The sequence below is a fragment of the Schistocerca americana genome, chromosome 1 (assembly GCF_021461395.2).
Source record: "Schistocerca americana isolate TAMUIC-IGC-003095 chromosome 1, iqSchAmer2.1, whole genome shotgun sequence".
Taxonomy (NCBI): domain Eukaryota; kingdom Metazoa; phylum Arthropoda; class Insecta; order Orthoptera; family Acrididae; genus Schistocerca; species Schistocerca americana.
Window position 1 is genome coordinate 418,546,346 of NC_060119.1, and position 144,179 is coordinate 418,690,524.

The 144,179-nt window shown below is 41.9% G+C and overlaps 1 protein-coding gene across 1 annotated transcript; it reads left to right on the forward strand.

Annotated features, from left to right (window-relative positions):
• Positions 1 to 17,499: 17,499 nt before the first annotated feature.
• Positions 17,500 to 59,386, forward strand: LOC124602310 (CLIP domain-containing serine protease 2-like). Its single transcript, XM_047136313.1, has 7 exons — positions 17,500 to 17,625; positions 33,328 to 33,625; positions 38,249 to 38,346; positions 41,907 to 42,012; positions 46,092 to 46,282; positions 47,157 to 47,258; positions 58,070 to 59,386. The coding sequence occupies exons 1-7, from the start codon at positions 17,544 to 17,546 to the stop codon at positions 58,378 to 58,380; spliced, it is 1,188 nt and encodes a 395-aa protein (XP_046992269.1). The 5' UTR covers positions 17,500 to 17,543; the 3' UTR covers positions 58,381 to 59,386.
• Positions 59,387 to 144,179: the final 84,793 nt, after the last annotated feature.

Below are 144,179 nucleotides of genomic sequence, written 5' to 3' on the forward strand. Positions count from 1 at the left end.
TTTTCGTAACATCGCTAAGATGTCATAATTCGATTATGAAATACTCCTTGCACTAATGATATCAAATAAAGATACAAAATTCAAGAGATAGACTTGATATCAGTCCTCGTTTTTGGAGTATTATATTAACTAACGAACAGCCACTCCCGTTTCTAAGAACTTCCTTATTTTACTCCACGACCGGTTTAGACTTTTATACTGAAGCCATCATCCAGTGGGATCTCAAACTGATATTGTGAACGCACGTTGTACGTAATGTTATATTGAATATTGAAATAGTTATATGACAGCAATGTAGGAGTGTAGAGAGAAAAACTTTAAATTTGCACGCGTACACTGTTATCATAGGGAAAAGGAAAAAAAGTGTAGCTCAAATTAGACTGTGGTGAAGTAAAGTCCAATTACTAAGGATGTAAAACTCAGGCAGATTTAAAATCGATGTGCCCAACAGATTCGTAGAAAAAATGAGCGTGTCACGATTTTAAAATCTCTACACTTAGAAGTACGGGCATGCTTCCGCATTAAAAGCAGTTGCATTTTGGCGTGTTAGAAATTTTAAACTGTATGCTTTATCAGTGAATAGCTATAGGTGGTTGTTCAGAATTAATGAAGTTCTAAATCTGTCTCAGTGGATGATGCAAGCAGGCAAGCTTGAATGTACTTCCTGTAACGTGAACTGGCAAAAGTTACATCATTATGTAAAATGTGTGGTTGTATTTACAGTGTCATTTCCAGATTTCAGTGGCAAACGTCTTCAGTTCAAAAGCCGAAATCGGTGTGCGTAAAATAAACAGCTTATTAGCAACTGGAGCAGCTTCTCGTCACATTCAGTGCACAGTTGCGCAGCGGCAACTGCTTCTAGACACGAAGTAACTAGTGAAAATAGCCTATGTATGTAAAGTAATGTGAAGCACTGACTGAACTCCCTCAGAAAAAGAATTACCTCTCACTTGTTGCGTAACGTCATGAATAGTTCACAAATATATTTTTTAATCAACAAAATGTTTGTCGACTCAAAAGGGTTATGGTTCAAGGTTGCTTTACAGTGCCGAATAAAAACAGAAAATAAAAATAAGGAATATAAACTATGAATCTTCTCGTGCACTGCGTCTTCGATAGTATGATCTACGTTCGTTGTTTACGAAATGCGGGTCCAAACGAGCCACCAAAAGCGTTGGTGTAGTGATAAAGACACTGGATTCGCATTCGGAGTGACCAGGTTTCAAATCCCCTTCCGATTATCCATACTTCAACTTCCCAGTTGTTTTCCCACTTCTGCGTAAACTAAAATCCATGATGGTTCCAACGATGAACGACACAGCCGAAGAAGACCTTTCCTATCCTTCCCGAAACGGTGCCTGCGCTCCGTCTACGGGGGCAGCCAATTGTAAACCGAACACCCGTCACAACGAGAACGTGGAATACACCATCACACGCATTAAGACATTTATCCCACTGGGAGACGACGATCAACTGTTTCGTAGAACGCGGTCGGCCGCTGACGGATCCACAACCGCACCCACCCTATCACTGCCTCGTCCGACTGAAATCGATGTCCATGAATATTTTTCTTCAGATCGCCAAAGATGTGAGACTCACACTGTGAAAGATCCGGGTTGTACGGCGGCTGTTGCGGTGTTTGCCAACAAAATCGCCGAAGCGCGTTCCGTTGGCAGTGTGGAGGCGGGCATTATCGTGGAACAGGATGATTTTGTGCGACGACATCCCTGGCCATTTTGACTTCTTGGCACGACTCAATTTCTGCAAAATATCTTCACAGCGCTGCGCACTGGTTTTGATTCCACGCTCGAGCAATTCGACGAGCAGACGTGCTGCACGACCACGACCGCCCCACACTGCCAATCGGACGAAGCCTAGACTTCGCTGATTGGTTGGATGACACTGTACAGCCCGGACCTATCACCTTGTGATTTTCACGCCTTTGGTGATCTAAGAAAGGAATGCGTGGAGGTCGGTTTCAGTCGGACGTAGAAGTGCAAGAATGTTGCGGTTATGGAATCGTCAGCTGTCGAGTGTGTTCTACGAAACAGGAATTGTTCAGCTCATCTCCCAGTATGATAAATTTTTAACGCCTGTGGTGGTTACTTTTGAATGGAATCATTCCATGGTCCCGTTGTGACGCATGTACTGTTTTCATCTGACTGCCCCTTATCAAAGATGTAGTCAGGATCTTGTCAAAAGGGGCGTGGGGGGGCCGGAATCCATTTGCTAATGAGAACCTTAAAAAGGCTTATGTTTTCCAGTTATTCTGAAAACACATTTATTTATTTTTCAGTTTTGTGTACATAATTTGCCTTAGGGAAGTTTTCATACAAGAAGTATTTGGCCTAGAAAATTAAGTAGTAAATGCTTTTCTTAAAAAAGTATATCACATATTCTCAACAGTATATATATCCAAATGTACATTTAAATATTGCTTTATCTGGCATTATTAAAACTTTACCCTACTGCTGGACGAATTAACATTCTAGTATAATATAATGCCTCTTTGCTAATAAAACACAGCTCACTAATGCCAAGCAGAAAAATCTTAATGTTGGGTTGAATAACTTACGTAGTTAAATAGGTTCAAAACTGTTTCGACAGCAACTACTGTATCTTTCTCCTATTACACTCTTGTATTTATATTTACAACTTATCTGCAACCAAATAGAATTTCTTTGGTATGTCAAAATATCCCAAGTTTCTGAATTTAGTCTCAAATTTTATTAAAGTACCTTTCAGTTCATTAAAATCCTTCAGTTTTTCCAAGTGATCAAGAATATTTTTTAATTATTATTTCAACTGACAATATGACACTATAGCCACCAAATTTAATTTTAAAACAAAATGGAATACACAGATACTATGAGCTATAGTGGTATTGATTCACACAGTGATTTAAACTAGGCTTATAAAGTATGTGACCTCATAAATGAGTTTGTATTTATCCATGATAACATGGTTCAACAGTCTTTTTGTAAATAAATTCCCCAACAATGTACAACATACATTGTTGTTTGTATGATGTCTATTTACAAATACATTAAAATGTTGACAATTGGACTCACTGTTGCAAGGATATTACAAATAAGATATTTCACAGTAAAAAATAATTCTTGTATTAAAACTTGAAGAGATGATATAGTCCTGTTCCACAAGTGAGCCATCTGAATGCACAGATGCATAGCACAAAAAGATTATTGCTAGCTGCCTTTCAATTTAAATATCGCAAAACTATGCATATAGTCGAAATCTTACACAAGCCAACATTAAAATTAAATGCTGTCTGTCCAAGAAATAAATTAACTATTCCCCAAAACAATATAAGTACTCTTACAGAAAAATGAGAAATTTATATTTTATATTAATGTTTGTACAACTTAAAAATATTACGGTTAAAAGATAATAATAGCATATCTCAAAAAGAACTAAAACTAGTAAACAAAATAATATGCATAAAAATAATTAATTTGATTAATTTTAAATAGATTAAAGTAATATTTATAGTTCAGTTACACAAATCGTTATGTGAACGTCTTGTACATCAGTTATCTTTTGCACGATGGCAATAGGCAAATTATCAATTGAGTTAAGCAACTTTACTAAAAATATTTTAATGTACTACAGCAAAATGAAAATATTATTTCTTTTACACAATTCATGTCATATAACATCAGGGTAGTCATTGAAAATAAGTCTATCAAATAAACACCATTTGTTTTCCATGAGAAATAGGCTTCTTAGATAATTAATTGTTTGAAAATGTTTCCTGTAATTGAAATTTGTCACTAATGTTCTTAATTACCATTGATTTTGTTTATATGCTTGTACAAATACCTCAGAACTTTATTTGATAACTGCAGTAAAAGTCTTCATTTCCCTTTTCTTTAAATAAATTTAAGACACTGCTGCTGTAAAAGGAAAAGACTAGTGTCCAGTCAGCAATTCATTACCTATCGGATTCGGCAATAAGTCTTCACTCGTCTTGTTATGGAAAGTGACCTCTCAGCTTTACATGTCGATACTAGTAAGGACACAAGTACACGGAAAACGTATCGTGTGTTCGGACAGAAGTTCTAGGCACAAGCATCAATAACTAATGTAAGTTTTGTAGGCAGGAGAATTTTCCTTGATAACAACATTTTTCACATCATAATGTGTATTTTGCTTGAAGTTCGGTTTGAGATACCTTATTATCAAAGTAAAATTTCAGTTCTACCTATCTATCTGCGTACATGGATACTCTGCAAATCACATTTAAGTGCCTGGCAGAGGTTTCATCGAACCATCTTCACAATTCTCTATTATTCCAATCTCGTATAGCGCGTGGAACGAACGAACACCTATATCTTTCCGTACGAGTTCTGATTTCCCATATTTTATCGTGGTGATCGTTTCTCCCTATGTAAGTCGGTGTCAACAAAATATTTTCGCATTCGGTGGAGAAAGTTGGTGATTGGAATTTCGTGAGAAGATTCCGTCGCAACGAAAAACGCCTTTCTTTTAATCACAACACCCCAGTCCGTGTCTGCAATTACTTCTATACCAAAATGCAGACGCTTTGAACAGCTAGCATTTAAATTACACACTGAAGTGAACAGTAGCGGTGCACAGGGCTTGACTGGTATCTTCTCATCCACTACATCCTCACTTTGTCCATGCTGTATCACTAGGATATTTTACAATGGCGCGTATGATGGGGTCCAGTACCGACTGTGTCATGCTGATTAGGAGCCCCGGAGCACTTCAGCGAGTCAAGGGCTGTCTGGGTGTCTTCAACCGACAATAACTGCTGATTCTCCTGCTCCATCTAGCTGACCCGATTTGCGACAGGATCCCAGGATGCTGCTTGCTGCTGCCGCGGGTTTCGACGGGCTGGCACACGTCACTGTTGCAGACCCCGACAGGCTGGGTGAGCAAAGAACAAAAACCGTTACAAGCGATAATAGCAGCACAAAGACTTCTCATACGACAGTAAACACACACATTAAACAAGGCGTACTTACTTGTCCACAACTTCTTCCTATTCTGCTGCTGCTGCGACTGGACAACACTGGACGATCTTGGTTGGCGCTTCATGCTGACTACAACTGAGGCTGCAGAGCTGCGGGGCCCGCCCTATATCAACGATGTGATCCGATGGTGCGTTCCTATTGGCTACTGCCAATTTCAGGTGCCACTGGTTGCATAATTTTAAACTAAACCAATTGCTTGGCCCTCTGGGTCGGAGGCAGACATCTCTTGTGAGGTGGAAAACTGACTGTGAATTTCAAAAGTGGCAGGCAGTTATAATAACAGCGTTGGTCTGCCTTAGTTGCAGAATCTTGATACCATCTGCCCCCTAGTCAGTATCTGCTAGACAGTATTCCTCTTTTTCTTCAGGCACTCATCCGAAATAACTCCTTTCCATTCTGCACGTAGGAGGCTATGGGCGCAGTCCTCGGCTGTATGCTTACAGGCGACACAGTTGTTAAACTCCTCTCATTCAGAGACCAACATCTCATCGACAGAACACATTCCACACAACAGCGAGGATGGGTTGGTGGAGGGGATGCTCGATCAGAAGTTGAAGCCCTTCAGTGGTATTTATCACGTATACGAAATGCTTCCACTGTAGATAGTGTCAACTGCCCGCCTCTTCTGTTTTGGAAGAGTTAATGTTTCTTGAGGAATATCTCGGCAGTTTTCACATGCGCATGAGCATATATCGGTTGCGACACGCATCTTGGCTCCATCCCGCTGCGTTGTCACAATCTGCTGAACCGAATTCTTCTGCTTCTTTCTCCTACACTCTTCCATTATCATAGTCTTCCAGCCCCGTGTAGTGAACTGTAGCTACAGTCCTCTCTCGAATGCGTACATCTAATACAGCTTTTGAAAGCTGCTCTATCCTTCACAATCATCTCATTGATCAAACACATCGCCATGCTTCCATAACGACAATTCAACATAGATTGAACCTCTCCCGCCAATTCTGGTCACGTGAGCAGAGAAAAAAAAATTCTCACTCAAATTGGAATTTACCGCCAATTTCTGGGACACAGCCCTGGGACAAAGAAATTCCCATTGCAAATCGAAATACTCGCCAAAATTCTAAATTCCGCCGAAATTCGAACTTCCCGCCAAAATTCAAAATTCCTGCCAACAGGGTAGGTGGAGGAGAGAGAGGATTGGGGAGGGAGAAGGGGCGGAGAACCCACGTGCAGGCTGAAGAAGACACATGAAGTCGTCTGGGGGTGGGGGAGGGGATGAGAGTGGGGGTTAAGTAATTGATCAGTTTAATTAATTTGTGTATCAATTTGATATCAAAATTGCACCCCCAGGTACCAGAACTACTTCACTAGGGTTCGGATCTGAGTTAAAAGTTTATGTTAATCTTTAAAGTATGTGTGCATAATAGACGTACACACTTAAGAGGTTAAACCGAGCAAAACTGACACGTTTAAAAGATTTAAGAAAGCCTGTTTTGACGATAGCAGTGTGCGATTTGCAGGGGGGGGGGGGATGGGGGGATTTCCCCCCCTCTGCATCAGACCATCCCCTCCTCTGGTTTTAATTTATGCATCCCAACCTGGGCTGTTTATTTCCCACGCACTGGAGTAAAACTTTACATATAATTTAAATTAGTGGAGGCGAACACTGAAAGATTTTAATAAGTCTTACTATTAATACTATTAATATGTTTCAGTTTTCTATCATCAGAATAATTACAGCTTTTCACAAATGTGCCTCTACTTTTGGAATTCCCCACGTATACCTGTATGCAGATGATTTTGTAAATAAGCTTTACCTATAATGTACTTTTAAAGATGTAACAAGGGATGGCTTTTCTGATAGTGCATACGCATGAATAGTGAGTTTCGGCATTAACATCTATTTATAAATAGCTGTTTAACCATGCGTAACGCCACGGTCCAAGCTAGTAGCATATATAGTTCTACTAACCCCCTAAGACATCCCCCCCCCCCCCCCCCCACTGGTAAAAGCACAAATCGTACCCTGGACGATAGACACTAATTTAAGATCTTGTACTGGAGGACGTTTTTATTGTAAATTTTTCTGTAAACTCCACAACTGACCAAGATCTTTTTTTTCAGTTTTTCCTGAGTTTCATCTCATACTGTACACTACATGTCACACAGCATTTGACGGCCGGATCCTGACCTGTGGGGGTATACAGTAGGAAAATAATAGATGAAATGTTACTTTACCTACTCCGACTTCTTGAAAAAACGTAAAGTGATACATCAATCTCTCTTCCTTGGTGTCTATTCATTTACTACCAACAACAATGCGTGTTTAAGTTCTCGAAGTGTAAAATAGAGATTTTGTGCAATGTACCACGACGAAAATTGAGACTTCTGGTAGTTCTAAATACACTAGCGGACACATAACTTTTAACGTTTTGCGTCTGGTAGACAAATAATCTACTGTCAAGCACGACAGCACATGAATATTAACATAATAGTGTTCAAGAGTGTCCAGAGTATCTGTCCGTTGCCACGACAGTGTCTGTAATTGGTCAGCTGCTTTCAATAAGGGCAGTTTGTTCCTTTTCAAACAACGATGCACAACCGCTTTGACCAGTGTTGGCAGGTGGAAATGTTGGTGGCAAGGCAGAAAGTTGGGTGCTTCTTCGCAGCTGTAATCGTGAAATCGTCTTTTCCTTCTGTATTTTTCGTCATCAAAACAAATGTTGATTTTCTTGTTTATTTATCTGAATTGCAGAAATAATACTTACAATTAACGAGTGATAGATGGTTGCAAATAAAGTTAAAAAGTTAACGTATTTACAGTGTAACCTACAATCAAACTCACTTCGCTTATAGTTGTCATTAAAGCCAGAATTTCGAAGCAAATGTATGTTTTTGACTATATCTGTTACACTTCTCAAGCTCTGGTATTATTAATTTTATGACTTAATAATACCAAATACCCAAAGTTTTCCCTGCAAATTTACATATTTTGAACGTACAGGAAGTAAGAAGGGCCTTTAGTAAGTAATGCAACACATCGTTTTCTCAAAGCAGGTTGGAGTTTGTTGAGGTTTCCAAGACGTCATATTATTGCCCCCTCTTTGTGCTATATAATCATATTATTCCCCTTTCTTTGTGCTACGTAACCCTATTTTTCAACATAACCTCCGTTCTATGCGACGTCCTTATGTCATCCTACTGAGTGGGTCCACATGGTACCATTCTAACGGTCGGCGTCGGAGCCAAAGTCTTCCTGCATAAATAATCTCCCCATTATTCACGTACAGCTTCGTGCAGAGTGCATTCTTCATTGGATCAAACAGATAGAGGTCGCAAGGGCTGTAGGGTGGATGAGGAATAACAGCCCAATAAAGCTCTGTGAGCTTCTCTCGGGTGGGCAGGCGTGTGTGAGGCCTTGCGTTGTTCATGGAGAAGGAGTTCGTTTTATTTTTGTGGCGATGAACACGCTGAAGTCGTTTCTTTAATTTCCTGAGAGTAACAAAATACACTTCCGAGTTGTTCGTTGCACCATGAGGGAGGACATCAAACAAAATAACCCATTCAGAGTCCCACAACACAGTTGCCATGGCTGAGGCTGTGGCTTTGAACTTTTTCCTCGGAGGAGAGGTAGTGTAGCGCCACTCCATGGATTGCCGTTTTATTTCCGGTCCGAAGTGATCAGCCCATGTTTTCATCGCCTGTGACAACATTCGACAAAAAATTGTCACGATCGGTCTCGTAAAGCCAAGCAGCTCCGCACAGACGGCTCACTTTCTTTTGTTAGGCGACGAGGAAGCCGCAGGGCACAAACCTTTGAGTTCTCCAACTGGTGGACAAGTGTGTCAGCACTACCAACAGAGACGTCCAGTTACGCAGCGACGTGTTTCACTGTGATCCCTCGGTCACCTCGAATGAGTGTCCGCACGTTCTAACATTGCAGGAGTCACACCTGTCTGCGGCCGGTCGGCACGTGGGAGATGGGATAGGTTTCGGTGATTTTGCTGTGATGATGACAAACGCCTCACCCAACGACTCACTTTTCGTTTTCTGGCAGGTCTCCGAAGACATTCTGCAAGAGCCTATGAATATCTACGATGTTCTGGTCTTCCGCCAGAAGAAGCTTAGTGACAACTCTACTTGAACGCACCTCCGTTGTAGGCAATATTTTGAAGGCTGCGTATAACGCCGCCAAATATCGCAAGTTTATGAAACCATAGGGGTGAAGCTGGAATATTCCACGATGTCCCACAACAAATTTGCCCGAGAGAAAAAAATGTGTCGCAGCAGTTATTGAACGTCATTCGTAAATCTAAGCATAGTGCATGTTTTAATTTTTTATACTTAATACGAAATATTTTACGCTTTAATATTACATATTTACCACCTGTTCTGCCTTTGGTGCACAAAACAACAACAGAGCTCAAGTAAGGTCAATAACGTGCAGTAGCTGGTCTTGGTTAAAGTAGAGATGGGCGATTGCTCATATTGCCATCGCTGTATCAGTTTTTTATATCGATCGAAAGCCTCGTTCGCTATAGACAGTGCACATACGTTTTTCTTTAGATGATTTAAAATCAAAATATATTTCAATTTCACTACACGGCAACCAGGTCGTGTGTAATTTCATTTAGTGATTTTGGGGGGGGGGGGGGGGGGGTTCGGAATCCTCTCCTCCCCCTCCCAGTCACCGCTTTGCCCATGTCTTTCCCTTTAAAAAATGCTTTCAAAGGCTGTAGTACATCAAAGCCGGCCCTTCGTTTCTTCTTTAGAAGCACGTCGACTTGTCAATCGATTCTTCACCATTGCCAGGTGTCTTCTGTTCTACCTTTCTGTCGCCAGAATTGAATCGGCGGTGATCAAAACTTACTTTCGATGACACTGTTACTGGTACTGAAAATAGAAGCAGATTGCGGCGTGGAGTCCGACTTTCGTTTAAGATCCATTCGCACATTCCGGAGACATTCCACTGCCTCGTATGAGAGTTTGATTCCAAGATATGTGGCCTTCAACACTGTTTCCTAACACCTGCACCATCCCGGCTGCGGATAGCAGTTTTCATAAAGGCAACTTCCTATCAACGTCAGCAATAACTGAGAACGATATAGTAAACCAGATGAGGAAGATCAGGACTTACTGGACCTTATTTTCTCAGTTGATAGTGTCATTTTAACAATAACGATGAGACGGCCAAGAGCATCCTATACAGCATTGTCAATCCAATTTCGTTTATGTGGACTAAAGGTCAACGTGGAGAAGGCACGCCACAACTTACAAAGGAATAGTCCTGCCCAATATGGAGAAACCCGCCCTAATATTTTTTATACAAGAAGAATACACCGGAAGAAACACAATGTCAAAATTTTGTCTTCTGACGTGCACTGCAAATATTTAAAAAAAATGTTGAAAATTGCGAAATTCATAGTACGTCAGGCGGCTGGTGAAATGTACATGGCTACCGTAGCTGTAGCAGACATTGCATGCGCAACGTGGCTGGCGATTAGCCTTGGTTGACGGCACATGGTGAACAGATGGTGTGGCACAAAGTGATCATAATTTATAGAGCGAATTTCAGTTTCGGTTGATAGTTCCTCTGAAACAATTTTTCAAGTACTATTCGCTCGAATTCGCAAGTAATTTAATATCCAAGACAATCAACAATTGCCTTTGCGGTATCGTGATTTAATCCCACACTGCATGGAGTTGCCCTTTGGCAAAATTAACTTTCGTTACGTTTTACACTGATGCTTATTGTTTCCATATGGAAACACTATGAATCTAGTATACAGTGGAATCTTTCATGAAATTTTATTTGAAAGTTTCCTTCACAGGTGGCAATACAGTGATTATTTGAGCAGAAATATAACGAAGGGCGTGTTAGTGGATTTTACTCCCTGTTGAGCATTAAATTTCATATGTACTTACATGTTGACAGTTAAAAAAGTGTTATAAACGTCTAATAGGAATAGAAAACAAAGTAGATATTAATATGAAGTAGATATTAATATGTTCCTTGTAAGTAATTTTCTGTGTACATAAAGCTTCTGCTGCCGTTTGGCAACATAATGCATTCCCTCATAATGTTGTCGTGCACTTGTATAGTTAGCTGGAACTCATCAACATGAATCTGGTGCGGTTTCAATGATATTATGCTGTTTCTGTAATCAAATAAGGCAACATGAGCACCAAAAAAACTTATTTTGCGGATGATGATGGACATTTAAAATAGCTGCAGACTAAATTCGGTTCTCAGTAACGAGCTAAGTGAAAGTGAAGGGAAATTGCCGATGAAGATGAAATTTATGACAGTGGCAATAACTTCGTGAAGTCAATGATTCTCATCTAGGTGCAACTTCAAATTAATCTGATTGTGCCTGGCAGTCAATGAGTGGAGATACTTCGGTAGTTACAGTAAAAACTTCAGTTGTAAGTACAAGTGGAGGCTCTCCTGGAATATTTGTGCAACGTAACACATTAAATACAGTACTGTCTCACATAATAAAATTACGCAATGTATAATGGAAGAATGGAGGTATGAAGTTATAGTGCAAACCTTTCCTTGGAAGAGAAGTTTTATCAGTTGAGATGAGATTCTATATGACTTCTTTTCACATTTATTCACTCCAGATATTTTGGAGTTAATTTCACGTGAACCTATATTTTATACTACTCAGATGAATTTGTGGGAGCTCTTCAATGGTACTGTAGAAGATATTCGAAAGTCTCTATGTGTCTCTATTCTTTCTTCTGTTGTGAGGTTGAGGAAAGTGAAAACGTATTGGAATGGTGTTGTGGGCACATCACCTGTACCAGGCAGTGCTACTATCAACCAAATTTGAGCAAATTAGGGGCTTTTTGCGCTTTCAAGACAATTTATTAAATACTAATGCACAACACAAGCTGAAAAATATAACATCTATTTTCACGTATCTGAATGAAAGACTTGATTGAATTCCAATGGAGGAGTCATTAACTGTAGATGAACAGATGCATACTACATAAGCCACACACCATCTGTATATGTTTATGTCAGATGAACCACATAAGTAGGGCTATAAATTGTTTTTACTGTGTGGTGGGTGTATCTGGGCACGCCTACATAATAGAAATGTTTACAGGACATGAACATGAATGGGACAAGAATGATGAAGAGACAGATCTTGGAGCCAGCAGAAATGTGGTTGTTAAATTGTCCTGGAATGTACCTGAGAATGTGAAATACCAAGCTTACTTTGATAATTATTATACATTAGTACCGCTGCTATATTATTTGAAGGGAGCTGTGCTTTAACAAAAACAATAACAGTTGCACTAAATATAATGATGAGTAACTTTAGATCTTCAGGTTTATGTCACTATTTCAAACCATTATCTAGCTTATCAGTAATACCAAATTCAAATTAAAAACTAAATGTCTCACAAAATATTTCATTCATAAAATGTATTTGTTCAAAGATTTTCTTATTTGGATTCATCTTTTAAAAGCGTTGTTTGTTGAGGAGTGAGTTATGTCTTAATGCATGACGTTGCCAAGCAGCAACAGGAAATAAATAATTAATTTCACACAGTTAAATGAGTGACATATTTTTTTAAAAGTTTTTCTGTTTTATTGGTGGAGCTGTTGTGCCACATGTATTTTTTGGAGAGAAAATTAAAATTCATACAGTGAAGTGTTAATCTTCGTCGTGTATTCTTGCTAATACCTTGGTTTTTTTGTAGGTTCCAGAGTATCACAATAACTTGGAACCCAATTAATGCTGTAAATCCTGCAAAGATCAAATAGGAGGATGCGATATGCAATCTAAATCACCTACTATTCCTGATGACTTATATATGTGTTACTCTTTAGTTAATTTCTTGGATGTTCATTCGAATTATGAGATTTCTTTAAAAATTGTGAAAACATGAGAATAAACAGAAAATAGCTCTGAAAAGTCCATGAATTGTGATTCGATTGATGCTGCATTAACTACAGAACAAAAATACAGTACCTTCCTATGCCAAGGAAAACATTTACAGTAATAGCTTTCCGTGACAAAATGCTGTGAATTTGTCGGTTAAATGAAGGATGGAGAAAACACTTGCAGTTAAGCAGTGTACAGAACAGTTTTGTTTTGTAAAATCTGAACGTCAGTTGTATAAATAGAAGAAGTAGTTACATGAAGTACGAAATGTATGCCAACATGAAGCTAGCAAAAGTGTGAAAGAAAAACTATTCGAAAGATTTAGAACTGTTCATGAGAGTCAGTGCACCATTACGAACGGAGATCTATGAGACAGGACCGACTCAACTGCAAGTGAGATGAATGTTACTGATTTACAGGTTTCTTCCACCTGGTTAAACAAATTCATGAAATTAAACGGAAGTGGCGAAATTACGAAGTTTGAACGTACGAAGGAGACGTCATTAATAGATAATACTATAGAGCAATTCGTAGCTGACGTGAATACGAAGCTGCCTGTTACCCCTTGAACTACTGTGTGTAAAGTCAAACTGACAGCTTTCGTGTAAGAAAACTGTATGCAAACTGCGCTTCACCATTTCGAGCGAAAAAAAAAAAAGAATACATTGACGTTTGTGCAGTCGATGAATGCGATTACACATCCGTAAACAACGGATACAGTGATCTGTATCAGTAAACTACTATTTCAGTAGCTTTGTATCTATCTTTAGGATCCTCAAGGTCCGTCCCCGGTTGCTGAGTGGTCAGCGCGACAGAATGTCAATCCTAAGGGCCCGGGTTCGATTCCCGGCTGGGTCGGAGATTTTCTCCCGTCAGAGACCGGGTATTGTGTTGTCCTAATCATCAACATTTCATCCCCATCGACGCGCAAGTCGCTGAAGTGGCGTCAGATACAAAACCTTGCACCCGACGAACGGTCTACCCGAAGAGAGGCCCTAGTCACACGACATTTACAGGAACCTCAAGGCAAATTAGGACCATACATTTTAAAAAACGACTATTTAGTTCCAAATATCTTGCAATACATTTAGCAAAATCTGGAAAAATGGAGAGAATAATTTTCAGTATTACATCAGAAATGTCATCTTACCATTTCCAGAAAACGATTCATCGCTTTTGTTCCACTCTTGGCCTGGACATAATGACATCTCTGCCTTTAGGCGGACGACGAAAAGACAATAATAATTTAGAAAAAAATGTTCAAATGTGTGTGAAATCTCATGGGACTTAACTGCTAAGGTCATCAGTCCCTAAGCTTACACACTACTTAACCTAAATTATTCTAAGGAAAAACACACACACTCATGCCCGAGGGAGGACTCGAACCTCCGCCGGGACCAGCCGCACATTCCATGACTGCAGCGCCTTAGACCACTCGGCTAATCCATCGAGGCAATAATTTAGATTCCACCTGGATTTAGTAATGCCACTCAGCCTCTCGATAAAGAAATTTTTCGACAGTGTAAAGCATTTCTTATAAAATTGTTGGACAAAATAATTTCCGATGTCTCTTTGTCATTTCAAGTTTATCAGAGGAACAGTATTATTAAACTTCAGTCAACCGTGGATTATCAGTTTGGATTACCACGTTTTACGAACTTAATGAATTACGCCTGCTACGCAACACAATATACGGAACAATGGCCACGACCATTTCCTACTCCATCCTAATTCAGTCTAAACAAAACCACTAAATGCTGTGAAGCGTCTGAATGCATTGATTTATATTTTATATGGTGTGCATGGTGAAAGGAAAATGTTTGTTTTCGTCATCCAACGGACACTTCTCAATTTTGTGATGTCTACAGAGAATAAACAGGGAACTGTTTCATCGTTAGTAAAATACACATGACTCAAAAACTACCATGACAGCTGTGCTACAGGAGTTATTATAAAATAATTCATCTCATCAAATTAGTCCCGATTGACGGAATTAGTCTGTAATGTAACATCACACACCACCATGATTTTCTTTTCTCTGTTAGTCATTTGCGTCGATATTAACTGCAATTTATTCAAAAAATTTATGATTTTACGATTCTGATACAGTTTAAGTGCTTAAAATGCACGTCTGTGCCTTTTGGAATTCGCTCTACGTGACGCTACGTTGTCTTGTCACGGCTGTCTGCTTATTCGCCAATTCGCACGTTAGGCAGGAAGGGCTAACAAACCACTGTTATAAGCTGCTCTTATTGCGTAAGAGATGAGTAACTTCAACATTTAAAACAAAAAACAGTGTTCTAATTGAACAACATACGGAATCAAATGTTTATGATACTTTGTGCAAAAATGGTCTCGGTAGACATCTATTGTAAGATTGAGTAACGACCACATACGTCTCTTTAAACTTTGATGCGTCAGGAGGATAACGAATGTGTTAGTAAAATCTAAGTAATGAACATTCTACGCTCTATCCTAGCCTGGAAAACACGGAGGCTTCGTCGGCCAGCGAAAACTTGTTTTGCAGATGGAAACTTTCCTCTTCCTGGGAAAGAAGTTGGAAATAGTAAGTACAGTCACATCTTAAACGAAGCCAAATGCAACAGCATCCCATTGCCGAAGACGAGGTACGAAAGTACCGAGAACAATGATTTGGTAATGTGTGTACGATGGTCAAGGTCACCAGGATTAGAAAGGAAAGGGAGATTCTCGTGCGAGAAGCCTGTAGTGCAGGCTGAATCCCAACTCTACCGACGAAATTTCGGAGGCTATTCGTGGACATTTCTGAGTGGCTTACGTTAGTGTAAGGGAATCGTGGCACCAGATGGTTCTCTACAGCGTGATTGTATTTCGTTTGATTTCTTAACCCCCCCCCTCCCCCCACACACACACACACACAAGGTGTTCTCTGATTATTTTAGTGTAAGTGACCTGAGGCCTACTTCGCTCGTTACAGAGTAATTGTTATTTGATTTATTCAGTTTGTTTATGTGAAAATGTATTAATAATGGTAAAACAACCTACATATAAAATTCAATCACCGAAACATACAACACAAAACACTGAGTAATATATATACGTGAGGGGGGGGGGGGGGGGGTAACAAATAATCAAACGAACCCAAATACCACAGCATCACACTGCCGAAGACGAGTGCAAAGTGCTCAAAACAATGGTTTGTTAATGTGTGTACGATGGTCAACACACATTACCAAACCATTGTTTTCGACACTTTCGTACCTCGTCTTCGGCAGTAGGATGCTGTTTCATTTAGCTTCGTTTGATTTCTTACCCCCCCCCCCCCCCCACCCGCTCCTCCCCCTTCTCCCCTCTCCCCCCCCCCCCCCAACCACGTAGATTACTCAATGTTTTGTGTTGTATGTTTCAGTGATTGCATATTATGTGTAAGTTGTTTCACCATTATTAATACATTTTCACATAAACAAACTGAATAAATCAAATAACAATTACTCTGTAACGAGCCAAAGTAGGCCTCGGGTCACTTACACTAAAATAGTCAGAGAACGCCTTTTAATAACAACCGAAATTTGAGTCTGCTTTGAATTTCCTGACAAATTTTGAATTACCCGCCTTTTTACACGCAGGATACTTGGGCTATGTCAGATGGTGTGGGTGGAGGAGAATCATTTGATAACGTTGCATTGTGAGATCATTGGAAATCAGGCAATAATGCAGACTGCACAGAAACTCTTCCTGTCGTACTACTGGGAGTTGCATGCAGTGGACATTTGGAGTCGGGTACTCCGCGAAGGACATTGCTCACAGGGGCACATAAAGCTGCACAAGGCGCAAACAGCACATAAATTGGACAGAAGCTGCTGGCGGCGTATAGCAAGGTCTACAATTCTCCATTTTGCCTCTTGTCAAGGATTCAGGGCGTCGATGGCAGAACGAACCGTTTGCCGTGCAGTGTGTGGATGGTGTAGTTCAGGCCAGAGGTGGTTCTTTGACGCTTTGGGAGTCTTTATCGTACTTGCGCCCACTCATTCGAGTTACCATGAGCATGAACCAAGATGTTTATTTCAACATTCTCAGCGAGCAAGTGTTGTCTGTGTTTTAACATCTTCATGATGAGAATGTTGTGAACACTCCGTCTCCCAAAATAATAACAACACTGTTCAGAGGATTGCACACATACGTTCCTGGTTTGACTAACAATCAGGCCCCCTATGACACCTAGACCGGCCCGCCAAATCTCCCGATCTGAATCCCATAGTAACTGCCTGGAACTATTTTAAAGAGTAAGTGAGAAGTAACAATCCATGTTCCCGCAATGTGGTACCGGTAGCTCTAAGGAATCTAATAAACAATTAATGGCTTGAACTGGATATGACATACATGAAGAAATCTGTGGGCTGTCTTCCTCGCCGAACTGAGGCCATTATTAAGGTTATAGCTGATGTTAGTGTGCTGTCTCCAGTGCGTGATTAATGTTGTGGGCGGTCTGCTTGCTGGCGGATCCGCAGTGCGCATGCAGCGTCGCGTGATACTAACCCTGAGGCAGATGTCGCGGGGAGTCCCCGCAGCTACTGGTTTGGCGGCGGCGGCACGCGGTGCGCGCCAGCGGGCAGCGCGCGGCCCTCATTTAACGGAACGCTCCGCCGTGGGCCGCCAGTACCTCTCCGGAGCCCGCAGTGCAGCCATGGCCAGGCAGCAAGCATCACTCGTCTACTGCGCGTGCGCAATAGCCATCTTGGCAGCCTTCGCAGCCACAACAAGTGCCCGTGAGTACATACCGTCGTCTCGTTCCCGGTGGCGTGGTCCCCACATTCAGCTCGGTTCTGCCCCGCTTTCGACTGCTTTACAAATGTGTTCAATATATTATTTGTAAACGGTCTTGTGAAGCTGTGACATGATTTCAGCAGAGCTTAACTTAGCGGTGTCTATGCCGTAGGAATGTTCACCAATGCGACTGTTTGTACCTACGATAAGACGTACACGAGGTTTGAAATTTATACCCAACAAAAAAGTGAATTATCATGTTTAACATTTTTTCAGTCTCATGTCATCACCTGTGTACATGTGCAAAGGATCCTTAATTATTACTCGTCACTGTTCTCGAAAACTGTACTTGCAGAAACAAAACGTAATTGGGTCTGACGGACGCCAGAATTATTTGTTGGTGCAGAGGACAGTTCACACACAATAAAATTTATGTTTCAGTAACCTTGACTGAAGTTTTTCAGGCTTAAGGTGGCCTGCTTGCGGGAGAAAATTGAGCATAGTTACGCAGAACTTTTATGAAGGATCTTCTCGAATTATTTCCCAAATTTGCTAGGCGAGCAAGCATTTAACCTTAACTCATAATGTTTTACACTGTCTCCTCTATAATGAACACTAATTGGTAAACATACAGCGATTTGAGCCAGATCCTATTTACTGCAACTTGTACCATTTCTTATACGCGTCAGAGTACATGACCGACAGATTTGCTGCATCTCCTTAGACTCTTCTGTCTCTGAATAGTATGCTCTTCTCCCTATTTACGCTCTGGATGATTGTGTATTGTTTGATTATTGCATTATGTATATGTAAAACAATGTGCAAAAAATCATTTTATGCATTCATTTTGTATCGTGCAAACTAGTCACGAAACGGCAGGAACAACAGGAAAATTTCCAGTAAACAAATTTCTTGTATGAGAGAAAGCTTAATTAACAATCATCGTCTGAGTTACTGACGTCCTTAGCCCGTAAATGCTTTCCTCCACGTCGATCGGTGTTACTAGATGAATTTTTGTAGCGGATTGGAAATATGCGCAGCTAGAGAGCAACAAAGATTTGTTCTGCACGCTATTCGCAGAAACAGTTGCAGTTCTTCTCTCCTGTCGGCTTGAGTCATGACTGACTGCCAGGTCAACGATCGTAGGAACACTTTACCTTTCACCCTTTAGAAGGCTGCTACTAAATCAAAATTGAAAGAAAAGTCGATACAGGCCGTTCAATGTAAGCTGAGAGATCATGAATTTGGTAAATCAACCAACGTGGACAAAGAATTTCAAAACTTTTTCCTAAATAGTGGCGAAACAAAAGAAACCTCCTGTGGGAAAACTACCAATTCGTAATTTTAAAATTAGTTCGCGCCCAGCGTGAAGCCTTTGTTAACTTTTGCAGCATATCACTAAATGTTGTGTAATGTCTAAAATTATTTTCTACTGATTACGAATAATTCAGAATAATGTCGGAACAATGTCAGTGTTATCGTCGGAACTCTTTATATAAACGGTGCTGCCGTGGATGTATCGGCAATAAGCGTATCGTGAAACATCCAGACGAATGCTTGATGAGTTTTTAGAGTAACATATTAATTCCGTTTGCTATCATCTAGGATGCCACGTGATAGCTCATCAGAAATAAAAAACACTAGAGACGTTTTAAGTTATACGGAGAAGACTAACTACATTAAATGACTATAGACAATTAGCGCTGCAAGGTTAGAGACCTCACGTGAGCTTCAAAATGCTTCCATGTTGTTTCTCATTCGCTTTTCAGAACTACATGCGAACCTAATAGACTACATGTAAGAAAGATTGGTTAGTAATATTTACTTTCTGTTTCAATCTAACGTGCTTATTCTGTGAACAGCGGATTCGCAAATGCCGCAACCCCATTTTCTGCTAAGTATGTCTGTCTCGGCACACTTGCGCTTTCCAATGAAATGAAAGTAACCACTTTTTAGAAACAGATATAATTTCATTGCGTTAGTGCGTCAGCGAGAATAATTAAAAGAGCAAGTACTACTAAAGCGTAGTGCAATCTGTCAGGACAGAAGACTTCTCGGCACAGCTGGAACAGCAGCGCATATTAAAGAGCTAACGGTAACACGTTAGTGCAAGAGTAACAGTTTTCGCTGCGGGCAGACATGAAAACTTCCATTTGGAAAAATGGTTTCCAGTAAACTGTTACGAAACAATGTGGCTCAAACCATGTACAATTCTCATAGTTCTGCGTGCAAACCTGTGAATGCTCAGTGTCCATCCAATCTGTATGAATATTTTGATAAATCGATGAGAACGTTGTCTCCAGATATCACTACTGTATTTAACTATAATGGCAACACACAGACAAGGAGACATTCCTTGCGATAATTTCGTACTTTTTTCATGACTGGATCGTTACTCCTGCCCTTATCACTATCAAGTAAACAATGGGTAAAAGCAGTTTCATTTTATTTACGTATCAGGATGACAGATTAAAGCTGATAAATTGGACATGAAAAAAAAACCGCTAGTGTCACGTTTAAACTACCTAGCGCTCGTAGACTGCAGTGGTACACAATCTTAGTATGTTCCTTCACGTCGTCATAACACCACTGATAAGTTACACCGTGATTTTTAGCGACTCGCTGCAGCTTTACCACCCGGGTATAGCAGCTTCCCTGATACAGACGAAAATGTTGGTTTATGGGAGCGTAAATTTCTCTTGTAGTTGACAAGCGTTTCTTTTCCTGCTTTAGCTTCTTACCTACCATGTTAAGATACCAACGAGTGATACATTCCTCTCCTAACGTGCTGCATGTTTTCGTATAAACTTAGTGACTGGACACGATGTTAAAAGCATCTGGTTCAGTTCGTACGAGAATGTAGAGTAGCTTAGATTGTTTACCCAATAACGAATTATACGCACAGTATCGCAACCAAATTAAAAATAATGCTACTTTTTATAAGAGTATAAATTGTGTGCCAGTGGGCCTATGTTCGGCAGTATTAATAAATTCTTCAAAAGATTTTATATTATATTTGTGCCCACAGCTTAAAGTACCCGTCTCAACAGGGTTTTAAGGTTGCTGTTGCGCTGGTAGCCATAGTTTTCTGTTACTGGGGCAAATGAGTCACTTTGTCCATCTTACGTTTGCACTGTGGAGGATATATCCAGAAACTACATGAGTTTACATTTGTGTCAGATACCGGTATGTCGAATACCGAGAACAAGATCAACTTTTTAGTTCTCTGGACACATGATGATTAGTATCGATTGTTTTTCACTTGAGGCTAGTTTACAGATGTAACATATAAAACAGTAGGAAATTGTTTCATCTGGTGCGACACAGCGAAGTTAGCGGAAATATAGTCAAACGTGCAGCAGACATCCTTTTCTAACAATTAGCATCTTAGGAATGAATGACTTCACAGCGCAGAGAGGAAATAGAAACAAAGAGAATACCAAGATTCTAAACTAAACGAAAACAACACAACAACAAACTATCTTACATGGCATAATTTTCAGGACTTCTTAAAGTTAAAAGTTTAGGGCTTTGAACGTTACCCCTTAAACAAACTGACACTCAATGTGCAGGCGTACAGTATTTTAAACCATGATTCGAATTTAAGGGGTATAAATTAATTATTCTGCGGGCATCGTTTAGAAACATAAATTTGTCGCTCAACTCCCCACGTATAGTAGCGGTACATCGGTGTTTCTCAACAGTGACAGAGGCACTTCAGCAGACTGCCCGCGTCCTTGCCTGCGGTATTTTGCTTCTCGGTGTCTGTTCAGAGCTGTGACTTGTTTACTGATCGTGTTCATCGCGTGTCTTTTCTTGCCTCACACTTACGTCCGGGATGTGAATCTCTCACGGAAGTTAACTGACTTGCTACTGTGCGCAGGCAATAACTGTGCGAAGCAACGGGTGCAATGAAAGGATAGCAGCAGATACCGCCTAAGATGATGATCGGGCTAACTACATTTAAAACTGTACTACCTACACGTAGTTTTGACGGCCTAATCACTGTCTGTTAATATAGTCATCCCATGTATTGTATAATTTCTCGCTTGGTGGATCCAGACAAGCAATGACTATGGCACGGAACGTTTTCTGAGTCATAGGAAAATCACCCGTTCGCCATTCTCATGCTATGTATATACTGACAAATATGCGCATTAGAATCATTCGTAGTCTCTCCGTCACAGTGAAGCTAAATTACTTCTACAGCTTGCTTAGTGGCACTGAAACGATGTAATACACAGAACAAGCTCAACTAGAGAACGTCTGAATTGGTGCAAGAGTGTGGACTCTAAAAGCAAGACACATGAATATACTGCCGATAAACGTGGAAATATATACCCCGCTTTGTAATAGCAAAGTAACGGTTGACAAGGAGTTAAATTATTATGCCTCTCAAGTAGCAGTAATGTTGTATTAATTTGGAAGTATTTCCCGACAATTTGCAAGGTTGTACTGGAAGAACTGGTGGGACTCTCATTTTAAGGGTTTTCTGCTCATAACTACATTACACGTACAATGGTAGTTGTTTCTTTGCTCAAGCTATAAGTAACTGATGTGGTGATTTCTGAAGTTACAAGCATTCAGCTGTATTGGACACAGGCATCTAAATCCAAAAACTGTACTAGTTTTGCAATTCTCTCCTTGGCGTTTGCTCCTACAGGGCTCATGCAGTTAAGTTGAAATTATACCGTCCAGTGTCACATTTTTCTTGCTCTATGAAACAAATTATAGTATTGATTAAGAAGAGGAACTTGACTCATCACTGAAACTAAAAGGTCGTCCCAAGACGGCTTTGGTATTTCTTTTTTGTTCCAGTTTTACAGGATATTTCAATAAATAACTCCAAACTTTTGTCATCAAACAGTGATACTCTAATCTGCAGATATGTGTACCTGCGATGTGGCAAGTCTAAGTTTTTAAGTGCAGACGAACTATAAAGGAATTGATAAATAAGCAAATTGCTGCCATGAGGCGACAATTAATACTTGCTTCAACAAGCTGGTTTTCGGTGTGGCGTATGTAGTATCACAGATTGTGGCTAAATCAACCAAAAACAATTTTTTCATGAACAACACAATGATGGTTGATTTAATCCACCCATCAGTATGCCTCTCAAGTCATTGATGGATGCGTTCATGCTCGCTCTCCACACACAGAAACGCAATTTAATGTGCGATGATTTACCGAGACGGAGAAGAGAGAGCACAACATTAACCAAGCAGACAGATACACAGTGCCTGCGTACTGGATAACTGCCGTCACTGCACGTAGCTGTGGTGACGAGAAACAATGACGTAGATAGGCAGCTGAAGCGTCTAGAGATCGCTCTCGCTCTCTCTCTCTCTCTCTCTCTCTCTCTCTCTCTCTCTACACGCAACTGGTGCAAGTGAACAAACAAACGATGCTCTTAGCGTACGACAGCTGGTATCCCATTCTGCAAATATCACGTCAGAAGCAACCTGTAAATAATTCCATCGGATTATATCATTGCCCACTCCTCAACTTTGTTAAAATCCGTATTGAAATCACGTGAGAACTTACAACTGCAGAGAAGTCGTTCCCATGCTCATCGGTAACACTGCTGAGGAAATACAAATATTCCTTATGAAAATGTAGAACAACCAAGGGTCAACAGACAAATGATTTATTAATGGTGTCTTTCAACTAGATGGAATTCATTGATTGGAGAGCCACTAAGAAGTCTGGGTTGATAGGTGCAGTACGTGAGTAGTTACTAGCAGAATAGGAAATGGACAATTGCGGGTGGCATCTGTATTGACTACTCAACCACATATTTTTTTTGTCTAAAAAGTGGGAAACCGTAATTAATTTTTGCAGTGTCTAGAAACTATGATAAAACTTGTGCTACCATTGGGTGTTCGATGTTGAAGGCGATTTTGTGTTCGTTCGAATGGCATAGAAGTGTGTGTTGTCTGGCCTGAGAGCGAAATCGATAAGAAAATATAGCTGAAGAAAGGTCATGGACCTTAGGTGCGCGTTTTGCGTGGAGCCGGTTTTTGCCGCCGGCCACGCTAGGAAAAACAACGCAGTACGGGCTGCTTGAATCAGCCAAGCATTCCTGTTCGCGGATGCGTCTCTCCCGCAGGTGTGTCGGAAGACGGAAGACCACGTCGCTGTACTCAGAGCCAGCACCTACCGCGTCATGACGAAAATTAAAAAAAAAAAAAAATTAGCCCAGCAGGCAACAAGTGATGGTCTGGCGACACACACACTGAGCTCACAGATATTTTGTCATGGTTTTGTACAATTTTCGGATGATTTTCAACACGTAACGGAGCAGAGATTAGGTAGCGACTTGATCTCAGACGACGGCATTTTGATGAGTGTAATGCAAGATCAAGTAACTAAAAGAGTGCAACTAAAAATAGTGCAGTTAGTTTAGTCTCAACATGCTGTCCTATTACGGATATACATTTAGTTCAGCGATTTACTTATTTTTAGACCATTTAATAGTATATTTTTTCACGCTCTGCAAAGCAGGAATTTATGGAGGCGATCACTTCATCTTTTGATGAAAATTTCTTGCCAACAAGACAAATTGTCAAGTGAGGGAATACTATAATATGACTTGGTATTAAATGTGAATGAGGGGCCAGCAAACCAGTTTGGAACCCTACTGATGGTACTCGCCACTGTAAGAGCTGTGAACTTGAGCATTGTTCTACTGAAGGCGCACGCTTTTGTGTTCCAATCTTGATCGTTCTTAGATTATCTCCAGTTGCAAACGAATAGAAAAAGTGTAGTCAAGTTAAGAGATCATAAAGCTGTCTTCAACGCAAAAGATGTTTTAATGCCACAGCGCTTTAGTGTGCATTATCTTATTGCAAGTATGCCCTTGCCTTCCCCCCTTCATTTGAACTAATTTATCCAGTCAGTTACAGGGCCGGCCGGAGTGGCCGTGCGGTTCTAGGCGCTACAGTCTGGAACCGCGTGACCGCTACGGTCGCAGGTTCGAATCCTGCCTCGGGCATGGGTGTGTGTGATGTCCTTAGGTTAGTTAGGTTTAAGTAGTTCTAAGTTCTAGGGGACTGATGACCACAGCAGTTAAGTCCCGTAGTGCTCAGAGCCATTTGAACCATCAGTTACAGGTGGTACCACAGTTTAGCGTGGTCTGCGAACCACGCTGTACCTTAGAATTTTTTCCTGCGGATACATCATAGCGAAATGTTAAAGAAGCCGTAATTGGCAGAAACATTTACAGGGCTCACTAAATATTGAACTCCAAACGTCTGACATTTTTAATCTGAAGTGAGCCCATTTATCCACAGAGTCGTACATAAAGATTAAAATTACAAAATGCAGTGGTCATCGCCATACGAGCAGAAAAATACTCTTTGCCTTCATTGGAGCATTCACACCCACTTTCGCGTATTTCGAGGTTTACATGGGCGTTTGAGTGTAATCACCAAAGGAGTCATTCACCATTCCCAAATTCATCAGTAACATAATGTTTTAATCATGTCAGGTATCTAAAAGATCATTAGTCTCACACAACTTAATTTTGTAGTTGTCCATTACTATAACAAAGTTTTCAATGGTTTACTTTCTACTGACCTCAACTGGTCGGCAGTAATTCTTTATAATTTCTTTCCAAGAAATTAACATGGCTTAACAGTCGTCGCATGTAGTGAAACTAAGACTTAACTGGTACTTCCTTAAACTATAACTGTCTATTTTAGTTAACCGAATTTGTAATTTTTTATTGTAGTAGTTGTATCCGGCTACGCCTTGTTATGATCCAGTCTGGTAAAACGGCAAACAAAGAAAGAGAAAGCACACGTTTCTAATACACATGGGAATTGAATGTATGTTCTAATATCCTTCTCTCAGCTGCCTCTACCCATCTCCTCCTGTTCTTCTTTGTCAGTCTCCTTCTCCCCCTCTTCCTCTCTACTCCTACCCCATTCTTATGTCCATTTCCTCCCACCCATCTGTTCATCCCTTCTCCCCCCCCCCCCCCCCCCCGTCCCCCTACCCAAATTTCTCTAACCTTTGGGCTTATTTATTGTTGTTACAAATTCAGATTATATAGCAGTGTTATAATCATAATCCAATATCCCAGAAATACAACTTACCCGTAAAAGACTCACCAATCTTTGGTGAGTACGTGCTTGGCTACCATGGGACCCCACCCTTTGCAGCACTGCTTCCTCTTCCTTTGCTGCATATCTGGACTTTGACTATCTCTTATCTCCGCTGACTTTCCGTCAGATAGTCCTTTAGGTACAGACCCTGCCTGGAATTGGTTCCTTCCCAGCTCTACCTCAGCTCCGTTAACGATTATATGGTCCCTACTACTGGGTTTGACCTGTCATCTTTTCCAAATTTTACAGAAGTGTTTGTCATGCAGGGAAGGTCGCCCACTGTGGCATATGCTGTGACTCGGTGCCCTCCCGCGCTGGCACTCTTCCTTCCTGTTGTAGTATGCCCAATGCCCAACACCAAGCACAGTAGCTTGGAGGGGGGGGGGGGGGGGGGTTAGTCAAGTACCTACCCTGACCACACAGGGAACACACTGTTAGTGTCCTCGCTGCACAGCCCCCATGTATGCCATGGAATATGTCTCCATCATGACTAGAGCACAGGGACTCCCGGTAATGGATTTGTGGCCAGAGAATCATTGCTCTGGCTGCTTGGTGCCTATGGGAACAGCCCCATTCGGAGTGGGTAGCACTATAGTGGATAATTCACGCTTGAAGCGACTTAAACTTTGTTCAACTGGTGGTCATATGACTCCAGCAGCCTCTTCACATAGAAAGGTCTCTTATGCTGCAATGAAGTGCGACCCAAATGTGTTCCCTTCCTTGGCTATGCCAAGGGAGAAATAGAGGACTTGATGACTAGGAGCAAAATCCTTTCCCCCAAAACATGATCTGTACCAGGACCGATGAGAACATCTTTTTGACCACAAAGCTTTTTTTTTTTTTTTTTTTTTTTTTTTTTTTTTTTTTTTTTTTTTTTTTTTTTTTTTTTTAACACATTGGAGACAAATGTGGGAAAGTTGCAGCTATCTCTAAGATGAAAAGCAGTGCCCTCCTGCCAAAAACATCACATGCTCGCTCACAGGCGCTGCTCTCTCGTGAAAAGTTGGGTGACATTCCCGTGACTCACTCCCACAAGTGTCTCAGTATGGTCCAGTGCATCATCTTTCACAATGATATGCTTTCGCAATCTGACAATGAGCTGCGGGGAAACTAAGAGCAAAGAGGTGTGCACTTCACCTGCCATGTACTTAGGGGACCAAGGGAAAACAGAGCTGCTACTGGGGCGTTCATCTTCGCTTTCGAGGGTGGTACATTGCTTGAGAAGGTCAAGCTGGTGGTCTGCTGGTGTGACATGAAACCCTAGGTTCCTCATCCTTTGAGATGCTTCAGGTGTATGAAACTTGGACATAAATCTTTCCATTGCACTGGTACCTCTGTCAACAGGGATTGTGGACATCTGCTGCACGTGACCATTCTTTGAAAGCCTCACAACATCTGTGCAAACTATGGCGAGCTCTTCCTCCTAAGCATATTGCTCCATTTTTAAACGTGAGGACAAAATCCAGGAATATAAGACCATGGACGAGCTCACATAACAAGACGCCAGAAAAAGTATGAGTGTCTTAATCTCATACAAATGACAAAATCTTACACTACAGCTTCAACATAGTCACCTTCTCTGTCGATGATGCCTTCCTCTGTTGAGCCTCTTATGGCGTGCCCTCAGGGCCATCCATTGATATCAGTCCCCCAGGCGGTCAGGGGTCCTTTCATGCTTCCACCACACCCACTTTGGGTGCATTTGCTCCCCACCTGCTAGGGACACCCAGCCTCAGGCACAGCATCCACCTCTGGTTTCTGTAGCTGGGAAGAGGTCCCGCAGGACTCTTCCTTCGATGCATCACGCTGGTCCACAGCCAGAAGCCAGCCAGTGGCTGAAGGAACCAAAGGCTGCTGCCATTGGACTTCTCATTCTTCCTCTGTTCCCAAAGTCAATTCAGGGACACCTTCCCAGTCATTGTCTACAGTGGAGAAGGACAAAACTGACAAAGGAAACTGTGGTAGCCTCCACACTATTGGACTCTGCATGTACTCCATCTGTGCCCAAGGTGGAGATACTCTTGGTGCCTGAGACAACAGATTTCTCCAGGCAATATTCCACAGAACCTATGTCAGTGGTTCCCCTGTGCCACCCCTGCCATCTCAACCAGTGGTGGTACGTGATCCTGTGTCGTAAGCTGCCCTGTCCCACCTCCACCCAGTCGCTTCATACCTCTATTCAGTCTGATTCTCCAGTAGAAATGTAATGGATTTTTCCACTACCTGGCGGAGCTAAAGCAGCTTTTAAGCACTTACCCTGCATCCTGTATTGACATCCGTGAAACGTGGTTTCCAGCAACTTGCACTCCTGGCCTTCATGGTTCCCAAGGTTATTTAAAGAAGTGCACAAACTATGAGAGGATATCAGGTGGAGTTCTTATGTATGTGCTTGACCCTGTATACAGTGATCTTGTGCCTCCTGATACACCTTTGGAAGCTGTTGTTGTTTGGGTGGGGGCACATCAGGATTTTACAATCTGTAATGCTTATCTCCCTCCTGATGGTGTGTTCCAGGATGCACTGTCTGCATTACTCTCTTAGCTCCCCCAAACTTTCCTAGACTTGGGCGACTTCAACACCCATGACCCTTTGTTGAGCAGTACAATGATATCTGGCCATGGTCAAGACATCTAAACTTTATTGGTAGGACTTGATCTTTGCCTTTTGAACTCTGGTGCCCCCATACACTTCAGTGTGCCACACTGAACTTACTCAGCCATTGATGTAAAGGTCTTCTACCATCTATCAACTGGATTGTCCATGATGGACTGTACAGTAGTGACCACTTCTCTATCTTCCTGTCCCTCCCTCAGCATTGTTCCTCTGGACACCCAGCCATATGGGCAATGCAGCTGTTCAGCATAAAACGGCAGCCATTTTCTTGGTAGCCAACCAAGCCATCCCCCCTTCCTTGAGATCTATCCCCAGTAAAAGAAAATATCCTGGTGGACCTCAGAGATCTCTGCAGCCAATAGAGATCGTATGTGGGCTCTCCAATGCCATAAGCACCACCCTTCACTGGAGCACTTAATTACCTTTAAATGGCTCCATTCTGTGTCTGCTATCTCATAAAACGAAAAAGCAAGAACCCTGGGAGTGGTGCTTTTCTACCTCCAGGTCACGTACCTCTCCATCACAGGTATGGGCAAAGATCAGACACCTTTACAGCTTGCACTCCCTTGCAGGTGTACCAAGTATTTCCTTAAGTGGTAAGATTTATGCTGCAGATAATGTTATGAAACATTCTGCTGAACATTGCGCTCAGTCATGTTCATCTGAGAACTACCACCCCACCTTTTGGCTCATTAAACAGCAGGTGGAGTGAATGCACATCTTTTGCTACCTGGCACCTGGAACCAAATAATGGTTCCACTCAATAAATGGGAACTCTGCAGTGCCCTAGTCCATTGGTCTGATGCAGCCTCAAGGCCAGATTGCGTCCACAAGCACATGCTGAAATATCTCTCTGGATTGTCAGCATCACGTCCTTGCCCTCTATAATCAGATCTAGACCTTCCATCTTAATGGCGAGAAAGTGCGGAAGTTCCGGTACTGAAACCAGGTAAGAACCACCTAGAGGTAGACAGTTATCGCCCAATGAACCTTACCAACATTCTCAGTAAGTTGCTCAGATGCGTGGTGGGCAAACAGCTGTTTTGGCTCCTTGAATCTTGGGGCCCTTTGGCTGCATCTCAGGGTGGTTTTCACAAACACCGCTCCACTGCCGATAATTTGGTTCACCTGGGGTCCACCATCTGATGGCCTCTGCCAGCCATCAGCACCTCAGCCTACAAAAGGCTTATGACGTGAGATGGTGTCATCACATCCTTACTATGTTATGTGTGGGTTCTCTAGGGTCCACTCCCGATTTTTGTCAAAAACTTCCTTCCACTGCATGTGCTGTATTCAAGTGGGTGCTTCACGCAGTATCCCCCATACCCATACAATGTCCCGCAGAGCTCTGTACTAAACATTCCCCTCTTTCTGGTGGTCATCAATGGCCTAGCGGTGGATGTGGGGTCTTCACTTCGCCCTCCTTATATGCTGACGATTTTTGATTTTATTATTGCTCCTCTAGTATGGGTATTTGCTGATCATCCTGTACACTTTACCACACAAAACGCGCAGACGCGGGCTCTCACCCATGACTTTGGGTTTTCAGCTGCCTAGACTCATGTCATCCACTTCTATCACCATCGTACTTGTCACCCACACCCAGAGCTTTACCTGGACGATCAATTGGTTCTTTTAGTTGTGATGTGTTGCTTTTTGCGACTGGTCTTAGATTCCCAGCTAACTTGGCTTTCGCACCTTCGCCAAGTTAAGTGCTGACAGCACCTCAATACACTTCACTGCCAGTCACACATCTCAGTCAGTCACAGATCTCTCTACCCATTTATGGCCATAGAAAGCCCTTATTCTGTCCCGTCTTGACTATGGGAGTCTTGCGTTTGGTTCAGTATCACCCTCAGCATTGCAGATATTGGACCACATTCATCATTGTGGGGTCTGACTTCCGACAGGAGCCTTCTGCACTAGCCCTCTGAACAGCCTAAAAGTCGAGGCTGGAGTCACTCTGTTACCTATAAGGCACCAGCAACAGTTGCTCAATTACACTACATGCATTTGTAACTTCCCTGAACATCCTAACTACTGCGTCCTTCTTCTTTAAAGGAAGCTCCACCTCCCACAACAGTGACCCAGAACTGGGTTTACAATTGCTGCATACCTCCAGTGTGTTTGTTCAGAACTGTTACTTCCTCCACTGTCGCCTCTGGTCAGGGAGACATTGGTTCTGCCCCCCTTATTCATGTTCGATCTTGCACTTGGAACAGTATCCTAATGAATGGTGACTCTCTTAGCAGCCTTCAGACTATAGACCAGTGCTACTCTCCTCACCCACTGGTTGCAGTAATCTAGGATCTTGTCCCTGACCTGTACTAAGCTCGATGGCCAGTAGTTCTCGTTTGGGATTTCCAGTTGACAAGCTGGCCATCAGTATGCCGATTCTGGAAATTGGGGTCACTTTGGTCTTTTATACGCAGTCAATCGCTGGAAGTCTGGAACTCAGAATGGTCTGCCCTGTTCTCCCATACACTAAGGAGACTATGGTCACATAGCAGTCTTTCCTGCATGCTTCTCACAGGGAATTCACCGTCCTCTGTCTACTCCACATTGGCCACACTTGGCTAAGGCATGGCTATATTGTTCGACATGAGGATCACCCTCACTACCAATGTGGAGCCTGCCTGATAGTGGCCCACTTTCTCATAGGCTGCTCTAATTTAGCTGCTTTGAGACAACATTTTAATCTTCCTGAAATGCCACATCTGGTGCTAGCAGATGACGCCAAAGTGGCTGAACTGGTGTTACATTTTGCCCACGAAGGTGGTTTCTACTTATCCCTGTAAGGTAGGTCTTTTGGCCTCACTGATCACTTGAAGTATTGGATGGGCACCCCTCTCCTGCCCTCATACCCCCTCCCTTCCTCCCCCGCCCGCCCTGGGACTCCCTTGCCGTTTGGTGGCTCTTGCCTGGTGACCTAGCCTGGCCCGTATCCTTCCAACCTTTTTAATCTTTTTCATTTTTCATTTTTCATTTTTCATTTTTCATTTTTCATTTTTCATTTTTCATTTTTCATTTTTCATTTTTCATTTTTCATTTTTCATTTTTCATTTTTCATTTTTCATTTTTCATTTTTCATTTTTCATTTTTCATTTTTCATTTCTCAATTTCAATGCTTTGACTTTTCTGTGTGGTCTTTTTCATGGGTTTTATTCTGTTTTTATTGTGTTAATTACACTTAGGTTTTCCAGGATTTGCCTTTTACCTCGTTCCCCTGACAACCACTCCTGGTTTATTCTAAACAGATGAAGAGACTGCTGACCTTGCAGTTTAGTCCCTTTCAGTCCAAAGAAACAAACCAACCAACCAGCCAACCAACTAACTACAACTTTCGTGTTTTCTGTGGAAATTGTCTGTGAGGAAGAAAACAAAACAACAATGTGTTGTGTATCGGTCTGTGCACGAAAAAAGGGGAGTCATATCTCGGGTTCTGTTGATGACTGAGATAAGCAGTCAAATGGTTTTAAATAGCTCTTTAACTATTAGAAGAATGGACATACTGAGGTGAGCAATGAGTATGACGGGAGGGGATGCTGCGTAAGTTGGGAATTAGGGTTGGGCGGAAATCGTGCTCAGATAGCCGAATTTAAGGCGAGTGCTCGCATAGAGCGGGAAATCCGTGTTTGAATCCCGCTCCAGCAGAAGTTTTCACTTGACATCATGAATTCATTTCGACGCCCAGTTGTGTCCAGTGTCAAAATTTATTACATTTCATAGTGTATATCTACTTCTGTGCCATGAAGAACGGTATGTGCTAGTTTGGCCCATCCTAAAGGACAGACAGGACACACAAATTAAATGGGAATGATCACGTGGATAATGTTATGGGGGGAAAAGCAAACCAGAGACTGCGTTTTATTAGAAAAACACTTCGAAGGTGCGATAAGTCAGTAAACAGACTGCCTATATTATGATTGTCCATCCTCAGAAAAGGGCAGCTCATGTTGTATTATAGGAAAATAAGCGATAGTGTCACAGATATTACAAGCGAGTTGGCGTGACAATCATTACAACAAAGGCGTTTCTCATTGTGGGGAGATCAATCGCCAGCTTTCTCTTCCGAATGTGAACATATTTTGATATTTTGTTGGCAATCACGCACATAGGGGTAATAGACCATCACGATAAATTCACAGCTGACTTGGAAAGATTTAAGCATTTGTTTTTCCTGCACACTGATTGAGAGGGGAACCCTCTGTCAGGCACTTAATTGTTTGTTGCAGAGAAGTCATGTACAAGTAGGTCCAAAAGTTAAAATGTTGACCTCGTGAATATATGGGACGATGGTCAGGAAACGGAATAAATGAAGGCTCTTGGTAAATATAAGTTTAGTCCACCTCTTGTTTCTTACTAACTGACGCTGCTGTCTCTAATCATTACTGATGTTTCTTCATGTGCGTGATAAATTAGTAGATATACTCACATGGTGCAGGTAGAAACGACGGTCGTTTAAATAATTTTTAATTGGAGCTTGGTTGCTTTGTTTGAGAATTATTTAATCTTCACAATACCCACACATTTTCAACAACGTGTATCACTAAAGAAAGGGGAAGGTACCTCATGTCATCTTAAAAAGACATAAAATTTATTAATTGTTGCTGACTGATATTAATATGGTTTTTACAGAAGTACTGATGTGGGAGTAGGATCCTCTGTAAAGTTACATCCGCTACTGAGAATTAAATTTGTGTGTTAAGTTTAACAGAACAATTTTAAGCACTCATGAAATCTAGTATGCGACTACATTAAAAACAATAAATATTTTTTAAAGTATAAAGTAGTACCTGATTAGACTACAATACTTTCAGAAGGTGGGCACAAAAACCCTCCCCCACATTTGGTATTTCCAAGGTTAGTGGCCGTTATGTCATTTGAAGACAGTGTCCACATTTCGTGTACGAGGCACCGATAAAACGAATCTGTAATTGATGGAATGTGTACGGTACAGGAGTGGTGGTGCTGTGTCCTCAGAGCGGTGCGACTCGCCGTGCGTGCGGGTGTCTGAGTGCGGCTGGCTGGCGGCGCTGCTGCGTCGCGAGCCGCGGCCGCCGGGCGTCGCCGAGCTGCTGCGGGGCCTCGTCTGCGGCAGGGACGGCCGCTTCGTGCTCGTCTGCTGCGGCCCGCCACCGGGGCAGCCCAAACCCAAACCAGAGCCGCAGCCGCAGCCGCAGCCGCAGCCCAAGCCGAAGCCAGAGCCGAAGCCGAAGCCAGATGGGCCCGTCTGGCCACAGGACCCGCTGCAGCACCCAAACCTGCGGCTGCTGCCCGTGTGAGTGGCGCCATCTCTTTCCAGTGTCTGCTCTTGTTTTCCTTAATAATGACCGCTTATTACTATATACAAGGTATATTCCGACTCCATAGTCAAAAGTTCGGAGATTGTTCAGTCATATTTTCTTTGTGTTTTCGTTCAAGGGGCCCGTAATCTCGGACGGCTCATTGCAGAAACGTAACGTATTTTGTGCAACAGACTTAGGGGACCACTCTTTGAAACCTCGTAATTCACACCCATTGAGATGCGTAAGTTTCCAATTTGGCTCATAGTGGCGTGCAACTTCCTCTCTAATGGTGCAAAAGCGTGGGCGCTGTGTCGTCACCCTCAGGCTGGACGACGCTTCTGGCAGGGAGGTGTCGACACGTGCGACAAAAAAGCTCAAAGCTCAGAAGGTCACGTGGCATGTAAGGTGGATTAATGGTGTCACATTGGCACCAAACTTCACCACATTTCTGCCCAGCACCACCGTGTCAAACCATGGAAGTGTTATCACACCCCTATTTCATACCTTCTTTTGACACCTTTGCGACGGAGGTTAGAACCGCTACACACCAAACCCCTTCGACACCCCTCCGGCAGTGTTTGCCTCCCTTCAGGAGCTACAACAGCGGCAAACCAGAATGTGTGTCGACGGGTAGTTTCGTAATGTGCTCAACTAAGGTCCTTTGGTGGCACTCAGGACCTTGCCGAACTTTTAGTTCTTAGGGGGACACTTTGCTGTTTTATTCACGCACATTCATGGCCATGTATTGGGCACTCTTCTTTATTAAACAGTCCTCCCTCACTCGAGTTTTGTTCTGTCTGGACTCAATGAGTGGCCTCCAGTACATTCCTCGGTATTTATCCAGCACACCTTGGTCTCTATCAACAACCTTCTCACTTATGTTAGTGCTGCTACTAGTTTCGAAGATTTCCTTTGGATCCTCCACCACATGGGTATCCTGGGAAATGATCTTACTGATCGTCTAGCTGATAGGTGGCCACTTACCTCCATTCCCTCTATGCCTCCAGGGGTATATTTGCTGCTTTATGTTAAATCACTTTTGGCTCAATCGTGGGCCAACTCTTATGGGGCTACCTCCACTCTCCAATGAACTTTGTACAATCAAGGAGACTCCCACCACATGGCATGCCAGCCGGAGTGGCCGAGCGGTTCGAGGCGCTATAGTCTGGAACCGCGCTACCGTTACGGTCCCAGGTTCGAACCGTGCCTCGGGCATGGATGTGTGTGATGTCCTTAGGTTAGTTAGGTTTAAGTAGTTCTAAGTTCTAGGGGACTGATGACCTCAGCTGTTAAGTCCCATAGTGCTCAGAGCCATTTGAACCACATGGCATTCTTTCCTTCCCCTCTCCCAGTAGGAAGCTACCATCTTCTGCCATTTTCAATTTTCTGCAGGGCCCACCCCTCAACGTTATCCATATTTTCCTGGACTGCCCTGCCTTTTGGCACTTTATACTAATTTCACCCTTCCACCTTCCTTGTCCCAGGAATTAGTGGATGATCCTCAGATGATTGTCTGGTCTGAGGTTTCTTCGCAAAAGTGGTTTGTCCTCCCAAGTTTAAGTTCTTGAATTAGCCTCTGGAACTAGTCCCTTGATTAGCATTAGTGTTAGCCATGAGGCCTTGACCTCGCTTCCATACCTGCCAGTTTCTCCCCCACATTTGCCCTACTTTCTTTCTTGTGCCTTCTTCACTCGGTGTTGTCCCCGATGTGTCTTGATCGTGGTGTGGTGTGGGGATCGGGAAATGCCGGTGTTACTGGTGCCGCAGCACACAGTGTTTGTGTGGTGAACTTGCTTTCGCCATACCCACTCTCCGCCCCGCCCTCCCGATCCCCCTCCTGTTCTTTGCTCTTCTGGTGCACCAATGTTCCTTTTACCTATTTGTTCGCCTGTTTTCTCTTGCTCTTGACTGAACTGTGCTATTTGTGTTCTTGCTCTTTGTTTCTGCCACCTTAGATCATGGGTCCAATGACCTCATTGTTTGGTACCCTCCTCCAATCAACTAACCATCAACTATTAAATACAAAGTAGTAAATATGCTTCAGATACGGAAGTACTATGATTATTATTTATTTATCAGACTGTTGGATCATGCGAGCCAGACCTACTTGGTCATAGAACGAGTCAGTACACAATTTCCAGAATGCTGATAAGAAAATTTACCAATTAAAGAATTAATAAAACACAAAAAAATTGAGAGCTTAGGAATAAATAACGTATTACAGAGAGAAGTCCACAGTTACTGCAAGGAATTCCTGTACGTATCAGGAGTGGTGTGCCATAAGGAAACCCATAAACTTGGATTTGAATTCTTAGGATTTATTACTCGTGTTTTTGGTTCTGCTGAAAATGAAACCTGCAGAACAGTGCACACAACTCTGTAAAATGCTAAAGCGAGTGCTATGCCGGTGCATACCTTTTTTCCCGCATTTCTTAGGAGTGACAAATTACTTGACGGAACAGGAATAGGACAGAATTCCATGACAACTGAACAATCGCCTACACCATCTTCGTGAAGTGACACAGAAGAAGAGTCTGATTGTCCTATTGCCCTTTCTTGCTCCAAGAATTTTGTTGACGAGTGCAGAATTGCCAGTTCCCATAGTTGCTGGAGCAGCTCAGCATAGCGCCCTTAAATTGGTTCACTGAATGCAATACACTACGTGCGTATACGCCAACTCATCATTTAAGTACCGATAATGGTCTGCGTCACTGTTAATGTAAAACTGACATGGTCAGAGAAACAAATCAGAGGCGTTACTGAATACAAGTTGTAGGGCAGACTAATTTTATTATTACTGTTGTCAGCAACAATCACAATGAGTGAAAGGAAAAGTTTGTTTGCAAATGATACATAGCACATATTTTACACATCTGCACTCTTGTGCAGTTATTTTTTGAGGAACACATGTTCAGACATGAATGTGTGTGTTTGGGACGAGGGAGGGGAATGGGGGCGGTAGGGGATGTAAGAAAATGCACTTACTCTGGAATGATTCACCAGAAACTACGGATCTCTTCTATCAACTTAGAAAATATCCCTAAACAGTGTCCGAAATTTTGTCAGTCGAGTTCGTCGTACCCTGTACAGAACTCAGTGCATTATCGCCACCAACATTACTTCCACAGCGTTTTCTTTTTTTCCCCCATCATAAACCTCTTTCAAATATTCAAATGTGTTTGAATTCCTAAGGGACCAAACTGCTTAGGTCATCGGTCCCTAGACTTACACACTACTTAAACTAACTTATACTAAGAACAACACACACACACACACACACACACACACACACACACACACACACACATGCGCGAGGGAGGACTCGAACCTTCTGCGGGAGGGGCCGCGCAGTCCGCGACATGACGGCTCAAACCGCGCGGCCACTCCGCGTGGTGTAAACCTCTTTCTCATCACGATTTTGACCCTAGTAAGTTACTATGTATCCCCACTTCTGTGATGCATAACCAGTGCACTTTAGCAGACAACAATATTACTCCCATCGAAATTATGTGTAGAGTTTGTGCAAATCACTTGGTGCTCTCATTCTCAGATACTTCTGTATCGGCACTCCGGGAGTTACGCTGCCACAAGACACATACAGAGAACTAACTGTAATACTAGCCTTACTATGTTCAACCTTTTGACATAAGGTTCTACCTCTTAATGGGTAGATTATAGCAGCATTTTAAATTTCTAGATACACTCGGTTTTTGTATGAAGTATTGAAAATGAAATAATTGTTGCCCCTAGAAGCTTTCAGATAAGCTACCTGCAGCTAGTATCGTGCACCATAAACCATGTAGCAGGTTACCTATTTAGTAATGGAGGCGATTCATTCGACAAAAACAAAAAATTTTTTACTCTAGTTATTCTTTAATTGTAAAAGCTCTGAAAGATTTTTAGAAAACGTCTAATGCCATTTGTAAGAGGGCACACTGAAAGTAATACCTCCGAATTTTTTATTCTGTTCTCCATACCTGCTGAGGTAGTACATGTCATACATATTGCAAGGTCGACTTTCCTGCTTTGCTGACGCACATTGCAACCCTCTGTCCTAGAGGGCTCCGAATTGTAGCGTGTAACAGTGGCGGTGTGTAACGTAAACATGTAGAAGAAAGAAGAAAGCTTTGTACAGTGATGATTGTATCGACACTAGTAATGTGCGACGTTTGGTTGTTCGTGCTCGTAATGAAAGAAACGGTGTCTAACGTCAATATGTGTGACTGTTTTCGGACAGAACGACCACGTACAGCAACCAACGAGACTAATCTGAATCAGGTTAATCATCTCACCAGTGAAAGACGTCGCATAACGCAGACATAATTTTCAGGTAAGTGAGCATTTGGAATTCATGCGTAAAGGTGTTTCGAGACCCCCAGAAAACTGAAAGCACTAATTCGAAGGGTTCGGCGGCACATGGAACACAGTCTTCAGCATGACAATGCCAGAGCACACACCAGCGCTGACAAACCACCAATAATCCGACTCCTTAGATTCACTGTCATCGATCATTGTCTCAAAAATGGAGGATGTGTGTTGCCACTACAAGCTTCGTTACTTGCCTGTGATAGGAAGACACATTTCTATTCCTTACGCAGTGTGCTCATTTGTTGCAGGAATACGTGCGGACACGACGACTCTGAGCGTGTCTTCGGCGGCAACGTGACCGCCATCAACCAGTATCCCTGGATGGCGCTGCTCGGCTACTCGTCACGTAAGTTGCACGCCACACTCTTATTCCCCTCGTCTTCTTTGTTGCTGACAGTTGCCATTACATTCTACTTAGCGTTGACAAAATGTTCTGGAGAAGTAGTTTATTTCGAAGACACATCTGGATAAAATTCTCTGTAATTTTAACCAAAGCCTCTGGCGCCTTCCTCCGTTGTCATCAGGAGCTGACTAACACTGGTAGATATGTACGTTTATTACCTTCTGCTTGAGCCCCAACGCCTTCTCCAGAATCACCTTGACCTTTCTGCCGCATGGTGTAACCAGTGGCTCCTTCCAAGACGCAGGCAATAATCGTAGGTCGTACCACACGCTCCTTCCGGCTCCTTGACTTCTCCCTTACAATCAGCGTCCGTCCTGTCCGCCTCTCCCCCACCCCCACCTACCTTGGCAATTTATCGTCACTTCATCTGGATCCCTCATCTCTGCTCTATCCAATCCAAAGCCCAGAACCACCTCCGACTCCTCAAACTCCTCTCTGGCCGGAAATGGGGGTTGAACCCCTCTACCATCCTCCACACCTACAAATCCTTAATCCGTCCCACCCTCTGTTATGCCAGTCCCACTTGGATATCCGCCCCCCCCCCCAATTTCTATAAGTCCCTCCAGATCCTTGAGCACCATGCCCTCTGCCTCACCTTCTGTATACGCCTCCTGTCCCCCACGCGGATCCTCTACGACCTGATTCCTTTCCCCCAACTGCTCCTATTCCTTGAACATATCTACACCTCCCGCTGCCTTGATCCCCCTCACCCCCTGGTTGCTCCTCTCCTCTCCAACCGCTGCCCTCTGCTGCGCCTTCACTGGTTTGTCCCCCCTACCCTCCATCTCTACACCCTTCATCCCCTTTCCCAAGGTGGCTTCCGTCAACTCCCCCTCCCAAATGATGGCCTCTCTCCCTCCATTTATTCCTCCTATCAACTCTGATTCTCACCTCCCCCCTACTTTCCTCTGTCCTTTCCCCGGGCTCCCTCTTCCCCCTCTTCCATCCTGTTTCTTCCCCGCCTACCCTCTCTCTGCCTCCCTTCTCTCCCCTGACTCCTTTCTGCTCTCTCCTCCACTGCCTTTCCCAATCCTCCACGCCCAGCCCCCCCCTTTTCTATGTTCCCTCCCTCCATCGGCCCTCCCTTTTTTCTTTTCCTCTCCTCCCCCTTTTCCCTCTCAAAGGTCCGGGTCCTCCCCCCCCCCCCCATCTGCTACCGTGTTACCTGTATCGTGCTGTTATAAGTGGGTGTTTAGTGTTGTGCGTCACCTGTAAGTGTTGCGAACAGCTGTCGTACTGTCGCTAGTTGTTTTTATCTCGTCCGAACAGAAACCAGACTGTCTCCGTGCTTTTTAATTGTGCTTGTCTATTTCTTTCGAGTCTTCATGCGCATCGTCACCACAGTGTTTTTATATTTTAAATTCCACAACTTACCGCCATTTTACAGTTTTATAGCCTGTTTTTCTTGTTTGTTTCTATTCTCATTATATTTAACTTTTCTGTAAGCTGTAGAGCAGCATATTACGCTGCTGCCACCCCCCCCCGCCCTCCCCTCCCCTCTGGGAGGGAACTGAAATCCAATTAAGAAGAAAATATTCTGCTTGAGGTCATCATGAAGTATCCGCCAACTGTTACACACTCAGTACCACAATCACTTGAAAAAGCCAGCTTCGCAATGACGATGGGGAAAGTGGCCAGAAGCTTTAGTTATCACACAGGCTTAGCGTGTCAAGATACAGTGAGTCTTCCAACTCTCTCTCTCTCTCTCTCTCTCTCTCTCTCTCTCTCTCTCTCTCTCTCTTAAAACTTGAGGATTGTACACAGAATAGATCAGCTATAGGCAGTTATTTGCTGTGACACTTTACTTAAAATATAGATTACACTGTAAATTAGACCTCCCTCGTATACAACTACGGCAAGTTGTATGTTTAGTACATTTAAAAAAAAAGTTTTAACTATGATAGTTGTTCGATAACGTAAGCCAAAATATTATCAATCTTACTACAAACAAGAAATTCAGCTTGAGTTGATGAGGACGAATTTCAGCTTCAAATCGCAACGGCCGTGTAATTCACACTATTAAGTACAGATTTATATTGCCTAACCGTAAGAGATTAATGTCTGATTACTACTTCAGGTATTTTTTCCTATTTCCTGTGAAAACTAATCTAAGTTCATAACTTTCAGCTCAGTGACTGTCATCGATTATTATTTTCAGATGAGATTTGGTAGAACTAAATCAGAATGCAGCAGAAATTCTCGTTGTAATGGTTCGTTCTCTCAACTCAGATTACCATTTCAGAGTTTGACAGGAATAATAAGACAGCCGCGGCGGCAGAATCTCTCTCTTCATTAGGGAGGTCGACAACACTTCTCCTCGTTGTGTACAACCACGTTATTGAGGTCTCTGTGACTGTTGTCACTCACACCCTGTCCTGGGCGCTAATGACGGTTGTAGTTGTGCGCCCTAAAACCACAAAAAAAAACCTCACACCCTGGTGTCTCCTCCGCTTTTCCTTCCATTAAATTAATCAGCTACGTCAGTATTGATTGCGCTTTGTAATAAAACACAGTGGTGCATATCCTTAGAACGAAAGAGGTCATTCAAAGGCCACTGGTTCCCTTTCATTGCTCTTGATGATAATAGATGTTTTAATGATATTACGCACGGCTGTTACCGAGCGAGGTTAACACACTGGACTCTCATTCGGCACGAAGACTGTTCAAGCCGCGTCCAGCCATCCTGATTTAGGTTTTCCGTGATTTCTCTAAATCGCTTAAGGCAAATGTCAGGATGGTTCCTTTGAAACGGCACGGGCGCTTTCCTTCTCCATCCTCCCCTAATCCGAGCTTTTGCTCCGTCCCTAATGACCTCGTGGTCGACAGGACATTAAGCACTAATCCTCCTCCTCCTCCTACGGCTATTCGTCTTAGATGTTCATGACTGCGGTCGAATGACTTCGACTTGAACTCATGGACTTCATTTACAACTTACTAATCGCTGTGTAGCTGAAAACGACAAGTAGTATACCAATAAATATTGTTCAGTGTCATGCAGAACAATGTTACCATTTCTTAAAGAGAATATATGAAATGTAAGATGTGGTACGTAATTCCAACAAGTGGATGTGTAATCCTGAAAATACCAGCCATAATCGTGCAAGAAACGAAAGATGATCAAATTAAAAAGAAGTAAAGCTGTCGTTAACGTGTAGGTTAGTTTGAACACTTCAATGTCCTTTCGTTCCTCAGAGCTTCGAACAAACTTAACCGACTAGTTGTAAGGAACCTACAGTTTAACATGGACTCATAACGCTGCAGATAGACATTTTTCACTTTAAGAAACATTACCAGAGGTTAAAGGAGGGATAGGTAACAGATAAAACTCCTAGCACTGATTATACATGCATGTACGTAAATTCGACGATTAAGTCCATTGCAGACCTCGATAACAGCAGTAGTTTTAACGGGTAACCACCATCTAATGTCATGATTTAAGCATTAGAACGAAATCATTTGTAGATGTTTTGTTGATTTAGTATTGAGGTGCTCAACGTTTGCAGGCGGGAGTCCGCGGGAGTTCCTGTGCGGCGGCTCGCTCATAAGCAGCCGCTACGTACTGACCGCCTCGCACTGCGTCAACGGCAGGAAGCTCGGCTCCTACAGACTGTGAGTACACCTCTCCATACTGGCTCCCAGCAGCGTGTCGTCATCGGAAGCGCGTAAGTTCGGCAACGACAGCAACTTTTGACGTCTTCTGGGGGCTGCACCGTTAGCTGTGATGACATAGGCGTCGAATCGTTCGCCTCACGCGATCATTGATTGACTGGCTGTTATGTGGAATATTTACTTTGAGGCGACGCGCCGACTGAGTGCCATAGGACGCTCCGACTACGTGCTGAGTAGTCATCTAGTGGGGGAGGAGGGTCTGAACATCAGAATAGAGAATTCCAGGTGAAATGGTTGGCAGTTTATCACTACGCTATTCCATGTACGACAAATACGAATGCAGCAATACTCACCAACCAATAAGACTCATGCCCACCTACAGATTACTTAGGTGCAGGTATCCGCCATACTTCATAACAAGTGCGATGAAACCAATTTCACCTAAATATCAAAGCTCCATAACCTCCTACATGGTGCTGGTAAGAATAAATGTATGGATCCAAAAATCTATTAATGGTAGCAACCTATTTTGGATTCTTTCAATGTTCTGTCGTACTGAACGCCTATACACGCCTGTGGTATTAAAGACTCTGAGAACCGGATTTCAGAAATGGCTGGCCAACTGGAAATATTTTAAATGCCAGTTGATGGTAAGATACACTCTAGGTATCCTGGGTGTATATCCTGTAAGATGACTGGACTTGCAATTTTTAATAAAGTTGTGCATCAGGCTTACTAAGTACCCATAACGCAAAACATCCGTGAAAATTTGCTTATCATCTGTGAAAGGTTCTTCTTGGAACCTCAGCGCCATTTTCATGTGCTGGTGGTTGCTCTAGAAGCGCACTTCACAGACTGTCTGGACAAGCCTTGTCAGTCTGTATGTAATTCTGCCAATACAATGCCTTGAGCTGTTTTAGTCGATAGTCAGATGTCAGTCTTGTGGTGGCTCTAGGTGGCTCCCTAGTAACGGACTACAAACCATTTTGTGTTGCCATTTCACAATCTTGGGTCGTGTAAGCCAAATTTGAGCGTTATACGATCTAAAACACGGGACTAGAAAAAGCTACATGCGGAAAGACTTCACTGATATTTCATTCTGTTTCAAACGTTTTTATAGTTGCTTTTCATGTTTTATTTAACTGATTCATTAGTAGCATCTAGTTTGATTTACATAAAATTTGCTGATAGATAAATCAAGACATTTGAGAGTATATACGACCGAGACACTAAGTAAATCAGTACAGAGAGCAACTAGTGCACTGCCGTTGTCACGGGAAGCTATCAATGCTCTTGGGAAAAAGTTCGAGAGGATACGTAACTTCGACGTATTTTATACATATATTATTATAGAGTATATAGATTATACAAGTAACTGACAATACTCAAAGATCTTGTTCAGCGATGTCACTAATGTATCGACGTGTAGATGGGACCGAAATTTAGCAAATTTCTTGTAATGTGAGAACTGTTTTAAGGAATTCTGCAGTTGTCGTGTTACAAATGTTTAAAAGCGTTTTATTACCATGTAGATCATTCCGTTTGTGAAGAGCTGTGTTGTCGTCTACCAGTCAACATAGAAAACAAAAGCGTTGCACTGTGCATTTCTCATTCAGTATTTTGTTTAAAAATATCGTAGGGAATGGACACTACTATATTTTTGTGAACACGTTTTCTGATCATGCTTTTGTAATAGGAGGTGACTTCAACTTGCTAGTTATAGATTGGGAGAATCATTCTATCAAGCTGTTTGACTCAAATGGCTCTGAGCACTATGCGACTTAACTTCTGAGGTCATCAGTCGCCTAGAACTTAGAACTAATTAAACCTAACTAACCTAAGGACATCATACACATCCATGCCCAAGGCAGGATTCGAACCTGCAACCATAGCTGTCTCTCGGCTCCAGACTGTAGCGCCTAGAACCGCACGGCCACTCCGGCCGGCATCAAACTGGTGCCAGACCAGGAATTCATGTCACACTATTCTGAATGTCTTGTCCATAAAAATTTCTTGGAGCAGATAGTTACAGAACCAAGTCGTGAAGGTGACGTTTTAGACCACCTAGCAACAAACAGACCTGAACTTATCGAATCACCTAACCTGGAGTGATCACAAGGCAAAGATAGCATCTATGACTGCAGGTATTAAAAAGAATATTAAGAAACGCTGGAAAGTATTTTTGAGGAGCAAGAGGGAAGATACAGATCGCTGATTATCTGAGCAGTCTACATTAAACACTCAGTATGAGAACGAAAATGTGGAGCACAAATGGACAGAAATTCCAAACCAGCCTTCAATATGCCATAGACAAGTATGTTCGGAGCAAGGTCTTAAGTGATGGGAAAGACCAACCATGGTTTTTATAGCCATTTTAGAAAACTACTTTGTATAGAAAAAGAAAACAGCACAGATTTAAAAGAAATAAAAATCTAGCTTGCGAATAGAAGCTCCCCTTCTTGACTCGTTTTGGCTCTGTCTGTGGCTTGGGAGAAAGCCACTACGCTTTTTATCTTAGTAGCAGCACCCGCTGTTTAATAGGCTCTATGTTTTACAGTCAAGCACCCACCATATATAAATGAAGTCAGGCAATAATGCAAATAAATAAATAATTTATAAATCACGTTATATAAAACTGAAGAAATTAATGGGATGATGGAATAATGTAGTCAACACAATGACGCATTCGATCTAAAATGGAATACAGTTTTGTCAGCAAAACTTAATCAAATACGACAATAGATTACAAAAGATTATTACAAACGTGTCTGTTCTGCCTGAAGTTGAAAAATAAAAATTGCAGCGGGTACAGAGAAGTTGCATAAAATGCGAACTACTTGGCAGCTGAAAGAGTTATAAAATCAAACCCAAGACCTGACGAAACTGTGGGCCGAAATTTACTCAGTTATGCTGCACTCTTATTCGAAGTTCATCATGAAATACTCACTCGCGTCAAGCTAATGTCCTTCACTTACGAGAAAAAACCAACACTCGAGAGGAAGCGAATCTAAAGAAAATGTAACTCATCCACGAAAGAAGGGGCTTACAAGACGCCTTTTCGACAGTTCGACAGATTCTCAATATTCATCATTCTGGGACCCTTATCAGGTACGACCAATAGAGGGGGGTATGGGGGGGGGGAGAGAGAGAGAGAGAGAGAGAGAGAGAGAGAGAGAGAGAGAGAGAGAGAGAGAGAGAGAGAATCCAACAAAGAGCGGCGTATTTCGTCATGGGATCGTTTGGTCAGGGCGAGAGCATAATGGGGATGCTCGACAGACCCCAGTGGTAGACACAAAAGAAACGCGTTGTGCATCACAGAGATACTGAAATACTGAGTGATGGTCTTCCGAAGAGTGTCGGATAACGTACTACTTCCTCCCCATATACCTGCCGAAATGACCACGACGGGAAAATTCGATCGGTTAGATCTAATTAAGAGATTTGCCGGCTGTTATTCTTCCCAAGTGCCATTCGCGAATGGAACAGGCACGGGGGGGATCAGTTAGTGGTAACAGAAGTACACTCCATCGCACGCTCTGAGGTAGCCCACGGAATGTTAATGTAGATAACAAAATGATTCAAATGGCTCTAAGCACTGTGGGACTTAACTTCTGAGGTCATCAGTCGCCTAGAACTTAGAACTAATTAAACCTAACTAACCTAGGGACATCACACACATGCATGCCCGAGGCCGGGTTCGAACTTGCGACCGTAGCAGCAGCGCGGTTCCGAACTGAAGCGCCTAGAACCGCTCGCCCACAGCGGCCGGCCAATGTAGATAACAATCTACCATCTATTACCACACAAATCGGACTTATATGTTGCTAAAGAAATAGGTTTCATTAAGATTGTCATGTGAGCAGTTCAGATTCTCATGTCTAATAAATTTTTAATTGTTACAATAGTTTACATAGGGAAAGAAAACAATGAGAAGTATTGCATAACAATAAGTTTGCTTTCAGAAAAAGTAAAGATACGGTCACCAGCAGTAAGAGCGAGCGGTTTTGATATCTAACACAGATACTTCGCTTTGAATGGTGGCAGTGTCTAACGTATGCTTTTTTTTTCTTCCCGTGCAGGGTGGCCGTGCGGCTGGGCGAGTGGGACCAGCGCACAGACGTAGACTGTTCCGTCGACTTCTGCGCTCCGCCGGCCGAGGACTACGGCATCGAGGAGGCCATCCCCCACCCGGACTACAACCCGCAGTCCACCAGCAACGCCGACAACGACATCGCGCTGCTCAGACTCGACCGCGACGCGTCCGATAACTGTGAGTGTCGCGCTGCCGGCTGCTCTTTCTCACGACGACTTGGTAGCCGCACTGGCAACCAGAAGTTAGGTTATAATGTGTCGTTATCTGACTGGTACAGTTTGACAAAGATAAGTGGCCCTCCACCCCTTTCCAGTATTTTCTGGAAAAAGTGAATCGCACACAAGCTTCACCTGAGGCCTCTCCATCGACTGCGACAGTAAATCTGTCTCTAACGACACATTTTTTGCAGTGGGAACCAAACACTTATTTTTGGTGTAAGATAACAGTGCTGGTTAAGTTAAACGAAACACGCTCGGCCTGGAAACGAAGATGGTGTTCATATGAAAAAAATTTCATATTTATCACGTCGTTGCATAATGTAACTAAAGTGTCGATTATATCAGCGGAACAGATACTTAGGTGCAATTTTTACAGTAGGTATATTTGTGTTTCCATCAAATGAACTGGGACGCCATATCACCATAAAACTCTTTGCGACTGTTTACCGCCAATCCAAATCAACCACTGAGGGTGAAGGACTATGAAGAGCTTTTATTTTCATTTAAAACAATAAAAATAACAGCAGGCAATTCAAACTATATTTCCGTTAAAGGTAACTAGCCTGAAGGATGACCCAAAACTTGTTAATTGGGAGCGGTTTTTCTGTGTTCCCCTGTGTGCAAGGCTGCCTATGCTTTTAATTTTGTTTATTTATAGTATGGAATAATTTGGACACTCATAATTCACTACACCTCAGCAGCTCTCTGTTTAACTTTTGTGAAGATATAGACAGGTTTTTTTAGTGTGTGTTTACGTATACTTGTTTGATAACAATTTATCACCAATTTTGTTATCTTGTGTCTTACAAGAGATACCTTTCTTTAAATTCTAGCTTTCATCAGACCAGTCTGCTTGCCAATTGCTCCTGAGATCAGGCAGACAAATTTCGTCGGGAAGAATCTTGTTGTGGCTGGCTGGGGTACAACGGAATATGGTAAGCCTCTCCATGTCTCAACAACTTTGGAAATATATCCTCAATAATGAAACCATATCATTGTGAACCTTGACACTCTTATTTTGGCGCCCGGGTTCCCGGGTTCGATTCCCGGCGGGGTCAGGAATTTTCTCTGCCTTGTGATGACTGGGTGTTGTGTGATGTCCTTAGGTTAGTTAGGTTTAATTAGTTCTAAGTTCTAGGGGACTGATGACCATAGCTGTTGAGTCCCATAGTGCTCAGAGCCATTTGAACCATTTGATCTTATTTTGGGGTGGCTAAGATAGTCATCACTCTCATGTGTCATTCCTTCACTGAAACAATAAAGGCAGAGCATGTACTGTATGTCGTCGATTTTGAGACTGGCAAATTTTAAAGCGATTGTCAGCGTCACAGAACATCTTATTTCTTTCTTTTTTTTCCAGTGTTCCATTGATACCACCATTAAGAGTAAAATGGGCTTCGTAATTCATCGCTAAATTATCGTTGTAGAAATTAGTTAGGCAGCAGGTTATCTTTTACTTTTTATTTTTTCAGAGAATTAAAACTTTATCGTCGAAATTCGTGATGAGACATTTAACTGCGGTGATGGTAGTATTTATAAAGCCACCGGTTATTCACACCGTTCATTGTAGTTCCTGATTGATTTTATTGACCCTGGTTTGAAAAATCCAAGTGCCAGTCACCTTGAAGAGATTTCTTGTATAATGATGATAATATGTTTACGACGATAATACACTTCTGGATTGCGAGTTAGGCGCAGCTACTATGCAATCATTCTTGTTAGCTAAGTGCTTCATAGATGTTAAGAATAAACATTATAATCTGGAAGGTGTCATTCGTTCAAAAGTTTCATAAATTCTTTGAAAGCAGTTTATGATTACATTCTAGCTCTTTATAGAAAGGATAACTTTTCCCCACAGCCGGCCAAAGTGGCCGTGCGGTTCTAGGCGCTGCAGTATGGAATCGCGAGACTGCTACGGTCGCAGGTTCGAATCCTGCCTCGGGCATGGATGTGTGTGATGTCTTTAGGTTAGTTAGGTTTAACTAGTTCTAAGTTCTAGGGGACTAATGACATCCGAAGTTGAGTCCCATAGTGCTCAGAGCCATTTGAACCATTTTTTTTTCCCACAAATCTATTCAAGCATTTATATGCTGCACATCAGTTACCGAGATGATTTGAAATATCTTCAGACATATTTGTGTTTTCAGATGTTTTCAGGGGTTCAGAATCGGATGTATTCTGAACCAAAACTATATTACGTAGAAACCAGTAAATATAATTTCGTCAGCTGCTGTTACATTTTTCTCGCTTCCAGAACATTGAAGGAACTCCTTGAAGTGAGAGATTCGGTTTGTTCGCGTTCTATACATATGATCTCTGTTCTAGTGCTGTTTAGATGCTATTATTTCGATACGAATAGTTCTCACCTGCACTGTTATAAAGAAAGTCCTCAAACTCTATGAAGCCAATTAGAAACTTCGAAACTAAATTTTGAAGATATTTTGGACATTGCAGTATAAGAATTTTATAACTTCACATGCAGGTCGACTGACTGTGAAAATGAAGAAATTTAAAACGTACTTACGTGATGCTGACAGAATACTGTATTTTCCCTGTATCTACGGCGTTACTTGGACGTTATTGAGGAAATTCTTGTGAGCAACATGTCTTTCTCATGGTGTTTTTTCTGAACAAGGACCATTACATTTTATTAAGGTAGCTCCTCAGCTGTCTTTCAAAGGCTATAGACACTCCCCACCAGGGGGTCCACAACTCTTTTGTGGATACGTGCGTAGCGAGCACGGGACCCCGAGCTAATGTGGCCCTCCTTCCTTTCCTGGCTGCATACCTTCCTTTTCCGCATCCTTCCCTATCCCCCATCTTCGCCCCCCCCTCCCCTCACCACAGGCTCTTTCCTTCCCTTTCTCCCCCTCTGGGAGTATGGTTTGTGCCTACGTCCGGAGACGGACGCTCGTAAATGTAATGCATTCTTCGCCTTCTCTGCTTGTATGTCTTCATCCTTCCTCTGTCTTTCTCTTTTCCTTACCTCTTCTCTTTACCTTTTTCTCTGCTGCGGCGTTTGAGACCTCTCTTCTTTCCTTTCCCTTTCTTTGTTTTTCCCTTTCTCTTTCTTCCTCCATGTGTGTGTCTGAAGGCCAACCCACGCATTTTCGTGCGTAGCCGGTGACGGGAATACGCGTAATTCCCCGCCCCGGGTAGACAGGTAGGACACGTACGTACCCCCTGGTAACGGCCAGGCCCAGGGAGGGGTGATTACCCGAGCTGATACCTTCCGAAAGTGCCGATTGGTCCCTCTGTCCGTTTGTCGGGAGGTGTGACCTGAGGTGTGAACAATCACATAAGGCGGGAGTGCCCTCTGAGAGGGCCCCCACAAGGGAGTAGCGCGCCATCAGAGACGCCAGTAATCATGGGGGATTCTTCCGCAATGGTTTCCTCATCTTTTACTATGTCTGCTCACAAGCGTAAGTTCAATGAGTCTCAGCCACAGACAGTCCTTCCATCGTTACCACAGTTCCTTGTTATTTCTTGGGTTGACGAAGGTCACGACTTCTCCATGGTCAACCCTTTCATTATTCAGAAAGGTGTCGACGCAATTGCAGGTCCTGTGAAGTCTTGTTCCAGATTACGAAATGGCACCTTGTTGTTAGAAACATAGTCAGTGCCCTCCAGGCACAAAAATTGCTGTGTACTTCTCTGCTCCACACCTTCCCTGTCTGGGTTGAAGCGCACTGCACTTTAAATTCCTCACATGGAGTCGTTTATACACGCTCCCTCGATGGATTGTCTGACGAAGAAATTCAGCACTACCTGTCTGACCAGGGCTTAACGGCTGTTCATAGAGTTGTGAAAAGGGTTGACACGAATATCATTCCAACCCGCACTGTCTTCTTGACATTTGACAAAGTTCAACTCCCATCAAAAATCAAAGCAGGCTATGACATAATTTCCGTTCGCTCTTATGTCCCAAACCATACGCGTTGCTATCGGTGTCAGCGGTTCAATCACACCAGCCAGTCCTGTTCCAATCCGGCCAAATGTGTCTTGTGTGGCAAGGATTCCCATGAGGGTGCTTGTCCACCTCCATCCCCTCGTTGCATCAACTGTATGGGTGACCACGCTGCTTCCTCTTGGGATTGCCCCATTTTTAAAGACGAAAAGCTCATTCATTAAATCAGAGTGAAGGAAAAGGTGTCGACCTTTGCTGCTCGAAAATTATTCTCCAGTCGACAGCCCACCGTGCCTCAAACAGCAAAATACAGCACTGTCTTTGCTTCTCCTCAGCCAACAAAGGAGGCGGCCACACAGACTTGCGACCTCACCTTTAGTGCCACGGTCGTTAGATCGGCCAGTGCAAAGATCGCCCGTTCAACCTCACCACTTTCGCCTGCCCACTCTGACTCACCCTTCATCGGGCTCTGCTAAATCTCTAGCCCAAAAGTCAGACACCAAGACTTCGAAAAAAGAGCATACTCGTGAAGATTTTTTACGTACCCCAACTTCACAACCATTGGTTCCTCCTTCGTCTAAACATCATGTTTCCAAGAAGGCTAATAAGAAACCCAGTTCATCTCCTTCTCCGCCAAGGCGTGTCTCATCTACAGCACCACCTGGCGGAAATTGCCCTCGGCCGTCTTCTGTGTTGCCGAGGCGCACTGCTGGCGGCCGATCAACCGGCCGATCGTTGGTGGCAGGAGCTGCTCCTGAACAACCTATGGATCAGGATTTTCTGCCTTCGGCCGAATGCCATTCCATGCTGTCGGTCGCAAGCTCTGAGCAGTCGTTGAGTTGACGGCAACCTTGGTCACATTCCTCCATTTTCTGTTCACCCTATGTCAATTATCCACGGGAGTATCCGCGGCATTCGAGCCAATCGGGATGAATTGTCGATCCTCTTACGATCCTACTCGCTGGTCATCTTCTGTCTTCAGGAAACAAAGCTGCGTCCCCATGACCGCTGCGTCCCCATTTTCAGTCCGTCCGATTTGAACTCCCCTCTGTCGAAGGCACTCCGGCCCATGGAGGACTCATGATTCTTCTCCATGATACTCTCCACTATCACCCAATCCCCTTAAACACTTCCTTCCAAGCTGTTGCTGTCTGTCTTTCCCTTTCTGGATATACCTTTTCTCTTTGTACTGTATACATTCCATCGTCCACACCAATGGCACGAGCTGATCTCCTTCATCTTCTTGGTCAGCTTCCACCCCCCTATTTGCTGGTTGGGGACTTCAATTCCCACCACCTGCTTTGGGGATCTCCACATCCTTGTCCACGTGGCTCACTATTGCTAGACGTCTTCCACCAAGCGGATCTAGTTTGCCTCAACACTAGGGTCCCTACATTTTTGTCTGCTTCCACGACAAATTTCTCTCATTTGGACCTTTCGGTCGGTACTGTTCCGCTAGCTCGGCGCTTCGAATGGTTCGCTCTTGATGATACACACCCGAGTGACCACTTTCCATGTGTCGTTAGACTGCAGCCTCAACTGCCATATATGCGCCAGCGACGTTGGATGTTTGCCCAAGCAGATTGGACACTTTTTTCGTCTCTAGCGACATTCGATGACCGTCACTTTCCTAGCGTCGACGATGAGGTCACACATATTACAGACGTTATTCTTACAGCTGCGGAACGTTCAATACCACGCACCTCCGAATTGCCCCGGCGCCCCCCAGTTCCTTGGTGGAACGAGGCATGCCGTGACGCAATACGTGAGCGGCGACGTGCTCTTCGCGTTTTCCGCCACCATTCTACTTTGGCCAACTGTATCCGCTATAAGCAGTTCCGTGCGCGATGCCGTCGCGTCATCCGCGATAGCAAGAAGGCAAGCTAGAAATTCTTTATTAGCTCATTTAACACCTTCACTTCCTCCTCGGAAGTTTGGAGTCGGATTCGGCGGTTATCAGGCGCGCCTAGTTTCTCCCCGGTATATGGGCTCACTGTCGCGCGTGATACGTTAGTGGACCCCGTCGCAATTTCTACCTCATTGGGTCAACACTTTGCTGGGATTTCTAGCTCTTCAAATTACCCGCCAGCGTTTCTCCCGAAGAAGCGTGCAGTGGAAGTGCAACCTCTTGCTTTCTTCTCTCAGAATCGCGAAAGCTATACCACTGTTTTCTCCATGCGGGAATTCCAACAAGCACTCTCTTCTTCTCGCTCCTCCGCCCCAGAACCGGATGGTATCCACATCCAAATGTTGCTGCATTTATCATACCATAGTCTGCGCTACCTCCTTCGCCTTTATAGTCGAATTTGGACCGACAGTACTTTTCCCAGACGATGGCGGGAAGCTATCGTCGTTCCTGTTCCGAAACCTGGTAAGGACAAACATCTCCCCTCTAGCTATCGCCCCATTTCTCTCACGAGTAGTGTATGCAAGGTTTTGGAGCGTATGGTGAATTGCCGTTTAGCTTGGTGGCTGGAGTCCCGCAGTCTTTTAACACCTACCAATGCGGTTTCCGAAAGCATCGTTCTGCAGTTGACCATCTTGTTGCTCTCTCCACTTATATCATGAACAATTTTCTCCGGAAACGCCAAACAGTAGCAATATTTTTTGATCTGGAGAGAGCATACGATACCTGTTGGAGGACAGGCATCCTCCGCACACTGTTCTCTTGGGGCTTTCGAGGCCGGCTGCCCCTTTTTCTTCGCGAATTTATGGCAGAGCGAACATTTAGAGTGCGGGTGAACACTAATCTCTCCCGTACTTTCTCCCAAGAAAACGGGGTACCCCAGGGCTCCGTGCTAAGTGTTGTACTGTTTGCCATTGCCATAAATCCAATTATGGATTGTCTCCTTCCTGATGTCTCGGGCTCCCTCTTTGTGGACGATTTTGCGATCTACTACAGCTCTCAACGGACCAGCCTTCAGGAACGACGTGTTCAAGGATGTCTCGATCGCCTCCACTCTTGGAGCATCGAAACCGGCTTCCGTTTTTCTCCCAGTAAGACCGTTTGTGTTAATTTTTGGCGACGTAAGGAGTTTCTTCCACCCTCCTTACATCTAGGACCTGTCAACCTTCCGTTTTCGGACGTCGCTAAATTCTTGGGTCTTATGTTTGACAGAAAACTGTGCTGGTCCTCCCACGTTTCCTATCTTTCGGCTCGCTGTCTGCGATCCCTCTACACCCTCCGTGTCCTTAATGGTACCTCCTGGGGAGCGGACCGAGCGGTCCTTCTCCGCCTCTATCGCGCCTTAGTGCGCTCGAAATTGGACTATGGAAGCATAGTTTACTCCTCTGCTCGGCCGTCTATTCTTCGGCGTCTCGACTCTGTCCATCACCGTGGATTACGTTTAGTGTCTGGAGCTTTTTTACACCAGCCCTGTGGAAAGCCTTTATGCTGAGACTGCTGAACCTCCGCTGTCCAATCGGCGAGCAGTCCTGAGTCGTTATGCTAACCATTTGTCTTCCATGCCTGCTAATCCAGCCCATGACATTTTTTTCGACGCCTCCTTGGATGTAGGGTATGCAGGCCGCCCTTCCTCCCTACTACCACCGGAAGTCTGCTTCCGTCAACTGCTCCATTCTCTTTCCTTCCGCTTGCCTAAAACCTTCTTGACAACTTGGGGTACAGCACCGCCTTGGCTCCGTCCCCGGATCTGCCTGCTCCGTGACTTTTGTCAATTTCCCAAGGAAGGTACCCCTTCACTTGTTTATCGTCGGGCATTTGCTGCTCTATGTGCACAAATGAAGGAAGCCACATTTATTTACACCGATGGCTCGAAAACATCGTTAGGTGTAGGGAGTGTCTATATTGTTGGCGACACCCCAAATCGATTTCGGCTTCCCGACCAGTGTTCGGTTTATACTGCGGAGCTTTACGCTGTTCTCCAGGCTGTCCAATAAATCCGTCGCCATCAGCGGGTACAGTATGTTATCTGTTCAGATTCTCTCAGCTCTCTCCTCAGTCTCCAAGCTCTCTACCCCGTCCACCCTCTGGTCCACCGGATTCAGGACTGTCTGCGCTTGCTCCACCTGGGGGGCGTCTCGGTGGCGTTCCTCTGGCTCCCAGGACACGTTGGTATCTGTGGAAATGAGGCGGCCGATATAGCGGCCAAGGCTGCAGTCTCTCTTCTTCGGCCAGCTATTCGATCGATCCCCTTCGCCGATCTACGGAACGTTTTATGTCATCGTGTTGTTCATTTATGGCACGCGCATTGGTCGACGCTTCCCAATAATAAATAGTGGGACGTGAAACCTCTTCCCTGTGCTTGGACCTCTTCCTCCCGAACGCGTCGTCGGGAGGAGGTACTTTTAACTAGACTCCGGATAGGGCACGGTCTTTTTAGCCATCGACATCTTTTAAGCGGCGATCCTCCCCCACTCTGTCCCCACTGCTCTCAGCTGTAGACGGTAAGACACCTTTTAATTCAGTGCCCCTATTTTACTCTGTTACGCGCCCGTGTACAGCTGTCGCCTGATATATCGTCCATTTTAGCAGATGACACGCGCTCGGCCGATCGCGTTCTCGAGTTTATTAGTGCCAGTGAGATGACGTCAGTCATTTGAAGCTTTTTTTGGGGACAACCAACCCCTTTCTGTAGTGGATTTTTAAGCTTTCCTTCTGCTTTTAGTTTCTCCAATTTTTTGAGTTTCGTTCCCATTGCTGCTAGTTTCCATTTTCGTTTTTTACTGTTTCCTAAGTCACAGACCGGGCGCTAATGACCATAGCAGTTTTGCGCCCTAAAACAAAAAAAAAACAAAAAAAAACTCTGTTCTAATCCTATTATCAGGAAAATCCTTGGCCGTAGTGGGAATCAAACCTCTACTCTGCTGACTCATGTATAGCCTTCGCAAATTTTGTATGCAGTGCAAACATCTAATTGCACTATCGGCTAGACATTATAAAATGAAAATGATGGATTAATGTAAGCTGAAATAAATGAATTATTTAATTCATTCATTAAGCTGAAATAAATGAATTATTTAATTCATTTATTTCAGCTTACATTAATCCATCATTTTCATTTTATAATGTCTGGCCGACAGTGCGATTAGATGTTTGCACTGCATACAAAATGACTTGGATAGTAAAACAAAAGCCTGGGAGAACGTTTGTCATAACAAAGCAGTTTGATAAAGAATGTGAAGCTATCTGGTAACTTACATGCTTCGCTATGAATAGCCTATTTTCGCCCAAAGGTTTCCTGTATTTCTCTTTAAACCTAGTTGCTTGCATTTACTCTCTTGTCGTGTTTACAGTTAGGTAACTACTTTTCATGTGACTCGTAGATTCTGGGTATATAAGAATAGTTGCATGTACATATTATTTCCTGGAATTTCTTCATATAAGTCGGGCAATGCCACTGAAATATCTGGGGGATGGTAAAACCTATCATGTCAAGCTTTGTGCATACTTAGTCAGAAACAAAAATGCAGTGGTTTGGTTGCATTTATTTAATACTGTAAAACTTCCACTCTAAGACATGATTGTACTGCAGAAACTAGCTTGTCTATCCAAGGCTGTATTTGACAAAAGTGAAGTAACACGTGCAATGTTTTGATTATTCTCATTACTTTGTGGCTTAAGGCTTTTGCTAAATGCCTCCACAAATGTTTTATGCAGTCACAGTTCATGAGGAGAGGTGTTCTTAATGCATCCAAACGGACAAGATAATGTGTGTTTAGTTCAGGAGTCCAAACAAATCAATATGCTAAAAACTTTACATTTTAATATATCACCGACTGATGTTTCTTTCCTCTCCATTCACTTTTGGGACACAGAAAGCATGACTGCTTACATCCTTTTATACACATTGTAATTAATGTAAGCGTGTCTTTGGCATGCCTACAGGATTGATAGGTAGGAGGCTGAAGCAGATTTCCGGATCCCTCACTTAGTACTGGCTCTTGAAACTATGTTAGTGTACTTTGTGGGGATAGTTTCTAATCTTCACGCATCTGCCAGTAGAAGATTTTCAGCATTTCCAACACACACTTTCGTAGGCCAAACAGATCTGTCACATTTCATGCTGACCTCCTTTGTGTGCGTTCAACATTTGCTGTTGGTCTCACATACTTCAACAAATGTTCTAGGAATGGGTGCATGAAATATTCATACCTAATCCCTTTTCTACACTGACTGACTACTTTCCCATCACCCTGCCAACGAACCAAAGTACGCCACTCACCCACTGACGTTCTTTCAAAAGGATAACAACATTTTGCACTTCCTCTGTTACACAATTTTGTATTTCTGCACATTTAAAGCAAGGTGCTAATATTTGCACTACACTGAAATCTTGTCTGGAATATGCAAGGGTGCTTGAATTGTTGTCGGGCACTGCATCGGACTGATTTTTTCAAGGCAGCAGCTCCTCTTCGTCAGGTATCGCTTCGTATAAATATTGTGCAGTTTCTACAACACTATCTGATGCAACGCCTGATAACCTTTCAGGCAACTACTTCGTTAGAAAAGCCTTGTGTGTGCTGATCTTACCTAGAAATATTTCATTGGATACCCAAAACTCTTAGGTTACTACTAACACTGTCACCAGATCATTAGTTTAATATAACAGTCCCAGCTCACTTACCTTGGCACGTCTGAAGTTATATCTAAATGTCTAGATGTCTGCGTCCTCTCCACCAAGAAAACTTCAGTCTTGTCACAGATTTAGTTTGGTACATCACACATACATCGACATCTGCAAACATACTCCACAAGCCACCATACGGTGCATGGCGGAGGATATCTTGTACCAATCGTATTCATCCCCTTTTGTGCTACACTCGCAAAGGGAGCGATGAAAAAGACCTGTGTATGAGCACTGATTTCTCTTAACTTCTGTTCAGTCGTTACACGAAAATTAAGTTTATGGCAGTAGAATCGCACGGAAGTCTGCCACAAATGGCAGTTCTCTTATTAGTATTCCGTAGAATTGTTCCAGCAAACTGCTGACCATTATCTTTCCTTACTACAGTCCTTATGTGCTCATTCCGTTTCATATTCAATCGCGACGACGACGACTCAAACCCGCGCATAGCTATTCTGATTTAAGTTTTCCGTGGTTTCCCTAAATCACTTCAGGCAAATGCCAGGATGGTTCCTTTGAAACGGCACGGCCGATTTCCTTCCCCATCCTTCCCTAATCCGAGCTTGTGCTCCATCTCTAATGACCTCGTTATCGATGGGACGTTATAGGCTTACCTTCTCCTCCTCCTCCTCCTCCTCCTCCTCCTCCGTCTTTTATTCCATTGCGACATTACGCCTATGTATTTAAGTGAGATGATTGCATCAAAAAGCACATCATTAATACTGCATTCAAAAATAACAGGACTTTCCTTCCTACTCTTCTGCGTTACTTCACATTTTTAACATTTCGAGTAAGTCCCCATTCATCACACCAATTATAAATGTCTAAATTATCCTGTATCATCCTACTGTCATTCGATGGCGACACTTTCCCTTACTGTAGAGCATCATCAGCGAACAGTTGCAGCTTGCTGCTCACATAGGTCGGTCGTGTCGCATTTCCCTGGGGCACTCCTGACGGTAACCTTGTCTTTAACGAACAGCTTTGTCCACGACGTCTTTGAGCCACTCTCATATCTCATAACATATTCTGTATACTCTGACGTTTGTCATTACTCTGCAGTGTGGCACTGTGTCAAACGGTTCTCAGACATCTAGAAATATGGATCTGGCGGTTGCTCTTCATCAATGGTTCCTTTGCACGAGCCTTACTTTCTAGATTCGGGCTGATTTGTCAAAATACGTTTTTTGTCGCAGAGGAATTTATTGTAAGCCCCTGCTTTGGTTAACAAGAGCGTGTTTTGTGTGTACAGGTGACGTCAGCCCAGTGAAGCTGTACGTGGGTGTGCCGGTGGTAGACGAGCAGACGTGCCAACAGCGGTACTCGCGCTGGAACCGGCGCATCGTGGCGTCGCAGATGTGCGCCGGCGGCAAAGAAGGCAAGGACTCCTGCACCGGCGACAGCGGCGGCCCGCTCATGGCCTTCCAAGGCCGGCCACCTAGGGGTGTCCTCGTCGGCGTCGTCTCGTTCGGCCCCCGCGAGTGCGGCATGAAGGGCTACCCTGGCGTCTACACCCGCGTCTCCTCCTTCCTCACCTGGATACTCGACACCATTCGGCCTTAACGTCACGCACACGGCATACACCAAACTACACCTTCTAGACCTCTCATCACGTGCAACATTCGACTGGATGCATCCAGACGAAGTACATCACACATTAATGTTCACATTAGGACAGCGAATATCAGCGATATTACACCTTAAGAGGTGTTAGCTCTTAGCAGTATCTTTTCACATGCCATTACACACCATTGTCTTTAAAATATAATTTCAATATAAATTTTTCTTCTTTTGTTACCTTTAAATGTCTAGTACACACACAATTCACAAAAACGATCCTTAAAGGAAAAAATTGAAACACACTACTGTCATGTGATATCCATGTGTGAAACAGGTTAAGAACCTGATTATTATGGGAAGAATCTCCGGTAATTAGTAATAAAATCCATCCTGAGAACAACAAAATTTCGTAAAGTTTCGATAGCTGCGCAACATGTATATCGACGACAACTGAAAACACCGAAATGAAACGGCTTAATCCTGACGAGCAAGTGATTCGTTGTAAATTCTGTGACAATGTGGCTGTAAATAACGTGACAATGTGGTACTGTTAACAACTGCTGCTTCAGCTGACACAGTGTACTGTTTTATGCAGTAACAACGAGCGCTGCCTTCTCATACCCGTTTGCGCTGTAATTTAAGGAATTGAATTTCCTCCAGTTATTCTCACTCCGATCCTACACTCACCAAAACAGGACTTCTTTGGCCACATTGTCGTTATCTCGGAAAATAATTTCGTTTGCAACATTTAATATATTTATGCGTTCTTTGTACATTGCCAGTACCTACATTCCGTTCTGGTTTCCTGTGACACTGTTTCGTGATTACATGTATAGACGTGCTTTCAAGCAGAGAAAGTGATTTTGAACATTGAAACCATACTGTGTATTGAAGACTTTTTACAAACTTAATTTATTTTGTTATCCTTGCACATCATGGGAGTGAGCTGTACCATGATGTATAGACTTACTTTTTTTACTCATAATTTATAAATAAACGTTTTAAAGTATATCTTCTTTCATTTCTGTTTCATGTAAAACGAAAGCATAGCAAACGTCTGATCTTGAGGGTTTCTCGTCAGTAAAGCAGTCACCCACAGACAGACAATACAGGCTTTGACGCCTAGCATGTCTGCATTGTGAACACAGTTTGTTACACTTTTGTCACAGTTGCAAATTACTACTGACCCACAGGTCTGTTGCCGGAGAAATTATCAGTATACTTGAAGCAATAGCTAAATTTTCTGAATGTTGAAACTAATTTGTCAGAAAACTGACATTCTGAAATATAACTACGATATAATATGTAAATACCCAGCAACCTATAACTCTTTGAATAATTTTGTTCATACGAGTTTAGAGTGTTCTGTACTCTGTACTCCTGGTGACATCTATTTTGGGAGACACTGGAACATTATCCTTTGCTTGAATAAATAATCGAGGACATGGAAACAGAATCTAAGTGGCGTCACCTCAAAAGGTGTCCTACAGGTTTCAAACCATATTGAATTATCATTATTATAATTACATACTTCACCATCACATCTGCACTGTTCTTTCTTAAAGTGCGTGCAGATCATGGTTGTTACAAAAAACACCAAAGTGTTCCACAGTAAGCGGAAAGATACACCCTATTAGAAACTGTATGTGAAATTACGAACAAATCACCACTTGACTGTACATACTTCCTGTCACACCGGAAACGTAGGCTGTTGCTACACAGTGAAAATACTTCATTGTATCAAACTGCTAACTGACACGAGCAAGAAACCATCCAAGTGAACGACAAAGAAAATCTTAGTTATTATTCATAAACTAGCTGTACCTGCCCACACATTGCTGTGGCTCAGTCTGGTTAAATGGAAAAGAAGAGAGAGCGAGAGCGAGCACAAGTTTCTAATTGATATATGCTTAAGCGCCAAAGAAACTGGTATAGGTATGCGTAATGAAATACAGAGAGATGTAAACAAGCAGAATACGACGCTTCGGTCGGCAACGCCTATATAAGATAGTGTCCGGCGCAGTTGTTAGATAGGATACTGCTGCTACAATGGCAAGTTATCAAGATTTAAGTGAGTTTGAACAACCACAAGCGATGGAACACAGCATCTCCGAGGTAGCGATGAAGTGGGGATTTTCCCGTACGACCACTTCACGAGTGTACCGTGAGTATCAGGAATCCGCTAAAATATCAAATCTCCCACATCGCTGCGGCCGGCAAAAGATCCTGCAAGAACGGGACCAACGACGACTGAAGAGTATCGTTCAACGTGACAGAAGTGTAACCCTTTTGCTGACTGCTGCAGATTTCAACGCTGGGCCAGAAACAAGGGTCAGCGTGGGAACCATTTAACGAAACATCATCGATATGGGCTTTCGAATCCGAAGGCCCACTGTGTACCCTTTATGACTGCACGACACAAAGCTTTAGCCTCGTCTCGGCCTGTCAACACCGACAATGGACTGTTGGTGACTGGAAACATGTTGCCTCGTCGGACGAATCTCATTTAAATATGGAACGAGTGAATGGACGTTTACGGGTATCACGAATTCATGGACCCTGCATGTAGGCGTGGGACTGTTCAAGTTACGGCTATATAATGGTGTGGGGCGTATGCAGTTGGAGTGATATTGGACCCCTGATACGTCCAGATACGACTCTGACAGGTAACACGTACGTAAGCATCATGTCTGATCACCTGAATCCATTCATGTCCATTGTGCATTCCGACAGACTTGGGCAATTCCAGTAGGACAGTGCGACACCCCACACGTCCAGAATTGCTACAAAGTGGGTCCAGGAACACTCCTCTGACTTTAAACACATCTGCTGGCCACCAAACTCCCAAGACATGAACATTACTGAGCGTATCTGGGATGCCTTGCAACTTGCTGTTCAGAAGAGATCTCCACCTCCTCGTTTCCCCCTTCTCTCTAACTTTGAGCAATGTTTATTCTTACTACTAATTAATTTTCAGTGGTAGTATTCTGATCACAATCCGTTAAACCAGAAATAAAACTATCCCGTTTCTGTGTAAATCTTCTGCGAAAAATAAAGCAAATCCGCATATTTTACGGTAGAATAAGTTCTCTTTTAAAGGCCGTTTTACTAGAAACCTGTACGCTGATGTTTGAAAAACATATATATTCTATACAAGGTGAGTCACTATCTATTACCACCAAGAATAACTCCGAAAGTATGATAGGAGCTGGAAAATTTGTGGAACAAAAGTTGCATGGGATGACATGGGCCATAATATGACGTTGGTTTTCAGTTGCTAAGTGGAGTCGCTTCAGAGACAGTCAACTTATTTTAATGGGATGCTATAATTTGGTACTTATTTTCTGATAACGGCTATCGAGACGAATTCAAATGATGTGTAACTGTACCGTCTTTGAAGGCCAACGAAGGTCACGAAGGTGGCAAGAACGTCCATTTACAGAAGGTGTTCCAAGTGATGACCATTGGTGTCATTGCTGCAGTCTTCCTATCATAGATTGAGTGGTATTCCTTATCACATCGGCACTTACTGAAGCACATGCTCTGACAATTCCCTCTCACGTACCTTCAGATGTAGTTGGAATGTCTTTATAAACAATGTCTTTTACGAATCCCCACAAGAAAAAATCCAGGGGCGGCCACGACACATCGCCACGTGCAATCCAACTATTTGGGAATTGTCGCTTCAACTCATTTCTAGCCATCAACGAAAAATGTGCCGGACACCTGTCGTGTTGATACCACATTCTGTTCCTTGTTCCTGAACGTATATCTTCCAATAACAGATCTAATGCTTCTTGCAGGAAGTGGTGTACTGCCTACCATTAAGATTTCCTTCGATGAAATAGGGGCTTAAAATTCTGTCCTCCAGAATCCCACACCATAAATTTACCGACCACGGTTTTCGGTGTGCAACTTCCCGCAGCCAGCATGAATTTTCAGTTGCCCAATAATGCATGTTACGCAAATTAACATTTGCGTGGTTCGTGAATGTAGCCTCGTCAGTAAATAAAATCAAATTAATAAATGTTTCATCCCTCTGAATCTAAAGTTGAGCCCATCGTCAGAATTCAGTGCGACGCATACAATCCGTACCAGTTAATTCTTGGTGGAAACTGATATGGTAAGGATGATATTTATGGTGATGTAGAACACGAACAACACTACTTCGGCTCATGCCGGGTTCCCTTGCGATCTGAAGCGAACCAACACAAGGATATCGAACCACAATGGCAAGAGTATCAATTTCCGTTTCCTCGTTAGTATCTTTCCTTTGTCGGATATGTTTCCGATGCGTTAAAGATCCAGTTATTCTCAATTTAGTGTACACGTATTTACATGTACGGCGTGTTGAGTGAGTACGTTGAGGATATCTTTCAGCGTATAAGTCTCTAGCTCTCACTGAATTTCGTTGGCATTCTCCATAAATGAGAAGCACATCGAGTTGTTCTTCGAAGGAATACATCATTCACATTCGCTTGATTCGACGATACTACTCTTACCATTCCTATTAGTGTTGTACTGCGAAACAGTCGAATGGTGTTCGCATGTCAATGGTACGTTAGATGGCTGCGCCGTATTCGGCGAATATTTACTATTTGCACGATACACGAGAGAGAATGGTCAGAGCATGTGCTTCGATAAGAGTCGAGGTGATAAGGAATACCACTCAATTCATGATAAGAATGCAGTACTGCATTGATGCCAATGGTCATCACTTCGAACACCTTCTGTAAATGGACATTCATGCCACCTTTTTGACCTTCAAAGAACTTACTGTTACACATCATTGGAATTCGTCTCCAAAGCCGCTATCAGAAAATAATTATCAAACTATAACATCCCATTAAAAAAAAAAGTTGACCATCATATCTCTGACGTGACCCCACCTAGCAGCAAAAAACCAACATCATATTATGGCCCCCGTTGTCCCATGCTACATTTGCCCACAAACATTTCAGCTACTACCACACTTTCGGAGTTACTCTAGGTGGCAATAGTTACTCACCCGGTATGTGTCTAAATGTTCACTACAGTATCGTTGGAAAATTAAAATTGTGTAGCCTGTATACCTTCAGACCTTCATTACACTGGAGTGCAAGAATTTTAAGCGGGTTGATAAAGTGCATTTCGAGATATTTGGTAACAATGTTTCTCCATTATGTATTACATACCTACGTATAATTTACAAAGTAGGTACATACAAACACGCACGTATTCGAATGTAATTTTGTGTCAAAATTTCAAGTCGATCGACGCAATACTTCGAGTTTACCGACCACAAACATACTGAGGCTGAATTCTTATATATAAGATGGCAAACTTTTATTTCTCAACACACCACATAAAAATGCGGAAATGAATTAAAACAAAATAATATTCAACGAATAGTTACAAAACTTAGGAAATGCTTACAAAATTCCACACAGTTTTTCCGACACTAAACTACTCATAATCGTACATAGTTCAGCGAAGAGGAAGTGAAATTGATATATAACACAGCGATGACATTATTAGACGTGGAGATGAAGGTCGAATGCAGAAGAACGGAGGAGGAGATCGGCCATGTATTTTCCAAAGGGACCATCTCAGCACTTGTCTTTGTGGTTTTGGGAGAAAACACGAAATCCATACAAACAGGTGGTCTGGTGGGAATTTCGTCCTCCCTGTTCTTCAAAAGGGAGTCACGTAGCTCGTTTCATAATTTTCCGACTAACGTTTTGGAAAACCTCTCACTGGCGAAAGCCGCGGCACGTTACCGAGGCATACATGTCTGTGAAAGCCAGTAGCTGGCTACTATGCAAGTACCCTGTGGTGAACTTACCCCTCCTGCGTTCTGTATTTTATCTACCCCTCTTCTAGCTTCTGGAGCGAGCTTTCCTAGAGGAAGAATTAAGTTTTGCAATATGGCAACCAGCGTCCAATAGATCTGAACGAGCTGAGCTGTAACTCTTCATGAGCATTAAGCACGCCAGCAATTCCCATCTATCTGCAAACAAAGTGTGCATCAAAAGAACAAGACAGTATTCTCCCGAAACGATAAAATTTCTCACTGTCCATTTATCAGCGTCCTTGTTTCCTCAGAAAATATAGGCCGAATTCAGACGTCCTGTTGCAACTTTAGCAAGTACGAAATGAAACTACGCTGCAGAAATGACACATTTCAAACGTATTATATTAAGCAACATTATCTGACTCCAGTTTCCTAGATGGAACATACGGTAAGCAAAGAAAAGAATTTCATATTTATTGTAGAAGTTTTCTTCGTGCAAAATCCAGAGAAGGTGGATGACAAAAAGTCCAAATGAGTTTGCAGAAAATAAATTTTCTTTGTTATTTCTGAGGTTTCCTGGGCTTGATTGATACTGTTTTTCCGATAGCAATAAAATCCTCCTGGGTGAGTGACCGCGTCATAATTATAGGATACTACCAATGTTTCGGCTTCTTTTGCAGACAATCTTCATCATGGTGGTTACAGACATGATTCCAGTTGGGCTTTTGGCAGCTTACATTTTTATTAGGTGACAGGATCGATGAGAGAGGGTATAAGATGCTAGTGCAGGGATGTTTGATGCGAATTTGTGATTGTATGTTGTCAGCGAATCCTCATTCAGCTGGTGCCAGGCATCACGCGAACAATACTTGGCATAGAGGGGAACGTTTGTGGGGTGGTGGGTGGAATAATAGGAAAAATGTTTTGTATTTATGCTGTTTGCCGTTCTCAACACTGGCTCTCTAACTACAATATTGGCAACCAGAAAGTGATTAGCAAAACGTGAAGCCTGTAATTAGAATTCCTAGTGTTCACTTCATCTGAGAAATACATTTATAGCTACAGCTTATAGCTTCGAGGAATTAGGAGATTGTCTGGGATTCACAATCAAAAACCATTCTCTCTAAAATGTTCACTATATTCTGAAAGTCACAGACCAAAAAGAATCCACACAATCCAACAACCAGAGCAGTTCAGACTCTAATGCGCTGATGCCACTATAACTGTTCAAATTAAATGTTTAAGTGAATGCTCGCCATAGTTGGATGATAATGTTCATCAAACGCCACGGTAAATAATGGTAGAATGTCTGTCCCGCAGCGGCACGAGAAAATACGACATACGCAAACTGAAGATAGGTCATTAAAGTCATCCCAGAATTAACACTTCACTCGAAAACGATTTCATGGTTACGCGTATCCCAAGTAACTTATTACGGCATCCGAGGCTGTTTATAGCAATGATACCGACGCGACGCGACTCCCGGTACAGGTGGTGCGCTAATCAGCGTCTGGAGAGAACTGGGGCCTTTTCTCGCGCAGCGTTCTTACATATAAAGCCGCAGTGCGAACGGCTAAGGGAACGCCTGATCAAATCTGCTCTCCCGACTAGCCGTTGAGCTAGTAAAGCACCACTTTAAGTTATCGAATAAATCATTGCATCCTTTGCTGATGGCCGATGAAGCTTTCAATTTAATTCTGCAATCAGCACACAAGTGAGTAATCATAATAAAAATCTGACGTGGCTAAGTCAAATACTTTGGGCGAGAGAATTAATTTAATTACACTACACGCAGTAGACGAGCTCTGAACTTGCTCTTTGGAGATACGCTATAGCTATAGTTTTATAGTTATTCTGTTGAAACTTCTCACATTTCTATGATTATAGCGGATCTCCCTTCTACTTAAATTTAAACATCCTAGCTTTATTTATTCGCCTACTTAATCTAAGACAAAAACCAGAAAATCATGAATTTCAATTTTAATTTGTGAGATCCAGAATACTGTTTCTACTAAATTATTATACAAAAGGAATTTAAATGTAAATTTTTGAGTTTCTAGCTCTTTTCTGTTGTGCCAATGATTTTTGCAGAAAAACATCCAAATTTCGAAAATGGTTAAAGTTATTGAACTGATATCCAACACATATTGATTTTGTATTACTCCTGACATGCTAGAAACGTTTCAGGTTATTTACTTCATTTTAAAGTATTGCGCAATATTTATGACGCCAGAGCTAGTTACAGCGGACTAGGATGGCACACAATGGAAAGACTGATGTGAATTTTATAAGGCGTGAGTATGCTGCTTCCCTACATCACCCTCTACTTAATTTTTTTGAGTGTAAATGAAAAAAAGTTAATTATAAAAAGGGAAGCAAGAGTACAGCTTAACTCCCTATGAAAATTAAAATTCAAATGTAAACATATAGAAATATTAAATGAAAACTTATTACCTACTTCAATTATTTAAATTGCTGGCATGTTCACTGCCTCTTAAGCAACATTATCAATCAAAATTTAAGCAAAACCAATGAAACATTATGGCATACATATTGCCTTAGACAAACACATAAAAATATGCAAAATTATGAAAATCTTAAATCCATTAAATTGCCTGTAAATATTTTTACATACACAAATTCAAAGAGAATAACACAGTTATTCATGATACATAAACAGATAATTATATCTTAGCAGTCTTTTCTAAACCTGAAAGAAAATTTCACAAATCATGACAGTTTCATTTTTACACACGTGGTTGTAGCCGCTTTGGCTGGCGTTCTACACTTCCATTCACAAGGGTAGAGGAGGGGAAGTTGCTATGGTGTGCGTCCTTCATGTTCACTCTAAATTACATGGGGAAAGGGGAGGGGTCACTGTGAGTTGTGTCCAAGTCACTCCACGGTTTCACGCAGCTACCAGGCTGTCATTATCTGGTTTGTCCTGTAGAACAAACAAAAAGAGTGCCTCAGGCTCTGTTCACTTAATATCTAAGGGCGGGTCACAATGAAATGGGGATATATACATTTTATCTTTCAATATGTTACTGGAACAAAGTTAACAGAACTTTTTCAATTTTACTCTTGCGGTTACTTAAGTGTCATAAAATCGGTGAACAAATGGCTCAAAACGCCGTTAGTCACGTACTAGAGAAAATTTATGCTCAAGGCATACAATCATGAATCCTATTTAATCTCAATTTATTATTTCTGGGCCAGAACACTGAACCAATTCTCGGTACATTCTTGATACATTTGTATTTTATTTACTTAGCTGACTCATCTTCGATAACCTTATTCTTAGAGATAGTATGAGTATATCTGATTAGTAGTTGTCTTCTCAGCTTTTTTGTACATGTCAGTAACTCGTGGTAGTAGTGTTCAAAACACACTACTTTTAGTTGACTACTAAATCCACTTATTGGTCTTCTGCTGCTGTGTCAGTTCCACATCTGCAATTATGTACTTACTTACTTTGCTAGTGTATGAACTTAATTAATACTCACTCCATTAAAATTTAAAGCATAGGATAGCACATTTATTTCATATCTATAGTGTATTCCAACTGATCAGTTTGCTCACGTGGCAAACCATTTCCACTCGATCGGATGCTGAAACCACAGGTAGTCTCTCTCGACCTACCACTTAAGTGCATTAACTAATTATGGCCGAGCGAAATGCTAAATTCCTTAAACCTATAGGACACCATGAGCTGCTCTGTCTCATCTAACATATGGGTACCTATGGTCGCATTCACGCCTCCAACTCATAACCTCAATACGTGTAGGTGTGTCCTGTCACACACTACACCATATAACGGCCAGCTCTAACCTTATAAATATTTCAAGGACGTGTCCTTCACGTCTCAACCACAAACACTGTTCAATTCTATTACACTGCCATTCCTTGCTACACAAGATGAGTTCATTCTTACAACTTATCTGCATATTTTTCATAACACTAAGCAATCTCTTTTACTATTAATTAGTTAGCTCTACAGCATACAATAGGTTTCACTGCCACTTCAGATCATGCTTGTACACGAATTTGTATATCTTTTTAAATTACTGTTGGTGGACCATTTCCAATAAAACAACAACTTTGTACTTATAATATTACCAGGGTTCTATACATACTTGTTACTCAAATACCTTTGTATCTTAATTACATCATACTTCTCTGTTGTTTATGTCACTGTTAGCTTTGTCACATTAGGTATTTTCTTCACTAATCGGTGGATAGAATGGTTACAGAACTGATGGCTTGATAGCCATCACGGAAAATTTTTGTATTGCAAAGAAGGAGGAAAGATGAAGATAGAGTGAGACCTGAAATGGGAAAGAAGATCTCACCCAGCTGGGACTGCACAGCTGCCACACTGAGCAGAGGTTACAGAACAACCACCTCCCTACAGAATTCATTAGCTTAATGCTGGCTTGATAGTCATACCGGAAGATTTTAGTATTTGAGAGTAAGAGCCGAAATTTTGGTGGATAGGAAAGATGAAGATAGAGTGAGACCTGCACAGCTGCCACACTGTGTAGAGGTTACAGAACAACCTCCTCCCTACAGAATTCATTAGCTTAATGCTGGCTTGATAGTCATACCGGAAGATTTTAGTATTTGAGAGTAAGAGCCGAAATTTTGGTGAATAGGAAAGATGAAGAATGAATGAGACCTGAAAAGAAAAGAAGATCTCACACAGCTGAAACTGCACAGCTGCCACACAGTGTAGAGGTTACAGAACAACCTCCTCCCTACAGAATTCATTCACTACCTATGAACTTCTTTAGGTCGATCACGTTCCTGAGACCGAAGAGCTTTTTACTCTAAAGCCGTCGGCACACGGACCGTGCTGTCGAACGTTAACGTTGAGCGTGCCGAGTTCAACGTGCCGCTGAACGCTCAGAAACTATGCGACTTGTGCATACGGTACGTGGGCCCCAACGTGGTATACGCCATCGCAACGCACTAGTTGAGGGATGTTTCTAGTTCGTAATCACACTGTTCACTCAACGGGCGCGCTTAAAATTCCCGCGTTAGCTCTATTAAAACGCACAGTTTCTCCATCGTCCACGAAAAGGAAAGTAGCATGTCCAATCAATAAGGACACAGACCTATAAAAGTTCCATTACAAACAGTGCGGTACAAATTTGGAATACTTCTCCGCATAAGATAAACATTATTTCATCATTCCCACATTTTAGTAAAATCCCACGATCAGTCTTACTTGATCACCGTTCCTACCCAGTAGCAGAATCTTTGCAATATGTGAATTACGAAGCGTAAAAGAAAAAGGAGCAAAATATCTTTATACAAACAGCGCAGGCTGTCCTGTAATTAAGCCAATCGAACCAAGTCACTCCTCAAGAAAAGGTGAACTTATATTTACACAACATCAAATATTATAGCATATACTTACATTAAACTAATAATAAAGTATCAGAACGAAATAAAAACGCGAATGTTAGGAAAAAAAATTGGGTCGCGAACCACTGCCCCTACAAAGGCTTGTTATCAGACAGAGACGCTACTCATTACGCTAAACTAACAATTGCTGATGGTATTCTGAAAATATTGTTTTACCTCTTGCTAAAAACGTTAATCGTAGATAATTGTTATTAATTGAAATTTAATTATAACAAATTGTACGAAGAACCATGCATTTTGGGTGGATCTTCAGTGTGTCGCTGCCTTCAAATAGCCTACTCTCACAATACGCAAGTTACAATAATTCTTTTGCCACGAATATGATGTTTCTCATTATTTTATTGGAACGAATCACACAATTAACAACGGGTTTTCCAGTGATTCTCAATTTACTGGTGCTCACAAACGGAATATATACATACAGGCTTGAAATGAACGCCAATATGGAGCCTCACAACTCTGTACTGAAGGCAGACGGCGTGGTTGTGACGTGGGTGGCGTTGTGCCATCTCATTGGTCAACGCTCAGACGCACGCTCAGAATATCTGACATGCCAAATATTGCTCTGCACGTTCGGAAAGACTCCCGAGCGTGCTGTTCCACGCTATGACGTCAGAAACTCTGCACGCTCAACGCTCAACGTTCGGATGCACGGTCCGTGTGCCGACAGCTTTAGGGTACTCTAGCCTATATGCATTGCCATGTGGTTTTCCTATGATCCTGAAAGGTCCTTGGTATACGAACATGAATTTCTTTGTTTCTGCATTTATTTTCTTTGATTCTTCCTTGGTTTTGACAAGGACTAACTGACCTATTTCAAAACTGATGGGTACAGCTTTTGCGTCATGACGCTTCTTTCTTTCTAATGTTCTTTTCCTAATATTTGCCCTAGCCCTTAACTTCTTTTCGTCTGTGGATATTTGCATTAGAATAGGGAATTCTACCTTATCTGCAATTACATTGTGTGGTTCTTGGCCAAACATCAATTCGCAAGGCGCAAAACCAGTTGCATCATGCCTTAAGTTGTTAATTACGTTCTCAAAATACTTCATGTGCTCTGCCCAACTTGAGTGTTTCCGAGCACAATAAGTCCTGCAAAGCCTATTCAATTCTCTCATAATACGTTCACTCATATTTCCTTGGGGGAAACATGCAGATATTTTCAGATGTTTCACTCCGGCCTTATCCAGACATTCTTAAAGTCTATCAGAAGTAAATTGAGGCCGATTGTCTGACAGCAAATTCTTCGGAACGCCAACGTTCACGACGAAATCTTTTTCTAGCTTTTCTACCAACTTATTTGCATTTGCTCTTTTAATTGGGTATAGCTTAACATATTTACTAAATCCATCCACAACAACAAAAACATGGGTGCACCCACCTCTCGAAGCAGGAAGAGGGCCAAACAAATCACAAGCCAGTAATTCTAGGGTTTCAGTTGGCTCTACTGAATGCATATCCCCTTCTATTCTGGTGTTAGCAGCACGGACTTTCTGGCACACTACACAAGATGCTAGACGCTTGGCAACACGGTGGTACATGTTGTCAAACACAACCTTCTCTTTTAATTTGGCAATGCACTTCTTTGCACCGTAGTGCCCATACCTCAGGTGTACATAGTCGATTAGTAAGTCTACATGTTGTGAGGGAAAGCATAGCTTCCACTCTGAAACTCCTACATTTTTCCTTCTAAACAGAATACCTTTATGCAGACAATAGTATTGCGAAACCTTAGGATAGTTCGCATTTCCTAAACAGCTCTTCACTAATTTCAGCTTGTCATCTGCATTCCGCTCACGTCTCAAGTTCTTAATCACCCTCTTTAATGCACTTTCTTCCTTTACTTCGTGCAATGCAAACATTCGTACTTCACTTAGGTCAGCTGCTATAATTCCCGCGTCATCACATAGCTCCGCACTTCTAGATAACCCATCAGATATATTCCTTGAATATATCTAACCTCAAGCTCAAACTGCTGGAGATACAATGACCATCTTACCAAACGAGCATTCCTCAACTTACAGGTCTTTAAAAAGGTCAACGCCTTATGGTTGCTGTAAACAATTATCTTGTGACCTAATAGATACTGCTCAAATTTCTGTACCCCAAATACAATTGCCAATGCTTCTAGTTCTGAGATGCCATAATTTCTCTCTGCTGCCTGTAAAGATCGACTTGCGAAAGCTATAGTCTTGTGCACTTCTTGTTCGTTATCTATTTCTACTTGGAATATCTCCACAGCTATACCATAGCTACTAGCATCAACAGACATACAGAATGGTTTTTTAAAATCAGGATGATGTAAAATAGGACTATTAATTAAAGATTGTTTAAGCACCTCGAACGCCTGTTGGCATTCTGCTGTCCAAACCGAAGGGGTATTCTTTTTCAGTAGGAGGTGAAGACAGGGTGCATTAAGAGCCTGATCACTAACAAAACGCCTATAGAAGCCGAAAAGGCCGAACATCGATCTCAACTGCTTCTTGTTTCTGGGAGCCTCAGATTTTTCAATGACTGCTAGCTTGCCTAGGTCAGACAGAATACCTTTTCCACTTATCATATATCCCAAGAAACCTATTTCCTCTTTAACGCACTCTGTCTTTTCAATCTTTAGTTTCATGCCACCTCTCTCAATAGCCTCTAACACTTCCTCTAATAAATCTATGTGTTCTTCCCAGGTAGGAGTTGCTATTAACAGATCATCTACGTAGACTGTTATTTTATTACTTAAGGCTGGTCCTAAAACATGGCACATCACACGTACGAAGGCACAAACAGAGATATTAAGCCCGAAAGGTACCACACGGTATTGGTAACAAACTCCATCGTACAAGAAAGCTGTGTACTTCCTTGAACTTTCCGCCAGTGGCAAATTCCAATATCCACACGTGATGTCCATGGAGGCTAAGAATTTTACTCCCCGGAACTTTTGCAATAACTCGTCCATGTTCTGCGGTCTATCACTTTCCCTAACCACTATTTCATTCAACCAACGAGCGTCCAAGACCAATCTGACTCTCCCGTCTCTTTTTCGTACAACAACCAGAGGATTATTGTACTCACTGACCGCTTTTTCAATCATACCCCACTCTAGCATTCTCTGTATCTCCTTTCGAACCGCCTCCTTCCTAGCTACATGTATTTGGTATGGCTTCCTGAAAAACACTTGGCCAGGTTTCACCTTTAATTGACATTCATAACCTTTGACCACGCCAGGTCGATTTGAAAATACATTATGATGCCTTTTTAAAACCTGTCTCAGTTCTTCCTTCTGATTAGCTGAAATTTTATCGATTTCCTGCAATTTAGCTTCTATTTTGTCCAAAATAATTGCTTCTTTTTCTTCTGTGTTTAGCTCACTTTTACTAAGATTAACACCTTCGTCCCAATATCTCCTATTTTTCAGAACTCGTATAGGCAGCTCCCAAGTTTCATCATTAGTTGCTACATGTTTATCAATAAAAGGTACCGTAATTACTCCGGTTATCGGCAAGACCAATTTTAACTGGCTTCTTTCAAAGTCAACAACACTCTGATATTTCGACAAGAAATCTATGCCAATTAAAACCTCAATACTGAGATTGTTTACAATTAAGCATGGATGATCAATTAAATTACCATTAATATCAAAGGGCAGTAAAGCTTCTTGCTTTACCGTTTTTGACACCTTGCCAGTAGCACCAATTATTCTTAGTCCTGATACCCTCATTACGGTAAGCATGTCTTTACTAGGTAATGCGTTAAAGAAGGACTGAGATATCGCACTCACCTCACTTCCACTGTCTAAGAGACAACGTACATTGATACCCAACATATTCTCTATTATTATGGGGTGGCTTATTCTAGGTTGTACAGGTGGTTCCTCAAACTCATCCAATAGTTCCTTTTGGATTTGTCACCAACTAAAGTGATCGACATCTGTCTTCTTCACATATAGGTCAAAGTGTGTAGGCGCTTCCTGAACTACATTTTCAGGTGCCTTTTCCAGTCGGTCTATTAATTTCAAATCGAAACACCGCACGACTTCATTACATTTAGTTTACTGAACATGACCCAAATTACTGTAGTCTGAGCGATTCTGCGCCTCCAGACCGGGCATAACACTAGTTACAGCTAAACCACTTTCACTGTTATCGTCGGGTTCCTTCTCAAGTGACAACTGATCACAGCTACTGGGTTTATCGACCCACAACAGGCTATCCCCTACATTCTCACTTACCTCCTGTCCTAAATCTATTAGTACAGTATCAACATCCTGGACAGGCACTTTAGATAAGAGCACATCATCCTCATCGTTAATATAAGCATGAATTTCTTCTGCTTCTGCACTTGACAATTCAGTATTTTGTAGCTCTTCTCTACCGTTACACTGCTGCGCCTTCTCTTTCTCTTCCCACTTAGAAAGCGTCTCTAACACGGTATCTATCAAATACTGTGAGTGGTTTAATATTTCTGCAGTATCATTGGATGCTACCGACCCATCATCCGAATCCTCAGTTTGAGTATTCTGATATGTCATACTAATTACTGTAATTACTGGCTTAGGAAAACCAACCGCCTGGTGAGCGCCAGTATCCTCATAGACGGGAACTACTTTTCCAGCCTCTGCCTACTACTGTTACCTTTATTTGCATTATAGTTAATTGGCACAGCATTGCTTTCAACACTGTTGTTTACTTGCACATTTTTGTGAGGAACAAAATTACTATCATTTGGATGCCATTGTTGGTTCTGGTAATTATTTCTCCAATTCCTACCTTTCTTAGGATGGCGAACACCTACTGTTCTGATGTTTACATTGCCATTCTGCTCGTTCTTAAAATTACTACTAGAGTTATTAGCATTTCTGTTATTACGTGTTTGCTCCTCATTGGCAGCCACACGCTCTACACGTTCCAAATATTCAATGAAACGATCCAGATTGTATCTAGGGGCAGATATAATTATAGTTTGCCAATACCATGGCAGTTTGGCTTCAAGACCTAGTATTATCATTTCAGGTTTTAGCTTTTCAGCCAAATGTGACAAACGTGAGATCCATGACCTGGCAAACTCTTTAATAGATTCCTTGCCTGCATTGAAGCGTTTTCCACTCCAAAATTCTCTCAACACTTCATTTTGCTTATTGCTAGACAAATACTCATTAATGAAAGCTGTTTTAAATTCCGCTAATGTTTTACACTTCAACATATCATCAGCTGACCAACGCATGGCGTCACCCGCTAAATGGCTTCTAACAAATGAGATTTTCTCTCGTTCAGACCAAGTTGGTGGAATCACATCTTCAAAATCGTTCCAGAAATCTAGTGGGTGGATATTTTTATCTGGATCGAACCGCAAGAACTGCCGACACCCGATAAAAGCGGCGTTTGCAGCTACAACTTGTTGCTTACTACCATTACCAGAAGTTACTGAAGCTACTTTACTCTCAATGTTAGCAATGTTAGTACTAATATTTTCTACTCTCATTTCAACATTATCTACTCTTTGCACAATATGAGTAGCATCAGTTTTGATTGCGTCTACTTCTGCTTGACATATGTTTACTTTTATATTTACATCTTTAAACCTATTTGAGCACAGTTCAGATTCCGCCTCGATGTTTTCTGTTAACTTGTGCTCCAGCTTCGCATCTTCCATTTGGAAGTCTTTGCGAACCTCAGCAACTTCGGATTTTACTGTTTTATACATCTCAGATAACTGATGAGCAACCTTTTTCTTAATATCCTCATGGTTGTAATCAATTTTATAATTTAAACTGTCCAGATCCTCTTTCTACATATTGCAGCCAGTCTTGAAGGAAGTTTCTAATTCAGCTTTATTGGATTCTAATTTATTGTCCATTGCCTCAAAACGTTTATTAAAATTGGTTTGGCTGGCCACAATCCTGTTATTTACCGCAATTATATCATATGTTAACTCAGCTGTCATTCTAGCATTACTCGCTGACATTTTTGCATTACTGGCAGCTATTGCTTGTAATATTACATTTAAATCAATTTGGGTTGCTCACTAGCTGGCTTTTTATCACACTCAGGTGACGAAAAACTAGCTCCAACACCAGCATCATCAAAACTAAACGAAACTTCTGATTGATCAGTCATATCTAACTTCTCCTTTTTAAACTCTACCATCTCTGATGACTGTTTCATTTTTAATTCATCAGAGAAACTATCATCCAATAACTTAACACTTTCTGATTTCTGCTTTACTACAGGGGTATCTACAATTGAATCGTTGCCCTTTTTCACACTACTGTCAGGAGACACTAGTTCGGATTTCACTTTAACATTACTATTTTCATGCATATTTACACTTGAACTGTTGTCTGGATTTACAGTTCCTTCAACAGACATAAGTCCTGATTTAGGTTTAACTTCTGTTTCTTTTTGCGGTTCCAACGCCGACAGTCTTTTAGTGCAGGTTAGTAAAAGTTTTAACAGCTTTTCACTTAACTTAGTTCCTTCTGCACGACGTATGGCGTTGCCGGCGCGGCGTACCAGGATTACTGATGTGACGCAGCGCGTTGAACTGCAGACGGCACCTCGACAACTGCTGTGTTGTGGGCGTAGCCCGCAACAGCAGACGCGGCTCCGGTCGCTCCGACAGATGACTGCGGTGTGGCGAGACTGACTTCTCGCGAATGCAGATGTGCAGCTAGACTCAGCGCCAGCTCCGTCAATCCAGATGCGTTGTTAATCCAATTGCGTCGTCCACATGCACACATAACACTGTCTATCACTGTTCCATTGCTCAGTTGCATTTCGCATTTCACTTCCGAATCTGAATATTTAAAAATCACTTTCACTTTTACTCAGTTTTAGCTTCCCGGCAGATTAGCAACATATGTGGGGCGGCGGGTGGAATAATAGCATAAATGTTTTGTATTTATGCTGTTTGCCGTTCTCAGCACTGGCTCTCTAACTACAATATTGGCAACCAGAAAGTGATTAGCAAAACGTGAAGCCTGTAATTAGAATTCCTAGTGTCCACTTCATCTGAGAAATACATTTATAGCTACAGCTTATAGCTCTGAGGAATTAGGAGATTGTCTGGGATTCACAATCAAAACCCATTCTCTCTAAAATGTTCACTATATTCTGAAAGTCACAGACCAAAAAGAATCCACACAATCCAACTACCAGAGCAGTTCAGACTCTAATGCGCTGATGCCACTATAACAGTTCAAATTAAATGTCTAAGTGAATGTTCGCCATAATTTGATGATAATGTTCATCAAATGCCACGCTAAATAATGGTAGAATGTCTGTCCCGCGGTGGCACGTGAAAGTACGACATACGCAAACTGAAGATAGGTCATTAAAGTCATCCCAGAAGTAACACTTCACTCGAAAACGATTTCATGGTTACGCGTATCCCTAGTAACTTATTACGGCATCTGAGGCTGTTCATAGCAATGATACCGACGCGACGCGACTCCCGGCACAGGTGGTGCGCTAATCAGCGTCTGGAGAGAACTGGGGCCTTTTCTCGCGCAGCGTTCTTACATAATAAAGCCGCGGTGCGGACGGCTAAGGGAACGCCTGATCAAATCTGCTCTCCCGACTAGCCGTTGGGCTAGTAAAGCACCACTTTAAGTTATCGAATAAATTATTGCTTCCTTTGCTGATGGCCGATGAAGCTTTCAATTTAATTCTGCAATCAGCACACAAGTGAGTAATCATAATAAAGGTGTGACGTGGCTAAGTCAAATACTTTGGGCGAGAGAATTAATTTAATTACACTACACGCAATAGACGAGCTCTGAACTTGCTCTTTGGAGATACACTATAGCTATAGTTTTATAGTTATTCTGTTGAAACTTCTCACATTTCTATGATTATAGCGGATCTCCCTTCTACTTAAATTTAAACATCCTAGCTTTATTTATTCGCCTACTTAATCTATCTTGCTTCCTTAATTTCTAAGACAAAAATCAGAAAATCATGAATTTCAATTTTAATTTTTGAGATCCAGAATACTGTTTCTACTAAATTATTATGCAAAAGGAATTTAAATATAAATTTTTAAGTTTCTAGCTCTTTCCTGTTGTGCCAATGATTTTTACAGAAAAACATCCAAATTTCGAAAATGGTTAAAGTTATTGAACTGAAATCCAACACATATTGATTTTGTATTACTCCTGACATGCTAGAAACGTTTCAGGTTACTTACTTCATTTTAAAGTATTGCGCAATATTTATGAGGTCAGAGCTAGTTACAGTGGACTAGGATGGCACACAATGGAAAGACTGATGTGAATTGTATAAGGCGTGAGTATGCTGCTTCCTTACACGTTGGATGGTATGTGACATGTAAGTTATTTCGAAATTATATTTTCTGAAAGTTGCATTGGAACACTCTTAACATCAAACAACGCTATGATACGTTATGTAACAGAATTACGAAACTCCACGTCATAAAATCGTACTTCGCCTATTTTTTTCATTTCTATTTCGTTCATTGCATTTTGATCATTTAAACTTTTGAGTGGTTTTATCACACGTGAAACTGTAATCTATAAAGTAATTTTATGCGTAAAAAAGTTTTAATTGAATCTCAAAAATTTATGAACATGAATTTGTTCATCAACTCACATATATAAGAAAAATGAAACATCTCGTCATCAGCGTGGTCATTAGAGATGAAGCCATCCTCGTATTACGAAAGTACGGGGAAGGGGCCATCCTAGCATTTGGCTGGAGCGACTGCCGGTATATCTCACCCAGAATCTGTCAACCTATTTCATAATGAAACTTGCTGCTCGCTGCAGACCGGTGGTTTCAGTTGTCCTCAACCTTGCCCGAGTCGTTCTTTTTCTGTATCCACGACTACATCTACATATAGAGTGAACGAAAACCGGCTATCTATATGTCTCCATACGAGTGCTTTCATCCTTTCTGCGTGGTCCTTAGGCGGATTCTATGTAGATAGCAGTAGAATCCTATTGCAGTCAAGACAAAAATACCCATTACATAAATTTTGTCAATAATATTTCGCGAAAAGGATTTCGTCTTCCTTCCAGGGGTTCCCATTTGAGTTCACGAAGCTGTTCCTTAATACCCGTGTACTGATCGAACCTACCGGTAACAAATCTACCGCACGCCTCTGAATTGCTTCGATGTCTTCCTCTAATCCGACCGGGCAGAGAACACAAACACTCGAACAGTACTAAAGAATTGGTCGCACCAGTGTTCTATATGTGGTCTCCTTTATAGATGAGCTGCATTTTCCAAGAATTCTCCCAGTAAACAGAAGTCGACCACTCGCTTTCGCCATTAACGAACTTACTTGCTCATTTCTTGTCGCATTGGCAATATATTCAATCGACGAGACTGTGTCACCAGTGCTTTATTAGAACATTAAAGGATCGTTTTTCCTACTCATCCGCATTAACTCATATTTTTATCCATTTACAGAAAGCTGCCATTGATCTCACCAAATAGCTATTCCGTCTATCTCATCTTATATCCTCCTGCAATCACTCAAAGATAACACTTTTCCGTACACTAAAGTGTCATCAGAGAACAGTCGCACATTGCTGCTCATCCTACCCGTCAAATCGTTTACGTATATTACAGAACGAGACAGGTCTTTTATATGAATGCGTGGTGCCTGTTCCTCTGAAAAAACAGACACCACAAGGAAACCGCATCCGTGTCACATATTATGTAAATTGAAGGTGGAAGGTCGAGAAAGGCAAAGAGAGGTAACGAAATCATGATGACAGCTGCATCAGGACTTCGTGCCTCAGCGGCGCCAAGAGAAAGTGCTTTCGAACCTGGGATCTCCTGCGTACTAGACAATTGCGTTAACCACCAGGCCACAGGGACACAGTGTTTATCACAGTTACACAGACTATCTCAGTACGCCCCTCAGTCGACCCACACTCTCATCTAGCGCCACCTATCCCCGTTCCCTGTCCACGTCCTCCATGCTTGCTACTTTTGAGATTCCCACGGAAGGTCGAATGTAATAGTGCATCCACACTGAAGATGGATTCATGACCCACTGAGGCAAATCAATTATATGAATGCGTGGTGTCTCTTCTCTTGGACCTGTCCACAACCATCACTGCAGATGTGCATTTAAATCTGACCTTCAGCGAGAATCTAAAACTAGCGAGTATGGAAGACATGGGAGGGGACTGTGGATATCCGATGCTTGGTGGGACTGTGAGTCGGCCGGGAAGCATGCCGGGGTAGTCCTCGAAAATGCGATAAACACTGTGTCCGTATGGCGCAGTGGTTAACGCAACTGCCTCGTAAGTAGGAGATACCAGGTTCGAGTCCCGGTCCAGCACACGTTGCCACTTGTCGCCAATGATTCCGTGTAATCCTCCGATGCGACTGACGTCAATAATTCGTTCCCTTTCCTTTCTCCCGCCTTCATCTTCAATTTACATAATATATATATTTAACGTGCACATTTCTGTAATGACAACTTGTGCACGAATAAAGCTTCAAAAGTAATTTATTAAATCACATTGAGTAATTTAATGACGAACCTGCTAAATAAGAGATGTCTTGGAAGATACGCATACGTACTGATGACCTAGCAGAATTTATACGCTTTTAATCCTATGTGCTCTTTAATTTCTTCTGTTGTTAAATGTAAACAGCAAGCTAATAAATATCTGCTCAAATGGTTCAAATGGCTCTAAGCACTATGGGACTTAACATCTGAGGTCATCAGTCCCCTAGACTTAGAACTACTTGAACTTGACTAACCTAAGGACATCACACACATCCACGCCCGATGCAGGATTCGAACCTGCGACCGTAGCAGCAGCGCGGTTCCGGACTGAAGCGCCTAGAACCGCTCGGCTACAGCGGCCGGCTAATAAATATCTGTAAAACATTTGTGGTGTTATTTATACACTAATGTTTTATTTCTTTGACACAACACAATGGATTTCGTATGATGACATGGTGGCTTTTCGTGCGGAATTCCTCACCCAGTGAGCACAGTTGAAGACTGAAGCGTACCGGTATTACTGACAGTAGAGTAACAGGGACACATAAGCATTAGCCGTTAGGCTATTCAGTGCCTCAGTGTGCTTACTCGCTGTTCGGTTAAGGGCTTTTCCTTTACTTATACTGCGGAATTAGGCTTTCAATTTTCATGATTCTAGGCCAGTGGGCACAGACTCCGCTGCGCGCCATCAACAGGGAAATATCGCCGGGAAACCTTAGACCAGTGTCGTAACGGCACACACACTGTCGCAATGCGACCCCAGCCCACCTGCAACGTCAATTGTCGACGTGTCCCGTTGCTCCACTTGACGGACATCCCGCCATTCGGTGCTCGCAGCGTGTATATAAATTTTTGTTGCCAGAAAAGAACAGCTCTTCTTGTACACCTACTTCAAGGCATCACTGCAGTGCGGCTCCGGATTTCTTTGCAGAAAATGTATAAGTTTTTGTACTAGATTGCCATTTTCATTGTCACCAGTTTCTGTCACTGCTACGAGATACGAGATTCTCATACTATCTATGACCAATTAATTTTTGAGAGGACAACAGTTTAAAACGTTCATATCAGATAATTTGGGTGCATTGTTACTTTCAATTAACGCACAGGATAAGCAGAACTCCTTTCCTGCGGTAATTAAGTTACAACAACACCGGGAAAAAATGTCACATATTGCTGGTCTCTAGAACCACCATTAACGCTGGTAAAATTATGCAACTATTTGTTTATAGCTCTTAAAACCTCTAAAAATATCATTTTTTCCACAGCCAGTACTGTATTTTCGTATTTGCTATCCAGAATCAAAATCTAACACAGATTGCATTTAGAAAACAGTTAGTGTAATCGCCTTCAGTAATTAAATGCATGATCTAATGACCAGTGTGGTGTATTGTTTCAACGTCTAACTATTTCGGCGAATATTGTAATCAGTTCATGATAATGAGTTGAAAACACCATGGGTTCAATTTTTCTTGGAATTTAAATCTTTCAAAGCAGCTAATTACATATAGTTTCTGCAGTTAAGAAAAAGTTGGTTTAAATACTTCGTGCATTCTCTCTTTCTGTACAACTGTGAAAGCTGGACATTGGAGAAGGAAGAAGGAGTCAAAACCGAAACATTCAAGGTGTCTGTTTACAGGGAAAAAAAAAATAGAAATGAGCGTATGGCATCGCTGGCCGGGAGGCCCCTAATCGGGGAAGTTCGGCCGCCAAGTGCAAGTCCTATGTCAGTCGACGCCACATTGGGCGACTTGCGCGCCGGTAATGAGGATGAAATGATGATGAGGATAAAACAACATCCAGACCCCGAGCAGAGAAAACCTCCAACCCGGCCGGGTATCGCACCCGAGCCCGCTTGCATAGGAGGCGAGCACGTTACCACCCAGCTAAGCAGGCCGACTGCGTTGAGAGGAGAGAGGTGAACATAAAATAGCTGAGTAAAGTGAAGATCCGTGAAGTACTGGAAAGGGTAAGGGAATAAAAACTCGCGCAGACCTGTTTAGGAAACGGAAAACAGGCTGGCGGGGAATACACTGAGAGGAAAAGTAATGCTAACAACAGCTATCGAAGGTACAGTGGAAGGATAAACAAAACAGGATGGAGAAGAATTCCCGGGCTGCTGTGGTATGTCGACACCACTGAATTCCCCCGGTGACGGTTCTCAGCTTCTCCAAACTAATCAGAGAATGGATTACGAGAGACTCGCTTTTCCTCTACTGTCCAGTAGACATGCATAATTCGACGAAAGTAGTAACGCGTTTTGTAACGTAATTGTTTCTTTCAGTACGTAACCTACAAACAGCTTAACAGCAAACGAATATCTTGCCACTAAGAATAATGTCACAGCATTACCTTCTGAGAAACACCGTAACTGGCAACCGTTTCAGATATCTCTACTCTCTGACTCAGCTGTTTGCTTCCAAAATGAAAACCGTGTTACGCATCGTGCAATATAGTACTGGGCAAGTGCAGGTAACAATATAAAGCAGTTACCAGCGCGCTTGATTACGAAAATAAAAATTGAAGTAGTGCGACATGAAGAAGATGGCAAAGAAATCGAATTAGTCTGGACTCGTAATGATTCTAGCGCCTCTGTTCTGTCATACTACGTTACTCTATTAAACTGATGTATTTCACTTTAATAGGATTGCTTTAGTGTGTTTCCAGAAAGAAGATGTGGATCAGTATAAAAGTAATGGTGATTTGTCGCAGGGTGCATAAGAGTAATAGTGATGCATCGCGCAGGTCGGAGTGACCGAGCGGTTCTAGGCGCTGCAGTCTGGAAACGCGTTACCGCTACGGTCGCAGGTTCGAATCCTGCCTCGGTCATGGATGTGTGTGTGATGTCCTTAGGTTAGTTAGGTTTAAGTAGTTCTAAGTTTATGCATCGCAAGGAGTCGTAAGTTGTATGTAATTCGTAGATCTGCTGTTTCAGCGCTGGACAGGCTGATAGTAGCGTATACGTTAGCAGCAAAAAGTGAGATCTGGCATTTTTTGTAATGCCTAGGCAATGTATAGAATCCAAAAAAATCATTAGCCCGTGTATCACATGCATCCTGTTTAATGTTTTGCCTATGCGTTTCATATAATTCCAGTTACGTTGAACGCAAGGTATAAAAGAAAGGAAATTTATATATTTTAACAATTACAATATCCACAAACATTTGACAAATAGTGGCTTTTAGGAATTGGGTACCAACGAAGCAATTCTACGGCAGTTGTATACAATGTCATAGTTCACAGCATGCAAGAAATCTCTCCTAAAGTCCCAAAGATGTTCCGAAGGGCAAAGAAGTATCTCTCACGTCAGCTGACACTCAGAATTCCACTGGGAATGGACCAAGATTAGTGAAGGGCGAGGGCAAAAATAAATGCCAGAACCTCAGGTGTTTCTGCCTAAGAATAAAAGTTATTTGTAGTTCAAAATGTTATTTCAGTTCTGCTTGCTGCAATAAATGTAGCATAAAATAAGTGGAGCTCGAAATGTGTAAAAATTTAACGTTTCGATGCAGTTATATTATATATTTGTAATAATTGTTAAAAACTGTTTTTTCAGTTGTTAATTACATGTAAAAGAACTATTGAAACACGTGTACTTCAGGATAAGCCGACTTTCAGACATCTCTCCAAAGTAATTTTCTTGGAACAGTATCATACACTTTTTCTAGATCTATGAAAATTATTCCTATATTTTTTGATTTTTCCCTATGTTTCTCCAAAATCTGTCGTAATGTGAAAATATGGTCTACACATGATCTCCCAGCCGTGAATCCACATTGTTCTTCTTGAGTTCTAAAATTTTTTTCCACTTTGTTTTTAATTACTTTCGCAAAAATTCTCATTAATGTGTTTCACACAAATTCCTCGATAGTTTGAACAAATTTTGCGATCCCCATTCTTAAATATTGTATTAATGTAACCTAGCTTCATCTCGTTGGGTATTGAATCTCCTTGTATCATTTTGTTGAAGAGCTGTGTTATCAGTTTCACAATTTTGTCACCACTATATTTCAGACACTCCAGATTGATATTGCCTGGTCTCGGTGATTTACCATTCTTTCCTGTTCTCAATGCCTGAAGTACTTCACTTTCTAAAATCTGGATCTCATCATCTTCATGTCCTTTATCTTCCCTTGTTCCTTCTAGATATTCTTCTCTGACCTCATTTAATAATTTTTGGAAATACTCTTCCCATTCCTCTTATGTTATCAGTTGGAGATTAGTTTCGCTTTTTGTATCCTGTCGAAGCCCTTTCAATACTGACCATGCTTCTTTTGCTCTCCCAAATCCTAATTTGCTATTCACCTTGGCACATGTTCTTTCCCATGCTTAATTTTTTGCCATCCTTATTTTTTTCATCACTTCATTCTTCTTTTCCTTGTATATTGATCTTGTTTCTTCTGATTTATCATTCAACCACTGAAGGAACGCATTTCGTTTTTCTCTAACGAGGACCTCTAGTTCCTCTGACCACCACTCTGCTGCACGGTTGTGGTTGCTATCTTTTTTACCCAACACCTCCGTTGCTATGATTTTCACATTAGCTTTTATATAGTCATATATTTCCTCTGTACTTCCTTCAAATGATTCAACCAGTTTCCTTTCCATCCTGGCCGCAAAGAGTGTTCTGATACTTTCGTCTTGTTGGCTGTCAATATTAAAAGGTAAATTTTCATCTTTCTCAGTCTAGTTCGTTTTATTTATGTTACTTGTATCACTCCTTGCATTCTTCCATGGCCAGAAGGACTTCATTTTAACTAGATAGTGGTCTGATCCACACTGGGCTCCTCTATAAGATCTGACGTCTATTGCTTTGAAACTACTTGTTTGCCTAATGATAATATAATCTATTATAGAACGAAGTTCTTTGGTGTTCTGTTGCCAAGTATATTTATGAATGTCCTTATGTTTGAAACATGTGTTGGTAATTTTTAGATCAAATTGTTCACAAATTGCAATCAATCGTTCCCCATTGTCATTATATTCGTCCTCTCCATGTTTTCCTACTATTCTACAAGATTCTCTAATTCCTACCCTTCCATTCAGATCTCCCATGATAATCAGTTCCTTTCTTCTTGGGATTTTTTCAGTAGTCTCCCTGAGGGTGTCCCAAAATGTATCTTTCTCCTTATCTTTTGTGTCGTTCGTGGGTGCATATACGCCAATAATCACAACTTCCCTAGCAAATAATGTCATTTCAACAGTTATAATACGTTGATTGATGAATGTCCAATTTGTGATTCTTTCTTTCCATGATTTCTTTATCATAGTGGAGACTCCTGCTTTGGCTCTTACTGCTTTTGATACCCCACTCCAGATATTTACATAATTATCCAGTTCTTCTTCTCCTTGGCCTTTCTTCTTTGTTTCAGAGAGTACGACAACATCCATGTTGAACATGTCAAGTTCTGCACGTAGTAAATTTATTTTAGTGGAAATACCTTGCACATTCCAGCATCCAAACATAATTTTCCGTTTCTCATCCCCAGTTCGTCGTCCAAAGTTGCAATTATTCCGAGGCATATTATTAGGTTTTTTAGCATTTTTATGTTTTTATGTGAGTAAGGAGCTGGCCCACTGCACAATCCCCACCCGGAGGACTAGGTAATTTTTACTCAAGGTTTTCTTCCTTTAGCCTTTGATAAGCCAATACCATACTACAAGGCAGCAGTTGCTAGTTTTGGTCCACCCCGGGTATTTTATTTCCCTGGTACCCACCATATCTGGTGAGCATTCCCCTATCCGCCACCTGGGGAGGTGCCCGATGGGAGACCAGCAAACTCCACACGGGATTACACATATATAAATTTTTAATTTGAACATGTTATTTCAATGTAATTTTTTACTTTGCCTCTGACCATTTCTTATTTTATAAAATACCTAGGAATTTTATACAGCTCATAGAAAAAGTATTAAATTAAACATCTTACCAAAGAGAAATATGTGTCCTCGAAGTGTTCTTCGGTGGGATGCTTCAATAAAATCAGTTTCAAACGTGGCGCCGGTCGCTCGCACCAAGTGACGTCACTCTGCCCAACTTTCCTTCCGCGCATGCGTCACAGTGATCCTCTCTGGAAGAATCCAGACACTATTATATATAATCAAAACATTGCGACACCCCGGCAGTCAGTGATTTCAACTCCTGATGACAATGGTCGATACAATTATCGAAAGCTCGAGTGTTTTATTTGAAATTATGTGACTTTTAAGCTGAGAATATTTTGTGAACCTTGCCGAAGCTTCTAGGTATTCTGCATGTTGCCTAGGTATTCTATACAGTACTTTATCTGAGACTTTGCCAGTAACATAATACACTGAGGTGACAAGTCATGGGATAGCGGTATGCACATATACTAATGGCAGTAGTATAGCATACAGAAGCTATAAAACGGCTTAAGAGTGTTTAAAAATTTTAATACTGCTCTTTGAAATCTTGTTCGGTCAGACGTCAGCAGTCCTAACTGTGTCGAATGCGTACCCAATAAACTTCAACTACGAAAGGAAACCATTCCAGGTTTAGTTCACATCAAATTAATATTTTTGCTATGAAAAGTTACACAGTACCGTAATGCGCCGCTAGAACAGCCGAAATAAAATGGCGCAGTCCATTGCTACAGTGGAGTCTTAACTCTCTCCTCTCTTCCCCAGCGTTTATCTCGTCTAGTACGGGGTCGCTTTTTCAGGATTTTGCACAAATTTTTATTTTATTCTTTAACTTTGTGCCCTTCCTGACGCCAGAGGCTTCCAAGTAGCCGAAGGAGGTAGAAAATTTCTCTTATTTCCGGCTATGATCACAAAACTTTTGGTCCTTAGACTACCAGTTTCGGTCAGCAATGACCAACTTCAGATCTGCAACAAAACATGGGAAATGAAATACAGTTAGTTTATTAGTGGAAAGATTGCTTCTTAAAACTAGTGGACAGATCACGTCTTAAAAGATTAAATTAAATGTGTCATAGCAAAAAAGTATTTTAAATATGCGCGACGATGCTAAGGTGATTTTGTGCATACTTCGTGACGATGCCACTATGGCTTTATTATATTAGGGCATGAAACTTCCTGTCAGATTAAAACTGTGTGCCGGACCGAGACTCGAACTTGGGACCTTTGCCTTCTGCGGGCAAGTGGGAAGGTCCCCGAGTCCGAGTCTCGGTCCGACACACAGTTATAATCTGTCAAGAAGTTTCACATCAGCGCACACCCGCTGCAGAGTGAAAATTTCATTCTGGATATTAGGACATGTTATAAAACAGGTAGTTCTTGTCACATTTTAAGTGCATGTTTCCACATCCAAGAAATAATTTTCGTGGCATATTTTGTTATTTTAAGACGTAATCTGTCCACTAGTTGTATTTCATTTCCCATGTTTTTCTGCAGATCTGAAGATGATCGTTGCTGACCGAAACCGGTAGTCTAAGGATCAAAAGTTTTGAGATCGTTGGCGAAAATAAAACAAATTTATTTGACACTTCCTGGATCGTTGCTTTAGTCCGCGACCGTTTCGCAGCCTATAAAGGAAGGAAGTAGTGTTCCTCATCTGTTTGTCCATCGTGTAAATTTTGTTCTGTGTGATATCGTATTTTACTTGTTTGTGTGTCGCATTCGCTGGGGTGGAAGTTGGGGACCAGCCCTGCATTTGCCTAAACGAGATTGGGGAATCCTGAAAACCACACTCAGGTTGCCCTGTGTAGTTGCGCACAGATTCCATTCGGATCTCGTTCACCTCCCCGTCTCGTATGCTTAGCGGGCTCCGCGTCACGCTTTACGAGAAAGTCTCATTGCTAAAGTGGAGTATCATACGGTAACTCGTTTTCGGAAGCAGCGGAAATGTTGCATCTGAGCCAGGCCAATTTAAATGACCCCTCGAGCAATGTCCATTGTCATAAGACAGATGCAACATCTCCGTTCCTACCAAAAAACAAATTACCTCGAGAAACTACACTTTAGCAACGAGCAGCGCAATTCTGTTTGGCTTCTCTAGCGGCATTCTATCGTACTGTGCAATGGGGGTTTGAGTGTGTACCATACCTGTACCTGCAAACCAATAAGAAAGTAGTTATTTAACTTTATTTTTTAAAGGCAGCAATTTACTAACTCTTGTATTTTATAGAATTACGATTATCGTGTAGCACTGTGTAAGTAAGTCGTACTTTCAACTCATAAGTGTCAAAATGAGATATTGGCGTGAATGTTGTATACGGTCAAGAAGACGACGTGCAGTGTCTACATGCCGATGTCGAGTGATCATGTCTGTTTCAGAAACGTCCAGCAGAATTGAAACCGAGAGCTTGAAAACCACCAAAAATGAAAACTCACGCAGCATTTCCATATCATTACAGCACTGAGAGTAAATTGTCAACGGAATTTTACCGTTTAGCAAGACATCACTGCCGTTTCGGCAAAAAACGTGTGCCTGTTTCACGAGTACCTGAGGATACCGGAAATCAATAGTAAATTTTTCTGAAAGTATCAGAGCAACAAGTGCTCCTGTGCAAACGTGTACTATACCATTCAATCGGACATACATACAATTTTAATACTTGATTTTAACCGTTTCCGAACACAAATAGAGCAGCAACTGCCTCGGCTTCTTCTCACACTACTTACGCCATTTTAGTGCTGCGTCATACAGATCGGATGCAGTTTCCAGCTTCCTTATAGAAAAGTACTTTTGCCAACTGCTTCAGTATCCCGATACAGACAGCATTTCAAAAATTACAGAGATAATAACTACGTGACCTTAAGAAAACAGACGAGATCTTCATTTTCCTTATTTAATGAAAAAATTTAAGAACAAGAACATCAAAAAGTTAAAAATAATAAAAACGTAAAAGAAAGAACACTCAGTTGAGATTGTAAAAAATGTGTGTTTAGCCTTTCATTTAAAAAAAAGCAAGCTCTTTAGTTATTTTATAAATGGGGAGAGGTGTAAACTAGATCGCTTCCGTAGTGGAGTACTACACATGCATCCTGGCTAACGCTAAATGAGTTAGAACGAATCGGGAGCCAGACCAAATGTTGGATTTCCTGGTCACAAACATACAGACAAATCAAAATCAAAAAGCCTTACAAAATGGACCTGTTAAGGGCCAACTGATTGAAAGACTTGGCCCTTCAAGTATGCCATTTAAACACAGAAGGCATTAGCCGAGCTAAAAGGGACTACCTGTCTAAACTCCTTATAGATAATGATATTGACGTAGTTTTAATCCAGGAAACACACGGTCCAGCTATGGAATACCTGCATAAAAGAGGTAGGATCCATGGCTACGATCTCATGGGTGCTACATATCATAGGGTGAACGATGTTGCCACTTATGTAAGGAGCAATGTCGAGAACTCTCGCCTCATGTCGACAATTACTGAAAATATCCATTACGTCTCGATACAAGTCGAGGAGACCTCTATAAATAACATTTACAAGCCACTAAATGTGCCGTGGCCACTGGATGTTCTGCCAATTACTGTCCACCCATCGATTTATGATGGAAATTTTAATATTCATCACGGTCATTGGAACTATAAACGTGACAATGAGTGTGCTATTGCGCTCAACGACTGGGCTGAAAATTAAAATCTATGCCCGGTTTACGATGCCAAGGATTTGGAAAGTTTCAGATCGGCCGCTTGGCGAAGAGATTACAACCCGGATGTCTGCTTTGTGTCCCTGGACTGCAGAGGGCACCCAGTGGCTATATCCAGAGAAGTCATACCCATTTTCCCTCACAGCCAGTACACTTCGATATGGAACTGTCTGTCCCAATAGCGAGATATGTACCGCGACCCAGATGGAATTTCCGCAGAGCTTATTGGCGGAGTTTTGCTGACCACCTAGATAAATATACCTGTTTTATTCCACGAGAACCTAAAAACTACCCTCGATTTTTCGGGGCTGTTCTTAGTGCTGCTAAGAAGTTTATCCCTTCCACCAGGGTGGAACGAACATTGTGAACAACTTTATGAACGGTATAGCGAAGCTGGCGACAGTGATATTGCAGACGACCTCCTTCAAAGACTTGACGCTGCTAGAAGGGTGCAATGGTGCGAGATGGTAGAAAATGTAAACTTCAGACACTCAAACAGAAAGGAATGGAGTCTTCTGCGTAAGCTTGGCGGAGCCTCCAGTAAACCCAGGCAGAAGCCTAGTACTTCAGGTAACCAAATCGCTAACCATATAGTTGAAACATTTAGATCATCCCGTGACAAACAACATACTCCCAAAATAAAACGAGAGCTCACCTCTCCAGAAGCTCAGTGCCCAAATGAATCCAATTTTTCACCATTTACACTGAATGGATTGGATGAGGCCTTGAAAAAAACCTAACATGGTAAAGCACCTGGTCTGGATAATATACACCTGGAATTTCTGATAGACATGGGTAATGGTGGAAGAAAATGGCTGGTCCGCTTCTTCTCCAACTCCTAGGTAGTGGATCACTGCCCAACGAACTAAAAAGAGAACAAAAATAGTGGCAATTTTGAAAGCAGTTAAACCAGATGACCACCCTCAAAGTTTCAGATCAGGTTCCCTTTTGAGCTGTACTTATAAACTCTTGGAAAGGCTCATTTATAATGGAATTAGTGACTTCGTTCTGGAACATATCCTAGCTATGCAAGGCGGTTTCAGGCCGGAGAGAAGCTGCTGCGACCAGGTACTGTCCCTAGAGGCTGCTTTCCAAGAAAACGTGAAGACATTTGCGCGTTCGTAGACCTAACCGCGGCATATGACACTATTTGGAGAGAAGGATGATATACAAATTACTAAAGACAATCAGACGCCGAAACACTGTAGCTCTCATCAACGCCATGGTAAACAATAGATATTTCCATGTTCACTTCGGAGAAATTGTGAGCAAGGAGAGGAAATTAAGTAACGGTCTAGCACAGGGCTCTGTCTTAGCCTCCCTATTGTTCAACCTATATATCCCGATCTCTCCAATACTAAGTCAAAAAAACTGTGCTGCGTGGACGATATTGTCCTTGCTTGTATAACCAAGGATCTCGCACAAGTGGAGACAATTCTCACAGAAGATCTAGCTGTAATGTACTCATATTTCAGAAAGTGGCAACTAAAACCCAGTACAAGTAAAACGACAAACAAGCTAACGTTGAACTCAGAGTGAAACCTACCGGAAACACTCCTTTCCATAACAAGTACCCTAAGTCTTTTGGTGTCACCCTTGACCGCACCCTTTCATATAGAAAACATCTTGAAAATACTGCTGCCAAGATAAAACCTCGAAGAATATTATTTAAAAATTGTGTAGAATGACATGTAGAGCTACAGCAGATATCTTGCGCACATCATCCATTGCGCTGGTTTTCTCAGCAGCCGAATATTGTGCCCCGGTGTGGCTAAACAGCTGCCACATCAACTTGATTGACGCCCTTTTGAATCACACGATGCGGTTAATAACTGGCACAATCCGACCAACACCGAGTTTTTGGCTTTCTCTGCTGAGCAAAATCTATCCAACCGCAGATCGTGGAAGCGACGCCTTGCTTAGGGAATACCGAAAGGTACAGGAATTACCCATACAGAAAGACATACCAAGTCTACGACGAAATAAACTCTCTTCAAGAAACCCACCATTACGGCAAACAGAATAGCTAGATACCAGTAATACATGGGTGAGAGAGCTGTGGGATCAGAACTGTCAATTTGTTGAAAATGCCGAAGGGCGTGAGTGGTTTCGAAAGTATAAATGCGGTACTGCAGACACAGAACTCGACAGGAAACTATGGGTCAAATAGAATACAGCTCGCACTGAGCATGGACGATTCGCAGACTCTCTTTACAAATGGGGTGCTACAGAGTCTCCGGTTTGTGACTGTGGGACTCTGGACCAGACAATCAAGCACATTAGAGATGAATGCCCCTTGCGTTGCTATCACGGGAATTGGAGCGACCTCATGAAAGCTGATGATACAGCTTTTATATGGAGTAGGAACTTAGATTTTGACATTTAGTTAGTTTTATATGTAGTGTCGCCTTTTTGTATTCTTGTTATCTACATATACTAACGTTATCCATCTTTATTATTGAACTGCATGTGAGCCATACGAATAAATAAAGTAAATAAACGAGGAATAATCAAATCAGCTTTTAGTAACTGCGAGTTAACAGCTTTACGTGGTAAAACTAAAGGGAGTTTAAATACGTCAATTCTTGACAGACTGTGAGATAAATCAACAATAAACTACAATTATAATAAAGAGGAAGAAAATCAAAAGAAAGTACCAATGAAGGATCAAAAAGTTTGGCTATTTGATAGAAGCAGGTGGGTCCACTCTCATTTCATTTTCCTAACTATTATTTCGTGTCACGTTAAGTTTGTTTTTAGGTTAAATTTTGGTTTCTTTCCAAGTAAACAAACAAGAGTGTGCATGGAAAGGGCTAAAGAAGAGGTTGCAAGCCAATTAAAAACTTATTTTGGCTTGAGCTGTGGACAGTACTCACGACTGTTCCATAGAACCGGGAAACTTGAGCCTAACATATGTACACTTATGCACCGAGTAAATTTTTGAGTCGTCAGACCAAAGACTTTCCAAACGCCGCTGACAAATTCGCAAAATCCTTAGATTAGGTGAGTATACATGAAGGGCTTATTTCAACAGTGGAACAAGTCCATTTTTGTTCATTCAGAGATTCAGAATCAACAAAAGTGGACTTATACCACTATTGAAATAAGCCCTTCACATAAGGTGTCAAAAGTTGTTTGAGGTGGTTATCACTGTTAGCATTCAACCACGATTCTTATACATGTATTTTAACAACTCGTTTCAAGAGACAATGCTCTCATCATCAGGTTGTCTCTTGAAACGCGTTGTTAAAATATATGTATAAGAATCGCGGTTGAATGCTAACAGTGATAACCAGTATAACGACAACTGCTACCTCGACTCCATAATGGATTATTTTAAATTGTTTGAGGTGAATACATTAGACACCCAATCCTGTAAATTCTTCACGTAACTACGATTTGCAAGAACTACACTCCTGGAAATTGAAATAAGAACACCGTGAATTCATTGTCCCAGGAAGGGGAAACTTTATTGACACATTCCTGGGGTCAGATACATCACATGATCACACTGACAGAACCACAGGCACATAGACACAGGCAACAGAGCATGCACAATGTCGGCACTAGTACAGTGTATATCCACCTTTCGCAGCAATGCAGGCTGCTATTCTCCCATGGAGACGATCGTAGAGATGCTGGATGTAGTCCTGTGGAACAGCTTGCCATGCCATTTCCACCTGGCGCCTCAGTTGGACCAGCGTTCGTGTTGGACGTGTAGACCGCCTCAGACGACGCTTCATCCAGTCCCAAACATGCTCAATGGGGGACAGATCCGGAGATCTTGCTGGCCAGGGTAGTTGACTTACACCTTCTAGAGCACGTTGGGTGGCACGGGATACATGCGGACGTGCATTGTCCTGTTGGAACAGCAAGTTCCCTTGCCGGTCTAGGAATGGTAGAACGATGGGTTCGATGACGGTTTGGATGTACCGTGCACTATTCAGTGTCCCCTCGACGATCACCAGTGGTGTACGGCCAGTGTAGGAGATCGCTCCCCACACCATGATGCCGGGTGTTGGCCCTGTGTGCCTCGGTCGTATGTAGTCCTGATTGTGGCGCTCACCTGCACGGCGCCAAACACGCATACGACCATCATTGGCACCAAGGCAGAAGCGACTCTCATCGCTGAAGACGACACGTCTCCATTCGTCCCTCCATTCACGCCTGTCGCGACACCACTGGAGGCGGGCTGCACGATGTTGGGGCGTGAGCGGAAGACGGCCTAACGGTGTGCGGGACCGTAGCCCAGCTTCATGGAGACGGTTGCGAATGGTCCTCGCCGATACCCCAGGAGCAACAGTGTCCCTAATTTGCTGGGAAGTGGCGGTGCGGTCCCCTACGGCACTGCGTAGGATCCTACGGTCTTGGCGTGCATCCGTGCGTCGCTGCGGTCCGGTCCCAGGTCGAAGGGCACGTGCACCTTCCGCCGACCACTGGCGACAACATCGATGTACTGTGGAGACCTCACGCCCCACGTGTTGAGCAATTCGGCGGTACGTCCACCCGGCCTCCCGCATGCCCACTATACGCCCTCGCTCAAAGTCCGTCAACTGCACATACGGTTCACGTCCACGCTGTCGCGGCATGCTACCAGTGTTAAAGACTGCGATGGAGCTCCGTATGCCACGGCAAACTGGCTGACACTGACGGCGGCGGTGCACAAATGCTGCGCAGCTAGCGCCATTCGACGGCCAACACCGCGGTTCCTGGTGTGTCCGCTGTGCCGTGCGCGTGATCATTGCTTGTACAGCCCTCTCGCAGTGTCCGGAGCAAGTATGGTGGGTCTCACACACCGGTGTCAATGTGTTCTTTTTTCCATTTCCAGGAGTGTATTTGTTACTTTGGTCAGTTTTAGAATAATAATATTTTATTGCTTTCGTGATCGTAACGTCATATGATCAGAGGCACCGTTACGAAATCCACGAATCGATTTCACAAAATTCATTGGCAAGAGTGTCATTCGCTCATTCTATAAAACGCTGAAGAGTGGTTTGCATGTATTTCTATTGCCATCAGGATTCTAGCAGGCCTATTTGAGATGTCGTCAGCGAAAAATGATGCGTTAGTGCGCTAGGAAGCGCATATTTTATACAGCACAAGACGTCAGATTGCTTACTATCGTTTACAAGCCACGTATACGCAAAAATATGAAATAGATCGGTTCCAGAAATATAAAAATGTTAAATTTTAATGTGCCGTAGACGACGAGGTCATTAGAAACTGAGCTCGAGCTTGGAGTGGAAGAGGAAATCGATAGTGTCCTTTTCAAAGAAATTAACCAGAATTTGCCCAAAGCGATCTAGCAGAAACATGGAAAACCTAAATATGGATGGCAGGACACGAATTAAATCCCTGCTTCACACCAGTGCGGGTCTAGTGCGCTAACAGCTGCTCCACCTCATTTGTTTTAGTGCTGCCCGTAAACTCTCGCACTGAAACATTCTGACACATGCAATCTTTACGCGTTACTCTAATCTGAAGACGGGCGTTCGCCATTAACGAATGAAGCTTTCAGCAACCCACCCGTTTCTCTCTCCTATAGGTCGACCTCATTCCTGCGTACCAAGCTCCGTAAATATCTTTCTGAACTACCGTTATATGAAAAAGGATATGGAGGAGCTGGGGAATGGGGGGCGGAGGTGAGTTGTAAAAAGGTAAAACTGTCTTTGACTCGAAGGTTCGTCTGAACACCTCTGTGCTTTACTAGACATGGTCATATTACCCTTGCTTTACTCCAACCCTGAACTGCATTACCCAGGCAGTTACCTACATTTTGACGTTGAACCAGAATCACTGGCGTCTTGGAATTTTTCGCATCAACAAATCATTGCCACAGGTTAGAGAAGTGGTAACAGAGAAAATACTTGGATCCCCTGGGCCTCTAATCCCGAAGGTTTTGATGTATAGTCTGATATTCACACAATGAACCAATGAACCACACTATGGAAGATTAAAACTTTATGTCCAAGATTTTGAGTTAGGATAATTGAATATGAGGTAAGATTCTGTAGCTCCCATTGATATCACAGATAACGTTATTTCTAGTACGTCAGCAACGCCCAATAAAAATTCCTTTTTATTACATAAGTAAATGATGTCGAATGTTTGTTGTAATCCTCTCCTTGTAAACTAGAACATATAAATAATCATGGGGTGCACTCATGTTATTAGCTGCTGATGGATATTAGCATGAGGGTATAACAATACTGTTCTCTCATGTAAAATGTCACATTTGCCATGGTTACATTTGCTAGTTGATTTGTGCTTATTCAGAACAGCCTGCAGTGATCTACGATTTCAAGCATTGCTGCAACTGCAATATATAAGCTGAAATTCCAAAAAAAAATATCGACATAAAGACGCGGCGTTCAAATCACAGATGCTGCAAGTTGCGGCATCGCGTGAGGATGAAGTGGACACTGGTGAGATGATCGAAACTAAAAACACAATTTTCCAACATGGTGTATCCTGCGAAGTTGAACATCTGCGATTTCAGTTAACCAAGCAATGAGGGAGTTAACAAACATGCGACGAGAAAGTTTCCGGATTGGAATTCAGTGTTGGTTACGGACATGCGATACGCAGGGCGACACTTTCTCCATCTAGAAATAGCTGGGGCAAGACAGGGGCGATGGGATACCGTTACGGAGCGGCAAGCGCATGGCTTCTTCTTCACTTCACACGCCGCCCGCGGCGACGGCTGGCCTTGCTGTCGAATTTCACTTTTCGACTGCTTCTCTTCTGAACCTTTCGTATATCATTCTCCATATGTTCTTTGCTTTACCCTTCCTAATTGCAGCTACATTTCCCAAAGCAGCTTTAACCTTTGGCATGCAGAATATACTGAGCCCTCTATGTCACTTCATGGAACCAAAGAGGTCGAGGTAACTGCTTGGTATCCTTAGTTAAACAAAATTAATTCTTATGAGAATAAACCTAAGACAAAATTGTCATAGTTGAAGCACTATTTTTCTGATATTAAATTATTGGTCTCATTTTGCTGAGTCCTTGACAAGGAAATTCCCTTTATCGGCCTGGGAACCGTCGATTTACGAAAATCTGAGAGCATATGTTGATACGAAATATGTGCTCTCTAGGAGAGTTAGCGAAGTTTTACGAACGCTTCATGGGAAGTGTTTCTAAGATTTGTATCCTGTATCAAACAGTTATTGATTAACAACAACAGAAATTACAGTATTTCAAACCATAATGACATTATGAAATCTACAGTCGTTGCGAAAAGGTTTTTATCTGAAACTTCCTGACAGATTAAAACAGTGTGCCAGATCAGGAGGCCGGCCGGAGTGGCCGTGCGGTTCTACGCGCTACAGTCTGGAGCCGGGCGACCGCTACTGTCGTAGGTTCGAATCCTGCCTCGGGCATGGATGTGTGTGATGTCCTTAGGTTAGTTAGGTTTAATTAGTTCTAAGTTATAGGCGACTGATGATGTCAGAAGTCAAGTCGCATAGTGCTCAGAGCCATTTGAACCAATTAGAAACAGATCAGGTCTCTAATGGGCTCTGAGCACTATGGGCCTTAACTTCTGAGGTCATCAGTCCCCTAGAACTTAAAACTACTTAAACCTAACTAACCTAAGGACATCACACACATCCATGCCCGAGGCAGGATTCGAACCTGTGACCGTAGCGGTCGCGCGGTTCCAGACCGTAGCGCCTAGAACCGCTCGGCCACTACGGCCGGCAGGATTCTAACTCTAGACCATTGTTTTTCCCGGGAAAGTACTCCAGCAACTGAGCCAGCCACGCACGACCCAGGAGCCGTCTTCATAGTCTAAACTTACACCAGCAGCTCATCTCCTATTTTCCAAACTTCTCAGAAGTTCTCTTGCACAATTTTCGGAACTATCACTCACGGAAGAAAGAATTCTACGGAGACATGCCTTACTAACAGTCTGGGAAATTGTTTCCAGAATGAAATTTCACAATAACGTGTTCAAATTAAAAATTTATATATGTAATGAAAATTAAAGTAGAATATGAAAATCATCACAATTGTGAAATCTAGAAGTTGGCTTGTCCTGTAGTACATGCTTTTCAATAGTTCTTTTACACGTAACTAACAACTGTAAAAACAATTTTCTGAGAGCTATTACAAATATAGAATATAACTGAATCGAAACTTTTAATTTTTATACATTTCGAAGTTTTATTTCTTTTATGGTATGTTTATTGCGGTGAGCAGAACTCAAATAACATTTGGAATTACAAATAACTTTACCTCTTACGCAGAAACACCTGAGGTTCCACAGCAGACTGTGAGCTGATATGAAACTTCCTGCAGTAAAGCTGTGTGCTGGACTGGGACTCAAGACTGGTAGGTAGGATACGAGATACTGACGGAAGCAAAGCTGTGAGTCGTGTTTGGGTAGCTCAGTTGGTAAAGCATGTGCCCGCGAAAGGCAATGCTCTCAGGCTGGAGTCCCAATGCTACATACAGATTTAATCTGCAAGGATGTTTCATATCAGCGCACCCGCCGCAGCAGAGTGAAAATTCATTGAGGAGACTTTTACGCATTATATATGCATATTATAACAATGTTAGTGAGAAGGTCGATCAGTCTTTGATTTTAGATAATAGAAAACAATAACTTTTTATATATTGAAAGACCATTGAAATATAGGTTCCGTATGACAGGTTTGTCTAATTAGACACTGCGACTGTAGTGAGGCACAAAAATACAGTTCTGTTCCTTACAAATTTAACACCCTATATAAGATTTGCCGCATTCACACGGGACCCTGTAAACACCTGCCTTGCGCTGCTCTGGGTCGGTAGCTGAGTGGTCAGCGCGACAGAATGTCAATCCTAAGGGGACGGCTTCGATTTCCGGCTGGGTCGGAGATTTTCTCCGCTCGGGGACTGGGTGTTGTGTTGTCCTAATCATCACCATTTCATCTCCATCGACGCACAAGTCGCCGAAGTGGCGTCAAATCGAAATACTCGCACCCGCCGGCGAGCGGTCTACCCGACGGGAGGCCCTAGTCACATGACATTTTTTAGCGCAGAAACAGGGATTAATGATGATGATGATGATGTTATCACAGCGCCGTTGGTTACTTAAGTTAATAAATCCATCAAAAGGGCTACATGAGTATTTGTCCTAGGAAGTGTAGATAATCAGTTATTAACATCCCACATAGATAATGAATGAACAACATTTAGTCCTGATTAATTATGGGCAAAGTTTAAACGGATTATAAATCGCCCTATAAAGAAATGTATCAGTATTAAATGGATTAAGGACCGATAAGACCCATGGTGGCTTAGTAATACAGTTTGGAAAATGCGGAAGAAGCAGAGATTGTTGCAATCTCGGTTCAAAAAAGTATGCGGAAAAGTTAGTAGAAATTCATACGTCTGTAAGAAGATCGATGCGTGAATCATTCAGTAACTCCCATCGTCATACATTAGCGAAAGATCTTGCCGAGAATCCGTTCGTTTGGCAACCACTGTCTGCCGTAAGAGTGACACGGAGCCTTTTAGTCCTCACTCTTAGGGCAGACAGTGGTTACCAAACGAACGGAATTACTGTCTGGATGCTTTCATTGTTAAGTGTTAAGTATTCCGTTAGTGAAGGGTGAGTATAACCTGTACATAATGCTACAATTATCGCTGGAAGGGGACGGAGCGAGCCATTTGTTTATTTACTTTGCACCCTAAAAGGAGCTACTGGTAATCCACGAAGCGAAACTTCAATATGCGAAGTTGAGTAGCGGCCACCTACGGTGCATAACAGTCAAAACCTCGGAATATGTAAGTATTAATATTTTTATTCACGTACAGACAAGATATGTGAGGTTAAGGTGCTGCAGCTTGTCCGAGAAGCTCCGAAAGACTGCGTGCAGAAGCTAATAGTATTAAATGAAAGTCTGTGGACGCCAATGTGTAATAATGAATGTAAAATTATAGAAAGCGTTCTATCAATGGAAAAAATAAACCATTGTTGTTGTTGACTGAACTGGTTGACTATAGGGAAAAATATTGTTCTGATCTTTTGACGATTTACTGTAAAACTTCTGCAGTCTCCTCTTTATGCTTTTATAATAAAGAGATCAAGAGCTCAATTCATTATCACTTACCACTGGCCCAACAATACTAATCAGAATACTATTGCTGTACGTACAATCGTACCACAGCTATACCCAAGTATTCCCGTTTAAATTCTCTCTTTTAATCAAATATTTTAGGATTTTAATAATTTTAATATAAATACTACATGGTTTGACAAACTGTTCTCTATAACAGTCATTCATTCTTTCACCGACGAAAATAACGAGTATTTTAAGTATACTAAACGTGCTTCCTTCATTACATGATTTTCTGTGGTCAGTGAACGTGGCGACTATTTATTTATTTTGTTAAGTGTCTGGTAGACTTTACTTTCATGTTCTCTTACATAGAATATATTTATATGGCCATTGGGTTATTATATTATAGGAAACATTTTGTGTAGTGCTAAATAGTTTGTAGAGATTCTGAAGCCAGCGCTTGTCCAAGTTTTATAACCGGGTAAGAGTATACAGTCCTTGCCAGTGATCGCTTCAATTGATTCTTCTGATCACTGGAGGCCAGACGGTGGCAGTCAGTTTCCTCACTACTACCGTCTGCCAGAGGTGGAGAAGACAGTCGGCTACCAAGCCATCAGATAGCTCAGTGTTACGTCCTCTGCTACGGTGTCTGTAGTGGTCCTCGCTGGAGCGCAACTATCGATACCGACAGGCCATTGCTATGCTAACCATGGAGGTAAGAATAAGGGGAGATGGCGCTACGTATCCCAGCCGTACTACGTTTTGAAGCCATGGGGGCGTGGCTCGCTGCCATTACATTCTGACCAAAACATTGCCAGTGTGCTATAGCGCTGCGTGTATTACAGTCGCTAATTGCACCATATACGCATGTAACGTCATCAGATTGGTTGTTTCAAAGTTTTTGTTTAAAATAAAATCTCGTAAAGACGAAATTCCGCGTTTCTTCTGATTAAAAATAGTTTTTAATGTAATATTACGAATACAATGTAAACGATACAATTTTGTTAATTCAGTAATAAACGTGTATCACAAAATAAATAATATAAACTGAAAACTAAGTTAGCTATACCCTTCCTCCAAAGCCCCATAAATACATCTTGTTTGTAATATGTACTGGGACATTTCAGTTACGTTACACTACTGGGAAACACTGTGCATTACCACCAATATTTACTGAAATAGAATGGCAAATTTACACAGTGTCCTGTTTAGGCCTATACTTTACGCCAGTTAATGTAGTTTAATTTGGTACATGATGAAGACAAAGTGAGTTACTCAACACTTCGATTATCGACGATACGTACGTATTATACTGAAACGTGAACTTGAAAACTAAGAATTTAATTCTTTGAATTAACATACCTTTTGCAAATGTTTTGGGTGTGTAGGGAAAACTGATGGTACAGCATTTTCTCGGAGCCTTACTGTTGAAAGGGAAGTTCGGTCTATGTCCTCTTCTCGGAAATGCTGAGAACATATAGTGCTCCATTTAGACGCACGCCAATTCTTCCTCCTCACGGCATTCTCCCAGAGAGCTTTCCGACTTTCATTTTTAGGAAATCTAAAATCATACAGGAGAAAAACATGCTATAGTACAAGTACCGATGTAGCACACGTTCATTCACAATGAAGTTGTAAAATCACACTTAACGAGACAACGTACACATGAAATGTTATTCCCTTCGATTTCGCATCACAATCAGAACGATTCGTACATCCGAACACCACACAAGTCACCATAATAGCGCAAAATCCTTCCAAAAGCGAGCGACAAGCCTATGCACACAAGCTTACAGCAGCAATGTTTTGGTCGGATTGAGATGGCTACCCTCGGCTTCACATAGCTTCACAGCTGTGACGTCACGGCGTCTCCCTCTATTCTTACCTCCATGATGCTAACCAATATGCCCATCTCTGCTACAACTACTTTCAACAAGTTCATACAAATGTCCATAGATGGCAGTCTACACACGACACCGATAAAATCATGTCTGCTAATTGCGTTTCTTTATTTTAAATATATTATGATAAAAACTGTTGTGAAACATTATGTATGGAATTTTTGTATCCATTCTTCTTATAAATTTCAATTACAGCAATTATGTAATATACCACACGTAATGAGTACATGATTGGTAGTTAGTGATATAACGCAGTATGTGGTGGGAGGGGCTTACAGTATACGAACTTCCAGCATACTGGAGTAATTTTATTCTATTTAATAACAATAAAATTTTTTAGATAGTTCATAGTCACGTTACTATCTCCTAGTACAGAAATCCGTTTGCATATCTTTTACTATTGTATTGCAGTTCTTATGGACTGAAGATGGTCTAAATTATAGACTGAAACCGGTTGCTGACCAAAATAAACAGCTGTTGCGATTGACACTGCTTTCCTGAATTTTAATAATAGTAATGAATGGCTGTTTGTGGTACGTGGGAGAAGCCATAACTGTCATTTTTCACGAAATTAACCACTCTGATGTCATCTTCCAAGGCTCAGGAAAGTTAAAATTTCTAGATAAACGTCATGGATATGCTGCTCAAAGGGTGATGGAAATCTATTGCTGGATAGTAAACAACGAAAGAATATCACTGAAATTAAGTTGTATGTGCCAATACATTATGTAGCTAGGAAGTTCGGTGACTAGAGAGCTGTCGAACACTAGCTTCACAAGCTTCAGAGCGAAATCGAATTTCGGGAGATAACTGCCTTAAGTGATTTCTCGATAAATAATTTCTCTTTCTGGAGCTACATAACCTCTGGCATAAAGTATATAGAAATTATCAGTAAATACCCGAGTATTGCAAGAATCAAACTTCTATGTATAAAGCAGCTTCATATGTTTGATACTTTACAAATAAGATAATCTGTTAAACATTTGACTTTAAGTTTGTCAGCGAGAAAAAGTTCACGAAAGGTGTGAAATTACGCTTATAATCTATTGGAAGTGACTAAAGGCTCCCATTATGAAACACAGGATGCATGCACTCTGGGTAAAGCTTATTTTTTCACGCATCTTAATATTTATGACGTCTTACCTCCTGAACTGTTGCTTGCAAAATGATATAATTTTGCAGGTACATTTAGTCGTATATTTGGTTCCTGTCTACAAATTGTGTTGCGAATAGAGTTGGATATAAAGGTGTAATAAATTAAAACGTCATGCCTGATGCCCGAAGTTGGACTGCATGAACAGCGAAAACGTAGTGGGCGATAAACATTTTTCATCATTTTGTGAGGGTGTAACGATACAAAGTTGTGCAAAGGTTTGAAAATATGTGTAACATTTATTGGAAGTCGCTAAGTGCACTTATTCTCAAATACTAGGTTAATAATATTTGGATATTTGCATGCCATTTGTTAAGTTGCTCAAGACAAACACTCTGTTACTAACTGTAATATTCCCCTTATATTAAAGTTTTTAACATAAAAATGAGCAGATTAAACAGAATTTTTAATTTTTAAGTTCGTCCAATAATTACGCGAAATATTGGAAATCAAATTTTTGTTGCCTCTGGAAGCCATTAGATAGCTTGCAATAGCTAACAAGTTGCGGGATAACAGTATAGTAATGGACATATGTTGTCTCTGTAGATAATGTAAAGCCGTCGTCACACAGGACGAGGCATTGACATAGACACAGATGGGAAATCCATCGTTACGAGAGACCGAGCCCACATCACAGCGGAAGTGCTAGTTAGTGCGATATGCGACTGCGGCGCCCTCTAGCAGCAGCTGTCAGCTGTATCTGGCTTGTGAATTACAGTTTGTTTATTAAAATGGGTGGTCGTAAAATTCCTACGTTAGCTCTATTGCAGTGCACATTTCCTCCCTTGTCCATATGCTAGTCATGTTGTCCTGTCCGTAGCATACATAAGCAAAAACTTCGATATTCATTAACACAAGACAAAAAGGAATGTGCCATGTCCAGTCAATAAGAACACCACCTTATCAAATTTCACAAAACTCAATGAAGTCAAATTTACATAAAATCAATATTACAGAAAATATTTCTATTAATTTAAAAAGAGAGTCTCACAACCTTTTAGAAAACGTAGACGTGATAAAAGAATTAGATTCAGCAAGTGGAGTCATGTTACATGTATTACACAATCGAGTACGTTTGCCAACTGCACTAATCTGAACTTCTACAAGAAACGATCTTGTATTTTTATGTTAGGATCTTCTGAAAGCTTTAATCAGTTGCCGACATCGTATTAAATGACATTTAATTGTAACAAATCCTACCAATAACGACACGTTTATGATGAATCTTTAATGTGCCACTGTCATAAAGCAGCATATTGTACGCGAATTATAACGTGAAAATAACTAAATTCGAAAATTCTTTAACCACCACTTCGACATGTCCTGTCATTTTATTACAAAAACGACGCGTTTTCGAAAGATACTCAATGTGATGGCGTTTAGAAACAGCACATATTTATAGGGTGTAAGTTATAATGTAAAACCCGCCAAATGTAGATTTGAACTGAAAACGATAAATACAATCTCGCAATTTCCGCTAGTGATAGGGAGAGCATTCTTGTTTCTTAGGAATCCGTATGGCGTTACCGAAATATCGCAGAACGTATTTTGTTTTTTCACGTGGGGCAATGGCTCCTCAGTAAAAAATAACAGGAAGTGACATCACAAAACTCCTACAGCTCCACGTCGACGTTAGGTAACTCGTTCTATGAGAGTACGGTCTAAATGTTACAGAGACTTTTTTCAATTTGTGTTCAAGACAATGAGTGATGACTACCGTGGGGAAAATATGTCTTCAGAAAATTACCGTAAATCAGTGCCCACTTAGCGATGTACTCCAAGTAAATTGAGAGACAGTGAAGAAACAATTTTTGATAGTCCCAGTGTGCCCACCAGTCATACGCAGTGACATTAGATATTCGAGAGATGAGGACGAAGCACAGCCTCTAAGGATTGTAGTTAAAACAGATAAACGCTAAAGGCAGAATTGTAACTATGGGTGGAAGTGTGCAAAATTTTAAGATAAATTTGTCTCCCTTTCAGTTATCAGAATAGTAGAAATGATAAGTATGAAATACTGTGGAGTATGTAAGTCTCTCTTTCAGGTATTAGAATTGTTAACATGATAGGAAGTGTAAAATCATTATAAAGTCAGTTGTAAAGAAAGTGTATAACCATCTTTTCCAGGAAACAGAAATATAATTGTGGTACAAAATGTCGATTTATTGTAATGTGAACATGTATCTCTTCCGGGAACAATATTTGTTGACCATTGTAAAGCAACTATGAATTTCTTTCCTTGATCATTATAAATCAAATATGCATTTCTTTTAACCGAACAAAACTTCTGTAAAGCTTCTATAAGAATTTCTAGCAGCTAAGGACAGTACCTAGAAATTTTCACCTTGGAAGACAGGGTGTGAGGTGGAGGGAAGCGGGGGAGCGGTAGCAGATGTGAACAATACAACGTCTAAAAAGGCAAAGAACAGAAGCCAGAACAAATGATTTTGCTTGAGAATACAACCGGGGTCGCTGTTGGCAGCCCTGCAGCCAGGCGACTAGCGCGAGTTTTGGTGTTCTCGCAAAGGTAAGTCATTTTAGATTATAAAACATATAGATTAGTACTGATTACGTGGTAAATAGGTGTATTAGTGTTCCTTTTAAGTGTACCATTAAAAGTTTCATTTTTCTTTACGTAATAAAGCAGAAAACGCGAAAAGACCGTACAGTCGTATGTTCTGTTTACGTTCTGCTGCAGCAAATCTATAGAATTTCGTTTAGTTGTTCCTTGCTCTCTCCAACAATTTAAATTAGCTTACCTCTTCATTATTTAACTAGCATTTCCGGAAAGTAGCGTAAAGTTTAAGTTGTTGTTTCAGAAACTTAGCACATTTGTTTTTGTTTACACACAGGTGCGTATAGGCCAAATTTGTGTAACCGAATTTTCGTGTTTATCTGTAATTTAACTGACTTATTCTTAATAAACCATTACGTTTATCATGACTGAAAAGTGCTTGACTTGCCGTAGAATTGTTAGGACGGGGCTTTGGTGTGATGGGTGCTGTAGTTTTTTCCATGTGGGTGACTGTAGTGGCGTGGGAATAGGGGAAGAAAATGAGACTCATCAGTGGTTTTGTAGGATTTGTAGTAGAGATAGGAAGATACTAGAAGAGGAGGGGAAAATTGCCGCCCTTCAGGCTGAGTTAGACAAGGCCAGGGGAGATCTTGACAGGTTAAGGAGGGAGAAGGGTAAAGAGAGGTGGGAAGTGGGAACAGGCAACAGGAGGAACAGGCCTCGAACTTTGTCTGACAGCTTCATGGTGAATGTGGAAAATAGATGTGACCTGTTGCTTCAGTCAGAAGCTGGTGAGCCTCAAGCAGTTGATGGTGTAGACAAGGCACAACAAACTTTCAGCAGCAAATTGAAAAGTAAGAATGTAAGGAAATTAGTAAAGAGAAAGAAAGTGTTGTTGTTAGGTAGTTCCCATGGAAGAGGTGTTGGCCAACTTTTGCAGGATGAACTAGGATCAGAATACAAGGTCACCGCTTTTTTTAAACCTAGTGCTGGTCTGGAGCAGTTGACAGAGGATTTAGGATCACTTTGCAAAGATTTCGCTAAGGAAGACACCATGGTTACAGTGGGTGGGGCAGGTAACAGTATTGAAAGAGATCCTGGGTACAGTATAGAGTGTGACCTGGCGAAGATTGCATCAGCATCGAGGCATACTAGTGTTGAGTTTGTATCTGTTCTTGGGCACCATGACCGACCTCATTTGAACTCTTCTGTCAAGAGAGTTAATTTGGAGCTAGAACGGCTCCTTATGTCGGGTGCAGGGTCACACACTGGTGTGGTTCCTGTTGATTCTCTCAGTAGGTGGGATTATACTAGGCATGGCCTTCGCCTCAACAGGAAGGGGAAGGGTAAATTGGCTGGGGAAATAGCAGGAAAGTTAAAGGGGGGAGGCACTGTCATGAGTGGTAAAATACCAGTGGTTATAGGGTTCAGAAAATACCCTTTTTTAGAGTAGGGAGGACAGAAAGAAAGCAAATTTTAAGAGAGGTTAGAACTGAGACAAACCTTAAGTTTGAGAAAGAAATCAAAAAACATAATTCCAGCTTATTACATCAGCACAAACAGCTATTGGTTAAGAATTTTCAATAGTCAGCAGATATTATAACTCTACCAAATTTTAACTCAGTCAATGTGAAATGTCAGCTATCTTTATTGCATCAAAATATTCGAGGACTGAGAAATAAAATTAATGAATTAACTATCTGCATAGATGAATTAGAGTCTTCAAACCCAGCTGACATAATCTGCCTCTCTGAACATCATGTGACCACTGGTATAGAACTTTTAAGTGTTACAGGGTTCAGGTTAGCATCTCAATTCTGTAGATCAGAAATGGAGAAAGGAGGAGTTGCCACATTCATTAGGAACTGTCATAAATTTAAGAACATAGACATTCATAAATTTTGCCTAGATCAGCATATGGAAGCATGTGCAACAGAATTAGAATTTCACAAAAAATCCTTCATAATATTAAGTGTATATCGAGCACCTGCAGGTAACTTTAATCTGTTTGTAAACCACCTTCAAGCTGTACTGGCCCATTTAACAACCAAAAACAAAGAAATACTGGTTGCTGGTGATTTCAATGTAGATTTCCTTAAAGACTCTCCCAATACGAACTTATTTGAGTTAGTAACACTATCATTCAATTTAATTCCCACTGTAAAGTTCCCCACTAGGGTAGCCACTTGCTCACAAACAGCCATTGATAATATCTTTATAGAAAAGTCCAACGAACAAAATTATATTACAAAACCAATAGTCAATGGCCTCTCAGACCATGACATGCAGTTCCTTCTGTTAAATGTTAATACTGAACAGGATATAAAATCTGTTGAATCTGAGCTCAAGAGTGTAATCAATAAGCCAAAAAATGATTATTTTAGGACACTCCTCAGAGAAATTCATTGGACTGATGTTTACAGTGCTCATGGCATGAATGAATAATATAACACTTTTGCTAATAAAGTGCTTACCTTATTTGAACACTATTTCCCCAAAAACTTACCAAGGTTAGAGAAAACTCTACAAAAAAGCCATGGATTACTCAAGGAATAGGGGTATCTTGTAAAACAAAAGAAAACTATCTGTCAATCCGAAACAGTTCCGATGTTGATGCTACAGCACATTACAAGAAATACTGCAAAATATTAAAGACTGTAATATGGATGTCAAAGCAAATATATTACAAGGAAATGATAGTCATATCAGATAACAAAATAAAGACAATAGGGGATATAGTGAAGGAGGAGACCGGTAGAACCAGACATGAAGAGGAACAAATACCACTAAGAGTAAATGATACATTGGTGACAGGTGTGTATAGTGTTGCAGAACTTTTTAATAAACATTTTATAACTGTTACAGAAGAGATGGGGTTGTCAGGTTTGGTAGATGCTTCTATGAAATACCTCAGACCAGACATTTCAAGCAACTTCCATAATATGAATTTGACCCTCACTACCCCAACAGAAATAATGTCCATCATAAAATCTTTAAAATCAAAAACATCTAATGGGTATGATGAAATATCAACAAAGTTAATTAAAGAATGTGATTCTGAGCTAAGTAACATATTAAGCTATTGTGTAACCAGTCATTTATCAGTGGAATATTTCCTGATATTTCCTGAATGGTTGAAATATGCTGAAGTTAAGCCACTGTTTAAGAAGGGAGATAAACAAATAGCATCTAATTTCTGTCTAATTTCACTGTTGCCAGCATTCTCAAAAATTTTCGAAAAAGTAATGTACAGTCAGCTTTATAACCATCTTATCTCAAATAACATACTGTCAAAGTCACAGACTGGATTTCTATAAGGTTCTGATATTGAGAAGGCTATTTACACTTACAGTGAAAATGTGCTTAATTCATTAGACAAAAAATTTCAGGCAACTGGTATATTTTGTGATCTGTCAAAAGCATTTGACTGTGTAAATCACAATATCCTTTTAAGTAAATTAGAATATTATAGTGTTACAGGAAATGCTGCAAAATGGTTCAAATCTTATATCTCTGATAGGAAACAAAGGATGTTAGTAGGAAAGAGACATGTATCAAGCTACGAGGCATCATCCAACTGGGAACTAATGGCATGTGGGGTCCCACATGGTTCCATTTTGGGGCCCTTACTTTTTCCTCTGTATATCAATGACCTTTCATCATTAACATTACCAGATGCCAAGTTTGTTTTGTTTGCTGATGATACAAAGATTGCAATAAATAGCAAATCAAGCATAGCCTTAGAAAGATCAGCTAATAAAATATTTGTGGGCATTAATCACTGGTTCCTAGCCAATTCTTTGTCACTAATCTTTGAAAAAACACACTACATGCAGTTCAGGACTTGTAAGGGGTGTCCCACGAGTATATGCCTAACATATGATGACAAGCAGATAGAAGAAGTGGACAGTGTTAAGTTCTTGGGATTACTGCTTGACAATACATTCAACTGGGAGGAGCACACCACAGAACTGTTCAAGCGTCTTAACAAATCTCTATTTGCAATGTGAATTGTGTCAAACATAGGGGATATAAAAATGAAAACGCTGGTATACTATGCGTACTTTCATTCCATAATATCACATAGGATTATTTTTTAGGGTAATTCCTCAAGCCAAGCTAAAGTTTTCCAGGCACAAAAACGTGCAGTAAGAGTTATATGTGGTGTGAACTCAAGAACATCCTGCAGAAGCCTGTTTATGGAACTGGGGATACTAACTACTGCTTCCCAATATATTTATTCCTTAATGAAATTTGTCATTAAAAATATATCACTTTTTCAAACCAACAGCTCAATTCATGGAATCAATACTAGAAATAAGAATAATCTCGACAAGGATTTAAAGTCACTGAGTCTTGTACAAAAAGGTGTGCATTATTCAGGAACACACATTTTCAATAACTTGCCAGCAGCCATACAAAACTTAACAACCAATGAAATTCAGTTTAAGAGAAGCCTAAAGGATTCATTGGCGGCTAACTCCTTCTACCCCATTGATGAATTTCTCAGTAAAACCAATTGATTTGTGTATATATAAAGTACAATATAACTTCTGAACAATTTCAGTGCAGTAATGAGTTCATTGTAAATATGTGTGTGTGTGTGTGTGTGTGTGTGTGTCTGTAAGTACAATCTAACTTCTGCACTATTTCAGTGCAGTAATGTATTCATTGTAAATAAGTATTATAGTAGTTGTATTACACGTTTATTACCTTATAAATAACTTTATTTTAAATTCAGTGCATTAGTATTTATAAAATGACTCTTTCATATAGTGGAATGGTACATTAGCTTATTTGTTTTAGTTGTAAATATTTGTCATGTATTGCTGTTTTTCTGATATGTTCTACATCCTGGAGGAACTCCTCTCTATGGATCAATTGGAATGAAAGTAAATCTAATCTAATCTAATTGTATTAAGCGTTAGCTGGATGTTAAAACAGAACTCTTGTGGGGTCACGTGAAGAGGCCGCTAGAAGCGGAGAGCGCTGGCTTTCGTAGAAACTGATCATATATGACTGTAGGAGGCCTCGCTGGGCGTCATCCACAAGTGCGAACGTGGGAGGAAGGCTGTGGCCACTCATGTCGTATGTACTGCAGCACATCGCCTGCCGCCCTTGAATCAGTTAACAAGTTACCGTACTTAATTTTAGAGTTCAGTTATTCCAAGTGAGACGCAGTGTAGGACAGGCATAGGGCCTAAACTTTGAGAATTAAGAGTTAAGGGAACTCAGTTGAAATAGTCAGTACCCCAAGAAGGGTTGGAACTTACAAGTTTACTCTGACTTAACCACATCCTTCCCTCCAGAGGAACCTTCATTCATTCATTCACTCATTCATTCATCCTTTCATCTTGTTCAGATGAACAGTATAAGTTGTTTTTGTTCAAGTTTTTCTTCATTAGGTCATATTTCCTGTCAGAGTTCCACAATTACACGAAACATTCGATTAACCTTCACCATGTTAGCTAACCGATCGGACCTTGCTCAGTGTATACGTCATTTGGCGTCTAAAGAACTCACTACAAACGACAAGGGAATTTGGCTGCCTGTTATGTAGATATTGTAGCGGCACCACCGTTTAAGATAGGGAAAGTTCGTTTTGTGCAATATTCTGAGCGCAAGTTACAGCCAGGTGCAGGCTGGATTGCACTGAGTTATGCATACCAACAATTGCGAAGTAGAATAGAGGCCACAGGGCCATAAAATTGCTGACGGAGTATACGTAGTGGTTTTGCATGTCGCAGATCACAGGCAGAAGGGGCTCACTGGCCAACCTAGCGTGTTATGAGTACGTGACATGATGTGGTGCATACGGCAAATCAGAGGTGCACAGCCACGTATAAATAGGTGCGGGTTTCTAACGATATTCATTCAAGTGTGGCAGCTCTCCTGGATGGCGGGGCGTGTCACACCACCAGCTACACGCAGCAGCAGATTGAGTGCCAGCGTTCCAGTCCAAGGCGGATTTCTGGTTCGACCCTCTGAGGCTGACATGGGGTCCGGAGCCAGCCAGCGGCGAGCCACTCCACGGCTTGCTACCGCAGGCAGTCGTCCTGGCCTCCAACACACGCCGGAGGCATCCTGAGGCGAGGGCTGCAGATTCGGACGCCGGATCGCGGGCGCTTGTTGTCGCCACGATCTCATCCACGCTGGCGAGGGAACACGGCATGGACCATCCTGCAGTTGTCAGCGGGCCACTCGGCAGCTTCTCAGAATGGCGCTGAGACAGTGAGGACGGGGACAGCTAAGATGGCAGCCGGCTCATCCTGACGCCGTCGGAACTCCGCGACTGGCCAAGGCCGACTCGACACAGCACTGCATTGCACAGGCCGCTGGAGTGCTTCCTCAGCACTGTGGGGCCCTGTGACGCAGACGAGGTGTACGAGGGCACTGTAGGTGGAAACAATAAATCACTTAGAAAGCCCAGACGAGTCTTAATACGGTACCTTCTACCTCTTCCCGCTACATTTGGTCATCCGGATACATTCAGTAGCAGAAGCTACCACTACAATATCGTTTGACTAAAGCAGCAAACTACGCTTAGTCGGTACGTCCAGAAAATACCGCAGCTGGAAGCCAGGTAGGAATTGCGGAAGAGAGCTTCTGTTATGACGATCCTGAAGTATGGCATAGTAGTACCTTGTGCCAGCAGTCCATCATTTGTGTTACGGGTATGGCTGTTCGTAATATCCTCGATGCCTGTTGGCTGCTTAAAGGTGGACTGCACTATGAGAAGGCCCTTTGACGGAATTCCCTGAAGGTACATTGGCTGAGGTGGCTGAGCAGCTTCTCCAATGATGGGACAGCCGTTACAATTGACGCTGGACTTTGTACGGAAATAGTTACCATACAGTCACTTCGACACAATAACGGACTTTATATGCTAGACGACTATTATGTGAACAGAGTGGATGATCTGATACTATCCGCAAAAAAAAAGCCAGTAATGATAGTTTAGATCAACTACACAATTTCGCAGTTTGCAGGCCAAAATGACATATTATGCAAACAGGGTGACTGATTTGATACTTTTAACTAAACAAGTCTCAGTAACGATGGTTTAGACGAACTGCAGATAAGAGAGAATGGTAGATGCGATATTATATGATGTGTTGTCAGCTGCTTCATTTTAGAGCTGTAGTATGGATTTCAATATGGTCTTAGTGGAAGACATTAATCAGGTGGGAGAAGTAGAGGTGCCAGGGAGCGAAACTACGGGTGTGTTTCCGCCTACAGCTATGTGGGAATTTGTTTGACTGTTCACACGGGCGTGGCATGGGGTGTTGTCTGTTCACTGCAGTAAGCAACAACAAGTGCAGTGCCAGATCCCACTTAGACACATTATAACACCATTACTGCATTTTTGTTGTACTTTGTGCAGCGATGGCAGGCACGAATGTCAATTCCCTTCGCGTTTTTTACGTATTATGTGTTATTTCTTTAATTATTGTGAAGAGTTAAGTTGAGCTCTCTCTCTCTCTCTCTCTCTCTCTCTCTCTCTCTCTCTTGTGTGATTGGGGGTTGTGGCCAGTTTTATGGGGGAGGGAGGGGTAATTTGTGGTGTGAATTACAGTTTTGCGGCATGTTTGATTTCCTTTCCGTCCAGCTGATCGCGTCAGCGTGCACCCGGTGTTCAAACCGCCTCAGAGGTAGCACGTGTCATCGTGTGACACAGAAGCGCCACACCTAGCTTTGCTGTGGTGGTGCAACACAGTGGTTGGCAGCCTGGGGGTACAACGTGAAATCAGAAACATCCTGAAGCCAGTTGAAGGCTCCATGGGCAGAAACAGTGGACAAGACCTTGCATTCAGTACCTGGCCATGGGCAGATGGCTGTAAGTTGGCTGTGCACCAATGGTAGTAGCTGGATATGAAGTCTACAGTACAGAGCGAGAGTGGTGACATAAACTTCAACGAGAGCAGAGACTGCTGTGGGCAGTAGCGGACAATCCTTGGGTTCGGCACTTGCGTGACATTGTGTGTCGGCCTTCAGTATCTTTGCTACTGGTGTAGCTGGACATAGAATTCGTCCACAGTCGTCAGCTGGAGTGCTGCAGTGGAGCAGTTGGTTTATATTGGCGAAACGAGATGGGCCCTGGAGAGGCAGGCAGTGCCGTGGAGCCAAGGAGACTGATGGAGGTAAGGGGGCGCTGCAACTGCAACGGTGAAGACCGATGTAGCCAGCTGCCAGGCAGATATCATTTGTCTGGGGCAGCAGACAGTATTTGATCCACAACTCCAAAATATGTGAGAGCTGGGACTCAGGAATGAATATTGGAAGAGTGTTTCCATTACGACGATTGTAAAGCAGGGAATAAGAGCTTGCACCACTGAGTGTGCCAACAACTGCATGTGTGCTGGCATTAGCGTGTGACAAGGATCTGGTGTGACAAGGATCTCGATTGTCAAAACACAGCGGGGGCATGTAGCGCCTGTATTGATAGAGGACTGATTACAGAGTGGTACTTGAATTGAGAAGTTACAGTGGGGCTGTGGTGTGATCTGATTTTCTTATAACTGTAACTGAATCGAAAAGGCGTGTCGAGGCCTTTTTGTGTCTAATTGTGTCACAGAGATAACCTTTTAAATTCTCTCACCAAATTATGCTTGATTCTATGACAGCATGTTGTGTTAATCTACACTGTACTGCTCATATGTCACTGTACCGTGTTTTAAAATTCCTGGGCATGTAAATCCCGCGTATAATGCATCACATCTTTGACATTCAAGTCCGTATATTCCTGATCCCTGGCGTTTATCCCTCTTGGCTGTCGGCTGGCTTAAGTTTTATTTGAGGGTGTGCACAATTTTATACGCTGTTCCCTGTTTCTTTAGTTTTTTTTTGTCACCCTGTGTGTTAATGGTTCAAATGGCTCTGAGCACTATGGGACTTAACTGCTGTGGTCATCAGTCCCCTAGAACTTAGAACTAATTAAACCTAACTAACCTAAGGACATCAGACACATCCATGCCCGAGGCAGGATTCGAACCTGCGACCGTAGCGGTCACGCGACTCCAGACTGTAGCGCCTAGAACCGCACGGCCACTCCGGCCGGCTGTGTGTTAATTTACGTGTGTAAGTCATAGTGTAGTATCTGCTTCTTTCCTGTGTGACGTTGTCATCGTGTGTGTGTGTGTGTGTGTGTGTCTGCAAGTTTGCAGATTGTGAGTTATCTTGTGTTCTGGAAATGTTGTGTTTGTTTTGTACACAATGGCACATGCAGCCATCACTGTTGTTTCACTTCACAGTGGCGACAAAACTTGATAACGTGGAAGAGCTACCAGTTCCTTAAATCACTGGTCTAGAAAGCTCGCAATAACGTCACTTGATATAAGAGGACCCATAGAGTATGATGACTGAGTTAAATATCAGGAGTATTTTTGCAGACGCTGTACGCTTCAACAGTGTTTAATAATAGATTATTATCCAGCACCAGGATGCTTTAAGCAGTCCATGTAATAGTTTCCTATAATTGGACGAGAAATTTCAGATTAAGGGCGGTGGTGCTGCGGCGTTGTCCAGGCTTACATGTAATGCTTTATCTTCCCTGCTTCAGGTAATAAGCCAGAAACTGAATGGAGTAGGGACTGATACCACACACAGTGTAGGTGTTACATCAACCCTTAAAACATACGTTTCCCAAATGGCCCCAGACTTGACTTGCTTCGAAAACACAGCATGTTTCATAGACCAACCTGCAGGCAGAACAACAGCAGAATACAGGCGATTTAGCAAATGTATACTCCTCAAGATGTTGATGGGGTACTTTGAGGACATAAAGTGCATCATTATGAATGCAGTAACTTATTCTGGTATGAAGTACATTCGATAATAAGTCATACACACAAGGAGGTACTGACGACAACGAGATTACCATTGACAAAATAATATGGAAAATGCCTCACATCTCTGTGGCAGATGAAGAGCGCTTGAAACTTTTAAGGCTTTTGAATACTGACATTCATTTTCCATTAACCTTTCATTCATGGGAGCTCTCTGAATACCCTCTGATCCAGGCAAATATGGTCTATTAAAACCTCACAGTTCATTTTACTAGCAAAAAATGGCTCTGAGCAGTATGGGACTTAACGTCTGAGGTCATAAGTCCCCTAGAACTTAGAACTACTTAAACCTAACTAACCTAAGGACATCACACACATCCATGCCCGAGGCAGGATTCGAACCTGCGACCGTAGCGGTCGCGCGGTTCCAGACTGTAGCGCCTAGAACCGCTCGTCCGCCAAGACCGGCTTTTACTAGCATTTCAGACGGATTGGAAGGGGAACCTGATATATAAGGTTTCACCATTCTTGCCATAAAGGTATTAAAGAAGATGGATGTTTGCTCAGCGCATGGAAATTTCAGTGCTTGGCACCTACATCATGACAGATTTCTCAAAACAATAAGATTATTAAATCTGTTCAAATTGCTAACTGTGTTGAGTTGAAGCTTCAGCAATTTTCCCGCCAGCCACCACAGCAGCACGCTTTAGTACAGCATGATTGTATGATTTATTATTCAACGCTAATTGGAATTGTGCAATGAGTTTTATCAATGATTAGCACTATGTCACATCTAAATCACTTCACAGTGACAGCTCAGAAATACACAAATTTTGGATATGTTATAACAACGTTCTCCACAAATATTGTATCTTGAACTCCATTCAGGGATATAAGGTGTGCCAAAATACCGGGCGATCAAAAAGTCAGTATAAATTTGAAAACTTAATAAACCACGGAATAATGTAAGTAGAGAGATAGAAATTGACACACATGCTTGGAATGACATGGAGTTTTATTAGAAGAAAAAAAATTGCTAGACGCGTGAAAGATCTCTTGCGCGCGTCGTTTGGTGATGATCGTGTGCTCAGCCGCCACTTCGTCATGCTTGGCATCCCAGGTCCCAAGACCAAAGTCCGTGCGATTATTGGCTTTGGGGTTACCTGAAGTCGCAAGTGCATCGTGATCGACCGACATCTCTAGGGATGCTGAAAGACAACATCCGACGCCAATGCCTCACCGTAACTACGGACATGCTTTACAGTGCTGTTCACAACATTATTCCTCGACTACAGCTATTGTTGAGGAATGATGGTGGACATATTGAGCATTTCCTGTAAAGAACATCATCTTTGCTTTGTGTTACTTTGTTATGCTAATTATTGCTATTCTGATGAGATGAAACGCCATCTGTCGGACATTTGTGAACTTTTGTATTTTTTTGGTTCTAATAAAACCCCATGTCATCCCAAGCATGTGTGTCAATTTGTACCTCTCTATCTACATTATTCCGTGATTTATTCAGTTTTCAAATTTATACTGACTTTTTGATCACCCGGTATGCTGAACTACGCTATGATTGACATGTTTTTACCATGGCACTTGCTAGGACACTCTGGGAGCAACCTACAAAAATATGATGACACCGCTTCAAATATTCGATCATTAAGACACAATCATGTACAGTCTTAGACATAAAAATTGACCGCCGACCGGCCGCCACAAAGTCCGAGTCGTTCACTTAAGGTGGCCAATAACAACGCCCGCACCTGAGAACGCAAGTCTGGCCATTTGCACAATCTGCCAACATTGTAAGATGCGAAAGCATCAGGAGGAATTGTTGTCTTCTTCCGAGATGTCGTGTTCTGTGAGCCTGTGGGCTAGTGGTAATCATCGTGCATCCTTTTACCACATTTCAGCCCTTGTCTAAAGTTATGAGTCTGATACTTCCAGAAACAGTTCCACAGGACAGCACGTGGCTGCGTCTCGTTCAGAACAGCTTAAACTCGAGCATTTCTTCGCGCTGCGGCGGCTACCGGCCACCGACCAGACGCCACCCGTCGCCTGAAATCGGGCGCCGTCAAGGTGAACGCGGTGCGACGCTGTCAGTGTATGTACCAACTGCCATTTCCGAATTAGGAGTTGTAGTAACCATCTTGTAGTTAAGCATTGGATTTTGCATACTTGAAAATCATGAACCACAGTTAAGCGTTGTAAAATTGGGTCGTAAATGGAAAAAAGTGTAACATATGCAACACAGTATTTACTTTTGGTGTAAAAGAGCGGTGAATGCAGAGGAGGCAGCTCGAAAGATTTGAACTGTGTGTGGAGCGAGTGCATTTGGGAAAAATACACCAGGAAAAGATCTTCTTGTTTTAACAAAGATCATTCTGGCATGAATGATGTTCCACATTAAGGAAGTCTCGACTACTGATATAAGTGATGGATTTCCATTTAACCACCATGCGACTTTTGCATTCACCAGGCAAGGTTCAGAAATCTGTTGTAGGAGTACTGCATGTTCTAATCTGAAGCCTCAGAAATCAACCGAGTGGCTATTATTGCAGTTTTGCTCGACCATCATCAGATCGCTCATTGGGCATTTCTATGCAATACTGATACTGATACAGGCTCACAGAACACGACATCTCGGAAGAAGACAACAATTCCTCCTGATGCTTTCGCATCTTACAATGTTGGCAGATTCCTAAGAAAAAATGAAAGGCTGAGCCCTACGAAATGACGTAAACTAGAGCAAAGAGTAAAGAGTAGTGTGAACATAATATTTTCCATCTGATAACTCCAAAAGTGTGTTTTGCACTACGAATTCTTACCCAAGGGTGTGTCCATCACAGCTGGAATTTGTTGCCAACAACAGAGACGGCTTTCGGTGCAGTGGAAGAAAATCGACCGACAAAACTATATCACGTGTGCTACTGCATGATAACGCCCTCTGTTAATTTGTGAAACAAAACTATCCAGGAGACTGATACGGATGTCATATCTCAGGCACTTGTATTGATAGGGAAGTCATCTCTCAGGCAATTGTCCTTCTGACCGTATACTCTTAAAATTTTTCCTTTCCCGCTCTTGATCGATCAACCGTCAAGGCAATTCATTTCTAGACGAAAATGCTCTTCAAACTACACTGGTTTAATGACATCGTTGGAACGAGTAGGTTTCTACAGGCGTAGAATTTGTAAATTACTTTATCATTGTCAAATTGTTTTAGATATTGTGAAAGAATATACTAGTGCTGATTAATTTCTCTTTGATGACTGTTGTGTGTTCAATAAAAAAATGGAAAACGCAATTAAAATATTCACTGTACGAACACAAATTAAATTCCACTTATTACAGAAACATCACGACGGCAACCTATCCCAATAAAGCATTAAGTGTCTGTAAGACAATGGTGTATATTTTAAAACGAAATTGGTATGATAATACCGACTTCAAAAAGTCTGTATTTACTTCATGTCATATATCATACTCAAGTATTATGAAAATGTGGGAGTTAATGGATAAAATTATGTATTCACAACAACAGACAGCACAAAACTGGCATTATGAATTTTGCAGTAGCATTAGATTTTCGCTCTGACGCTAAGTTGTACTGAAAGTAGCAAGAGGAATTTGGCTCGAGCATCGTGTTACGATTCACTTACCGAGTTTCTATCTGCCTGCTTGTAACCTTGCTTCAAAAGAATAAAAAATCTGATTCTCAGCGAGCCTTGATGGGCGAACGTAAGCAGCTTCCAACTGGTAGCCAAGCACGTTACCGCGAAGCTCGCGAAAGGTACGGTAGATATGTCTTACTTAATGGCCCAGTAGGCATTATGACAGATAAATCGCAACGTAAGAGCGGAAATATTTGTTTTTCCCTCGTGGAACGACATTTGTGGATTCAAAAACATTATCTGATATCCTTGTATCACGTCTCAAGAGAAATCACTCACATTGTTCAATTGAAATGACACGATAATATCAAGTGAATTTGGCAAGACAGTTCTGTGCCATCAAGGAAGTAACTCGTCGCTCACAGAGTTGCCGAACATATTCGACGCTGTTGCCAAGTTTCAGTTATACTACCATGAAGGATACCAGCTGATGTGTTGTGTGAGTGACCGCGGAAGAGACTATAGCTTCGTCTCAATGTTGTGTCATTACATGTCTATGAGTCTTATTCGCATTTCCGTTACTACGTTTAGGGACTAGAGTGTAATTACTTGTAACACATTGACGCACTGAGTGAAACATCATAAATTAATAACTGCGACAATTGTTTATGTTTTACACATCTTAATCGGACCGAAACCTTGAAAACGTATTTACCAGACGTGATTCACAAAGCTTCTCTAATGGTTGAGTTGGCAACGTATCTTTGCTGTACAATATTGTAATTGAGATCACTGTCATTGGCACATCCGCAAGAAGACAGGCATGGCCTGGCTTCTTGTTGTCATCTTTTCTGACGAATATTCAGCCTTTGCTCGAAACATGAAGACATAAGGTGAATTAGAATATTCGATATGACGAATATCTGATGTTCCTATTCTTCCAGCTCTAACACTCATAAAACAGCTAAAATAAGCGGCTGAAAAACGTCTGCGAACCAACAATTAATAATGCAGTCATAATTAGTGGAATCTGACAAACTCCATCTGTCATCCGATAATTGTGAAAAACTGCTTTTCTCATCTGCACAGCACTGCAGTATGAACACAAGGGTTTCGTAGGATTCCTATACTTTATTTCATTGTGATCGTTTACAATGGACAGTAGAGGAGGAGCAAAACCATGTGACTTACAATATTGTTTTACAGCGGAATTTCAATCTTTGGAAACAGTTGCAGTAGCACATTCAGTGAGGATTCATTCATTACTGTAGTATTTTCTAGGGTAGAAAGGAGCAGGTTTCCCACAAAGTAAACCATGACAGACACTGTAGTTGTAGCATAAAGTAACCATCTCGGTGTCACTTATTAAACACGAATTGTTCAGAAAATTACAATTATATCTAGTGAAATGAATAGGTTAATGTAGCTCCAGTCCATCAGTATCACTGAGCTGTCAAACATTTTCCGAATAGCACTATATATATATATATATATATATATATATATATATATATATATATATATATGTGTGTGTGTGTGTGTGTGTGTATGTGTGTGTGCGTGTGGCGTCAGACACTATGAATCGAAACAGGTAGCCTTGTTAATCAATTAAATATCGAGTGACAAGCTGTCACAGGGCTTTAAAAAGCAGCTACGGCGGGGCGGCAGATGAAAATTTGTGCCCGAGCAGGTTCGAACCTGGATTCGTGGCGTCTTTTGTTTCAGACATGTCCGAAAGAACAAGAACATACAAGGTGTTTCAGGATGAATAGTAGATATTTTAGCAGGTGGTACTAGAGATGAACTGCATAAATATATCCATATAAATGTGTCCACTTTTCATTCAGTAGAGAGATACAGTTGTTAACACGTAACCCAAACAATCACAAAGCAAAGGCAGATGTGGACGTTCAAAATTGACTTTCAGGTATTCCCACACCAACTTCAATGCACTTTTGACTCCTCTTGATAACACCACGTGCAGCTCTTCTGAAGTCGTCTTTGCGTTCTTTTATCAGGGCTGCACTATTCATAATTCGAACCGTCAAATTGTATCTTGGGTTACTTTTTCTTAGTAGACTTCGCCTTTCAACCATGCCCACAGGCAAAAATCCATAGGTATAAGGTCTGGAGACCTTGGTGGCCAAGAAAAGTGGCCATATCTACTGATCCATCTTTTGTGAAATGTTAGGTTTGGATGTTGTGTCACCTGACGACTAGAATGTGCAGGAGCACGGTCATGGTGGAATAACATACGCATTCTTATAGTCAAAGAAACCTCTTCCAATAGTGCTGGAAACTCATTTTCAAGGATGTGAAGACAACGCGATCCTGTAAAGATCAACAGACGAAACGTGAATGCATCAAACCCAGCGGTATGTACTCAATAATAATTGGACACAAGTTATATGGCATTTTTTCTGCAATAACAACTCATTTGGGATTGAATATGACTCGGTAAGTGACGTTAATTTGACATTTCCGTTCATCTCCTGATGCCTTACTGAATGAAGTGTGAAGTGCACGCATAGTTGTGTTGCGTGCCGCATGGATTCTGTAAAGTGTTGTGGCAGCTGGCAATCATTGTTAAATACAGACATGTGCAAATATCTTCACTGCTCTAGGGGAACTCGTCTTTGTTGCATTTTTTCCATACCGGAACTAGCACAGTAACATAAGGATCATTCTGCTGAAGAACTTAATGCCCGCAAGTCCTTAAATAAGAATCTGTGTGCTGTAGTAACGCATGAAAGGAAGCAGACTGTTGGACAAAAGAATGGAGAGCTCAATTTTTTGCGTTGCCGATAGGGTCTACGATAAGATTCTGGTGTAATATTAGGTTTCAGAATCCTAAACTGTTTATATTATCACTCCATACTAAAAAAAATTATATAATTAGAGTAAATGACTTATATGCGTCTCATAAACTATAGTTTTTTTGTTTATTTTCTCACTTCATATTAAAACAAGTGCGTTTATATGACAGGAGGAAATGAAGTATACACTTCCAAGACATAATATTTCCTTGTGTGCTACTACTGCGTGTATGAAAGCTCTGCAGTTAATTTTAGTGTGTTGGATAAATTTTGATCTCACATTACTTTGTGAGAAGGTTCCTATTTTGTTGGGATTCAAACAGAGTAGACATTCCAACACTGGTTAATGTTCTGATGACTAATGACATGATACCCGTTCCACCTGCTCAATGGCACCTGTGAGTACAGGCTCACGTTGGTTACTGTAAGAAGATGCAGACAATGATGTCCGCTCACTGCAGTCAGAGCCAAGGCGATTTCTTTCTGTTTATGGCGAGGCGTCTGCTGCAGTATCCACCCTCAGCCAACATAAACAACTTGCGGAGGCATTCGGCACTGCTAATCGCTGCGACAACAAGAGTGCACTGTCTCTTCTAACGATATTCTGGAGTTAATACATCTTACTCACTTAACGTAATATGCATAATATGGTTTGGTTAAAAAATTCAGTTTTTAGTAACTAACCATTGCATTAACATATTTTAGTTATATTTGATGCCATATTTATTGTTGCTTGTCTGTCTAATGTTAACTGTATTGATTCAGATTGTGTGTGAACATGAAAACACATACATACACACACACACACAGTTGTTGATTCCAGTGAGAGTGACGACTGCTGTCTGTTGAACAGGACATGCACCAGTTGGCGGCGAGTGGATGAGATTTTTCAGTCTCCTTGCATTGCAAGAACGGTGAGGACGGGACTGAAAGTAAATGGACTTGTATGCTAAAGAGCTGCGACAAAGTAAAGCTTGACTGATTATCACATGATTGTCCACAAGGGGTTTTGTGGACTAGTTTACCATTAGTAACCAACCCACCCACCATCATTACGTAAGATTTCTTGAAGGCGTCACGACATTGTTTCCACTAAGGTCTTCGATAGTGTAGCGTGATGGTTTAGCTCCCATCATACGTTCTCTATATTCGTCCAATGTCTCTTGTATTTTTAGGTCCACATGGCAATGACCTCATTATGTCTGCACACATTTTACACATTTTCTCTATCGTGATGAGGTCCGATGATCGTTGAACAAACGGCCATAACTTTATCCTCTCTTGGCCCTAAAGACAATCTTGCACTGCTCTGCTCTGATGGATGGGGCTGTCGTCCTGTAAATAAATCGTTATCTCGTTACTCCATATATTTATATTTAAATAACGTATTTGTAATAAGCACTTGTATTAGTATTTTCCATAGTGTTTACGAATTCAGGCCCTGTCATAGGTAAATGATCAAGTCCCAACAGTCCGATTAGGAATGTGGTTTACCGAGTCTATCGTATGATGAGAGTCGCAGTCGGAAATCCACATTAAAACTGAGTGGCTGAATCCGATTAGTACGATCTGGTATCGAACTGAAATTATAGAAATCGGATAATTTGACCGTCTGTACTGCAATAGTGTTGCACACATTAATTCCTTTGATGGAGTAACAGACAGCACATGTCTAAGAAAAATTGAGGAATATGTCTACTAGCAGCAATGTAACGTAATTATAATATATATGTGAAGCAAATAATAATAATAGTAATAATCCCACGTGAGGTTGTTAGATCCTCCATCGCGTGCCTTCCCAGATGGCAGATAGGGGAAAGCCTCCCAGATATGGGTGGTACCGAGGAAATCAAATACTTGGGGTGTACGAAATACTAACACAATTCTCAACGGTTATTCAACCCGTTGAACCCAAAATCCAGACACGTCTGAGTGAAACTCACCGGTACTCTGGTGAGTGTCTGTTAGCTCAATGAGCTCGGCAGAAAATATTTTGTTCCAAAGGCTTCAAAAACCTCTGGTCCTGTCGGGTCCTGGTATCATCCAGACCAAACCGATGAAACAAAGGCAAACATGAACTGCGCAAGTAGATTCAGCTTCACCCCAAGTGGTACATAACCCGCCCGTCGACAGACGGCAACTGGACTTTCGGATCCTGGGGAGTCCAGCTTAGCACAGCAGAGAATCTTAAAGATCTCTAGTAAACTTCTCTACAAGCAGAAAAACTTCATTGGAACACCAAGTATCAGTACATTGAGCCAAACAGGAAAATTACATAATCTCACATAAGAAATCGACTGACAACAAATTCTCATTCTTGCTCTTCAAGAAACATGACCAACTGACAATTAAACCTTGCATTACGGAAACTATCGCATCTTCAAGACCAGAACACAACAAAAGGTAGCGAGCGAGAGGCGCACCAGTCTTCAGCATGGCATTTCTCGTACACCGGTCCATCACCAACCCTGTCAAAGAAATCACATCCATCAACAATCAACTTATGACTATGCGCATTCAGAGCACCAATAAAAAATATACACTCATCAATGCAGAAGCCCCCACCAACATCGAAAATAAGAAAAACCCTGAAAAATCAAAACATTCTGGAAAACACTCGAGAAAACCATGAGCAAAATTCACCAAGAAGACGTGTAAGTCCTAATGGGAGACCTCAACACTCAATTTGGGACAGAAAAACCTATGGAAAAATTATAGGTAAAAATGCAGCACACCAAAACACTAACACTAACGGCACATGTCCGATTGACATTTGCCAATAATTCAACCTCAAAATAATGTCTACTCACTTTAGGAAAAAACCAGAAAAACAGAAAACATGGGATCCCCGATCCAGCATCTTGGTAAAACCACATCGAACACTTTGCCATCTCCTACTCCCACTACAGAATCCACGATGTTGAAGTTCGACGAGGTGCGAACATTGACTCAGACTGCTACCTCACATAAGCTAAAGTGAAATTTTCACCGAAGAGAGTTCACCTAAAAAATCTCTGCATCCAAAAATTCGACATATCCAAAATTCAAGAAACCAGTATCACAGAAGAATGGGAAAAAGAACCGACGAATAACTGGACTGACTTCTGCAGTAAAATTATCAGAAAAGCCTAAGAAGAATTAATCCCACTTTTAAAAAAGGCAAAGCATCCATGATGGGACTCCAACTACGATCAAGCCGTCATCAATCGCCGACTCGCCTTCCAAAAATACAACAGCAACAAATCGACAGGAACCCTACAACACTTCCTCGACAACCGCAAACAGACAAACAGAACCAACAGGAAAACCAAACGCAACTACATCACCGAACAACTGAACTCAGTTGAGGACATCTCCAGAAACTACAACAGCATAAATTTCTACAGAACTGTCGCAAACAAAATTAAAGGTTACTCGGCACAAAATTTTACCTTCAAGAAAAAAAAATGGAAAATTCGTCCTCGCCAACCAAGAAAACTTTGAAGAACTGGCATACTACTTTTCCGATCTCTTTAACTGCCCCGAACCACTCGAACGATTCCCACACACATCCCCAAGATATACACAACCCGATGCCGATCCACCGACACAACAAGAAATCCAGCAGCACATCAAAAAACTCCAGAACGGAAAGTTGTCAGAAAAAGACGGAATCATCGCAGAACTAACGAAAAATCTTGGACCACCATCACTACAGGAAATCACACAGATCATTCAGGAAATCTAGCGAAGTGACAAACTCCCAGACGACTGGAAATGTGCACTGACCAATCCACTCCACAAAAAAGGAGATAAATCTGATGTGAATAACCACAGAGGAATTTCCCTCTTTTCCGTCCCTTATAAAATCATCTTTGTGTGCCTCTTACAACGTGCACAAGAAGGTGCCGAACTCCTGTTTGGTGAATACCAAGCAGGCTTCAGACCACACAGATTTGGCACCGAACAAATTTCGAACCTGAAATCCATACTGAAAATTCGAGCCATAAGAAATCTCCCAATCATCTGCACATTGGTTGACTTCAGGAAAGCCTACGACTCCATCAACCAACAATCCCTTTTTATTATACTCGAAGAAAGCGATCTCGATCCTAAAACACGACGACGCATTCAACAGGCCACAACAGACGCAACTTCCAAAGTCTAATTCAATGGAAAAATGTCACAACTCTTCTCCATCAAGACTGGCGTCCGGCAGAGCGATGGCCTCTCCCCATTACTCTTCAACATCGTCCTAGATAAAGGAATCAAAGAATGGCGAAAAGAAATGAGAAACAGAAACATTTGGAGACCCAACAGGCTAGGAAGACATCAGCATAATATCAACGTCACATGCCTAGCCTTTGGTGATGATCTTGTGATCCTTTCCGGAGAAGAACAAACAACAATTCATCAGATGGAAGTTCTCAAAGAATGTGCCGAGAAAGTTGGACTACAAATTTCTTTCTCGAAACCGAAATCATCGCCACAAAACACAAAATTTGATCATACAATACGGCACAATAAAGAAGGTCAACTACTTTAAATACCGTCGTGTGACTAGGGCCTCCCGACGGGTAGCCCAATCGCTGGGTGCCAGTTCGTCGATGGGGATGAAATGTTGATCATTAGGACTTTTTTTCATTAAACCAGGAGGGTGACCAGCCGCCTAGGAATATACGGCTGGTCCTTTTTTTAACACAAAAAATACTTTTGTGATATACCCAACGAGGTTTTCTAGCCTCTTAGCCATCGTGAGTGGCCGCAAGTTTGGTAGCTTCCGACACCCTCGATGTTGCACGTCCCTGCCACGTAGAGGCGGACCAGTTACTGCGTCTTTCACGTATTTACTATTGGGTGATATCACATTTTTATGTACATACTTTGATTTTAATATCCATAGGCAATGCAATTACAATTAGTTTTACGAAAAATGATATAAAATAATAAAAAGAAAAGGAAACAAAAATTCATGCAGGGAACTCTTAAATCTAACATCATCTATACTTAACCTGTTGGGGACTTGGGAATCTGTGTGTGGTTTGTGTGTTTGTGAGGGTGGTGCTAGAAATTTTGTGAGGTGTTCAGGAAGGGTCTGTCTGTCCCCGTCTAGCTAGCAGGGGTTGGAGGGCTCGGAATCTACTTCGAGCCATCCATTCCCTGCCCGCAACGCACGTTTAAAGCATTAGTCGTAATTTTCTATATTTAATTGGTGCTGAAGCCAAGCAAAGTCCAGGGTGTTGAGAGTCGTTATTGTGTTTGAGTGAGTGACGTATTATTACTATTAGGACAACACAACACCCAGTCCCTGAGCGGAGAAAATCTCCGACCCAGCCGGGAATCGAACCCGGGCCCTTAGGATTGACATTCTGTCGCGCTGACCACTCAGCTACCGGGGGCGGACACTTTAAATACAGAGGTGAAATTATTGAACCCACAGGTACAGAAAGACTAGCACAAAACACAAGCGACCGGAAAATGCGGAAAGCATATGGAAAAATCGAGGGCATCTACAACAATAAATGCATGAATGTGAAAAACAGAAATCGACACTACACGACTGCTACCAACCCTGAAACACTCTACGCCAGTGGAACCCTAAACCTCATTTACAAAGTGGACCTCGTGAATATCAAGAAAGCTGAATGAAAAATCATCCGAAAAATCCTTGGGGCAAAACTCACAGACGAAGGATATCGTCTAAAATCAAACACATTAATAGAAAAATACTACAGCATCGAATCCGATTTCTGCTAACGACGACTGAAATTCTACAGTCACATCACGAGATTAGATGACAGCCTACCAACAAAGAAAATGTTGATGTACTTACAGTAACTAAAAGCTACAAATCTGGATCAAACAAGTACAAATTGATCTCAAAAATGCCAATATCTCACCCACAGACATCGATCGAATAGTCTTGAACCATAAAATCCACCGCTGTGAAACTGTACCAGATAAACCCAACATATCTAGGAGACAATGTACAGAAGAACATAGCACTAAACACATCGAGATGATGAAAAAATTCTGGAAGAACAAGAAAAATGAGATCAACAGATCACAATTTACTTTATGCGAACCCCTATGGATCTAAACAATGTAAATAAATAAACAATAATAATAATCTACATCTACATCTACATGGTTACTCTGCAGTTCGCACTTAAGTGCATGGCAGAGGGTTCTTCGAACCATTTTTAAACTACTTCTCTACCATTCCACTATCGTATACCGCGTGGGAAAAAGGAAAACCTAAATCTTTCCGTTCGAGCTCTGATGTCTCTTATTTTATTATGATGATCATTTCTCCCTTCGTAGGTGGGTGTCAACAAAATATTTTCGCATTCGGAAGAGAAAGTTGGTGATTTAAATTTCTTAAATAGATCTCGCCGCAAAGAAAACCACCTTTGTTTCAGTGACTCCCACCCCAACTCGTGTATCATGTCAGTGACACTCTCACCCCTATTACGCGATAACACGAAACGAGCTGCCCTTCTTTGCACTTTTTCGATGTCCTCCGTCAATCCTGCCTGGTAAGGATCCCACACCGCGCAGCAGTATTCCAGCAGAGGACGGACAGGTGTAATGTAAGCTGTCTCTTTAGTGGGTTTGTCGCATGCTGGTGTTCTGCGAACAAAGCACAGTCTTTGTTTTGCCTTCCCCACAATATTATCTATGTGGTCTTTCCAATGTAAGTTGCTCGTAATTGTAATTCCTAGGTATTTAGTCGAATTGACAGCCCTTCTATTTGTGCGATTAATCGTACACCCAAATTTTATCGGATTTCTTTTGGTAACCATGTGGATGACCTCGCACTTTTCTTTGTATAGTGCCAATTGCCACTTTTCGCACCATACAGAAATTCTCTCTAGATCATTTTGTAATTGGAATTGATCGTCTGATGATTTTACTAGACGGTAAATTACAGTGTCATCTGCAAACGATCTAAGTGGGCTGCTCAGATTACCACCTATATCATTTATGTAAATCAGGAAAAGCAGAGGGCCTATAACAGTACCTTGCAGAACGCCAGATATCACTTGTTCTGCTTGATGATTTACCGCCAATCACTACGAACTGTGACCTCTCTGACAGGAAATCACGAATCCAGTCACACAACTGAGACGATACTCCATATGCACTCAATTTGATTAATAGTCTCTTGTGAGGAACGGTATCAAAAGCCTTGAGGAAATCTAGGAATGTGGAATCGATCTGAGATCCCTTGTCGACAGCATTCATTACTTCATGGGAATAAAGAGCTATTGCACAAGAACGATATTTTCTGAATCCGTGTTGGTTGTGTATCAATAAGTCATTTTCTTCAAGGTGATTCATAATCCAGAATCCTACTGAAAATTGAGGTCAGTGATGTGGGTCTGTAATTCAATGGGTTACTCCTGTTTCCTTTCTTGAATATTGGTGTAACTTGTGCTACTTTCCAGTTTTTAGGAACAGACCTTTCGTCAAGTGAGCAGTTGTATATGATTGCTAAGAAAGGCGCTATTTTGTCTGCATACTCTGAAAGGAACCTGATTGGTATACCATCTAAACCGGAAGACTTGCCTTTCTTAAGTGATTTGAGTTGTTTCGCAACACCTAAGATATCTACTTTTATGTCACTCATACTAACAGCTGTTCTGGTTCCGAATTCTGGAATATTTGCTTCGTCCTCTTTCGTGAAGGAGTTACGGGAAACTGCATTTAGTAACTTCGCTTTAGTGGCGCCATCATCGGTAACATTTCCATCGCTATCGCGCAGTCACGGTATTGACTGTTTTTTGCCACTGGTGTACTTTACATACGACCAGAATCGCTTTGGGTTTTCTACCATATTTGGAGACAATGTTTCTTTGCGGAAACTATTAAAAGCACCTCGCATTGACATCCGCACTAAATTTCGAGCTTCCGTGAAACTTAGCCAGTCTTGGAGATTTTGCGTTCTTCTGAATTTGGCATGCTTTTTTCGTTGCTTCTGCAACAGTGTTCTGACGTGTTTTGTGTACCATGGTGGATCAGTACCGTCTCTTATTAACTTACGCGGTATGAATATGTCTATTGCTGTCGATATTGTATCTTTGAATTTGAGCCATATCTGGTTTACACTTACATAATTAGCTTGGAAGGAATGGAGACTCTCTCTTAGGAAGTCATCAAGCTTTTTTAAATAGATATATTTTGCGTTTATTTTTAATGGTTTTGGTTGATATGGTTTTGAGCCTCGTTGCAATAACCTTGTGTTCACTAATCCCTGTATCCGTATCCCTAATAATAGTACTATAATCCGTTCATCATAAGAATAAACCTGATTTAAACAAACACAAACGTGATGATTGGTCAGAAGCCGTAGCACATGTACACTGGTGTTCTTACTCCCTTGGAAGTAGTTCCTGTTTATGTATTAAATATATTACTACTAAGTCACGTTAAATGAAACTTTAAAATATTCAAATGTATTAACAGACGTCAAGGTTTCTGTTAATCTCGCTTTAGCTACGTAGTTTTTATTTCAAAAATCGTGTATAGTCACAGCTTCTGCAGAGTTGTGCTCTGATTGTCGCGCTGTGAACGCGCAGTATGAAAATGGCTGAGGCTGCTTTCTGTTCCGTAGTTAAACACGCATATGGAATACGGTTAAAAAGTGCCGAGAAATAGGCTGTTCTTAATCTTTTTCATAAATTTACGGAGGTACTACAGTTGACTTCTACACACATGTTGAATGTGAAGAGCACTTGGTAGCGTAATGGTACGTAATCCTGATACAGTAGACGTTTCGTTGGTTCAAATCTTGCAAGTGCCATTGTTTTTCTCTCGTTCAATTTGAAATATCTACATCTCGTAATTATACAACTCATCATCATTTTTTATGGTTCAAATGGTTCAAATGGCTCTGAGTACTATGGGACTTAACAGCGGAGGTCATCAGTCCCCAAGAACTTAGAACTACTTAAACCTAACTAACCTAAAGACATTACACACATCCATGCCCCAGGCAGGATTCGAACCTGCGACCATAGCCGTCGCGCGATTCCGGACTGAAGCGCCCAGAACCGCTCGGTCACCGCGGCCGGCATTTTTTGTGAATAATGCACGTCTTATTCTTACTAATTGCACATTGGACGCGGAATTCCTGTTTTCATTTCAAATACATATTCTTAGTTATCGATGTTTTACGAAAGGCTGTTCATAAAAATTGCTTGAAATAAGAAAACATAAGAATTTAATTTTTTGAGGCAAAAATGAAAAACCAAATTATCTCTATTGGGACTATGTCCATCGTTTTATACCACAGAGGTAGATAAGTATCGTAGAAACAAACATGAAAAACAATCATTTTTACAGGATCGAACACATCATACAAATGCTGCATTTTTACATTTGCTACTGTACCATTACAATATGAACCCAAAAGAACTGATCTGGAGCTAAGTTGCGGGATTTCGCCCGAGAAGTAACAAGACTTTTAAGCTGCCAGACGTACTGGAACTAACGCACGCAGCTTTTTCACATGTCACTGCCAAACACCTGAAGGATACTGAACGGCTCGTCATAAAAGAAGAAGAGAAAAATGTGGCGCCTGGTTGGCTCCGTGGGTTCTGTTGTTGATAGACTCGTTATCAGCGTAGCAGGTGACACATCCAGAACTGAAATGTATTTCTCGGATTCGGGTAAGGAAGGAGTTAGGAGAGTACCAGACTGTAATTAATACTTTCAGTGGCTTCAGTATTCAATTGTACGGTGAAATTCCTGCAATATGCTTTTGCGTTACACACAACTCGCTCAGAAGAATTACCCTATATTTAAGTTAGAAATTTTCATTATTCTTGTTTGTAAGTAGAATACTATGTCAGGTGAGAACGAGTGCATTTCATGTTTTCCAGCGTTTTCCAGCGCGGTAGTGCTGGAGTTTCTCCAAATATTATTTCACTCTCTTTAAAAATTAAATGATATTCAACACCATATTGTCTCTATGCTCGTCTCTTTTTACATCTGAACTGCAACTGCTCACATCATTTCAGGTTAGTTGGACCGTTGGCTGGCCAGTGCTATCCAAGCTTAATGCGCTGATAAAGCTGTTGTCCCTCATTATTGTGCAATCTGTATGCGTGTTACACAGCATAAAACGTGTCCTTATGATCGTACTTGAAAATCAGGTCTATACTTATGATGAACGGATTATAATAGTAGTAGTAGCAGAAAATTCACAAAATAAAAATGATCATGCATTACAAAAGAGAACATTCAAAGAAACATCTAATTAAGCAGACCACATAATGGACGGCAGTGAAGAAAAATACTAATGAGACCAAAGCAGACGGAAAATCTTTGGGTACTAAAAGTTAATCACGTCGAGCTCTTCAGCTTCATCGAAGTGGTCTTTAGTTAATGATAACAGATTCTTAGTACAAGTAAACAGAAGAATTGTAATAACAAAGCAAGCATTTATAGCCAAGACATTTCAACAATTAAACACATCAAAGAGGTAATACATAAATGCAATGCAAAAACAACTGTATGGGATTTACATCTCTATAACTCTGGGGAATCAAGCAGAGAAATTTCTGGAAGCAACAGTAGTCTACATGCAAGAGACAGCGACTAGGACAATATGGATGGAAACAATAAAAAATCTGAAAGCACTACGAGACGCAAGCAAAGGCAAATAGAGAAAATAGACAGAAGGAAGATGATAGTCATGTGATTCATCTTTATATACATCATCATCCTCACTGGTCTAGGGGCTACAAGGGCGATGAGGAATCTCTACTTTCACGATATCATCACCAGAACAAAATGCAATAACAATATTGGGAACATCAATAGACTACCAAACGACGGAATATATTGGTTTCTTCGATAAATTGTAGACCATAGGAAAAGAATGAATCAGTATGAATCAGTATTTGCGAACTATGAAGCAGGAGATCAGTGCTTGGCTTCATTATATGTTCTAAAATGTTAACATACGCCTCTCCGTTGAGGTCCCCTCAATATGCCATAGGGGCCCTGCTCCCCGAGCCGACACGTAGCCCCAAACGCCAACAGAAAAGCGTCCGAGATACTTTGGACTACGCTCCCCCTGAGGCCGGTCAATCAAAAGCGTTTGTCTGTTAATAAAAACGCTAACGAATTCAACACAGACACGTAATGTAACAAAGGCGATACCAAACAAATTTAAGGACAGAACAAGAAAAGTATTTTACAGCAAGTATTCTGCATTACCACATCGCAAAGTCATTTCTATCGAAAACAATTTCATTTACGATAGCCTACTGCATACAACAAATCTACTGATATCCACCTGAACCGGAACACTGGTAACGCACGAAAATGTTTTCTCGTCAGAAAATATGACTCTTCTCCAGTCAAAATCGATATACTCTTCCGCAAAAGCCATAGGTCAATCTTCTGATAATCCTTCAAGTGGTGCTTTGTAGCAGCTCTTCGGCATAAAATATCGAACAGACATCGGTCTCCCACTTTTCCGCCCGATACGTCCTGTTTTGACATAGTTTTTCCACCAATGCCTAGCCGTCCTCTTCGGTATTCCGCACCTCATACCGGCTTCAGACGGTCTGTAATTTTCGTCCTCAATCAGTGCGATAATACGGACTTTTGTCACTTGATTCCACTGAGCATGCATTATGACTAGTGCTTTTGTGATGTAAAGCACAATTTATATACCATGTGCGTGGGTGTGAGTGTACATGTTGGGAGAGGAAAGGGGGTGGGTTAGAAGCGCACAAAGGCGAGGTTATCAGCGCACTCACTAAAACTGAAGACAGTATATTGTTACAATAACGAAGAAAAAAGTATCGGTTAAAAGATCACAAATTTAAATAGCTAATGAGATCGAAACGAAACTACACTCATGCTCATAAATTAAGGATAATTGCAGAGTGTGGCACTACACAAAACTAGCGCTAATAACATAGGCACATAGGGAACACACACGGGACAGATCTGTAAGTCCACAGTACTGGTGATAAGTTGAGAAAACCGTCCCGAAACACATGTGCTACAAAACGCCACGGTTTCCTACCCATGTACCCCGACATCAGTACGGGATATGATCACCATGCACACGTACACAGACCGAAAAACAGGTTGGCATACTCTGGATCAGGTGGTCGAGTAGCTGCTGGGGTATAGCCTCCCATTCTTGCACCAGTGCAGCTCCTGAAGTGTCCTAGGGGTTTGAAGACGTGCAGTGATACGTCGACCGAGAGAACCCCAGACGTGCTCGATGGGTTTTAGGTCTGGAGAACAGGCAGGTCACTCCATTCACCTGATATCTTCTGTTTCAAGGTACTCCTCCACGATGACAACTCGATGGGGCCGTGCGTTATCTTCCATCAGGAGGAAGGTGGGACCCACTGTACCCCTGAAAAGGCGGACATGCTGGTGCAAAATGACGTCCCGATACACCTGACCTGTTACAGTTCCTCTGTCAAAGTCATGCAGGTATGCAGGGGTGTACGTGCACCAATCATAACCCCACCCCACACCATCAAACCACGACCTCCATACAGGTCACTTTCAAGAACTTTAAGGGGTTGGTATCTGGTTCCTGGTTCACGCCAGATGAAAACCTGGGTAGAATCACTGTTCAGACTGTACCTGCACTTGTCCGTGAACATAACCTGGGACCACTGTTCCAATGACCACGTACTGTGTTCTTTGACACCAGGCTTTAAGGGCTCGCCTGTGACCAGGGTTCAGTGGAATGCACCTTGCATGTCTCCGGGCGAATAAACCACGTCTGTTCAGTTGTATGTAGACTGTGTGTCCGGAGACAACTGTTCCAGTGGCTGCGGTAAGGTCCCGAGCAAGGCTACCTGCAGTACTCCGTGGCCGTCCGCAGGCATTGATGGCGAGATATCGATCATCTTGTGGTGCTGTAAACTGTGGACTGTATGTAGCGCCTGGACACGTTTCCTGTCTGCTGGACTCGTTACCATAATCCTGAGATCACACTTTGTGGCACACGGAAGGCCCGTGCTACGACCTGCTGTATTTGACCAGCCTCCAGTCGCCCTAGTATTCTAGCCCTCATAACGTCATCAATATGTGTTCTTTGAGCCTTCTTCAACACACAGTCACCATTAGCACGTCTTAAAACGTCTGCACACTTACTCGCTTCACCGTACTCTGACATGCACCAACACACTTCTGCGTATGTGGACTGCTGCCATCGCCAACGTGCGACGACCGCAGGTCAAATGCACCTCATGGTCATACCCCGAGGTGATTTAAACCCGCAAACCGCCCACCAGAGCGTTGTTTCACCATGCATCAGCCTTATCCTTAATTTATGAGCATGAGTGTAGTTACAATGTTGGATAAGTAAAGAACGGTAAGAAGTACGACAAATGAAGTACTACAGAATGGATTACAAATCACTGTGAAGTATTTTAATGCGATGGAACCTTACAAACTGAAGTTTTACCCAACCCATGTTCTACATATTACGCTAAGTAAGTAAGATGTATTAATTCTATATCGTTAACAGAGACAGTGCGCTCTTGTCGTCGCAGCGATTAACAGTGCCCAATGCCGCCGCGATTTGTTAATGTTTGCTGAGCGTGGACACTGCAGCAGACGCTTCGCCATAAACAGAAAGAAATCACCTTGGCTCTGACTGCAGTGAGCGGACATCACTGCCTGCATCTTCTTATACTCACCAACGTGAGACCCTACTCACAGGTGCTGTGCAGCTATTGGAACGGGTATCATCTCATTAGTCATCAGAATATTAACCGGTGTTGGAATGTCGACTCTATTTGAATCTCAAGAAAATAAGGACCTTCTCACAAAGTAATGTGAGGTGATATCAAAATTTAACCACCACACAAAAATTAACTGCAGAGCTTTCTTTCATGCACGCATTGGTTGCACACAAGGAAATATTATGTCTTGGAAGTGTATACTTCATTTCCTCCTCTCATATCAACATCCTTGTTTTAGCGTGAAGTGAGAAAATAAACACAAAAAACTGTAGTTTCTGTGAAGCATATAAGTCATTTACTCTTCTCATATCATATTTTTTGTTTTAGTCGGAAGTAAAAAAATAAACAGTTTAGGGTTCCGAAACGTAATATGACACCAGGCTCTTATCGTTAGCCTATCGGGAACGCAAAAAATGGAGCTCTCCATTCTTTTGTCCAACAGTCCATTTCCTTTCATGCATTATAACCGCTCGCAGATTCTTATTTAAGGACTTGGCGGGCTTGAAGTTCTTCAATAGAATGAGTCTTATTTTATTGTGCTAATTACGGTATGGAAAAAATGCAACAAAGACGAGTTGCCCTAGAGCAGTGAAGATACTTGCACATGTCTGTATTCAGCAATGGCTGCCTGCTGCCACAACACTTTGCAGAATTCATGCGGCACGCAACACAACTGTGCGTGCACTTCAGACTTCATTCAGTAAGTCGTCAGGAGACACACTGAAAAGTCAAGTTAACGTCGCTTTCCGCGTCATATTCAGTCCAAAATGAGGTGTTATTAAGGTAGTTGAGTGTTCTAGAATTCACACTTTGATCATTCCCATATGAGTATCCCCAGGGCCAAAAGAAGCCGTTAGTGAGAAACCAACAGGAACTACATTAATGTTAAATTGCAAGAACTCGAGACAATACCTGAACTCTTCCCTTTGCTGGGTAACCTCTTACGGTTATTTTGGATTCTCTCTGTCCTAGGCGTAATGCAAATGGAACTTCACATTCATGAGGCGCTTTCCGCTATTCTTGACAAACGTCAGCAACTTTAACGAACATAGTACTCCATTCACGAGCTACTAATGCTACAGTTACACTACAGAGATCATCGTGCGGGTATTACATTAATTCTACAGAGAATTACTTGACAAATATTATCGTCAGCTATGCAGCTGAAATAACTCACTACACAGGTACTCTATGTTGTATTTGGTTAAGTAATCAGCTCGCTGAAGTCCTCCTTCTACTGTTCGTAAATACTTGTATACTGACCATCCGTTATTTGATTACATGTGCGCTACAATCTGATTCGCATGTACACGACATGGGTATAGCCATCATCAAGCAATGACTAAGGAATGGATGCCGTTGAAGTCACGTTACGTTGATGGCAAGGCAAATGTTCGTAAATTACCTGTATTGCCACAAAAAGCAATAGCATCTTAAATATCGAAGAAAGGCGTCCACACTGTCACAGGGCGTTGAAATACAGAAACAGTAGCAGATGAAAATTCGTGACTGACCAGCGTTCGAAACTGGACCTCTAGTTTACTGGGCAGACGCGCTGACCATTGCACAATCTTTTTTATTTATTTTTTTTAATCTCATTTTGTTCATTTTCTTTCGTTGCATCTGCTCGGTGCGGATGTCGCAAGCCACCCGTTTCAGTTCGTCGTAGATCCAGTAACACAGTTTTTTTTTCTTTCTTTTTTTTATTATTACAAAGGACAGCTAACCCACTGGCCGAACACGCTGAGCTACCGTGCCGGCTACTATCAGGACACAAGAACCAACCTGCCTGCACGATCCATCTACACACGCTCATCTTCAGACGCAAATTAACGTCATTGTTGCATATCACGTATGCTGTACCCCCACGCCCATTATTACACTCTCTTTCAGCCTACTGTATTCCAGCGAAGATTCGGATGATGACGTGCTTCTAGCACTGAAAATTTTCGGTGGCCCATCGAGATGTGAATAATTGTACAGGATGTTTCAGGAGGAATAGTAAATATTGTAGGCAGTGGTAGTACAGACAAATTGCAGATAAAATGCCATATAACATGTGTCCAACTATTATTCAGTATATACAGCTAGGTTCGATGCATTTTCGTTTCATCTGTTGATCTTCGAAGGTTCAAATGGCTCAAATGGCTCTGAGCACTATGGGACTTAACATCTATGGTCATCAGTCCCCTAGAACTTAGACCTACTTAAACCTAACTAACCTAAGGGCAGCACACAACACCCAGTCATCACGAGGTAGAGAAAATCCCTGACCCCGCCGGGAATCGAACCCGGGCGTGGGAAGCGAGAACGCTACCGCACGACCACGAGCTGCGGACTCTTTGAAGGATCCCGTTGTCTACACATCCTTGAAAATGAGCTACCAGCATTATTGGAAGAGGGTTGTTTGGCTATAAGAATGCGTATGTTATTCCAGCATGACCGTGCTCCTGCACATTCTAGTCGTCAGGTGACACATCGTCCAAACCTAACATTTCCGAGAAGATGGATCAGTAGATATGGACACTTTTCTTGGCCACCAAGGTCCCCAGACCTTATACCTATGGATTTTTGCCTGTGGAGATGGTTGAAAGGCGAAGTCTACTAAGAAAAAGTAAACCCAAGTGCCAATTTAAACGTTCTGATTATGAATAGTGCAGCGCTGATAAAATAACGCAAAGACGACGTCAGAAAAGCTACATGTGGTGTTATCAAGAAAAGTCAAAAGTGCGTTGAAGTTGGTGTGGAAATACCTGAAAGTCAACTTTGAACATCCTCATCTGCCTTTGCTTTGAGTCTGTTTGGGATACGTACTAACAGCTGTATCTCTACACTGAATAAAAAGTGGACACATTTATACGGAATTTTTTATGCAGTTCATATATACTACCATCTGCTAAAATATCTACTATTCCTCCTGAAACACCCTGTATATGCATAGTGGTGTCTGGTCTTTCGGATATGTCTGAAAGAAAAGACGTCACGAATCCGGGTTCGAAAATGGTCAGGCACAAATTTTCATCTGCTACCGAAACTGTATTTTAACGCCATGTGACAGCCTTCGACATTTAATTGGTTAACAAGGCTGTCTGTTTAGATTCGTAGACTCTGTTCTTTTGGATGTGCTATTCGGAAAATGTTTGACAGCTCAGTGACAGTGATGGAGTGGAGGTACATTAACCTACTCATTTCACTAGATATAATTGTGATTTTCTGAACAATTCATGTTTAATAAGTAACAGTGATTTGGAAAATTTACGTTTGTGAGATGGTTACTTTATGCGTCAATTACAGTGTCTCTCATGGTTTACTTTGTGGGAAACCTGCTTCTTTCCACCCTAGCCGATACTACAGCTATGAGTGAATGCTCACATTCTTGATACCTCACTGGATGTGTTACTGCAGCTGTAGCCAAAGATTCAAATCCCACTGGAAAAGTAAGTTTCAAGTCACATGGTTTTGCTCCTCCTCTATTGTCGTTGTAAACGATCACAACGAAATTAAGTATAGGAATCCTTCGAAACCCTTAAGTTCATACTTCAGTGGTGTGCAGATGAAAAAAGTAGTTTTTCACAATTATCGGATGATAGATGGAGTTTGTCAGATTCCACTAATTATGACTGCGTTATTAATTGTTGGTTCACAGGCGCTTTTCTGCCGTTTATTGTAACCGTTTTATGAATGTTCGTGCTCGAAGAATACAAACATCAGATTTTCGTGATATGGAATATTCACGTTTCAGTAACAGTATCGCATAGGAATGTTCAATGAGCGACCTAATGATGTTCGAGCAAAACTGCAATAATAGTCACTCGGCTGATTTTTGTTGTTTCAAATTAGAGCATGCAGTACTCCTACAACAGATTTCTGAACCTTGCCTGTTGAATGCAAAAGTCGCATAGTGGTTAAATGGTAATCCATCACTTATATCAGTAGTCGAGACTTCCTTAACGTGGAACTTCATTTATGCCAGAATAATATTTGTTGAAACAAGAATATTTTTTTCTGGCGTATTCTTCTCAAAAGCGCTCGCTCCTCACACAGTTCAAATCTTTCGAGCTGCCTCCTCTGCATTCATCGCTCTGTTATACCGAAAGTAAATATTATGTTGCAGATGTTACATCTTTTTCCACTTGCAACCTAATTTTACAACGCTTAACCGTAGTTCATGATTTTCAAGCATGCAAAATCCAGTGCTTAACTGCAAGATGGTAACTAGAACTTCAAATTCGAAAATAACAGTTGGTTCATAAATTGACAGCGTCGCGCCGCCTTCACCTGGACGGCGCCCGATTTCAGGCGACGGGTGGCGTCTGGTCGGTGCTCGGTAGCCGCTGCAGCGCGAGAAAATGCTCGAGCGTAAGCTGTTCTGATTGAGACGCAGCTATGTGCTGCCACGCGGAATTTTTTATGGAAGTATTTGTCATTACTGTTGGTTAGAATGTGAAGTGAATTATCTTCGATGTTCAATCAGACTCATAACTTTAGACGAGGGCCGAAATGTGTTAAAAAGAAAAGGAGATACGGCTGGACGTGAACACGCGACTACAAGTTTACATTGCACGACGATTACCACTAGCTCACGGGCTCACCCAGTACGACAATTACTCGGAAGTAGACAACACTTCCTCCTGACATTTCCGCATCTTACAGTGTTGCCAGATTGTGCAAATGGTCGGACTTAGCGTTGTCAGGAGCGGTCGATTTTATTGGTCCCCTTAAGTGAACGACTCGGACTTAGTCTCTGTTGTGGCCTGCTGGCGGTCGGTTTTCATGTCTAAGACCGCACATGAAAGGGATAGGCTTCGTGAATGTTAAATACTTCAAATATGCTGTAATTTGGAACCTGGAATCTACAGCGATCCAACCTTCCGGCAGCTCAAGCAAAAGTATGGAGAAGGAGAAGAAAATAATGTTATGTGTGCTCCGAAAATGGAAAGTTACTTTTGTGTTGGGTGACAAATAAATATTTTTTTCACAAATGTAATATTTATTTTTAATTTCCCAGTTCACCACCTCCATGGTTCAAATGGCTCTGAGCACTATGGGACTCAACTGCTGAGGTCATTAGTCCCCTAGAACTTAGAACTAGTTAAACCTAACTAACCTAAGGACATCACAAACATCCATGCCCGAGGCAGGATTCGAACCTGCGACCGTAGCGGTCTTGCGGTTCCAGACTGCAGCGCCTTTAACCGCACGGCCACTTCGGCCGGCACCACCTCCATGGTTTGAGCAAGTACGAACTTGTCCAACCCTGGACACAGAATGGTTCAACTTGTCCTCCTCCCACATTGACAGTTCTGAACAAGTTCCAGCCACATTAGATTGATGGGTTTCAACAAAATCCCATATATATAGGTGAGATGTCTAAATAAGAGCAAATACACATGGTGAGAAATTTATTCATGAGACTTCAGCCAACTTTATGGGTGACATAATTCTTCAGGTCCTCGATCGTGTCTGGAAAAGGCTACAGTAGTTTGTTGACTGCTCCACTGTCCATTCATGCTGCACAATATTTGAAATGCCAAGTGATTATTTTGTGAACTGAGTCACATCGCCTATCTGCAAACTGCACTTTCTTCTTGACAACCATTTCTGCAAATGCATCTCCGAATCACTTAGCACCAGTCACAGTGGTAGCAGGTATAGGGCATGCACAGCCGCACTCTGCGAAGTGACCTTGCCCCTCTCAGAAGCTCACACTCCTTTGCACAGATCACTCAGGCTCCTGTGTCGCGTTGTCCTCTGGTGGCTGCACTTTCCATTGTGGCAGACAGAGGGCTTGTGTAACTGGTGGCAGGCATCTGCAGTCCACTGTAGATTACCTATGTCCTCAAGTACTCACCCCTGTGGCACCTTATGCTGGGATGTGAGACGCTGGCTTCTATCACACTGCTCCATCCATCCTTTGTATGCTGTCAACACCAGAGCCTGCAGTGCAGTGAACTGTGTTACAAAAAAAAAAAAAAAAAAATGGTTCAAATGGCTCTGAGCACTATGGGACTTAACTTCTGAGATCATCAGTCCCCTAGAACTTAGAACTCCTTAAACCTAACTAACCTAAGGACATCACACACATCCATGCCCGAGGCAGGATTCGAACCTGCGACCGTAGTGGTCACGCGGTTCTAGACTGAAGCGCCTAGAACCGCACGGCCACATCGGACGGCAATTGTGTTACAGGTCAATGTCGTGCAACATCTGTCAAACAGGACATCTAAACCAAGAAAAAATGGATACGAGATCAGGAATATGCTTACATTATCACTATGATTTATCACATAGTTTCTCATGATGGTACTACTTCCCACGATGATACTACAATATTTCACTGTGGTACTTGGCAGATATTTTCCAAGAACACACTATAATTTCTCACTCTGACAGTTACATGGACTACCCAGTGGTCATGGTTACAGCATTCCTTCCCACGAAGATATTTTAATATTTCACCATGATACTTAGAAGATACTTTCAAAGAACCTGCTATAATTTTTCCATCCAAGACAGTTACATGTTTTCCAATTAAGACTAGCTGAAGGTTCTGCTTACAGCATGTTTTCCACGAACTTACTATTATTTTCACTGTAATCATCTGTAGACATAGTCCTAAGGATCTTGCTACCATTTTTCCATCAAAGATCGTTACTGACACTCTACAAACTGATTGTTATAATTTTCTTCATTAATGTGTTTCTTAGAAGCTTGATTAAAATTTTAGTATCTGACGACTGGCAAATGTGTTTTTGGTGGACTCTCACGTTATTGTTTAGTTGCATCAGTACCATATCCTCTGAGTGGCTGGACAAAAAGTTGGAGAATTTACCCCCTTGACCAGGATTTGCTCCCAGCAACACAAGGTAGATGCAGGCATCATCCTGCATCCTCCATCCACTCACCATAAGTGGACGTATATAAGATGTGTCCCATGTACCTGTCATTCACCTAAAGGGATCAGCACCCCTTCAGACAATGAAGCACCCTCAGGGTTTCATGTATACAAGGCTTAGCCTCCCCGGATTCGTCGATCTTAACAAAGACGACAGATGGCAGGTCAAGCGCCATTAGAAGTCCTCCGTGCTATTTCCTCCGCCGTGTCATGTGTGCAGAAGTGGATTGGCACGAATTCCTCCACAATCCAGCTACATAGGGCGGCGCAAGCGTAACGTTTGCTGTTCACTCCACCAGAGCTCTGCGCCAATTCATGCGCCTGCTCTTAGCAGCCCATCAGCCAGTGCCCGGTCGGAAGCCACTGCAGCGGGACTTACGACTTTCCAGTTATATCCTGCGATACACCTGTCAGCCATCTACGCTGAACGCTCAACCGCAGTCGTTAGGAATCATCAGTGACACAGTCTTCATGTACCATTACGTTTATTCACTGTGTTTTTCAGGCATTCACCTGTTAGTCTCTGAGAAGTTGTGTTATTTTTTTGTTGAGAATAGTTTTCCTTAGTTGTTAGATCTCTCTACTGTAATCGTAATAAATAATTCTTCCTGTTTAATTGTCATTGTTTCTTATCAAGCATCTCCGTATGATAGATATAGCAAAGCGTCCTTCCCACTTGAACTCACTTCTGTTTTAGTCTGAGCATCTGCAGCAGTTATGAAGCATTACTTTGATAGGTCTGGTGAGATGGATGATGATTGTAGCAGATATCCTAGTTTGCATTGAAGGTATGCATCATTATATGTACATATCGATTTCTTCATGTGTAGCCATGAACTAATGAGTTTCCTGTTGTCACAGATAATAGTATACTGTCGCCACTAATGGATACTGTCATCCTTACTTTGGAGCAGCTGATGCAGATTATTGGTGCTCCTAAGGGCAGCAGCTGTGCTGCATCACAGAAAGGTACACCGGGTGAATGTAAAAATTTGTAATGTTTTCCTGAGCCCTTGCTGAACCAGGGCAAGGCAGGCTCGATTGCTGTGTCACAAATGAAATGTCGTACAGGCAGGAGAGCCAACAGTACGATACTGTGGCATGCAAGTAAGGCCATTGTCTCACATCGCTTGATCAAGATGTAGAGGAAGGGCCACTTCAGCAATATGACCTCACTGTGGGAGGATCATGTCATTTTGATAGCGCTGCAAGGTACTGTAACAATGCATAAATCTTATAACAACGTCTTTCAGCCTGCTGGTATTGCAGAAAAGCACCAAGTGGGATTGCTGGAGGCCACAGTTGGAACACCAAAGTGTGGTAAAGACTACTGATGAACCCAGGAAGCAAGGTCACACTCTGTCATCCTTGCCAACACATAACGTCATTGCGTCTAACAGATGATTATAAATACTTGGGCTCCTGAGCGCCTCTGTCTTCCCATAGTAGTGATCCAGCACCGAAGCAGATGACTACCTTTCGAGACTGCTGGACATAGCTGCTGTGAGCTGCCAAACACCCATCTCCTGATGGGAAGACTAGGAGCCTATTATCACTGGCTCACTGGGGCCAGATTGATGGTGCTAGCTGCACTGTCACCCTGTCATTGTACTTGGGAGTCGTATTAGCTGCTGGTTCCCCTGAATTGCATCTGTGAGCTCAACTGGCCTTCTTCTGGTGGAGAGGCCATGCTGTAACTCTGCACTGCCATCGCCATTCTGTGCAGAGCCAATGGACGCTGATCGAGGCGCTCCCCATGACGTCCTCCAGTGTGCCCTAGTCAAAAGCATTGTCAAGCTGTAGCTTGTCGACACTGTACGAGCAACGACTGCAGTCATTTGGGTGGGCTAAGCTGCATGGCATGTTTGTGCTGTGTGAGGCACCATGACCTCACCAATGGTCTCAAGAGACTACTGAGCAACCAGATCGTTATTTTCCACTCTGTGTGCTTTATTTGCAGTCCTATTTGCCACAAAGAACACAGATCAGTTGTAAACTAAAGCTATAAATGTCAATTCACAAATGCTGTGTCATTAGTACCCACTGCACCTGACCCTCAACATTGCGCCCCGTGCTCCATCAACCTTCAT

Coding starts and splice junctions, on each gene's coding strand:
- LOC124602310 (XM_047136313.1), top strand. CDS start 17,544: ATGGCCAGGCAGCAAGCATCACTCGTCTACTGCGCGTGCGCAATAGCC. Junction 38,347..41,906: donor GCTGCTCGGCTACTCGTCAC/GTAAGTTGCACG, acceptor CAACGTTTGCAG/GCGGGAGTCCGCGGGAGTTC. Junction 47,259..58,069: donor CTGGGGTACAACGGAATATG/GTAAGCCTCTCC, acceptor TTGTGTGTACAG/GTGACGTCAGCCCAGTGAAG.